The sequence below is a fragment of the Dendropsophus ebraccatus genome, chromosome 5 (genome assembly GCF_027789765.1).
Source record: "Dendropsophus ebraccatus isolate aDenEbr1 chromosome 5, aDenEbr1.pat, whole genome shotgun sequence".
Taxonomy (NCBI): Eukaryota; Metazoa; Chordata; class Amphibia; order Anura; family Hylidae; genus Dendropsophus; species Dendropsophus ebraccatus.
Window position 1 is genome coordinate 122,027,474 of NC_091458.1, and position 121,896 is coordinate 122,149,369.

At 41.4% G+C, this 121,896-nt stretch overlaps 1 protein-coding gene across 2 annotated transcripts; it reads right to left on the minus strand.

The window, feature by feature from the left end:
• Positions 1-12,083: 12,083 nt before the first annotated feature.
• CASTOR2 (cytosolic arginine sensor for mTORC1 subunit 2) lies at positions 12,084-121,586 on the minus strand. 2 transcript variants are annotated; one of them, XM_069972475.1, is made up of 9 exons: positions 121,516-121,586; positions 58,358-58,428; positions 20,442-20,635; positions 19,934-20,066; positions 18,888-19,011; positions 17,005-17,115; positions 15,766-15,848; positions 14,660-14,754; positions 12,084-13,416 (listed from the first exon to the last, which is right to left on the minus strand). In XM_069972475.1, exons 1-9 carry the CDS (start codon positions 121,536-121,538, stop codon positions 13,351-13,353), a joined length of 900 nt encoding a protein of 299 aa, XP_069828576.1. In that variant the 5' UTR covers positions 121,539-121,586; the 3' UTR covers positions 12,084-13,350. The 2 variants fall into 2 exon arrangements, with proteins under 2 accessions (XP_069828576.1, XP_069828575.1); XM_069972474.1 differs by lacking the exon at positions 121,516-121,586 and adding an exon at positions 113,344-113,750.
• Positions 121,587-121,896: the final 310 nt, after the last annotated feature.

Sequence of the window (121,896 nt, forward strand, 5' to 3'; positions counted from 1 at the left end):
TGCTGTGCAGGACTGCTCCGTGCTCACTCACTCCTATCAGCCCCTCCCCTCTCCATAGAGCATAATGGACACAGAAATCCTGCTTCTTCTGAAGTGAAGGGGGAGCTAGGGAAACTGCTTTTTCATTATAGAAGAAAACTCTTTTGCTAAATAAATCCTATTACAAAGTTTCTCAAAATCGCTTGTACTATATTTATTATTTTCTGAAAAATGACCCTGAAATGACAGTCACGCTTTAACTGTTTGTATATCCATTTGTCTAATAAGTGATTGCCCAGTTGTTGGCAGATTATACATTACATGTGGTTGTCCTGTTTAGAAACATGTAAAAACTATTGTTTAATAGAGAATAAGCAAGTTGCCTTGTGTAACAGGACCTTTAGCCCCTTCATTTCTCCTATCCCATCATCAAGATAGTTAACTGGCACCAGTAAGGATTGCATTTACATTACTTCTTGCATGTGAGATGAGTGCAACCAACTTAAAATGATTATTTAGACTTAAAAAACATGGTGGCTTTCTTCTAGTAACGGCACCACCCGTATCCTCAGTTTAGGTGTGGTTTTGCAACTCAGTTCCATTGAAGTGAATAGAGCTGCAATAGAGCTTAGCTGTAGTACCTTGCACAGCCTGGGGACAGGGCCTGTGCTGTTTTTGCAAGCAAGTAGCAGTGGTTGTTTTTAATCCTGTATAACCCCTTTAAAGAGCACCTGTCTCCTTAAGAAATTTCTGATGTCATCACGAGATAATACACAGGTTAACTGTACAAAAGTACAAAATGTTCTGATTAGCGATGACCGAATTTACAGTATTAGCGAGGTGAAAGGCTTCTTTAGGCTCAGCAGTCGGCTAGTCAGCCAGTTGCCTTTGAACTCTGTGCCGCTTCTCGCTGGGTGCCGTGAAAAGCTGGATCCAGTCCTGGGAAACTACTCCCAGTCTATTAGGACTGGACCCAGTTTTTCTAGGTATCTGGAGAAAAGAAGCACGCAGCTCTAAAGGCAGCTGGCTGATAAGCCGACCTAAAGAAGCCTTTCACCTCGCTAGTACTGTTAATTCACTCATCCCTAGTTCTGATACCAGGTTTCTTTGTGAGATAATGATTAGCCCTCTTATGCATGTTTTGTGGTGCATAAAATTAGCGTATTTTGGCATAGCTAAGATTAAGACCTATATATTCCAATCTGTTGCTTGACTAGTGTGCTCCTGGTAAAACACCCAAGAGCATCCTTGTATTTGTGTCTTTTTGTTGGTGCATTTTACGCCAAAATAGTGTCATAACTCCTTTTTGACTTATTACAGATGCAGTGGCCACCAGCTGCATTGGCAGCATACTATGGTGTTGGCATAGCACCCCAGAGAATGCAAAGCTGCTAGGCTCATAAGGAAAAGGCATTTCTGCAGTCCATGTAATCAGAATGGCTCTCTCTGAAGCTTAGGATCTAGGTGAGGTAGATGTCAGAAGTGAGAGTTAGGGCCCTATTATACGGAGTCATTATCTGCTGAATCAGGCAGGTATCGCTCCAGGTAATAAAGTCAATGATCAGCCAAGGAGCCGATCATCAGCTGATCGTCTTTCAACATGTTTGAAAAATATCATCCCGCTGACCATGCATTGCTCCATGTAATAGCTCATTAGCCAACAGTTCATAAAAGAGTGCTCCACTATACAGAAAATAATAAACATGTATACTTACCTGTCCATGCTCCCCCAGTGTCCTCCTGGTTTGTTTCCGCTTTCCCCACTCACCGTAGCTGCCACTGACACTTCCAAACCACGCTGTAGCTGTAACTGCTGTGCTGAGCAGGGGGTCCCAGAGCCAAGCCAGGAGGACACCGGGGGAGCGTGAAGAAGTAAGCAATATCTTTCTTTTCTTTACACCCCTTTAAAGTAATGGCTGTATGAACACCATTAACAATGTCCGTGCAGCCTTTGCCATATTATAATTGAACCGTGTAATAGCCTCTGTAAGGAAGCAGATCGGCACCTGCTTACCCAGCATTTCAGACCATCTAATACAGCCCGTACTGTATGTTTTGTACATTAAAGTACTATTCAGTAATCCGGCTCTGGCCTAGTACAGTTCATACAGTTAGAGTGGTATTACACGAAGCGATTATCGTTCGAATAATCGTTCAATCGGTCGTATTTGAACGATTATCTTTAAGTGTAATAGTAGACAACGAATAAACGACGAACGATTGGTCGCTGGTCGTTTAATAGGTTTTGAATCTATTTTTATCGTTTGTCTTTTACACATCGTTCGCACATCGTTCGTTTGAATAAGATGTCGTTAGCCGTTCCCTGTTCATTCGCAAATTGAAAGGGGAGTGTTCTTGAATTTTGTTGCTCCAATATAACCGATAATCTTTCCGTGTAGTAAAACGAACGATTATTAGGCAACCGCTATTGCGATCGTTGGAGATCGTTTATCGTTAATCGTTAATTGAAAAAAATCGCTTCGTGTAATACCACCCTTAGAATTTGGGCTGTGGATTGCTAGTGCTGCCCTAGATCAATGGCATCACAGCCATTGGGTCATTATGGGGAGCCCATCTGAAACCAGGTTGTGATGTCTCATCAGGTTAGGTAGGAGTGTCATCGGGCATGTGCAGTGTCTTAACAAGATACACTGCTATCGTAGGCACGTTGGCAGGCAGGCCACATCTGTAGGTGTACTACAATTTAGAACCATTTTCAGCATATGTGTCAGTTTTTGAAGTGGAGTTAAAAGTGGGTTTGGATTACTTGTTGGCCAGGATTTAGACATATCACTTTTTTGCAAGGTGTTAAAAATAGCACAAACAAGAGGAAAAAAAAAAGTAGCATCTTTACTTCACACAGACCCCAATATAACAAAAGAGCTGTAAATTAGCCCAACTTAGATACAGGCTAAAATAATACCACTTTTGATAGATGTGGGCCATGGTTTCCACATCTTATAGGAACCGTGTACTTTAATAGTAAAAAGTATGACACAAATAAAAAGGCACACAGAAATATGGTCGTTTAAGCATAAAAGTAAAATAATTTGCTTTTATCTATTCATTCACAAATCCTACACAATAAGACTAAATCCAAGGGTATAATTATCAATAAAAACACAATTTCAAAATAGAGGTATGAGAAAGGCACCAATACTAAGGAGAATGAGCAAAGTAATGAGAAAAGATTTGCTTCTTCTTTATTAGAAAAGTAATACTTTTTTTCTTCTTTGGATGAATTGTGCCTTGTGCAAATTAACACCAAAGTAATGTTGCTTTTGAGAAGGTAACAATTCAAACTGGAGTGTGAAAATTTTTTGGAAATGTACAGTAAGGAAAAAAAAAATACATGGACCAAGTCACATGAATTTCTCCCAGCTAAGTTCACAATTTGGTGTTTATCCCCTTAAAATAAAAATTTGGCAAAGCATCAGCATAGGCCTCCAGTCCAGCAAGGATTATTTAAAGTGTTACTATCATTTAAACATTTTTTTTGTCAGGTTCTGGGTGTTCAGCCCCCCCACTTATTGCTGGAACTAGCAGAAGAAGTATTCGGCAAAGTGCCTCTTTTCCCATCTCTTTCCTTGCTGCAGAAGATGGGCCCTATAAACTTCCTATAGAATGCAACAGTGGGGATTGAATTACCCACACTCCGACCAATCAAACCTATTAACATGTCTCTATCACATGTTAAAAGTTTTTTTTTTTAAACATATTAACACTTTAAAGAGGTTGTGTAAGATTACAAAAACTGTATCTCATGAACAACTTTAAGAAACCAGTTATACAGAGATATGATAGCTGAACCAAGTTGTAATCTTCCATTGCCGGGATGTATGCAATACCTGTTAATCAACACAACAACCCTTACTGTATACCGGTGAGATATTCAGTAGATATTCATCGCTTAATATAAAAAAAAGACCCTCTTCAGCCAAGTCCTCTCTATCAGTCTAACATATTTACCTGCCTTGCAATAAAGATGAATGCAGATATAGGACTATAGATTCCTTAGGAAAGTCCATATTAAGGGAAACCAAATACCATAGCTCATAGAGGATTGTCATTCAAAAGAAACATCATCATCATCAAGCAAGTCACCCACTGCTGCACTACTAATGCAAGTCACGAATTCCTGTACTGTAGTAACAGCTTCGCGTATCTGGGCAAATTTCAAGGTGTGACAACAAAGCTTGATATTAAAGAATTCAAAAGCACTTTCATGGGGGTGTCACTAATCCTTCCTAAACTATGCTACAGGACACCCAACTCCATAAAGCTTCTTTGAATCTAGAAGGATAAAAAGATGTAGTGAAACAGAGAAGATAGTCTGGAGCCTGAAGCCGGACGGCCACAAAAGAAGATATAACGGCTCCCAACTGTTCTTTTATATAGTCGTAGGCAAAATAAATGCTACCCAGAATTTTATTAGTTGCTAAAATGTTTAGTTTTTTTTAATCCCAAAATTTATTTCAGTGCTGCCTATATTTTTACATAGAGCAAGTCCTCATATATAAAACCCAGCGATGATATGCACTGATTGTATACTTGGCATCTAGTTTGAAAGGGATACAGGAAAACATTTACTATGAAAATACACCATATAAGTAAAGCACACCTGCTGTGTTTTAGACCTGTTAACAATGTTCACACAATGTGTTTAAAACAAATAACGGCCGTTGTTATGAAATACGGCCTTTGTTTTTACATAGTGTGAACATAGCCTTAAAGAGGATGTACCACCAGGTACATCCTTTTTAATCTGACACAGGGATAGAACGGTGCAGTCACGGGCAAGCCGGTGCTCAAGCACTGGAATTCCCTTGATTCTAATAGAGCCAAGTCATACAGGGGAGGGAGTTCCCTCCCACAGGGGGCGGGCGAGCCTACCTCCAGTGCTTGAACACCGTCCCGGGACCTGTGGATAGAACGGCGCCGTACACGGGAATCGGGCCGCGGATCGAAAAATGGACCGCAGCACCGGCTTCCCCGTGACAGCGCCGTTCTATCCCTGTGTCAGATTAAAGAGGATGTAGCTGATGGTACATCCTCTTTAAGGATGTTTACGAAGCCAGAAATGCTAAAGATGTATTAACATCTACGCCAGTATTTCAGCAACAAAATGGTGTAAAAGTACGACAGGATATAGGGAACAGAAAAGTGTCCAACATATTAAACAAGGTGTGCCAAATTTATCATACAGCATACGCCACTGTGATACACTGAGTGCAGTTTCTGCTGGTCCAGTAAATTGAATCCTGTCTAAATCAAGAACAGAATTAGTAAATTCCTCCCATTTTTTGCTTACCGTTTAGTGCTGTCTAGCTTATAATATGCCCCAGGGGGTGTAAAAACCAATGTCATGCATTCAATGTCATGACAAGCTGAGATGTAATTTTTCTAAACTCTTCTCTTATGAACATCTTTTCACCAAACTATTTTATACTTGCTGCACAACTTTCTTAACCCTGGCTCCCCCCCCCCCCCACTTCTGCAAACAGCTTAAAAAATAACTCCACCCAATACTCAAAATCCAGTTGCAGGTAAAATAGTTTTTGCAGAGTACCAGAGGTATTGGAGATGGGACTAAATTCAGAGAACTTAAAAAACATTAAATATAATGTAAAATGTGCTTGTAATGTCTGAGTGTATGTTACATCATGGATTCTCCTGGTGGAACATCCTAGAAGCCAGGAAAAATTCCCACTGCTATTTGAAGCATGAATAGGCTGCATGACTGGGATTGGTAAGTGGAAAATAATATTAAAGGGGTTGTCCAGCGTTAGAAAAACACGTCCACTTTCTTCCAGAGACAGCACCGCACTTGTCTCCAGTTCATTTGTGGTTTGTAATAGGGATGGTCTGAACCGAGTTCGGTTCGGGTTCGTACAAACCCGAACTCTCGGCAATGATTCCCGCTGTCTGCCCTCTCCGTGGAGAGGGTGGATACAGCGGGAGGACCGCCTGGAAAACTGGGATACAGCCATAACCATAGGCTGTATCCCAGTTTTCAGGGCGTTACTCCCGCTGTATCCACCCGCTGCACGGAGTGGGCAGACAGCGGGAATCTGATGCCGAGCGTTTCGGGTTCATACGAACCTGAACCTCGGCAGTTTCGGACCATCCCTAGTTTGTAATTAAGCTCCATTCTCTTCAATGGCACAGAGTTACAAAACCCCACCCAAACTGGAGACAGGAGTGATGCTGTCTCTGGAAGAAAGTGGCCATGTTTTTCTAATGCTGGACAACCCCTTTAGTAGGGATTTCTAGTCATAAAGGCCAGGAACATTGACTGTCTTATTGCCTTGTACTTGTTGCTAGATGGGACCTGCTAGGAATACCTAGAAGATTAGACATACTTTATTAAAGTCTAACAAAATAATAAAAGGATAGGAATCCCTCATAAATATTTGATGCTGACGGGCTACAATTTTTAAAATTTCAAATATTTATTAAGTACCATGGATAACCCCCACCTACACACACTCTCTTCAGCATAAGTCACTTTACCCAGGTGTTGAAATAAAAGCGAAGAGTGCCTATTTACATTGTGTACAACAATCTCCAATACCACATGCTCCACATCCATTATAAGATTTAAAGGGATTGTCTGGCAGTACAACCAGGAGCAAACTGGTTAATGGAAATGAAACAGCCCTTATTTACTGCTATTCTGCCTTGCTGCTGCCGCTGATCTGGTTGGGTCCCACTGATCTATACTTTTTGGTACCTGGTCTTGATGGATGAAAAATGCCCCCTCAGTCAGTAGGAATTACCAGACATTTCCTGTGTGTCAAGATCAGGTAAGTGCTGATCAGCATTGATCCAGGCAGCGTTGAAAGACAGCAGCGGGGAAGTAAATGAAACCTGTTTCATTTTTTCAACCAGTCTGCTCCTTTAAAAAAAAAAAAAAAATCAGACAAGCTCTTGAAGGAAAATTCAGCAGAAAACTAAAATGAGCAATCTTATAGTAGATAAATAATAGGGAATCAGTGCATTAGGGAAAACCCTAAGGAACGCAAGTAACATAAAATATGGCTCAGCGACTCCGGCGAACCTCACCGAAACCTGCATTTGAATTTTGGGCTAAGGTTTTCTTAGACGATAATATTGGAGATTATTCCTTAACAGTGCACTGAATTTACGAAACATTCTACAAACTAGAATTGAAATAACCTTCAGAATCACCCTGGAGTGTTGAATGATAGATATTGCTGAAAGACGTGTCACTTAGTCCAGTGATGAACTCCAGTACCGCTGGTGAGAAGAGGGGACCTCTTAAGAGTTGATGGCTTACCTCTCGGGTTTAATAACATGGAATAAAAAAAAGGCATCACCTTTAAGGAAGAAACACATATCACACACTCTGTATCAACAAATGGCCTGAGTGCAATGTTTACAAGAATAAAAGCTATCAATGTTTTCATTCCATTAAGGCTCAAAATTGGTTGCTGCCAAATTCAAGTAATCCTTTTTCATGGTCCTTCAAGACAGCAATACTAGATTAAAATAAACTATTTGCTGGTGCACGTATCCGAGAAAAAATTCCTCCCCTACACGAGTTTTCTAAGATCAAGTCTTTGGCAGAGCAACAATGTAGACCAAGGTGAAATGCTAAAACGTTAAGCATCTGGTAGAACTGGCTATATATGAATTATTTCAAGGCATGCTCTCAGCTAACTATGCTCATTGGAGAACTGGATTAACACTTTCAAAAAGATCTGATAGCCATTTCCCTAATCCATTTGAATTGCAGCTGTCACCTAAATAAAATAAAGGCAAGCCAATCTATGGGCCGATATCAGTCACGTCAATTCAAAAGCAACTGGGGACATCCTAAGTGAAGCCTCTGGATCAAATGCATCAATAAATTAGATTCTCGAGAATACCAATAAACTCAAACAACTGGACTGACATTCATTGAATTAACTCAAATGAATGTTGTCAATGTGGACATGTTATGGACCACAAGTAACAGGATTAAAGAAACGACTGTTGGCAAACTAATGACTTAGAAGACCTCAAACCCAAGATGCCTGATACAATATGTAATGACTGTAAGATATGTTACAAGCAGTAAACAACAGTTTTAAGATTCCAAGACACTTCAGGCCGGGATAGGCTGACTCGGATGTTCCTCTATTTGATGGAAAATCTGCCCCTTCATCATCAGATCTTAAATCCAGAATGTTCCGCTTCAAGAAGTTCCTGAAACTTTCCTAATAAATGTTAATATCAACTTATAATAAACCAACATAAAACAAATAGTGTTTCCTACAAAACAGAGAAATAGCGAATGTGTAGGGGCCATTTGAACCAGGTGTTTATCTTTGGTTCTACAAAAAAATTACGAAACATCTGTTGTTGTACAACTGTTGTTAGAGTAAGGCCTTGTGGGTGACACTCTCGTCTCCCATTAAACTTCAGGTTGACACGACCAAGATTGTCAGATGAGAGTACAAGCTGCATCGTCATATAGAAGATCGGAACAACTTTACAAGAAGATGACCTTTCAAAACTAATCAAGTTATCTACCAGCACTGGATATAGTCCAAACAAATATAATATATGAGGTTGCACTAGGTTGCAGAAAAATCCTTATTAGAGTTGAGCCAACTTCGGGCATGCAACCCAACTTCAGCAGCCAGTGTCAATCAAATGCCGCACGCTCGGATTCAGACAAACTCAAGCATGCTGGAAGTTTATTCAACTCTAATCCTCATTTGTGCCTCAGTAGGGATAAATGATTAGGATATCTATCTTGATCAGACCACAGGCTTAAACAATTTTCAGTCTATTCTCCCATTTACATCTGCTAATTGGTGATCTGAGTACAGAAGAGATCAATATTAGGAAAGGTGAGGCAAATACTGTAGAAGAAAGAGTTAATAGCAACAAACAGATTTTTTTCCCTGTTGTTTTAGCCAATTCTAGGTCTCCTTATGCTGCAGGCACTTTTGTAAGAGTGGCTCTAGTTATATACAATGCTGGGCTGAAAAGAGGAACCCTATCCTTAATGTAGAAGATTCCTATCCATGATGTTACTCAATGCAGATGTTAAAGGTGGCCAGATTTTTAGTAGCCAAACAAAATAGGCAGACACTTCCAATAAAAGTATATATAAGCTTTATATACCATAGCACCATATGACAGCACATGGAGTATGTGCTGGAACAATTTAGATGAATAAAAAAAACTATTTATACTGAATCTTTTCCCACAGGAAAATTCTGCTCAGCTCCTTCTACTCTATAAGATGCTGCCTGGACTTAGACTGGACTCCATTTTTAATGTGACAGTTTCCCTAGTTGATAAGTGGGAGAACTGTATGATGCCCAATGAGCTCCATGCACAAGCCTTTCTCTAATTAATAGGAGTTGTGCATGGATAGGAGTTGTGCTAATCTGTGCAGGATGGCAACACTGGATGTACACGTTAAGGTCCCTCATGTATTAAGTTTTTTTTGAGGCTTTCAAGAAAAATGGGAGTGTCATTGCCACTTAGTATCCTAGAAACTAAAAACTTTCTGACATAACAATAACAATAAAGACCCTATTACACCAATTGATTATCGGCCATATGTGGACGATTATTGGTCGAGTAGGCCAATAATTGCTTGGTGTAATAGCTCCTGTTAAAAGGCAACAATATATGACATCGGCAGACCCTTGTCTTTCAGCTTGTTGAAAAAAAAAAAAACTAGAACAATAGTGATGGTCTGCTGGATGTCACTTTGTGTAGGAGTGGTGGCAGCAGACCACCACTATCTTCTATGGGCTCCCGGACAATCTAAAGATCATCTAGGGAGACCCTCCTGCAGCTCCCAGCACCTCCTTCCCGGCTCTTACCCGCTCGCTGTCTGTGCGTGAAATCAGAGCCGTATTAACAACTGCTGCTGCCCTAGGCACTAAACCTGAAGACGCCCCATCTTCACACAACGATTGGCCTTACCAGACCTGACCAATACCACCATACCCCCCACCCCCCTGGAAAAGACACCAGATTTAGTGGCAAGTCTGAACAGGAGGTGGGAGACTAAAAAAATAAAAACAAAAAAAAAGAGTTTTTTTCCTTCCCCTGCTCTCTGGTGCTGCCCCCCTGCAAGGTGCTGCCCTAGGCACCGGACCACGGGTGCCTAGTGGTAAATACGGCCCTGCGTGTAATAGCTCTGGCAGCGAGCAGAGAACAGACAGGTTAACTTTACAGTCAAATTCATTTCTGTACCCAAGAAAATAAACTAACTAGCTTATATTTACTTTTATCTTGGAGTGTCTCTATGCTCTAGCAGAAAACCACAAAGGGGCAGATGGTCATGTGATGATACCATTTCACGAGTGTTTTGTGCACATATGTAGGACTTGTGACTTGTCAGTAATGGGATTTTTTTTTTAGGTTCCAGTCACCACATTTGTTAACTACAGGGATGGGGAACTTTTGGCCCTCCAGCTAATGCAAAACTACAACTCCCATCATGCCTGGACATGCCAAAGCTGTCCAGGCATGATAGAATTGTATTTTTGCAACAGCTGGAGGGCTGAAGGTTCCCTATCCCCCATTTAATACATTGATATGAATTATTATTAGCTGAATGCCAAATATGTAAAGGTTAAAGTGAAATGAAGTCTATAGTAAAAAAGTGAGTGATTGCCCGGATATGCAACAAGTAGGGATGGTCCAAACCTGCCGAGGTTCAGGTTCGTACGAACCTGAACTCTCGGCAATGATTCCCGCTGTCTGCCCGCTCCGTGGAGAGGGTGGATACAGCGGGAGGACCACCTGGAAAACTGGGATACAGCCATAGCCATAGGCTGTATCCCAGTTTTCCAGGCGGTCCTCCCGCTGTATCCACCTGCTGCACGGAGCGGCCAGACAGCGGGAATCTGATGCCAATCGTTCGGGTTCATACAAACCCGAACCTCGGCAGGTTCGGACCATCCTTAGCAACAAGGAAGATTTCTATTATTTTATAAAGTCATTGTGATCTGGGAACATTATCAGGTGTATTAGTGTCTTCTAATTAATTTTAAAAAAAAAACAACAACTAAATATCAAAAACCTAAGAAGGAGACATTAGTGCAGCGTAGACTTCCAGGTGGCTAAATTGCCAAGCAAAGTAACAATGTAGACTAATACATTTGAATACAATGTGCAATTTTACAGTAATCATGTTTTTTGTGGCTACATCACAAGTATACATTGGAATACTTCTGAAAAGTATTATAGTACATACCCATAGTGCATCCATTGGCTTTAATAGACTAAACATAGCCTATTCTTCACAATTTTTTTCTTTCACAACCATATACACAATGTGAATGGGGCCTAAGAATTCAATTTATCACATTTGACCTTGACCTAATTTGCTCAGTCACAGTAGGTGAGCATTTATAATGGCACGACAAATAATTCTACAAATAAGTCTAGAGGTAGGCCAGTTTTACCCATACCGTGTTGCAGCGGATTTCATGCTGCGAGTTCAACAGCGATTCTCTGTCCTGTTATTCCCTATGAATCTACATTCTCGCAGCCGAATGAAAATCCGCTGCGAGAACGTAGCCACTGACCACTTAACTCTCCGCTGACGGGTTAATACGTTACCTGGCCACGCTCCCATCTGCTTCTCTGGCTCCCTGACCTCCTGCTCAGCCAATCAGTGGCTGCGATGAATCAGCGCATTGATTGGCTGAGCGGGACATCAGGGAGCCGGAGAAGGAGGTGGGGGCGCAAGCAGGTAACGTATTAACCCGGCAGCGGAGGTTTATATGGTCAGTAGCTACATTCTCACAGCAGAATGAAAATCCACTGTGAGAATGTAGATTCGTGGGAAATGACAGGAGACCGTATCGCATCACAGTGTGAAATCCGCTGCAATGCGGTATGTGTGAAACTGTCCGTAAAGGACAAATTTGTGATCAATGCCATTGTGATAGAATGTGTATATATCTAAAGTGTATAACAGCCTCCCGCCAACAGAGGCAGCCATTTTGTGATTGAACTAACACTGGTCAGTCTGGTTTTATAGTAGGCCACTGACAAGTTAAAAATGTTAAAAAAAAAAAAAAAAAAGTCTGCCCCCTTGGAGGCCAAGGTTGACGTTTGAAAATTTCACACACGACTTGGAAAATAAAGTAAAAAAAAAAAAAAAAAGAAAACTAATGTCTAATACAACTTAGCATTCAATCACAATTCAATCTCTAGTACAGTAGCTCCTATATGGCATAAAAGCTTAAATGTAGAAATTCCCACAAGATAAAAACTGACAGTATTTCAAGGCTTAGTCTATAATCTGTAGTGTAACAGTGACGTTTTTGGACTAAAGACCAAACTCTAAGAGTGAAGATCCACTCTGGACATGCAGATTTCACCTTTCCTTTGCACATGGATTAAATGAATCCATTTATGAACCATTACCTCACGACGTGTCGAAACAACATTTTTTTCTCGTCTACAATGAAGCACTTGTTTGCCTTTGAGGCGGCTTTGAAAGCAAGGCTAAAGAGATGATGATTCTGCTTTGCATGAGTGGGGTGGACATGGTTCACCAATGAAAAAACCTCCAGAAAGCATTTTTGGCTAGAAGAGTCACTATAAAACAAACAAAAACACAACAATAACACAGTTCACCATGCATAGAAATAAAAGGGGGGCTAAAGCAGAGTCAAGGTGCAGAGAACTATACAAAGCTGCCAACACTCCCTCTTTCATCTCTACATGGAAACTGCAGTGAGATCGGTTGATAGAGATCATTGGTTCCACCCAACAAACTTCGATCCATGTCCCAGGCCGGAGCAGCCTGCAATCTATTGCTCTCAGGGACTGGCAAGGATAAGAAGCGCAAGACTATTCAATATGTAGTACTAGTTGTGGTATTACAATCTTTATGAGAGGCATGTGAAGTAGAGTAGATGAATACAGTGCAATATTCTTTACCATTTTGTGATGTTCATTCCTTTCTAAGCTTGTAAAACTTTCCACATAGACTCTTCAGAATGAATTTTTTACACTTATCTATAAGGTGCAGCTCATATGTCTACAACCAAGGCTTCACTGCATCTCGGTAGTAACTAATTGCAACTGTGCAATGATTTTTTTTTTGTTTGTTTTTGTTTTTTTAAACTTTTTTTCCTTTTTTTTTTTTTTCTGGTTTTCTTTTTTTCCATACCAAGTTAGCAGGAACGTTACAGATCACTTAGGAAACTAACATAAAAGAAACCATAGGTGAATAAAAGAAAACTAAAACTTGCTGGAGATTTTCACATTCATCTCCATTTCAGTGTCTCTCTTCCTTCATGGCACCTCTTGAGATTCGGCTTGTTTCAAAATACTGCACAGATAATAAAAAGAAGCTAGCCACCAGCCAGAGGACTTCTAATGCTTTTCTGCTTGGCTGACTTGAAGAGCATTAATGACACCATTGATGTTTTCTTCGGGTACCTGCAAAGATCAAACAGAATATGAAGACGATATCTGCTGTTCTAACAAGCCAGTAAATAAGAACAAATAAAGTAATCAATAGCTTTTTTTATTAACTGCAGAAGAGATTGGTGAACAGCTATGTAAAGAACTTTAGTGCAATTTGGAGTTCCAACCATCTAGTCCATTTACCAACATTTCATACCACCATAACAAAATGAAAGCCTATGTAAAAGGATCAGCGATCAATAATCATTGGCTGATTGGATCTTTTGTACAGACATTAAAATCATCAAGATGAGATTAAAGGACAGCTCAAACAAAAATCCAGTGATTGTTCATGTGGCCCGGCCTACAACTGATCAAGCCATGTGAAGGCTCAAATAACAAGGGCTGATCATCAAGATCAGCACTCATTGTGCAGCTGTCGGCCTGTGTAAAAGGGTCTTTATAGGGACAAGCATAGTTAGTTTTTTTCAACCTTTACTTAACAGCTGTTACCCCCCTTAATGATGTCACTAAATTAATCAGAACAATGCTATGTAAGGGTACAGTATGTGCACACTATGGAATTTAGGTGGGAATTTCAAGTGGCAGTCTCCAATTGAAGTTCCACCTGTCCCAGAGACTCAATGATATTCTGAAGCTCAATCCACCATCAATTCTTTGGGCGAAGGGCGGATTGAGCTTTAGAATATCATTGACTCTATGGGACAGGCGGAACTTCAAGCGGAGACCGCCGCACGGACTCTACTTGAAATCTACGCCTAAATTCCGTAAGGTGCACATACCTTTATAATAGAATGCCCTTGTAGAGGATGCTGAATGGGCAAGCAATAATGTATGGTTGAACACAGGTCGACTCAAGTTGTAGTTCACTCGAAGTGCAGCAAACAGCTAATCACAGGGCTGACTTTAAAGGTGAACTCTGAGCAGCCTTGTAAGAAAAAAAAATCCAAACAATGCAAGGTTCTTACCGATATTCCCCCCTGAGACTCCTCATGTGGGTGTACAGTAGTCCCGCTCTTCCTGCTGTTCCTCTTCCCCTGTACTGCTATCAGACTACATTTCCCAGTAGTCCTTGTGGTGCACGTGTTTCTCCATAACCCCACCACCTCCATCCCATGCCGCACCCTTTAAAACTAGACTATTTGCCCCCCTTTTTTATTTTAAATGTAAAATATTTATTCAATGTTATCTCTTAAAATCTATAATTTCATTACTGAAACCATCCAACATATGCTGTAATAGCAAACAGACTTACCAGTGCATGATCAAACTTAAAGGTACTGATATAATACGCTGGGATGTCAGCAGCAGCTAGAGGTTCTGAGATTTGAGCAACAATCCCACATTCATCTGAAACAAGAAAAATAAAATAAAAAGTTTAAGAATTAATAAGTGCTAAATACAAGTAAATTCTCAACAAACTCCTATTTTATTTGCTTTTTATTTCTTTTTGTAGAGCAGGCAGTAAAAGTTAGTATACTATAAGGCTTACAATGAGACCTACTGTACCTATATACTTTTTATTAGTGAATTTTGGTGTTCTTTCTGATACAATGGTGAAGACTTGCCAGTGCTTTAACTTAAGAATGCCCACATTGTCTCAAGCTTTCTGCGTTCAGAATAATGCCTTGCTTTTAAGCTCTTATCTTATGACCAGAGGCGGCAAAATACAGAAGCAGTGCGAGGCCTATAAATATGGTTCTAGGTTTAAAGTACAGTGCAGGAATAGAGAAACAAGGATAGTGAAAAGTAAGGGCCCTATCACACTGAGCGATAATCTGCAGATTCAGCCCAATTTGGCAGATTATCGCTTTGTGTAATAAAGACATTGATCAGCTAATGAAAACGATTATCGGCTGATCACGTCTTTTGATCCTGCCTAAAATTCATCGGCCGTTGGACACGCATTGCTAAGTGTGATATAGATGCGCGGCCAATGGCTGATGACTGTGTAAAAAAATAAGCTTTACACACAGGCTGAGTGGCGTACTTCAGTGATTGGCTCTGAAGTTCCAGCGGCTGCGGTGAGCAGTAGAAGAACAGAAAATGGGGAAGCATGGAAATATATGTATAATGTTTATTATTATACACTTAAGGCAAAGGCTGCACGATAATTATTGTAAAAGGCTCAGTAAGGGATCGCTGATCTAACAGAGCCAGAATATCGGTCCTTACAATACGGCTCTAACTTCTAACTTCCTGGCTAGCTAAGTTTTTTTTTACATGTAACCACTGGAAAAATTGGGAAGATTGTGTAATAATAAAAATGTATGACTGTCAGTCCTCTGCTTACACTTGGCTCTTCCAAACTATATACTAAGTAACAATACATTGACTTGCAGCACTTCTTATTGCACATACCAAAACCTAGAGGTTGTCCGCCTATACGAACCATCTTCCAAAGCTCGCCCGACGCACTTGTAAACAGCAAATTATTAGGAAACCTAAAAAAAAAAAAAATTAGACTCGATTAAACTATGTCCACAGGAACGATCCAAAGAGGAAACCCAAAATACTAAATAAATTAATCCGTGACACGAATAGTAATATCAGTGCTAATTTATTTTTCTCAGACTACTCTGAAATTAAGACAGGGTTTTACATTATTGTTTAGTCTGTAAAAAGAGCTAAGGCTTTTTTTTGGGGGGAAGGGTTTTTTGGAGACACGTTCCCTCCCTCCTCTGTAATTGTTCCCCTATTCTGTATTCCCACTCCCTCTCCTCTAGTTAGTCCTCCCATACTGTACACCCCCCCCCCCCTTCTGTAACTAGGCCCCCATACTATATACCCGCTCCGTCCTCTGGTGGGCCAGTCTGACAGTGCACTTAGCAGGACTGTCACATCAGCTATAGTATGCCCATACTCCATCTCCATGATGTCAATGATGTCATGTAACTGTAACTATGGCGTATTTTAGGAGTAGGGCTTATATTTCAAACCTATTCCAAAAACCCTAAAAAGTCAAAGTGCTGCAAAACAGTACTGCTCAATCTTCCAGCTGTGTCTCACACAGGTCGTAAGCCCCTAAGGGGGTGCACCATTTATCATGCCCTGCAGCTCAAGGAGGAGAGGAACCTTTTTAAATATGCATCCCCTGCCCTTCATTCTCCATGATGTCATTTCATCATTTATCCCCTTTTCCTGACGTCTTTTGCTTTTAGCCAGAAACTCTCGCACATGCGCAGCCACAGCTCTGGCTCCGCAGCTCCGGACTCTTGCCGCTCACCAAAATACCTCATTAGCATAAATCTATTTTTGCGTATATATCTACAGAGTACCTCAATGGATTTGGAAATGGAAGCCTGTGTTTTAATCAGGGTGTCATGCACTACCAGTGTATACCAGCATGTTAGTATGCATGGTAGTGATGCTAGATTCCCTTTAAGTGTGGCAGTGGTTGACATTCTACCAAGTGACTTATAGAAGAGTTGCTTAGTTGTGTTGTCATAGCCAGCAAAGACTTCAACTGTTGTGTGGAAGAGGACAATGCAATATCTACGTAACAGCATTTTACACAACTAGGTAAATTGAATTAACATCACTTGTCATAAAAAAAAATTCTGCCTTCATGTGCCAAGTATCCCTTTACCAGCTGCTCACCTCTGCTGTGTTTGTACATCCATTACCAAAGAAATGTAGCCCTCAATGAGGGAGAAGGAGAAGAACCGGATATGACCAGATTCCTCACTGCCCACCACCGAATCTTTTACTCTGCAAAACAAATGGTCAGTGACATCATTAAGATAGCATGACTTATACAGCTGGGAAACCATATAGAGTAGGCCCAAGGGTCTTCTGAGCCATTTTCCCATCTCACTATCCAGTAACCTTGTTATAGAAAAGAGCTGGAGAGGCATCTGCCATATAGATACCCCAATTAATACCCCAGCAGTCCACACTGTTCTGTATTCTACCGCTATCTCTGTCTACGGGAAATAGTTATATGTGTATACACATACAGCAATGTTCTTCAGTCCATCCACAAGCTCTGCTTATTATACTCCGAACCTCAATATTTTATAAAATAATTGTCATTTATTGTCATTAAATGCCTTCTGCCGCTTTCCGGTAGAACACAAGCCTATAAGCTGACTTTTGTTGTTTTCTTCTTTATTAGACAATTTACTTCTCGCTGTCATTTCCCTTTTGCAGTTGCTTTGGTTTGACTTGGCAGGTAGCCAATACCTTTATACGTTTAGTTTTTGAGACCAGTTCTAAATCTGAAAAAGAAGAACTGAAAATGATATTTCTACATGGGAAGTAGGGTTCTGATCTTTAATCTACCTCATCTTAATTATTATTATTATTAGACGTCCCGCTCAGCCAATCAGGGGCTGTCACGGGGCTGTCACTTACATACTTGCAGCGGGATGTCAATGCCGCTACGAGTATGTCTTCTCATTCAAAATGACAGGCAAGGGATCCGCACCGGATTTCACTGCAAATTCGCACTGTAAAATCCGCTGCGGATCTGGCGTGTGTGTTTGTACTCTGATGGTACGTTTCTAACCCTCATCCTTGGTGCTGTTTCATGCACTCTGTAGTTTAATCTTTACGCTAATGAAGCCGCTTGGTGCACTGGGGACAGGACTACAACACGGCAGTAACCTCACTGCAGAGCGCCAGATGCATGTACATTGGAAGGGGCGGCCTGGCCAGGGGTGGATCGGTGCACTGAGGGTGGTAGTCCAGCCTCCAAACCATTAGAATAAGGATTAAACTATAGATATTCCTAACTTGCTGAGTATTCTCATTACAACATTTATAGCCTATCCTCTGGAACAGAACAGCCTGTCCTCTGAACTGATGCAGATGAACCCTTCAGTTCTATGCTGTTTACACAACACCTATTATTTCCTTTAGGAGAAGCATATAGTATGTAAAACAACCTGCTTTGTTGTTTCCAGTATCCCATAAGCCACTGCATGTAAGCCGGACAGGGCCGGGAGACTCTTATTCTAGAGATAGGTGCGACATTATAATATCCCACCATACTTAAAGAAGAAATATCATTCCTATCAGTCCCTGCACTATGCGGCTTACAATGAAATTATGGATCCCTCATCAAAGGTCCTTCCACCTGATAGCCCAGCAAACCATTCATTTTCCTAGGGGATGTTGTTGTGAGCAAGGTGTATTGTTACATGACAGCCACTCAAAGTTTTCCCAGATAGTAAATGAAGTCCCAAGGTAGGATTCCCTCCCCATAATAGAGTATATAGTCAGAGGTTGTTTTCGGGAGATTACAGGCATGGAAAAATAAAGTCAGTTTTTGTTAGTGCAGTGCAGGGTCATGGTCATCTTCACCTCCCCTATTTATATAGGGAGATTTGCAGCTGGCTAACAATGAATTTTAGCGCTCCACTATGCCAGTGATCAGCTGACTGACAATTGTCATTGGGTCTTTTACATTGGAGAAATAATCAGCATTTGAATGCACCACAGGTATTTAATGAAAACAACCAAACCTTCTGTGTACATACCCATTGGAGTAAAACATAACATCCATTAGGAGTGTAGTCACACTTGGAAGGGTATAGGGATCCAGGCTGGTTACACAAAACATATTGCTTGGACTGGAAAGTGGGTGGATAACTGGCCGCTGAACTAAAAGATTAAACAGGATTAAAAACGACAAAGTGAGGGTAAGATATACAAAAGTAAGTACAATACGATGTTATGTATACAACAGGTATACAAACAGGCTGTGCTGGATATTTCAGTTTACCAAAGATGCCAACTAACACCTATAGGTTGCCAGAGAACGTCACTATATAATACAAACGGCAATCATTTTATTATTGTATGTGTTTGTGGATTAACAATTACATCCCTAGGCCTAGCATGAAGACCTCCGTTATGAAGCCATGTGCAATCGTCCGTCATTTCAATACCATTGCCTGAAGAAGTTGGATGCAGTTGGATGACTCCAACTTCTTTAGCCAAAAGTATTCAAGTGCCAAATGACGGGACCCGAGCATGCTCGAGTTGCACTCATCTCTACAAACAACTAAAGTGCCTAGAAAAACCAAGGGGGTCCAGGGTATATTTAAACAAATATCACACTGGTGCAAAGGGCCATTAGCCCTAAGGGCCCCGGATCACCCCTTGAAAACTATATATAAAACTTAGCTTTTAATAAGTAATAATGTACTATAAAAACAATAGACACAGTGAAAAAGTTAAAATCACTCTCCCACAGTTCACTAATCTATATGCTTTAGTCCACTAACCGGTGGTACTCAAATCTTTTCAGATAGCTGCAGACTACTGGGATATAGGAACTGTGGAAGTAGCACACCACCACAAACTGTGGCCCCCACCCTTCTTTCCACTACTGAGCACTTGCTTTGTACTATCAGTGATGTTATACCGATTATAAGAATCAGACCCTGCTCAACTGTAAAGAGCGCCTCGCTCTGTAGTGAAGGAAAGTGACCACTGGCTTACACACATTCCTGCTCCATACATGTCACTTCTGACATTTATGTTTTGTTTTTTTAACACCATATTTCTGCAGGAAACATACCAAGCTTAGGTTTCACAAATCCATTTGTTACTCCAAGATTATCAGCAGCTACAGTCTCTCCATTCACCACCTGCAAAATTGTAAATTCTGCAGCAAGTGTGTGCATAACAAATGGCAGATCCCTCTCGCGTACCTGAAAAAGAAAAAAAAAAAAACAGAAAATAAATGGTCAACTTTTCACTTTTGGAGAATTCAAGTTCACATTAAAAACACTGAGAAATCATAACATGCAGCGTTATTCTCTAATTGAAACTTTTTTTTTTTGCAGTTTTTGCCATAGAACAGTGACTACCATATCAGTGAGAACTGCTAGAAGAGGCCTGATCTTGTGGTAGAGATCTCAATATAACATATATATATATATATATATATCTATATATATCTATATATATATATATCCTCTCTCATGTTCTGCTGGGAAGCTGCAGTAATAATCATCCATAAATAATTACATTTTTAAAAATAAAGTATAGAAATGAGAATAAAAATAATTGAAAAATGTGTTTACCAATATAAAGTCTGTTTGATAGGTGGATAACATAAACACAGAAATGTTCTGGTCTGCAAGTGGCGCTATGACTGATTTTGCTATTTTGGTCACTCCGATTGGCTGAGAACTGGATGAGCTGCCACCTCCTGAGACCACATTAAGGGCTAACCATGTTGCATCTGCTACACTTAGATGTTCTGAAGATGGGAGTTCTGTACAGAAAGAAGATAAGAAATTTAATAAAAAATAATTATATATATCATACATCAAGAAGCATTTTTTGTGTTACAAAGCTTTGTTGGGAATTGCAGGGCTTCCCCGTATCTGAATGTTAATTAGAAGTACAATATAATATTCATTCAAAGTGATACGGTCACCCCCTTTACGAACGCTTCATTTCATCTCCTGGGGAGATGGCCAAAGTGTCATGAAGCCCCGCCTAGTTGACACTGTCCACCGATAAAATGAAGCAATTTTAGAGCAGAAAGAAGACGCATACAACTTTTATACATATATATATCAAATGTTCTTGTGGATGGTGCGTGTGTGTGTGGGGGGGAGTACCACTTTAATAAATATTTAAGCAAACAGTATCTTTTCGACTTGCTAGATGCTCACAAACACTGCTCTTATGTTTCTGGTTCAATATTGACTTTTGGAGTATCCATAATTGTAAGAAAACAATCCTTTTTTCTAAGTACTGTATTAACTCCAAAACATGTCATTTAAAATATACATCTTGACCTTTAAGCACAAAGCCTTTTCAGTGCACTTATCTCTGATACAACTGCTCAGTAAACTGTTTGTGTATGCTACATCCCACATGTTGTTCTCTTTCTGGAGAAATTATCTAGTTGCTAGGCAGATCTGTCCACTTCCAGTACGGGTGTGGGAGTCAGCACTGACATCTAGGTGCAGTAGAATAAGAACAGGGAGGACTAATGCAGCAGAAAGAAAACATAAAAAACAAACAAAAAAGAAAAATAATGCACCCCAATAGAAAGAAAAACCAACGGAAAACCAACCCTGATCATGTGCTACTTGCAACATCGGCTATTTCTCTAGATTCTCTTTAAAGGGAATCTGTCAGCTACAATTTAGGTTCTAAACTGCTGACACCATTAGATAGCTGTTAGGACACAGAGACACATGGTACCTTTCATATATCTGTCTGTGCTTCCAGAATGTAGAGAAATGATTTTATTCTCTGGTACAAAGTCAAAGAGGCTTTTCCAATCTTCTGATCTGCTGCAAGCTGCAATGTCTCCTCTCCCCCCCTCCCTGCTTGCTTGACACCTGGTAGCTGAGTCCCCAGCAAGGTAAGGTATGGGAGGGTGATGAAGGAGGTGTTACAGCTTTGACTCTTCTTACTATCTAATAAAAATATTTTCTACATTCTGGAAGCACAGAGACAGATATATTAAATGAACCATGTGTTCCCTGATCTAACAGCTATCTTACAGCGTCAGCAGATTCACTTTAAGGCTATGTTCACACAATCATTTCCAATGGCTATTAGTTGATACTCAAAACCACAGTCGCTATTTTGAGTATTAAATAACGGCCGTTGTTTAAACATAGCTGTCAGTGCCATGGTGCATTTTTTAAGTTTAGGTTCGACAAGGCCGCGTTTTAACATCCTTTTGGGTGTGGCTATTTTAAAGTCCCATTCAATATTGTGGAAATTCCATAGACTTCAATGGCAATGATTGAACACTGAAAACGCCGGTCATTATTTTAAATTAAAATGGCAGATGTTATTTTAAAGTGTGTGAAAATAGCCTAAGGGCCCTATTTCACCGGACGATTATCGTTCAGATTATCGTTAAATCGTTCGAATCTAAACGATAATCGTTTAGTTGAAATGCAGTTAACGATTAACGACCGAACGAGAAATCGTTGATCGCTTTATAAGACCTGGACCTATTTTTATCGTTGCTCGTTCGCAAATCGTTCGCATTGAATAAGACATCATTCGGTCGTTCACAATAGATACGAACGCAATAGCGAATAAATAGCGAAGACAAAACGATCGCAATTACGATCATAAGTAACGATTATTGTTCCATGGAAATGACTGAACGTTTTCAGGTCTTTTGCAATAGCGGTCGTTTGAGATCGTTAATCGTTAACGATTATGCAAACGATAATCGTCCGGTGGAATAGGGCCCTAACAGAGGACAATCAAACACCAAGAAATAGATCAGATTTTAAATAGATCAGATTATTCTCACACAGTTCCACAGCGGGGCAACAAATATTTGGGCAAGGGGTGGAGGGAACGTAATAAATAACTTAGATTTACTGCTCCCTGTGCCCACGCTGTACCGTGTCCCGCTCCATGGGCATTTTTATCTTATTTAGAGGAGCAGAGCGCCCTCCAGAGCCCTGTGAGTTGGGGGAAATTTTATTTCACTAACCCTGTACATTAGATCAAGGTAAATGACTAAGATTAGAGTTCTCTTTTCTAACCCCAGCTGTCATTACATCAAGTAAATGACAGAATATGAAGTTTAGAGTTATGACTTTATGGGAAATCAAATTGTGTATAAAAATAGTAAATGGCTCCAATCCCTCACTAACTTACAGCTGCTTGGATGAAGCAGTCTGACCTCTACAGCAACTCTGTATTGTACTCGGAAGAGCTTGATGTTGGAGAGGACAGTCACTAATAACATTTAGAGGTTGTCGAGTAGCTCTGTGGCCGTCTACTGCGTCACTGGCGTTATTACATTTACTTTTTTAGGCGTACTCAATTCATTTCATTATAACAAGATTTGAGGCCAAGTATCAGATAAACAAGTTTACGAGAGCAAAGTAAAGGGAATTCAAAGAAATACATGAAAAACTCAAAAATGTGCATGGACGTTCTAATGAATAATAATCATCATTATTAAAAACACAGTGGAATACTGCAGGGCCAGGTTTCGACGACATGTGGCCCTGACCAAAATAAAAAAATAGCCCTAATTACTAAAATACTGTAACAATTTCACATTAAGTCAGTTTAGAAAATAATAAGCAGCTGTAATGTCTAGTGACTATAGTCACATTGTTGTCTATGAGAGATTTCTATAGTTGAAAACCAACATACTGGTAAAAAAAAAATTTTTTAACACCACAGAGCAACTGCAATAAATAACATTTTAACACACTTGGTTAAAGGGAATCTGTCATCTGCAATTCACATTCTAAATTACTGACACTGTTAGCTGGTAGGTAAGGGGACGCATGGCAAATTTAATGAATCTGTGTTTCCATGCCAGAAAAATCCTTATATTTTTTTCCATGTAAATGGACACAATCACTTAAGAAAAACTTTTCACATCCTTAGAGACTCACTAGAACAAGGATAGCCAGAAAGTGATCTGCTTAACCACATAATTTTCCTGGCTTTATCCAAGCATCAGTGGGGGTCTGGCACCAGCCAGCGGTGAAGCACTGGAGGCGGACTGGCCCGTTCCCAGTGGGTGGAAGCCCCTCTATGATGCGACTCCATTGCTTCACTCCCGGCTGGTGCCCGTGAATAGAACTGCACCGTACACGGGAACTGGGCCATAGTTAAAAAAAGGACCACGGCACTGGCTTCCCCACGCTGGTGCCGTTCTATCCATGGCCAAAACGTAAAGCGGATGGATCTGATGGTACATTCGCTTTAAGCCTCATATCATAATTATAGCTATTATGAATACTTATGTGTATGGGGGAAAAAAACACAGTACATGGTGTAACACACAAAGCTTTATACAGTCAAGTTGATGTTGAGGAGTTTCCTCCAGCACGGGGCTTGAGTGAGTCGCTCAATACAAGTCTGGTCACCAACACCTTACACTTCACTATGACTATTACAGTATCATTCATTTATATCATATCTGATCTATATTTCATCTGAATCATGGTATGCTTTTGGGATCCCAGCCTACGGTCCCCTCATGAACCTTTGATCGTATAGGGAAAATGCTCTGGGGCCTTCTGTTTGTTCCTTGCTGGGATTGTCTTTTTGCTGATGGTGGATGTCTAGTAATATCAATTATTAGTGTGTTGTTTGATTTATCTGGGAGCTGACAGACTGCTCTTTCCCTTTCATGTATTGGCACCTGGTGTCCACCACCCTGATGGCATTTTTAATTTTTTACCTCTGGTTTGGTTCATATTAAATATATAATATATATTTCATATTTATTTTTAGCGATACCTGTCTTGGATATGGGAAGGTGAATACAAAAAAAATGTGTACATTAATAGTGCTGTACCAAAATTTCCATTAGTAAAAGAGTTAAATTATAAGCCTTTAAAGGGAACCTGTCACCCCCCGTGCCAGGGTGACAGGCTCCCGACCCCCCGTTAGAGCCCCCTATACTCACCTAATCCCGCCGGGTCCCGCTTCTGGAGGTGGTCGGTTGATGAAGATCTCAGCTGCTGCAGCCCGGCGCGCGCGCTGAGAGATGAGTCCAACACCCATAGAGAATGACAGGAGAGTCCAGCGCTCCGTCATTCTCTATGAGCATTGGACTCATCTCTCAGCGCGCGCGCCGGGCCACCTCCAGAAGCGGGACCCGGCGGGATTAGGTGAGTATAGGGGGCTCTAACGGGGGGTCGAGAGCCTGTCACCCCGGCACGGGGGGTGACAGGTTCCCTTTAAGCATACAGTTTCTATATTCCTTTTTTGGAGTATGTTTTCTAAATTATTTGGTAGAAATAATTAGGAAAATATAATTAACTATGTAATTTTTACAAGGTTTTAAGTATAGTTGAGGCTGCCGTGAAGTGTGTACTTCTCATATAGTCTAGGTAATCCTTACAATTAACCCCTTAAGGTTTTGGTGTGGTAAGAACTCAACCTGATAATGCAGATGGGATTGTGGGTATATTACGAGTATATTACTAATTATATTACTTCACACGAATTTATCCGGTACACAGGTGCTAACCCTTTAAGGACCGATGATGTACCCATACATCATCGCTCTCTTAGGGGAGTTCAGAGAGGGGGACTTCTAGTAACAGTGTTAAAAAAAGAAAAAGAAAAAACATTTCATTAATAAAAATGCCCATCTTATGATAAAAATTTAAATCACCCCCCTTTCCCCCATTTTATAAATAAAAATAAACATTTTTGGTATCACAGCATGCAGAATTGTCCTAAATATCAAAAATCACATCCCTGATTTTGCATGGTAAGTGGCGTAAGCGCAAAAATATGGCACTCACAATTATTAACTTATTCCTGACTCAGCCTTATGTGATGCCTTCCGCTCCCAGCTGACTCACAGGGGCATAACTAGACATAGCAAACTTTTGATTGCCCCCCATCCCAACTGACCAAGTTAAAGGGATATTTGCACCTGCTCAGCCACCTGGTGATGCAAATGATGACAACTCAGGGGGCCTAGAGTATTGGCGGAGCGGGTCACAGGGCCCCCTGGTGCGGTACTATCCCCCTGCTCACTCATAAAACATATCTTCCAGGGCATGCAATGCAACTTGACTCCATTATAAAGTCTGCAGTGTCAACCACCACTTCAGTACTTTGCCAAAATGGCAGAACGTAGGGGGAAGAAAACCCGAACAGCCACATTTGTTGCCTGAGTCCTTTATGTAAGCCAGCCACAGGTTTATAGATGAGGACATGGATAGTCCACCAGCCTGTTGTAGACTTTAGTTTGTAATTGACCTTTTGAGAACTCCACACTTCATCCCTCCCTTTGTCATCAGTGAAAAGATCTCCTTGGCAAGCAGAACCATTATTTTTGACACATGATGTCTCTAATTTTGCCCTACGCATTTATTTCCATCACTTCAATCCCCAACTTGTCTCTTTAGTCATCCTAGGCCTGAAAGCTGATTTCCCGCTGGATCCCAAACACGGCATAAAAACCAACACAATTATTAAATTAAGGCAGATGAATTAAAGGTGTCATTATTATGAGAGGAGTGAGAGCTCATATGAAGAATTATACTGCGCAGCAATCACGCCGAAATGAAAACCTATAATCATAGGCAAAATCTATTGGTACATAGAACCCGGCCGTTCCCTTGGGAAATCGCCTTCACTAATTAAAAGCAATTTGCAACTGCTACTAAGAGATATTAGGCTATATCTATGTACGTCCCTAGAAGGCTTCTCAACAGTGAACGCATGCCAAAGTGGATTCTCGCCATAAATATAGCACTGCTAAACTTAAAAGGAAGTCACTTGAAAATCTCTGAATGCAAGAGCCATACATAAGTGACAACTACTGATTCTCACAGGACTGTATTCATGCAGTTAAAGAGAATCTGTCAGCTCCCCCGACACATAATGTTTTAGTAAATACTTGTATTCCCCATAAAATAATAATTCTGGAGCATCTTTTCATAGAACTTTACATTGTGCCATTCCTCTGTTCCCCTGTAAGTATATATATAAAAAAAACTGTGCATAGAGACTCCTTACCAACAAAGGGGAAAGTAACACCCAGTTGTCAAATTATCCATACATTTCCAGGAAAATGGCACAACGACATGTTCTAAGAAAAGATTGTCTGGCCACTGTTATTTTATTGAAAATGCAAGTATTTACTAAAGGGGGCATGTCAGTAGATCACAGATTGACCTTAAAGGGGTTATCCGGCGGTTAGAAATTTTTAAAAATATATTGCTGAACTGTTGGTAGACATAATAAACGTTATGCTTACCTCTCAATGCTTCCCCAATGTCCTGATGCAGTGTTGCCGGTGTCCCCACAGACTGCCGTCCTGCTACTTCTGAGATAAACTTGTCTTGGGGGGGGGGGCAGCCTGCTCAGCCAATCACTGGCTGAGATGCAACAGCACCGAGGCCAGTGATATAAAAATTTAAACACTGGCTAACCCCTTAAATTTATATATTTACTCAGAAAGAAAAAGCTTAAGAAAATTCTCATAATGCAACCCCTTTGAAGAGGCTTACTTTATGTGCTAAGGATGGGATCACATCCTGACGTAAGAAATCGTGGAAGCATTTCCAGAGGAAAAAAAGCAAACTTTGGGGAAAAAAAGGTTTCCCTGATCTTGCAGGGCTCTATATGGCTTCTGCCAGGTTGGTTTTATAGAAATCAAATGTAACACTAAGTAATGTTTTAACCATGGACATTGGATTTTTCTAGAGCCAGCGGCTCCACTGAAAGCAATTGTGTAAAAGATCATAAAAACAGAGTTGTCACCCAATGGTCATTGTTTTTGGCAAGAAATGTGCTGCTTGCCCCTCTCAGATCTACAATGATTTCAGACGATTGTAATGTGGATGCAAGTCCTGGCCCAACCACAGGTCTAGGGACCGGAATTGGCAGCATTATAAGTGACACTTTCACTGTATGTCATTAGACCCGCAGTTGGGCCTGTACTTGAGGACATAATACAAATGACAAAATGTGGCTTTACTAAACTCTTCTAAAACCATCTTCTCTCAGCTTTCCAACTGGGACTCTTATATCTTAAAGCTCCACTTATTCTAATGGAGCTGCTTCATAGAGGGGCGGGGGTTTCCTCCCACTGGGGACGGGCCGGTCTGCCCCCAGTGCTTCACCCCCAGCCGGTGCCTGGAAACAGAACTGCGCCGTATGCGGGAACCAGGCCGCGGTTCAAAGAAAGGACCGGCTTCCTTGTGCTGGCGCTGTTCTATCCATGTGAAAGTCTTAAAGTAAATGCACTGCTGGTTCATTGGCTTTAATAATTACTATAGAAAGGGGTTGTATTAACCACTTTGTAGAAAAACATATTCTATGTTTAATTATTTCTCTTGTATATGACCCAGTATTTCTCCATACAAAGAACTCTGTAGTTATGTGCACTATGCGGCATCATATCCAGACCACTCAGTTTCCCATTGGAGCCTTCTTTGGAGACAATGAAGCTTTAACATTGAAATCAAGCTGATGCGATAAGATATCCAGTGAGTCATGTGGGCACACAATAAGCTGTACATTCTACGGAGGACGCTCTACATAGTTTGTGTCGGGGGTGGGTAAACAGCTTACTGTACTGCAATTATTTATTCTATAAAAAAAATGTCTTCCAACACAATATAATCCCCTGTGATGGGCAGTAGAAATAATGACATATAAATGCCAATGATCATTGCTTCATAAGGCTAGTATTTAACACCAACACTCATAATTAATATACACAGTACTTCAACAGGGTATGAAAAAACAAAACGTTCCCCATAAAATCATTTAAAGGGGCTATCCAGCGAAAATCTTTTTCTTTTAAATCAACTGGTGTCAGAAAGTTATATAGATTTGTAATTTACTACAAGTCTTACAATACTTATCAGCTGCTGTATGTCCTGCAGGAAGTGGTGGATTCTTTTCAGTGTGACACAGTGCTCTCTGCTGACATCTCTATCTGACACAGGAACTGTACAGAGCAGTAGCAAATCCATTTAGAAAACCTCTTCTGCTCTGGTCAGTTCCTGTCTTGGACAGAAGTGGCAGCAGAGAGCAGTGTGTCAGACTGAAAAGAAAGCAACATTTCCTGCAGGACATACAGCAGCTGATAAGCCTGCTTCCGAATTCCCCGCTGCACACAATAGAGCGTGCAGCCAGAGCCGCACGCTCCGTTGTGTGAACTGACAGGTTCACTGCGGACGCTATTCAATTAATGACTTATATTAACTGACATATCAATGACTGACATTTCAGTTTTCACGGCCGGAGAATATACTATGAGGGAGATTTATCAAACATGGTGTAAAGTGAAACGGGCTCAGCTGCCCCTAGCAACCAATCAGATTCCACCTTTCATTCCTCACAGATTTTTGGAAAATGAAAGGTGGAATCTGATTGGTTGCTAGGGGCAACTGAGCCAGTTTCACTTTACACCATGTTTGATAAATCTCCCCCTATGTGTATACACTCTGACTGAAATTCCTTTTATTCACAATACAACGTATGTTTTGTGTAAATCACAGCCGTTGTTGCAAATTGCAACAACGGCCGTGATTTACACAAAACATACGTTGTGTGAACATGGCCTGAAATTGCAAATCGACATTTGAATTAGCTGCAGAGACTCACCAATACAAGTCAATGGGTTCTTTCAAATTGTAGACTAAATACGGATTGTGGATGTTTACAGGCAACATTCCCTTAGTTTTATGCCACCATCCTGTTTATGTGGATCCACAAATACGAATGCATTGTGGAAGTTAGTGTTTTTGTTGTTGTTGTATTTTTTTGCAAAAAACATCCCCGGTCTTGCTGCTTACAAGCACAATATGGTCCTGTGAAGAAGGCCTTAGATGCACTGTGAATGCAGATTTTAAAACCTGAATACGTCATTTTTTTTATTCCAACACATATAAATAGCATGTTTAATTTTTTCCATGTCTGAAAAACCCCTTTATGGTGCGTTCACACCTACAGGATCTGCAGCTGATTTTCTGCAGCAGATTTCAGTTAAATAACTGAACACAGCATCAGATTTGATGCTGTGTTCAGTTATTTAACTGAAATCTGCTGCAGAAAATCAGCTGCAGATCCTGTAGGTGTGAACGCACCCTTAGGGTGTGTTCACACCTACAGGATCTGCAGCAGATCTGCAGCAGATTTGATGCTGTGTTCAGTTATTTAAATGAAATCTGCTGCAGAAAATCAGCTGCAGATCCTGTAGGTGTGAACGCACCATTAGGGTGGTATTACACGAAGCGATTATCGTTCGACTAATCGTTCAATCGGTCGTATTTGAACGATTATCTTTAAGTGTAATAGTAGACAACGATTAAACGACGAACGATTGGTCGCTGGTCGTTTAATAGGTTTTGAATCTATTTTTATCGTTTGTCTTTTACACATCGTTCGCACATCGTTCGTTTGAATAAGATGTCGTTAGCCGTTCCCTGTTCATTCGCAAATTGAAAGGGGAGTGTTCTTGAATTTTGTTGCTCCAATATAACCGATAATCTTTCCGTGTAGTAAAACGAACGATTATTAGGCAACCGCTATTGCGATCGTTGGAGATCGTTTATCGTTAATTGAAAAAAAACGCTTCGTGTAATACCACCCTTAGGGTGCGTTCACACCTACAGGATCTGCAGCAGATCTGCAGCAGATTTGATGCTGTGTTCAGTTATTTAAATGAAATCTGCTGCAGAAAATCAGCTGCAGATCCTGTAGGTGTGACCGCACCATTAATAAACATTAAAAAAAATACTATGTGTCTTACAGAGCTGCATTTCTGTTGTCACAGTTGTGTGCCTGTCCTGCCAGCATTACATCATTATTGCAAACCTAAAGTCACCGTACACGACGTCCATGGTATATATTAGCACACTGGCAAACAGTATGTCGACAAATGCCACAACCCACACTAGATCCATTAAATTTAATGGACTACTTGCAGGTCTATTTGGTCAATTTCTAAGTATACCGTCATTCTGTGGTACTTAAATTCAAGGCTACCTACACTATTTCACCTATTTTAATATTCAAGCTACTGTAACGACAGACCGTGTCAGCAACACATACTGTACATGTAAGGCAAGGCCGCCTGGACTGTAGTACTATGAAACAAGCTCAGGAGATGAACCACATAGAAGGTGAATACTAGGTGCTATCAGCAGCATACACCTTTAATGACTGACATCAGCAATCACACTGATGTCTACTATTAACCCTTTAAATGCCGTAATCTACAGTAACTGGGGCATTTGAGTGTGTCAGTGATGGGATTGGTGTTTAACACTGACCCATGGGCGCCCGCTGTGTGGGGCTGCCAATCAGTTTCCATGAGGCTTTCTCCTTACCTTCAGCATATTTGACTGGTGATCTTCTACCCAGAGCCTGCCTCAGATGGGCTGTACTAGCAGAAAGCTGATCTTATTGATCAGTACTATAGCATTGATCAATATAAGCAAGCTGATGACTGCTTATATAAGACTTTAATATTTTAAAAACATTTTAAAACTCTTTTTAACAGACCCTCTTGCAATAAAAGTTAATAAAAGACCCTAGAAATAATCTTAATTTCATATAGTGTCAACTTCAGAATGTAAATACCAACCTACTGTGTAGTATGGGTGCCGAACAGCTGTTACTCCCTTTAACTACTGTATGTCACTGAATTAATTGGAACAATGCTATGTAAGGGTATGTGCACACTATGGAATTCGGGCAGAAATTTCAAGTCGCGTCCATGTGGCGGTCTCTGCTTGAAGTTCCACCTTTCCCATAGACTCAATGATATTCTGAAGCTTAATCCGCCCAAAGAATCGACATGCCAATTCTTTGGGCAGACAGCGGATTGAGCTTCAGAATATCATTGAGTCTATGGGATAAGCGGAACTTCAAGCAGAGACCGCCACATGGATGCCACTTGAAATTTCTGCCCAAATTCCGTAGTGTGCACGTACCCTTAGGCCATGTTGGGCTCTTCAGACGACACCCCTATCTACCCCTACCACTATGATTTGGTGATATATAGCTTTGGTCATTTACTTCACTATTTCTATGCTGTATGCACATTAGTACTTTTAGTATTGTTTGGATTTGGCCATTTGTCTTGTGTTTTGATTTACATATATTCATTTGTATATATTGATCTATATGATAGGGATATGGTATATTATCTATGGGGTCGTTTGTCTTGGATTGCATTAGACCATATGCCTTCCTTGGAGTTTGGGATTTTTAAGTGTTTTTAATTGGGACCTGTTCCTTATTGTATTTTGTACCTGACAAATAAAGTATGTTATATTTTCATTATTTTGGTGTGCCAATCTTGCCATTTTAGCACGTACCCTTTCTTCCTGCATTACATTAGTTTTCTATGTGCTGGCACAGTGCACCCACATTTGTATACATTCAGAGCTGTGCATGTCCTTCTGTCTTAGTTTGATCCCTTAGGCCATGTTCACATGGCGTATTGCATCAGCCGTTCCGTGACCCGGCTGGGTCTTGTGTTTATGGCTGTAGAGTTCTGATGTGGGTGCATCGGCGCGTGCCCACATGAGAACTTCCCATAGCATACTGTGAAGCAAGCGGCCGCAGCCGCTCGCTCCACAGTGTGCACTAACAAGGTTACTACGGCCGCTATTCAATGAATAGCGGCCACAGAAAACTGACATTGCGGCGCTGCTTGGGACCCCAATGGGGGACATGTATCAAGCGACGTATTTCATTTTTTCGGCAGAAAGTGACGCTTTGCAAATATTTTATTTGCCAGGTACGCCAGGGGGGCGGGGAGGAGGTGTGGAGGGGGCGGTACGGGGGGGCGCAGACTCAGAGTCCACGCGATTCATCTTTACTTTTGCAAAAAAATACGCAGGAAACCTACTCCAGCTCTCAGCTGGCGTAGGTTTCCTGCCGTGTGCACCAATGTGCACAGGATTTATGTAAAGGCAGTCCGCCTCTACATAAATCTCCGTAGTGCCGGAGCTGCGGGGACATTTTTAAGTCCGGCGCAGAAAACGTTGGACTTAATAAATGTCCCCTATGTGTAAACGCATACAAAGTACGGCCATTGTTGCCGATTGCAACAACGGCCGTACTTTTACTCTGTGTGAACATAGCCTTACATAGCATTGTTCCAATTAATTCAGTGTCATATTTAAAGGGAGTAAAAGCTGTTCAGCACCCATACTACTCCGTAGTGTGCACATACCCTAAAAATCTTGCTGTGTGGAAGTCCATGTATGTTTTGCAGACACTTTGCAACAGCATTTCTATAATGCAGGGGATATTTTCTACATAGAGAATATTGTGACATCTGACATTCTAAAATCCGTCACAGACTAGAATTACATAACTGGGATTACATAAGGACACTATTAATGTATTTTATTTTGTCTGACTGAATGCTGTTATAGAATTGAATGAATAAACTGCAGTAAGGCTTGTCTATTTTCAACAGACTAAGTGTTTAATTTTACTTGTGGAAGGAATGGCTTGATAAAATCCTCCCAGCAAAGTACATATTTCAAATAATCTGCTCAGTACTAGGGAAATCTTGGAAACCCTGGATGACCTCTCAAGAGAGGAGAAAATGGAGATTAATGGACTCATTTATCAACCCCATGATGGGCCTTACCGTCTGTTGCAAGCTGTATTGCCTAAAACAAACGGTATTGCTGGTAGACCTGGGTTAACCAGTTACAATGTTCAGCCAGAGCTCTTGTAGTTGATGAGGCCTCCGGCAGATGTCTATATTTTTCCTATAAAACACAGTGGGACAGTGCCACATATACATTTAAGATTTTCACTCATCCTGATTGCCAATAAACTAAATTTGAGTTGTGTTGAAGGTAGAGATGAGCAAACCTCAAGCATGCTTGAGTCCATCCGAACCCGATCGTTCGGCATTTGATTAGCTGGGGCTGCTGAAGTTGGATAAAGCTCTAAGGTTGTCTGGAAAACGTGGATACAGCCAATGACTATATCCATGTTTTCCACATAGCCTTAGGGCTTTATCCAACTTCATCCGCTAATCAAATGCCGAACAATCGGGTTCGGATGGACTCAAGCATGCTCGAGGTTCGCTCATCTCTAGTCGAAGGGTATTGAGAAGGGAATAATTTGCTCTTCCTTCTCTATAACAAGACGCCAGCAGACTCTCTTAAATTAAAAATAGCCATGCTACCCCAAACAATAAACCAAGATTTGGGACGAGAAAATTTACAGTAATAGGCATTCGCTAGCCTTGGCAGTTGGCTTATACGGCGGCTGCCTTTAAACTCCCTGGATCCGGGAAAAGCTGGATCCAATCCTGGGAAACTAGGAATAGTTTCACAGGACCGGATCCAGCTTTTCCAGGCCCCCGAAGGGGAGTGGCACGGAGTTCAAAGGCAGCTGGCGTATAAGCCAACTGCCAAGACTAACAAAGTGCTTCGCTTTGCTATTGCTGTAAATTTGCTCGATTCTAACTAGGATCCATAAAAAAAAAGAAGCTATCTCTGATTGATGCTCTGGTTGATGTGGGTAAAAGGTGACCTTTCTCTGCCACTTGTGAGGCTCCTGTGTCTTTTTTGCCAATTGGTCTCGGGTTAAGGTTTATACATGATTTATAAATGTTAGCGAGTTTGTTTTGTTTCTAACATGGAAAAATGCACGAGTACAGTAGACTAGCATAGCAATGAATGGGCCATTTGAATTCCGCAAGAAAATCAACACCCAGCTTTTTATACAGCTACCATGAAACCTCAGTGTTGTTCATCTCTAACAAAGAAGCCATAGATGAGATTGTGCGTAGTAGACCAAGCTCGGAGTGTTTTCCTGATAGTGATATGGAAAACATGTTTTTCACTGCAGGGCATGAGCTCTATATGCAGTATGTGTAGGACATTCATTCTGCAAATGGTTGACAGATGCCTAGCAATTGACAGGACAAAAACATGAAGACTTGTTTTCTCCTTGCCAAATCATGCTAACATCTCAAGGTCAGCTACAGTGCTATTTCCCTATGGAATCCCTGGGAAGATCCAGACTTCATGCAGCTTGGCTGCTTCATGAAAGATGGATAAAATAAAATGATATAGTAAATATAGTTCATCCCGCCATATTCATTATACAAGCCATGGCCATATACAATGTCTGAAGAAGCGGGACCAGCAAGACAAATAATGTGTATGGCAGCCTCCAAACTTTCCAACTCTTCCCCGATGGCAGGTGATGGGGAATATAAAAAATGGGTGGTTGGACTTTCACTAGATGTGTTGCGTATTCTATATTAGAAGTTTCTGGCTCAGTCTAAAGTTTTATGGCTTAACTGTAATTCTTCTCCTTCTAGGTCAAGACAAAGGATATAAGGAGTAATGATCTTATGTCTTTACTTTGTTTTCTTTCAGTGTTGCCCATAATGCTAATTGTTGCTAATTGTTTGCTTTTATTGCACTGGTGTTAACTAATCAATATTGCTGATCAATGAGTGAAAGCCTCGGGTAGAGGTGGTAAAGGGCTTACATCACCTAGGTTTTTTTTTACCGATTAGAATCCGATACTAAAACTTTTATTCTAATCTGTATCTATTTTCTGACTTTATTTTTTACTTATTTCACTTTTTGTAAATTGTTATAGGGGCTGCTATCTTGTCTGAGCTGTTTTTAACAGAATTTAGTGACATGCTTTACAGCAAGCCTCATAGACATAGACGACAATATAGAGAGTCTGTCCCCTTGAGATGCATGTAAACATTAGTGAGTGTATTCTGTGACTTTTGAAGTGGCCATCCCATAGTAGCTGCTATTGTCTGTTGTCATATGTCGCTGTAATGATGTACAGATCACTTTACAGCAGCCTCCTTTTATCACCATTGACACAACAGGAAGTCTCAGCTTAGTTTTATCCCCAGTGGTGAGAATGTAAAGTACAAGATTCCAGGATTATTTTATAATATAGATAGAAAAATTGAAAATTTAAAACAATGTCAACAAAAATTCTTTAAAAATATGTTTAACATAAAACAGTTTAAACAGTAGGTCACTTTGTGATGACACATTCCCTTTGAGGCTCTGCTCATACTAGTGTTCAAGGGTTCTGTCAAAATGTTCATCAGACATTCTGGAATTTATGACATGTCAATTCTTTGAGTGGAGAGTGGAGGTGCACAACACATCACATTAAGACATTGAGGCAGGCGGGATTCCGAGCGGAGTCTGTGGCGGGGGTTCCACTCAAAATTTCTGCCTGTTTCACTCAGTGTGAACAGGCCCATAAAAGCAGTGAAACTCCCACTTGCCTCAATGTCATACAGTGTGTCTATCAGAGGGCTTGCGTGCCTCTGCTCTCCGAGCCTCTGTTCAAATAATTGACATGTCAATTCTTTGAGCGGAGAGGTGCAGAGAATGGAGGCGCGCGAGCCCTCCCATAGCCACACTCTATGACATTGAGACAGGTGGGAATTCCGCTGCTTTTACTCAGTGTGAATAGGCCCCTACTCTGTAGTTTAGCTGGTGTTCATAATAATGTAACTTGACTGTGTAACTATATATATATATATATATATATATATATATATATATATATATATATATATATATATATATATATATACACAGGGTTGTCTTTGTGAAGCAACATTTTTAAATGATTTCAGTCTCTTTTCAGCTTCTTATGTAATTATGTAATATAACCTCTGCTCAGGCTGTTGCATCTTGGCTGACATGAGGAAATATGTGAAGAAAAGTGATATGTGCACAATAACATATTGGTGAAGTAAAAGTTAATTGTCTTTAATTCTAACAATAAAACTGATGGGATCTGGTCATGGATCTGGTCCACTGGTCTTGGATGTCACAGCTACTTTTATGTATCCCTAGGAAACCTTATCATCATATTTGAATATGCCCAGTTAAAATGTCTATTTTTTCAAGCATTTAAAAAATAAAATTTATGGTTTTATAAATTAACTATATTAACATACAGTATACATTATAGTTTACTGGTACAGTTTATTAAAATAATAATAGTAATAATAATAATAGTAATAATAATAATAATAATAATAATAATAATAATAATAATAATAATAATAATATACACTGTATTTTACTTATATTGTACTATATTATACTATTTATATTATAATATTTATATTCATAATATATTCACTACCTATATATTACTGTCTATTTTGTCATCCAGTATAAACATTCACTAATTGCTCCTCGTAAGCCAAAGGAAGCTAGGCTTCATAAATCTTTACACAACCTAGCTGGGTACTGTAATTTATAAACCTCTGTCACCCAAGGTGGCCAAAAATAGTGGATCTCAGACTTCATCAAAAGCAGACAATGAACAATCACCGTCTCTGTGATCGAAAGTGGATGCATAGAGTTTCACATTGCAATTTCATTAAATGTCTGGTGTTAAGGTGAGAGAAGCTTAACACACTGTGCATTGCTGCAAGCAAAGGGATTAATTGGGTGACTGCATCGGAGAGATATTAAAAGACATGTGTCCTATCTCCTGCTCTTATTTCATCACCATGAACCAAGTGACTCCTGGTATCATTACTTATGTCAGCACAATGAATATGAACTATTGCACTACAGATATGCCGGGAATTATTAGATTAAAGTGTGAATACTGACCTTTACTAATGGAGTAAAATTTATATATACACACACATATCAGGGAAGATAAACGTATTTAGAAAACCATGGTTCTACTAGAGGACTATTGCATTGGTCTGTTTTATCGGTGATTCACTAGTACAGCCTGCATTGTAATAGCAGATCAGTTATGGCAGACACTAAGGCCTTGGGCCTATGGCAGACACTAAGGCCATCATCATGTTGCAGGGGAGCCAATCTGACCCATAAACAATAACTGATCAATTCATCTATCAATAATTCAGCTCATAACAGTTTAAATGCTACCGTCAGCTTTGACAGCGGTGTGTACACAGTTAAATAGCTGCCCAGCACTATGTACTTTTAATGACGCATGATGAAAATACACATCAGGGGTTAAGCACTTAAAGGTGTTATCCAGCAAAAGAAATTTTCTTTCAAATCAACTGGTTGTATAGAGTTGTAATTTAATTCTATTTAAAAATCTCAAGTCTTCACATCCTTATCAGCTGCTGTATGTCCTACAGGAAGTGGTGTTTGCTTTTCAGTCTGACACAGTGCTCTCTGCTGACATCTCTGGCATAGACAGGAACTGTCCAGAGCAGGAGAGGTTTTCTATGGGAATTTGCTGCTGCTCTGGACAGTTCCTGTCTCGGCCAGAGATGTCAGCAAAGAGCACTGTGTCAAACTGAAAAGAAAACAACATTGTGAAAGAAAAAGATTTTTACTGGATAACCCCTTTAAGCATTTCCTAGACTCATTCTATTTTGTGATAGAAATAGGGCTACATTGGAACATTGTGTGGTGCTGCAGTCCATAAACAACCCCCAGTGTATTCCTTTGGACTGCAACTGTAGCCCAGTACTAAATCAGTAGCACTACAGAAAGTGCACCGTTATGGATAGTGCATGAGGACAAAACTATGATGACTAATGGTAGCACAATTTTGCCTGTAAATAGCAAAATTGTGCAGGGACAGGGCACCACATGTAGTCCTGGACATGCACAATGAGCATTGTTGGACAGTACTGTCACTGTTGCCTTGGTCTAATTCCACAAAGTGATTTTTCGGCGATTAACAATAAAAAATTGCTAATGACCGTTATGGCAAATGACCTGAAATTGTCCACACAATAATTGTTACTTCTGATCGTTCTTGTGGTCGTCCTGTTGTCGCTACTGCGAATGACCGAACAATGTCAAATTACACCGAACGATGGGCAAACGATTTGTAAACGATCAATGATAAAAATAGGTTCAAATTATATCAAGCAACCAACGAATTCTCGATTACGAAACGATTATCGTTCAATTACGAACAATCTAACGCTTTTTGGAACAATAATCGTCCTGTGGAATAGGGCCCTAAGGGTCCCAGATTTCACATGTGTAGTTATACTACTATATACTGCCGGGGAAAACAACATGGTCATCTCCTAATAGTGATTAAAAGACATTTCAGTTTTATTATTATTATCTATAGCAGCTGTGTGAGATCAATGCTGTGCCATTTCCATATCAGTCAGGTGTGAAGAATTCTTATAAAGAACAGCATGCTTTCCATATTTTGCTACTTCTATTCTGAGAGGTTTTGCTTTTTGACATGCAAGTCCAAACCTGCCGGAATTCATTTACCGCTTATTTATAGAGCACTGACATATCCCACTGCCCTGTATAATGCACATCGGTCACTATCACTAAGAAGCTATTGGCATAAATACACATATAGGATCAATGTTATCGGAATGTTACACAGTCTTCTTACTCCACCACTCAATCAGTTGTTCATCATTGATCATTCAGTCTGTTGACACTGGGCAAATATTGTTCTGGATGCTCGGAATCATTCAGAATATAATAGAAATCTCTTAATTAGAGATGAGCGAACCTGGAGCATGCTCGAGTCGATCCGAACCCGAACTTTCGGCATTTGATTAGCGGTGGCTGCTGAAGTTGGATAAAGCCCTAAGGCTATGTGGAAATCATGGATATAGTCATTGGCTGTATCCATGTTTTCCAGACAACCTTAGAGCTTTATCCAGGTTCAGCAGCCCCAGCTAATCAAATACCGAACGTTCGGGTTCGGATCGACTCAAACCCGAACCCGGTTCGCTAATCTCTACTCTTAATGTAAATGGTCTTGCATACAAGCAAATATATTAGTACATTGTCTATGCTATATCATGTTTATTGTAACAAAAGATGAACGTTAAATGGCCACAGGATCTAGTAGCATGTGGGACACCCGTTAGTAAAAATAGTAATAGTAATTTTTGACTTGTGTGCACATCTACAACAGCTTCCTTCTTGTTCCCCACTCACTGCCAGCGCAATTACAAGCACAGACATCACGCGGGGAAGAGCACAGGGCGGGGAGCAGGAAGCTGCGGTTGGGGGGCGGCTGCCCAGATGATCTTTAGATTTATCCGATGGCTCATAGGAGAGAGAAGTAGTCTGGAGTGATGTGCAGCAGACCGTCCCTGTGCTGACCGCTTTGTTTTAGCATGTAAGTGACATAGGAGAAGGTTTGGTAGGTAAAGTTTGTCTGTCTGCTGACGACACAAAAGTGTGCAATAGGGTTGATATTCCTGGAGGTGTCAGTAATATGGAAAATGATTTAGCTTTGCTAGATAAGTGGTCCAAACAGTGGAAATTGAAGTTCAACGTTTCCAAATGTAAAATAATGCACTTGGGGAGGAGGAATCCTCTATCAGAGTATCACATCGCCAGTACTTTGTTGGAAAAGACTTTAGAAGAGAAGGATTTAGGGGTAGTGATTTCTGACAGCCTTAAAATGAGTCACCAGTGCAACCAGGCCGTGGGGAAAGCAAATCGTATGCTAGGGGGGAAAACTAGAGGTATAACCAGTAGGAAGCGGGAGATTGTGATCCCGCTGTATAGAGCTCTGGTGAGGCCACATCTGGAATACTGTGTCCAGTTCTGGAGACCTCATCTAAAAAAGGACATTGATAAAATAGAACGGGTCCAAAGACGGCTACAAAAATTATGGAGGGTGTGAGACATAAACCATATCAGGAAAGACTTAAGGATTTGAATCTATAGTCTGGAGGAAAGAAGGGAAAGGGGGGAAATGATGGAAACCTTTAAGTATGTTAAAGGACTAAATAAGGTTCAAGAGGGGAGCGTTTTTAGTAAAAAACTGAGCTCAAGAACAAGAGGACAAAGTGAGAGGTTAGTTGGGGGAAAGATCAGAAGCAATGTGAGAAAATATTATTTTACTGAAAGAGTAGTAGATACCTGGAACAAACTTTCAGCAGATATGGTTGGTAAATCTACAATAACATAATTTAAACACGCCTGGGATAAACATATATCTATCCTAAGATAATAAGAAAGAAAATACTAAAAGGGCAGAGTAGATGGACCCAGTGGTCTTTTTCTGCCTACAATCTTCTATGTTTTTATGTTTCTATGTTGAAAGATCAATATCAGCCGACATTACACCAAGCGATTATTGTCCGTAACTTTCTGAAAATATTAGCTGAGTACGTCCGATAATCGCTTCATGTAATGAGGCCTTTAGTGTTATATCAGCCAACAGAAAAAACATACTTCTTGTACATTTGAGCACTATCATAGAATCTAAGAAGCCAAAAGTGTTGTGAAGTATTACTTTTGCTTTGCCTTACCTTTAAATGTTACTGGAAAGCTAAGAAATCTTGGTTAAAGTAAGTTAAGGATTGCCTGAAAAGTGTACACGTCAAAGTTTAAATTATAAATAAATGGTCTCCATAGAAATCTTCTTCTGGGTCATTAAATTAGATGAGCAAAGCGAATCTGACGAATTCCAATTTGCAGAAAAACGCCCATTAAATTCAATTAAATTCATAGCTATTTGCGAATTTGCCAGATTTGCTCAGCAAAATCGCTAAACATTGCGGCTGCAATGGTGGCCGAACATGTTGGCTTACAGAACTTTCTTTTGGCAGGATCAAGCAATTATCCATAATCCCTAGCGCCCATCTAATCAGCTGCAAACCCGACTGATGTCAGCACCCCCCCATCTATATAAGGGATTTTGCTTCCTGGAGGCGGCCAGTCGGCTGTGTATAGTGGAGAGTAGGTTGCAGCAGGCTGTTAGAGTAGGGAGAGAAATACAGATAGATAGGGACAGAGAGGAGACGATAGTAGAGTGGATTGTGGGTGGTTTTCTGTGGGAGCAGTGAAGCCATTGTCCAGTAACTGGGTGACTGTTGTTCATTATACCAAGTCACTGGGTGCTGTGTGTGCATTATAGGAAGTCACTGGGTGCTGGATGTGCATTATAGGAAGTCGCTGGGTGTACATTATAGGAAGTCACTGGGTGTTGGGTATGCATTATAGGAAGTCACTGTGTGTGCATTATAGGAAGTCACTGGGTGCTGTGTGTGCATTATAGGAAGTCACTGGGTGCTGGATGTGCATTATAGGAAGTCACTGGGTGCTGGGTGTGCATTATAGGAAGTCACTGGGTGCGCATTATATCAAGTCACTGGGTGTTGGGTATGCATTATAGGAAGTCACTGGGTGCATTATATCAAGTCACTGGGTGCTGGATGTGCATTATAGGAAGTCACTGGGTGCTGGTGTTCATTATAGGAAGTCACTGGGTGCTGTGTGTGCATTATAGGAAGTCACTGGGTGTTGGGTATGCATTATAGGACGTCACTGGGTGTTGGGTATGCATTATAGGAAGTCACTGGGTTCTGGGTGTGCATTATAGGAAATCACAGTGAGCCCAGTGTCCATCTTAATAACTCAGTGGGTGCTCATTTATCAATGCCCACTGCTGTTCTGGGATAAAATTCATATTACACCGCTGATCCACCAACATCCACTACTGTCCATGGCAGAAACTGAATGAATGACTGACTGGCTGATTGACATTTAACAATTTTGACACTGTCACAGCAACAGCTGTTTAAAAAGTTCCACTATTGTAGCTACTATAGTTTGCCTCTTTTAATAAAAATGTATTTGTATGTGATAAATCCATGAGCACCACTGGGATTGCAGTAGGTTAGACAGGTGAGCACTTTTTAAAAATATTTTTTAAGTCTTCTTTCACTTTTTTAATGTTTGTAATCCCTTTAAATTACTCACTCTTACAGGGGCAAAAAGCTGAAAAAAAGCTTGGGTGCAATGTTTTCTATAATCTTTAACAATTTTACAGTTAAAAACTCTTCCCATTCCTTCCAAACATTAACCAACATCAGCCTATATCAACCAAAGGGTCATATTTTGAAGTGATAAAAATAGCTTTAACAATGGAAAACAATTTTTTTTATTCTCACCATCTACCTATTTTTTTATGGTGTATTGTATTTCAGATAAAGACAGAGTTATTGATATGCGGAGAGATTGAGCAACCAACATCTGTGTCTCAATAATTGTACAGCTCTGAGTGTTTGTTCTCAGGAGCCGGAAAAGTTCTGTTATTCCTGTTAGAGTAGGTCAAAACACAAGGTGGGGAGAGGAGACCTTCTTGGATAACTAATGAGATTTCTCATTATGCAAAGTAGACTGTTTGTTGTCAATTTTCCACAAAGATGAGAAATTGATTACCTGGCTAATTAAATGTGACACGGCCTCCACAATACAAACTGTTGTTTTGCTATCTAATAATACAGAAATAGAAACAGGGATTAACTGATGCATCACCTACGTATCAAAGAAATCACATAGGAGCCAAGACCACCAATAAGAAAACACATGGCTGCTTATAACTAGGACAAAAACAGCAGAGAACAAAACCAAATAAGTTTGGATGCAACTTGTACTAAACAACTACGCACAACACACTTTAGTCTAGAAAATAAGCCATAAAGTTTAAAGGGGTACTCTGTGGAGTATCCCTTTAAAGCATTGAGAACCTTAATAGTTCCTTTCTAAGAGCACAACTCAGTGAAACAAAGTACAATTTTTTGAAGCAAAATAAAATTACATTTTATGCCATGTGATAAAATTTAAATGATTACAATGAAATCCAAAAACAGGGAAAGAAATGGTACAAATGGGGGACTACCAAAAGATAAACATGCCATGACCGGGTGTCTTGTGCTGATAAAATGCTTTTTTTAATAACCTTTTGTATGACTTTACTAGAGTTATTTTGAGTACTCATAAGGTGGTCTGCATTAGACTTAAAAGGAACCAACCAACCAAGGGAACTGGCCTCTTTGCCTGTCAATCATCCCCTCCAAGTGTGCTGACAGGCAGAGCGCGGTGACTAGATACAGGGTGCCATCCAGATGACTACTTCCCCACCGCTGCCTGTCACACGTCCGGGGGATTAAAGTCCTTTTTTTTCAGGTATACAGCTAATGCTGCAGCCACGGCCGGTACATGCCGCGCTGCTGCAGGAGCTATAAACAGCGGTTCAGGGAATTGGGCTGATTCGTTCCCTTTAATCCCCTATTACATGGAGTGATGTGAAGAGCAAGTAAGTGCCGACCTTTCAAGTCAGCGCTCACTTACTCCTCATGCCCCCACCTGAGCAAGGAGGAGGGGGTGCCTGCATGATGGTCAGATTGCCTGGGCAGCCCACCGGAGGCAGCGGCGGTCTGCTGCCGCAGCTCCTATTGCATTGGGCGACAGCAGCGGATCGTTGCCAGGCTGTTCGTTGGCACTTCAGCCTGTTGAAAGACAACGATCAGTCGACATTGTGCATATTGGCTGATTGTTGTCTTCTATTACACAAAGCAATTATTGGCCATAATCGCTTCGTGTAACAGGGCCTTTAGTGTGACGACCTGAGATAAGGAGCCATAACGGGTGTCAATGTGACCACCACCAGGTGGTTGTTAGGGGTTTTATCAATGTAGAATGAAGACTAAAGCATGCTATTTTATTTCATTTTTTAACAAAAGAATTGATTGGGTTCATTGTTATGTATGTTAATAAGCTCAGCTTCAGGGAAGATGACATAGACACAACATAATGTATGTATACGGGAACATGACAAAGCATTCAAGGTGTTGACTTGGCTTCTATCTCCTCAGATTTCAGTCTGATCGAGCTACAATGAGAAAAAAAAGTCTGATCCATAAAGCCACTGCCAACATCATGATGCCAGATAGCACAAGATAACTTCAGTGGTCTTATAGAGTTCATACATTTATGATCAGAGCTGTTTCAGTGGCCCGATCGATGTCTATATACACACTTATACAGCCTAGCTATTGTATGCCCGCTGCATATTCTGCCCATTTTTCTGCAGCTGCTGTATACTCTGCCCAGCAACTAATGCTCACACAGCCTCGCTCTGAGCCGGGTCTTTGTCAGCAGCAGCGGCAGCAGCAGGGTCTCTCTTATATATCTGCCAAAAAAAAGAGCTTCTCCCTCTTCCAACACTTAAGAAAGATAGTTGCTAGGAAGTAAGTTTGGAAATGTTTACTTCCACCGACATCATTATCTGGTGGCCCATTGTCTGCATTTGCCTGGCTCAGCGTTTATTAGTAGTGCCTAAAGTCTGCTGCATCCCAGTTCTGCTGAGCATCGACACATTAAATTCACTAACCTACATATTTGCAGCAGCGGAGCCGGAGAAATGCCACAAATTCTTCCTGTGATTGATTAAGCTCATGTTTAATTGATGGACATTGTCTTTGCCAATATTTCACACCACAGACAGCAGTTAATTAAAGTGCTTTAGAAATTGCTGTATTTGCTTTACCATAGAAGAAAACTGCAGAGATGACCACAAGGACTGGAGCGAAACCTCAAACTAAAACTATGTCTGTGCGCCATATATACTATATGAGTGATTTCTTGGCAAGGCAGGCCATATAAAGCTTAAAGTGAATGTACCACTGGTACATTGCTTTTCTGATATTAACATGGATAGACCAGTGCGTTTTTGAACCACAGTCTGGTTCTTGCGTACATTGCCGGTCTATTCCCGGGCACTGTCCGGTGTGAAGCACTGGAGGTGGCCCAGCCCGCCCCCAGTGGGAGGAAACTCCAGCCCCTCTATGATAAAGCTCCATTGATTCTAATGGAGCCGCATCATAGAGGGGCAGGGGTTTCCTCCCATTGGGGGCAGGCCAGCCCACCTCCAGTGCTTCACCCCCAGCCGATGCCTGGTAATAGACCGGCGCCATACGCGGGAATCAGGCCTCGGTTCAAAAAAGGACTGTGGTGCCGGAACCAGTCTATCCATGTAAATATCAGAAAATCAATGTACTGGTTGTACATTGACTTTAAAGCTATGTTCACATTCTGTAAAAACAGCTGCCGTTGTTTGACACGGCCATGTCAAACAATGTCTGCCTTCCTACATGTACACTCATGTTCCTACATGTTCCTTGTTGCTACATGTTCCGGATGAACATCATTTGATTTTAATTAGAACGTGGGCTGATACCTCACAGAGTATAAAACATGCCCCATGCCCTAACCAACAGTTTTCCATCACCATAGCATAAATTACTACAGTATTGTCAGTGCTGATGGGCAAAAACACAAAGGTGTAACCAGTCACAGCAAATGAATAGCAGTAAATATCTATATGTAAAATATCACAAATATAACTATTGGTCCATTTGGTAATAACAGACAAGATCATAGTGAGCTATTTGCATTTTGAAATATTCGTAAGAATCAAAGATAAGATATTACTATATTAACGTAATTAATAATATATAATAATTAGAGATGAGCGAACCTCAAGCATGCTCGAGTCGATCCGAACCCGAACTTTCGGCATTTGATTAGGAGTGGCTGCTGAAGTTGGATAAAGACCTAAGGATATGTGGAAAACATGGATATAGTCATTGGCTGTATCCATGTTTTCCAGACAACCTTAGAGCTTTATCCAAGTTCAGCAGCCCCAGGTAATCAAATACCGAATGTTCGGGTTCGGATGGACTCAAACCCGAACCCGGTTCGCTCATCTCTAATAATAATGCATTGTCAAAACAGTGTCAGTGCCTCAGTAGCAATACAATAATAGAGCCTCACAACATGACCTCCTGGAAACGTATATCTGGTATGGATGAAGCTGGGAATAAGGTATTGCATAATGTATGCAAAAAAAAAAAAAAACGCTGAAGAATTTTTAAAAAAAAGTCTGAACCCTTATTGACTGAATCATCAGGGGATTAGGATGGAAGGGGGCTAGATGCAATTGTGTTTTATTACATCTATTAAAGGGCTTATCCAGCATTAGAAAAACATGGCCACTTTCTTCCAGCTCCTGTCTCTAACAGAAATGTCAGCAGAGAGCACTGTGTCAGACTGGAAAGAAAACATCATTCCTGCAGGACATACAGCAGCTAAAAGAAGACTTGAGATTTTTTAAATATAAGTAAATTACAAATCTATATAACTTTCTGAAACCAGTTGATCTGAAAGAAAAAGATTTTCGCTGGACAACCCCTTTAAGCTCCATTCCCTTCAATGGAAATAAGTTGCAAAACCTGTACCTAAACCGGAGACAAGAGCGGTCTAGTTTCTGGAAGAAAGCGGCCATGTTTTTCCAACACTGCATAACGCCTTTGAGCATCTCAGCGACTACAGTACCGAACATCTATAATGATGCATAGTAGAGTGAGATTAATTGTTGCATTGAATAAATCAGTGCATTACTGTGGATAATTTTGTTGGCAAAATACGACACAATTTAAAAGCATCAGTCAATGTGTTCGTGGTAGGGATGGTCCGAACCTGCCGAGGTTCGGGTTCGTATGAACCCGAACGCTCGGTATCAGATTCTCGCTGTCTGCTCGCTCTGTGGAGCGGGCGGATACAGCGGGAGGACCGCCTGGAAAACTGGATCCGCCAGGCGGTCGTCCAGCTGGATCCGCCCGCTGCACGGAGCGGGCAGACAGCAGGAATCATTACCGAGGGTTCAGGTTCATACGAACCCGAACCGAACTCGGTTCGGACCATCTCTAGTTTGTGGTCATTGGTGTGGACAGGACTATCAGGCTTGATCTTAAATTGTGCGGAAGTCCTGCAAATTATGGACAATCCCTTATAGTGTCTTCTTGCATATGCTTATTCTACTAAACTGGAAAATGAAATGTCCTTCCATAGTTCTTAGAAGCGCTAAACAGGTACTTATATGTCGGAATGCAGGATTCCATTGAGGTCTACTGCCGAGTCCTTTGTTTTTACTACATTTTGCATGAATCTAACAATCCAAACAACAAATGAGCAGACAATCTTCAGCAGAGTAGATCCGAACGCCCTGGATTTCCCTGGCACATGTAGAGAGAAATAGCATGTGATAACCTGCAAATCCCAATTACCTGCAATTGAAAGGATTTTCCTGAAACTTTTCTCTTGAAAGATGATTAATGATGATGTAATCCCTCACCAGAGAAAGATTAGTACGAAGTAACTATGCAGCAGCAGATCCCGTCTTTCATCATGTCGAATTTCGGAGAATTACACAGCATGGACTCAACTAAATCAATGACTGCTAAATCTTTATGTTTTTACATGACTTACTATTCTATTTACTTCTTTTCGGCTAATCTTGCTTATGCCATGCCAAAACTCCAACCTCGTGTGCTCACAAAAAAAGTGGAGAAGGTGGGAATAAAATTATACAAAGTGACAAAGTTGAACTGAAATGGCAAAACAAGAAATACCCTTATAACAATATAAACTTACTGTAAAGGAACAATAAAAGAAAATATATTTCTCTTTAGGGATTCAAGATTAAAGGGGTACTCTGGGCAGGAGGCTTATTTTTTTTAGTATCACCGGGGAGGGCAGGGCCGTTTTAATACATTCGTGGGCCCAGTGCACAGCCCTCAAGAGTGGGCCCCCCCTTCCCTTTTGGCACATTGTATAATGTATTGAATTTGCCCCCACACTGTATCAAGAGCCCCAATACATACAGTAGTTACCTTATAACACTATTTCCACCATACAGTGATTACATATTACATAAAAACTGCACTAAACAAAACAGAAAGCTATCATCAATGATACCATTACATAATACCGCCCTAACACTACAACCCTATAACAGAGTGCAGTTACATCCAGTGACTCACCGGGGGCGTCTCCCCTGTGCTCCCCCATAGTATATAGGTCCCCTGTGCTCCCCAATAGTATATAGCTCCCCTGTGCTCCCCAATAGTATATAGCCCCCTGTGCTCCCCAATAGTATATAGCCCCCTGTGCTCCCCCATAGTATATAGCCCCCTGTGCTCCCCCATAGTATATAGCTTCCCCATAGTATATAGCTCCCCTGTGCTCCCCAATAGTATATAGCCCCCTGTGCTCCCCCATAGTATATAGCCCCCTGTGCTCCCCCATAGTATATAGCTCCCCCATAGTATATAGCTCCCCTGTGCTCCCCCATAGTATATAGCTCCCCTGTGCTCCCCCATATTATATAGCTCCCCTGTGCTCCCCCATAGTATATAGCCCCCTGTGCTCCCCCATAGTATATAGCCCCCTGTGCTACCCCATAGTATATAGCCCCCTGTGCTCCCCCATAGTATATAGCTCCCCTGTGCTCCCCCATAGTATATTGCCCCCTGTGCTCCCCCATAGTATATAGCCCCCTGTGCTCCCCAATAGTATATAGCCCCCTGTGCTCCCCCATAGTATATAGCCCCCTGTGCTCCCCCATAGTATATAGCCCCCTGTGCTCCCCCATAGTATATAGCCCCCTGTGCTCCCCCATAGTATATAGTCCCCTGTGCTCCCCCATAGTATATAGCCGCCCCCCCCCCATAGTATATAGCTCCCCCAGTGGGCCCGGTGCACGTGCACCATGTGCCCTCTGGTTAAAGCGGCCCTGGGGGAGGTGGTGGATAAAGACAATGATGTCTGCTTACCTCCCTGGCTCCAGTGTCGGGGCCGGCTTCCTTAATTTAAGACCAGTTCCCTGGTCTTAAACCCACTTGGAAGGCCCGCTCAGCCATTCAGCGTCTGTAGCAGGATCCCACCTCTGCTGCTGAATGGCTGAGTGGGCCTGCCAATGCCACATCTCAAGTTCCCTATGAGACGTGAGGGATTTAAGAAAGGGGGACTGGAGCAACATGAAGCGGGCCAAGTGTTAGAGTCAGGGAGGTAAGTGGAGATCACAGTCTTCATCCACCCCTTCCCCTGAAATACTCAAACGCCGCCTGCTTGGTATACCCCTTTAACTCTAATCCTAAGATTGGTATAGTCCAGCTCACTGTACATGTGCTACATTTTTAACCCAACAGAGAAAATTGGTTGCTTTGTTGTCCCTTACTGATCCACTGGAAAAAATCAATAAAGAAGCAGCCTATGAAGGCCTTTCACTGGCCTACACTAAGATACTTCGCGCAGACCTAAAGCATTGCTTTTTTCCGTTTATTGTGCTTACAAATGTTAGCAACTACATATTTTATTGAATCATGTACAATGAGGTGTAAAAAAAAATACCTGATTGAGGCTGAGTTCACATGTTGCAGCTTTACCACATTTTGGAAAATTCCTGGCAAAAATGTTGCCATTTGCGGCCGTACATTTTACAGTATATTCTTAGGTATGCTGGGATACATATTGGGGGAATCTATCATTGCGTTCATGTTGAATGTTATAAACAATTTTATCATACCAGAATACCTCTTTAATAGAGTCAATAGAGTGGCACTAAGTGCGAAAATTAAATGAGTTTTCTGGGCTCATAAAACTACCAACGGGCAAGGACGGGTAGGTGAAATAAATAAAGAAAAGCTATTCACTTAGCTCGCTCCCCGTCCAGCACTTCAGCCACTTTGGAATCCTCAGCAAAACTGATGACATCAATGTACACTTAGCACGAGACACTGCAGTCAATTACTGGGCTCCACCATCATGTGGTAGCACATGTGTATATGATCAATGAGACCAGTGATGGCTGTGTCTTGTGCTGAGACGTCTTCTGTTGAGGAGTGAGTTAAGGGTTTTGTTGTTGTTTTTTAATGACATACAAGAATGATGTGATAAAGTGTGGACTCCCTGGGTTGTTCATGCTCAGACTCATAATCTAACATATTAATTGAACTTTTGACATTAGTATGGAAGACTGTACTAGACTGTACTTGTCACCAGCAATCCTCTTCATGCTTTTCTGCATATTCTTTGGTTCTTCTAAGTCCTTATTGTATCTCTCTGAATTACTGAGCAGAATAGGGGCCCAAAGAGGGAGAGGAGTCGGGTGTTTTAACGTTCAGCCCACTCACTTTAGTGCTGGGTGAGTGGGCTGGGTAGCAAAAGACACAGGAGATGAAACAGGACCTGCACAGAGAGAAAAAATGTTACAGGACCTGATCACATGACCCACAGGTCCTTAAAGGGGAAGTCCGGCAAAATTTTTTATTAAAGTTATACAATTCACCAATATACACTTATTAAAGGTAATGCTTATAAAGTGCCTTTTCCCCTGCACTTACTACAGCATCAAGGCTTCACTTACTGGATAACATGGTGATGTCACGACCCGACTCCCAGAGCTGTGCGGGCTGTGGCTGCTGGAGATGATGATGAAAGGGGGACACTAAGGGACACAGGGCACTGGAGGGACTCTGAGCATCCCCCTGCCATCATCCTCTCCAGCAGCCACAGCCCGCACAGCTCTGGGAGTTGGGTCGTGACATCACCATTTTATCCAGGAAGAGAAGCCTTGATGCTGTAGTTAGTGCAGGGGAAAAAAAGCACTTCATAAGCATTTCCCGTATTGGCAATTTGTATAACTTTTAGGGGACAATACAATACTTTAATAAAAAAATTTGCCGGACTTCTCCTTTAACCTTACAGTGTGGAGAGCGACCAGACAGAGAGGAAGAGGGAAAAGACGGAGCTGTAAGTGCTGTGTGTCAGTGTCTGAGTGTGTCAGTCAGTCATTGTCTGTGTCAGTCATTATCAGTCAAAGTCAGTCAGTCAGTGTCTGTGTCAGTAGTGTGTGTTTGTGTATGTTAGTAGTGTCTCAAATGATTGTGCATAGTGTAAGCATGATGGGTAGACGGATGAGGGGCCCGCTGAGGCTCTGTCGCCTGAGGGCCCGCAAATACCTGGAGTCATCCCTGGCCTGAAGTTCACTATATGTTTTTTGAAAAATAGAATTTTACAGGACAGTACATCCCCATGACGAAATTGGGCTGGGGTGAACATTGACATGTTTCCGCTGTGGCCTGAAGTTAGCTGCACACACTAAATAACATCAATCTGAACCATCCAAATTTTGGTGGAACTGGTCGACCATCTAATATCTATGGGGTTAATCTAACTTTATAAAAGAAGGCTGGAGGGAAGGGTTAAGAAGAAAAGCTTTCAGCCGTAGGAACAATTCTGAAGTTATATGGCCACCCTGATTGTCACACTTAGAAAGACAGCAGACTTTTGCAGTGCCCCCTGTCTACACGTTCAGTTCATTCCTGGATTACATTCTCTAATACAACAAATTTAGGGAATCCTTTGGGTAAAACTTGACAAGGTAACAAAAAGCATTTGACAGAAAACTATAGGAAACAACTGAGATTCTAGGCGTTTCTGTTTCAACGGAGAAAATAGGAGCATTGGTACCACCCATATTCCGAGAAAATAATACTATTAAACATCATATTTAATTCCATTTACAAGATCACATTATACAGATTATTATTTAATAACTAGTTGTGAAAGAGCCGTCTCTTCCTATTAATACTTCACTCAGTGTCTAGTTTTAATATGGGAGCTGTAAAATGAAGCATCACTATCAGTACTGGAAGTGTCACAGTACCTGCCTAATGAAATTACAAACCTCGTAAAGACTGGGAGACACATGTTTATTCTCATTCAGATCGGTCACTTCAGGAGACTCTCTGCAGTCTCATGATCGTAAAGGAGTAACCGCAATTTTCACCATTAGAAAAACACCAACAAGTGTTCCCATAGGCTCCATTATAATTCAGTAGACTGCAGTTGTAGCGGAGATGAAGGGGCAGAGCACACGTTGCTGAGCACTTCATCCTAGCGATCGGCGGGAGTCTCAGCACCTGGCCCCCAACTATTACGCACTTCTGAAATGTCGCTATGACATGTCAGATGTTTTTACAAATAGCCAAACATGTCTGTTGCCACCGAAGCCTAAGAAATTTCGTACTTAGAATAGGTAGGACGCACTGGGCTATTACTGGGCTTTGTAGCCTTCAACCCTTAGGGTATGTTCACACAACATTTTTTGAAACAAAAATACAGCCCTATTATGATAATTACAGCCATATTTACAGCTGTTTTTTTGCCTCAAAAAATGTAGTGCGAACATACCCTTAGAATGGGCAAACCTGACGGACATTGGAAAGGGCATGTAATGCATAGTTTTAGCCACAAGAGGTGTAGAGTAGATACATTTAATTTATTTAATTTTACGAAAAAATATTACAGACCCTGTGAGGCTGAAATACTGCTGCCTGTTATAATATTCTTAAAAGGAATTGGAAAAATTGTCGGTTTCATCTGGAACTTTGGAGTCTTTGCAAGTACTGCAGGCCAAACCAAAAAAGCACAAGTGCTACAAGACACAAACATTATTTCATGTACATGTTATAACAACTGTATCTGTCGGATTTTACAAGGTATTTCCATCGAGTGGATAATAGTTTGATTTGTGAGGGTTAAACTACAAAACTGCCCCAAGAATGAACACAGCAGAAGGTGTGAGAACAGATAGCATCTCATCTATTCTCCATGGCCTTACTGAACATGCCGAACACTTAATTTGGCAATGTTTATAGCTCATATAGATTGAATAGGGCGCTGGATGCTTTTGTCCTGTGTGCTATGGTCATTCTGGGTACAATCTTTTACAATCTTGTGAGTGGGTGGGTGGTGGGGGGCCTGATATCGAACTCCTACCGAATACCTTATTTATCCCCTATACTGTGGATAGAGGATAGCTTATTCAGATGGGAAAACACTGTTAAGTAAAGAAATAAAAAAAAAACAAAAAGACACACTTATACAATCTACCATACTGAACGTTCAGTTGATATATGAATAAAATATTGGAGGACTTACAGTAATGTGTTTTACACAATTATTGTTCGAGGGTTCCAGAAAAGGTTAGAGCTTGAAAATGGCCAAGATGTCTTGAGTAATAAAAGTTCAACCAGTTTAAAATGGCTCTTTGACTAGAAACATTCTTCTTTACAGAAAAAATATACTTTAGGCTGGGTTCACACTACGTATATTTCAATCAGTATTGTGGTCCTCATATTGCAACCAAAACCAGGAGTGGATTAAAAACACAGAAAGGATCTGTTCACACAATGTTGAAATTGAGTGGATAGCCGCCATATAACGGTAAATAACTGCCATTATTTCAATACAACAGCCGTTGTTTTAAAATAACAGCAAATATTTGCCATTAAATGGCGCCCATCCACTTAATTTCAACATTGTGTGAACAGATTTTTAATCCACTCCTGGTTTTGGTTGCAATTTGAGGACCACAATACCGACTGAAATATACGTAGTGTGAACCCAGCCTTAAAGTGAATATACCAGCAGTACATCCACATATCGATAAAACGGCGCCAGCATGGGAAAGCTGGTGCCATGGTCCTTTTCTTGAACCGCAGCCTGGTTCCTGCGTACAATGCAGTTTTATCCTGGAGCACCGGCCAGGGCTGAAGCACTGGAGGCGGACCGGCCTGCCCCTAGTGTAAGGAAACCCCCTCCCCTCGATGACATGGCTCCATTAGAATCGATGGAGCCACATCACAGAGGGGCGGGGGTTGCCATACGCGGGAACCGGGCCGTAGTTTAAAAAAAAACGACTGTGGCATGGGCATCCCCACGCCAACACTGTTCTATCCATGTGTACTGCTGGTACATTTGCTTTAAAAAATAATCGATCGACTGGTAAAGCACTTGCATATGATTTTAGTCTGAAAGTTATGCCAAAATGTGCTATGCTGAAGATGCTGATCACAGTCCTAATGGCGGCCTTCTGCTGGAAAGCTGACCGTCCAGGGGCAATATATAAAACACAACTGCAAGACTATGATTTACGGCAATGTAAGGTGTAAACAAGCAGACATGACATTTAAGAAGGATTTTGTTTTTGAAGTATAAATAGCTCTTTTCTTCGGCATAGACCTCAGAGCATGGAGTAACATTAACCACCCACACAAGTGTTCAGAATAATAAAAAACAAAAACAAAAAGGACCCTTTAACTTGAAAAGCTTTCATGTTTTTCTGCATGAGAGGAACACTTGGGACTTATGTATCAAGCAGGCCATAAACACGCAGTCGATCAGTGACTTACTGTTTGCCATCTCAAAGAACAGGTAAGGTTATTTATTAGGTTTCTTCATTTGGATGTCATTTAAATCTCTAGCCACGTTCTTTGCATTCTTCCCAAAAAATTTCAAATGACTAAAGGAGGTCTCTTATGGTGCAAACAGATGTGGCCTCTGTACATGTAGAAGCACAGCAAGCCTATTACATATGGTAACGTTCACATTTATCAGTGTGCAAAAATTGTTATAACATATGTCTGTAAGACTAGATCATGGCCAACATTGTGGGCAGTTGGAGAGTATCTGTGACGTTTACCTTGCCTATGAAATTACATACAGTAGGTAGCTGACAGATTCCCAACGTTAATATATATCACGTAACCATGGGGAAACCCCTATTCTATGCCTGATGTGAAAGTACCAGGTCTTCCTGCCTCCCTCTTTAGAGTTAGACCCCTAAACAGGTTCTAGGGAACAAAATATTTTGCCTACAAGGGTGTGACAAACTTTTTTTTATGTTAAAGTCGTCTATGGGGAATAGTAGGGAGTAGGGATAGTAAGAAGAGTGGATTCCGGCCAATACTTTTTTTTTCTTTTTTACACAAGTACACAACAAATAGGGTAGCTTTAACGTCATGAAGTCACAATCTATGTCATGACTACTCTATGTTTGTTTCATAGTGGAGAAAATGCTGGCAGGTTCCTCTTAAAGAGTTCCTGGGGTATCCTCAAAAATGTCATCATCCATGTCTAGTTGCCGCTTCACTGGTGATTTGTGTGATATTAATATATATATTAATTTTTTATTTAAATATTTTCCATTAATCATTAGTTTTGGCTTCCAATATGATGATGAAAGCTTAGAGTGTCAACTGGGCAGTCACTACTGCTGAGTTCAACAGGGAGGGCACTCCCAATGACAATGGGGCCTGACCCTTTTAACAATCTAGTTTTTTTTTTTAATTATTTTTACTTATTTATTTAATCACGATATTCATTTTTATCTATTTATTCATTTTGATTTCTCTCTCTTTTTTGGCTCTCTACCCTCCTCCTCCATCCTCCTCTTGTGTTCTTTATTTCCTTCTTTTTTTTGTGGGATGGGGGGGGGAGGAGAGAAAGAAAGAAAGAAAGAAAGAAAGAAAGAAAGAAAGAAAGAAAGAAAGAAAGAAAGCTTTTTATAAAGTAGGTTTAATATGTAGTAGTAGAGTAAGAGGTAATTTGCGAGTAGGGGGTGTTTGGAGGAAGGCACTTATTCGCCAAAGAAGAGGGTAAATGTAATAAAGGTGGGGGAAAGGGGTGAGAGATACTGTGAGAGAAGGGAATGAAAAAATTTTTATATTGTATTTTTTAACATTTTGTATTAGAAGTCATTAAAAGAATAAAGATTGGTAAAAAAATAAAAATATAGTGTTGGTGATTGGTTGCTATTGGCAATGCAATGCCTCTTGCAGATTCATAAATCTGGGCCAGTGTTCTGTATCTTTGTCATAGAATCGTGGGATGGCGATCAGTTAATGTCACAGCCAGAAGTCTTCTGAAGGCCTCGATGGTTGCCAAGTAGACTGGGCTTAAAAATATAATACAAATTCAAAACACATCCCATTTTTCCCATTTGTATATAAAGAAAAGATTAAACTTGTTTGTGTATCACCACGTGAGGATTCGCCTGAGCTATTAATATAGAACATTATTGATCCCACTAAGCGGATGGCGTAAACAATAAAATACGCCAGAATTTCAGATTTAAAAAAAGTGATCAAAGTCACATCTATGAAAACAACATACCAATATAATCTACAGATCACGGTGCAAAAGTGTAGCCCCCAAATAATCAAGATAACAGGTTAGTTTTACCACAAGGTAAACTTACATAAATATATATTTTTATTTAATTTCACCTCACAAATAATTTTATAGTTTTGCTGTGTATTTTATTGTGATATGAGGGGTGCCAGTAAAGTAGTGTCCAATTGGTCCCTCAAAAATTAGCCCCCCATATAATTCTGTCAATGTAAAAGTAAAAGTTATAACTCTTAGAAGACAAAAAGAAAAAAAACTAAATACAAAAATGAAGATTATTTGGGTTAAATGCACCACTGGAGGACAAATCTATTTTTAGGAAATCTTATCTTATCAAGTTCATTTCGGTCTAAAAATTATATTAAATATAATTCTAGCATAATTTTTCAGTTCTTCACATAACACTGTATATTTCATTAAAGGAGTTATGTAGCAAAAAAATTTTCTTTCAAATCAACTGGTTTCAGAAAGTTATACAGATTTGTCATTTACTTCTATTTAAAAATCTTAAGTCTTCCCATACTTATTAGCTGCTGTATGTCCTGCAGGAAGTGGTGTTTTCTTTACAGTCTGACACAGTGCTCTCTGCTGACATCTCTGTCCAGAGAAGTAGAAAATCCCCATAGAAAACCTTTCCTGCTCTGGACAGGAGGTGGCAGCAGAGAGCACTGTGTCAGATTGAAAAGAAAACACCACTTCCTGCAGGACACACAGCACAGCAGCTGATAAGTATGGGAAGACTTAAGATGTTTAAATTGAAGTAAATTACAAATCTATAAAACTTTCTGACACCAGTTGATTTAAAAGAAAAGGATTTTCGCTGGACAACCCCTTTAATGAAAGATGAGGCATCTGAGGTCATAAACGTTTTACAGATTGGAAAGCAGATTCTAAATATTCTAGCTACATTGTTTGTAATATATAAAAAAAATGATATAGAAAAATGCTCTATGAAAATATGGTAAAAATTGACATAGTTAATAAGGTTAAAAAAAGACAAGAGCCCATCAAGCTCAACCAAAAACCCTTCTGTGTTGATCCACTCATGAGGGAGATGCCAATTGCCCCATAGCAGGGAGAAAAATTCCTTTTCGACTCAGTATAAATCCCTGGAAGCATCCAAGTCTCCTTTGTTTAGCGAGTAAGGCTAGGTTCACACTGCGTTTTCAGCATCCGTTTAACGCATCAGTTTTTTGCAAAAAACGCATGAAAAACGGATTGCAAAAAACGGATTCATTTGTGTCCATCCGTTTTTCCATTGACTTCCATTATAAAAAAAACGGATCCGTTTTTTTTGGCGGACCAAAACGGACCAAAAAACGTTGCTGACCCTTTTTTCTGGACGTAAAAAAAAACGGATCCGTTAAACGGATGCTGAAAACGCAGTGTGAACCTAGCCTAAGCCATGACAACTGTTGTACATAACTTTCAATAATACATATGCATTTATTGGCTGAGTTACAAGTTCTTCCATACATAACTCTTCTTCCTTGCACGCAGGCTGGTCATTGCACTTGTATGTCTGTAGCCAGAGATTTGCTATAGCTATAGCTGACAGTAGCATGTACCATTTATATATCATATATATATATATATATATATATATATATCTATATATATATATATATATATAACTATTTCAGATCCTTAGGCTTCTAGTACAGTAGAGTCCCCTGACAATATAGGATGAATAAACATCAAAGTCATAAACTTTAAGTCACTCTCTTTAAAGGAAAAGGAAATATCTTAGATTTTCATGTTCATTTTCTTGGAATTCAAATTTACAAATGATTCACATTCCATATGTAAACTGTCCTTTAACTTACAAGATATAATAGAACATGCCTGTCATAAGGGAGGGGGAGTTAAAGTTTAGAATTTTTTTCCAAGAAAAATAAAAATCGTACCTAGAAACCCTTCTTCATCCACGATAATTGTATAGTCCTCTGGAGTTTCAGTCAGGCTGAAGAACTTGCACCTGTATGGGTAAAAATATCATAGTTTAACATTTATAGGTAGTCTAGTACAGATGTTGAAAATATGCATTTTATTTTTATCCACAAAGCCCCGAGTTAAAGTTTTATATAGCTACAATATAGTCTGCAGCACTGTATAGGGAATATATAGTTACACTCGTACCTGTAACATATTACGTAACGGTTCTTTGAGGATACTATTAAACTTGACTTTTACACTCCATTTGATTAGAATATTCTTGAAAAAAAAAAACCCTCTGTGTGGCCAATGACTATGTGGTCTTTTGGGACACCAAGCCACATAACCCAACATTATTTCCATTAAAAGGGCTTGGCCACTTTATAGTCAAATTGCTCAGTGTACAGTATTAGTTAGTGTACACACTGCTCTTACTGACTAAAATCAGACTCCCCTCCTCCAGGCTGTGCTGCCCTGCCCTGCTCTGTGGTGAGTCTGTCCATAAGATGGCCGACATGGAGGAGTATGTGACCATGCCCCATCCCCAGTGTCCTCCATAGGCATAGACAAGCTCAGTGGTGGACACTGGGGGATGGGGCAAGGTCACATGCTCCTCTGTGTCAGCCATCTTATGGACAGACTGCCCACAGAGCAGGGGAACCCAGCCTGGAGGAGGGGAGTCTGATTTTAGCTCTATGAGGTACACAGGGAGCTGCTGTCAGTATACACAGTGAGTACACTTACTAATACTATACACTGAACCATTTTACTATAAAATGGCCAAACCCTTTAAGCAAAGGGTTAAGTGCATCATAAAGACATGTGAAAACTTTTAGGTCATTAAAGGAGAAGTCCGGGATAAATTTTTATTAAAGTATTGTATAGCCCCCCAAAAGTTATACAAACTACCAATATACGCTTAAAGTGCTTTTTCCCTGCACTTACTACTGCATCAAGGCTTCACTTCCTGAATAAAATGGTGATGTCACGACCCGACTCCCAGAGCTGTGCAGGCTGTGGCTGCTGGAGAGGATGATGGCAGGGGGACACTGAGGGACACAGGGCACTGGAGGGACACTGGGCATCCCCTGCCATCATCCTCTCCAGCAGCCACAGCCCGCACAGCTCTGGGAGTCGGGTCGTGACATCACCATTTTATTCAGGAAGTGAAGCCTTGATGCAGTAGTAAGTGCAGGGAAAAAAGCACTTTAAGCGTATATTGGTAATTTGTATAACTTTTGGGGGGCAATACAATACTGTAATAAAAATTACAATACTGTAATAAAAAATAGACTTGGGGCTGGCTGGCTGCAGAGAGCCTACAGTCATAGAAGCAGGTTATGGCTGGTCTTAAATCCCCAGTCATGTTCTAAAGCTTCTAATTAGAGTTGGACACTGACTTGAAGGAAAGGCTGCCTCCATGAATGGGACCGGAGAGCTGCTTTGCATATGTTTTGTTCCCCATTGGAAAAGCAATGTAATTTTAAAGTATCAGTAATCTCTACAAATGTGCAAAACTTTAGCATTTTGTAGTGTTTAACCCCTAAGTTACCACTCTTAATAGTAGTCTTTATTAGTATAATAATGCAGCATTTGTTTTTAAAGCACCCCCCCCTTCCCTGGTAGACTTTCAGCATATTAGTGTTGGAAAACATATGTCTTGTTTTTTATCTTGGCAACTCACAGAATGTAGATGTATTATTAGATCAGCAAAACCTTGCTGAGAGGAAAGCTCAACCCATCGTACAATTGCATCACTGGTCTCGCCCACCAACACCCCCCCCCCAGGCCCAACACACACCTTCCCTCTAACACACTCACTCATCTCACTAATGGAAGTGAGATTCCTCCTGATGTTTGACACTTCCTTGCCCCTTTCAATAAAGCCTTTAGCAATTAAACAATTTAGGCAGCAGCCAATCGTATTCTTCAAGACGCAACAGCATTGTCAGACACAAGCAGATTGCAAGATGAGAAGATGACGGGTATATATAGCAACTGAAACATGTTATTCTTGGATGACAGGCCTCTAACACAAAAATAACACTTGACTTACACAAAACAGATATTAATAGCACCCACATGTATATATCCAAACACCTCAGGACTTCATTTAAGTAGATTAAAAAAAACACATCCTGCTTGTCTTAGGCTAACTGCAGTATACAACAACTATACATACAAGTACAATATCTAAAATATTTCTAGAACTAATATAGACGCATTATACCATATATCATAGTACTGTGAACCAGTATCTTTTAACCTTTAAAAGCCAAGTACACCTTAGAGACAAGTAGTTCCAACCATGCACCTTTAGTTATAAATATTAACAAAATAATAGTATTAGCCTGTGCTATTACATGAACAGATTGGGGAAACGTGGGGAGCAGTGGGAGGGGCTGCCCGAACAATCCTTAGATCGTTCAGGCTGGCCATTAAAGTCAGCAGCGATCCTATTTCTTGGAGCACCGAGCAGCAGACTGTCCCTGACATGATCAGGATTTTTCAGCATGTTGAAAGACCACAATTGGCCGACATTATGCCTGGCCTTTTAACATGTCCTATTATACAAAGCAATTATTGGCCTATATGGCCAGTAATCTGCCAAGCACGAACGATAATAGTTTCATGTAATAGGACCTTTAGTCTTTTGGGAACATTGTGGTTGGTTTTATGGAGCATCGCTCTGTTCATGATGTGCCAGGGTAAAGAAACATATACACATAGGGGGACATTTACGAAAGGTCTGCCCGAGGCGTACGCCAGGGGGAAGGTGCAGATTCTCATCTTCTCCCTGGCGTACGCCTGCTGAGGCAGCTTGGGGGGGGGGAGGGGCGTGACAAGGCAGGTTCGGGTGCCCGGCCGGCCAGATTCACTTAGAGGCGTGTGCCTCTTAGTGAATCCTGCCGGGGAAAAGGGGACGGGGCCTGATATAATACTGGGTACTTGTACGCCGGTCTTTATAAATACCCCCCCCATAAACTTACAACATGTTACAACTTTATGGCACAGTCTTTACTTCACACTGCAAAAATACAGGTTAAACTTGACTACATTTGTATTTTATTTGTATAGTGTGTCAGTACAGTAGCACAAAGATTTAAACTGTTTCTGAGCTCCCGGCATCATAATAAATTATGATGAAATAGATTCCAGAGGAAACCACAACAACTTCTTTTTAATACATGATTGAATTGAATATTGGGTAAATAAAAGAAAAAATTGTACCCGAAGAAGTGTTGTTTTAATACGTATAACAAAGAAGGGATGAGAAGTTACTGCTCAGCATTTGTAATGATAAAAAAATGAACTTTTTACAGGGTCTCATAAACTGCATTGTAAAAACTCTGCTCGGCAAGCCAGTCTAATATGCATTCTGATGGCTAAATGGCCTGAATAACTCAGTGATATGTTTTCATCTCCGGGTATCTCCGCATAATTAAATAGTCATGAACCTTGGTGAAAGATGCTGCTCTCTTTCAGCAGTATTCATGAAACCGCCTCAGAAGGTACTTGGCTGGGTCACATTGCATGACCAAGAGAACAGTGCTAGATCAAGCATGACAATCTTACAGTGTCAGGATAAATCCTACTGCGTTTTCATGGCATATTTATGTCACATGGATTCATTATATGAAACCTATTCATTTTCAGTGCTTTATTATACACTAACGTAAAACGCAATTATGAAGGAACCTGAAAGAATATTCTTTGAACAGGTTGAAAGACAAACATGTTGAAAGACAAACGACAATGATAGCAGCGATCTGCTGCCATTGCTCATTGCCCGGGCAGCCCCCTGCGGCCCCCCTGTACCCACCAGCTTGCTGCCTCTGCGTGTAATAGCGGCGGCAGTGATTGGGGCACGAGGAGCAAACAAGAGCTGCCAGTGCTCGTTTGCTCCTCACAGTCGCCCCCATGTAATAGGGACTTATTCCCGTGTCCCATATTCTGTGGACACTACAGACAGAGATGCCCCTGATGAAGTCTCCCTCTGCCCGACATCATGTATCAATATCATGCCAGAATCGGGGAAAGCGTTTGAAACTTCGCCCCACTGTAATGAAGCAGCTGCAGGATGTGGGAATAAGCCCTCACTCTGAAGAGCCTGCTATGTTCATACATACCAGGCGCTGACCTCAATAGGAACTGTGTAATGCTTTGTTTTTCCTGCGGAGGCAGTGCAGGAAAACGTATCCCCTACCACAGGCTTCTACTCCAGGATTACAGCTGATCATTGGGAGTCCTTGCAGGGAAAAACCTTGTGATAAGCTTATCTAAAGAAGACAGCCCTCTTATCAACCAAATAACTAGTATTTCACCCCTGCAATTGAAATTTGTTGGATAATATTATTAAACTTTAAGGGCTTGTTCACACTGAGTAAAACAGGCGGAAATTCCGAGTGGAATCCCTGCCGCAGACATGTAAATTCTTTGAGCGGAGAGTGGAGGCGAACGACACATTACATTGAGACACTGAGGCAGGCGAGATTCCGAGCAGAGTCTGTGGCTGGGGTTCCGCTTGAAATTTCCACCTGTTTTACGCAGTGTGATTGGGCCCTAAAGGAGCAGTCCTGTGAAATAAAATAAAAAAAAGGCAGAGAGGTGCGGGAAAATAATAAAGTAAACCCATCCTCATGCTGACAGCCTCGGGCCTCCTGCAGCTCTTCCAGGTATAACATTACGTACCCGGCTGAGCGAGGGACACCACCCCAGTCACTGACAGTCAGCGGACAATCCCTCAGCCAGCCATGACGTTGCAGCTGGAACATTATGCCAGACCTACATAACATGTATATACTATATATATAGGCAATACCAGTACCTATTATTTTATTAGATGTTTTATTTTATTAGATAAGAGCATACAACAATAAATGGCATACAAATGATTGTACGACATGGATAATATAGATTAAGGCTAAAAATTATAATACATTATTTGCAATGGGGATTTTTTTTTATATGCATGTGTACTGTGCATGTGGTTTGTGACTGAAACCCGTAAGTTTATAAACTTTTATTTAAAACACTAAAATACGCCACCTAAACATTGCCTGGAGGCTTTATTCCTACAGCAACACACTGGCTTAGTCACTGATTTTTGTGCCGCTGATGACCTGTGGATTAACTGTGTTTGGCCCAGCAAATTCAGCAAGTTAGGCTGCCAGCTAAGCAGAAGGAGCTTTACCATGAAATGATATTTCAGGCTCCGGTAACAAAAGAAATTGTATTACAACAGCGATCCAAGAAAACCTCAGCCTTAAAGGTGCAGCACTATATTGCAAGGCCTTAGATAGTGACTAAAATAGTGGCCAATTCCACCAAAAACATAATTTGGTTTCTAAATCTTTGGGCTTCCACTCAAACATAACATGATATGTCGCTGCCCATGGTGAGACTAACAATTAATTTAATACGTGTTCTTATCTATTCAGTCTCCTTCCCCCAGTTCTGAGCTGCTGCTTTTTGCTGAAGACACATAAATCTGTGTATGAGCTTTTCTCACACGTCTTCCCCTCCTCCTTCCTCCCTTCTGCGACAGATGATGTAAGCAAGTCCCTGGCAGGCTTTATCTGCAACATTGTAGCTTCATTATAATACTGGGAGGGTTAATCACAGTGAGTTCATCAGCAACTTGACCTCAGATTAACCCTCCCAGCATTACAAAGAAGCTACAAAGTTGCAGATAAAGTCAGTCAGGGACTTGTTCACATTAGCCACCTCAGAAGGGAGGGGGAGGAGGGGAAGACAGAGAGAAAGGCTTAGAGACAGATTTATGGGTTTCAGCAGAAATCAGCAGTTGAGAATTTGGGGAAGGAAAATGAATAGATAACAACAAGTATGGAATTGTTAGTCTCACCATGGGTAGTGAATAGAGATGAGCGAACCTCCAGCATGCTCAAGTCCATCCAAACCCGAGCATTCGGCATAGCGGGGGCTGCTGAAGTTGGATAAAGCTCTTAAGTTGTCTGGAAAACATTAATACATGGATATGTTTTCCACATAGCTTTAAGGCTTTATCCAAGTTCAGCAGCCCCCGCTATGCCGAATGCTCGGGTTCAGATGGTCTCGAGCACGCTCGAGGTTCGATCATCTCTAGTAGTGAAATATAAACAGTTAGTGGAATACCCCTTTAAGGCCCTAATACACAAAATAATTATTGCCATATCTGGATGATTAGCTGACATTCAGGATGATAATCATTTGGTGTAAGGGACATGTTAAAAGACCACGATCATGCACAATTTTGCCGATTGTGTTCTTTCGACAGCATGGCATGATTATGTCAGCAATGGTCTGCTGCGCATGACTGCCACTGATTACAATGGGCAGCCCAGACGGTGTAAGGATCGTCCAGGCAGCCCCTCCTGATGCTCCCCTACTGCTCTTCCTTGCTCTATGTCTTGCATGTAATAGAACAGCAGCGAGAGGGGAACGAGGGGGAAGCAAGCGCTGACATGACCAGTTGGCGCTCGCTTCCCCCTCATTATCATGCCGTGTGATATGGCTTTAAGAAGTTAAATAAAGTAGATAATGCAGGTAATAAAGTAGACAACACTGTTTTTTATAAATGCTTTGGTCAGTTAATCGACCATTCTAGTATATATGCAGTGGTCGATTAGTCACTCAGTCCACAATCTGGTATAAATGCAAAGGTTGGCGAGTCCACAGTCTAGTGTAACTGCTGAGATTAGCTAGTCCAGTGTTTTGTGTAAATGCTGACATACATTCATTTGTCATTTATTGTGAACACTGTCCTTAGTCCACTATCTAGTGTGACTACTATGCTCAGTCCTGATGTGGAGTAAATGTTGAGACAGGTTGGTCTACAGTTTAGTGTAAATGCTTTGCTCGGTCAGTCATCTGTCCAGTCCACAGTCTACTTTAAGCACTTTATTTATTTCACATGTAATATTATTTATTTTATTTAAGCAAACCCTGCTCGGTTAGCTTTTTTTTGCCGGAAAAGCTGAATTTCCATTGAAAGAAATGTTCTATTGAACAGTAGATGACAATTTTCTGTTTAAAATATCGAACTATTTAGAGTCTATCAATCCCCGTAGGTATTAAAAAATTAAATAAAATGTAGAATGATTCATTAGCCTCATCTTGACAAGTGATTTTTCTTGTTGGCTTCCAAACGAACTGAAGGGCTAACATGGTTAGGATGAAGGTCACATAATCTTTTCTTTCCATATATACTTTCTATGTTGACAGCAATGATATACAACATAACTGGGATAAAGTTTAGAACAAAATAGATAAAAGTGTTCTCTATTGATATTTGATAACATTACAGCTTGGAAACTCAAGATAAACCTGATTTACCTGCCCAGAAATAGCCAGTTTGCTATAAGACTGGGGCTATACAGCAATTTCTTGTTGCACAATCTTGCTGTAAATGTGCGTCAATCCTGGTCATTGAAATGGGCACTGCAAAAGGACGCTGGTTCACCTCAGGGAGATCAACCAAAACACAGCAGAGACACCATCACGTGTCTCAACGTCAGTGTATTCTAGAACATTGCCCCCTGGGAAAACAAATATGCAAAAGAACACTGCAGAGACACCATCAAGTGTCTCGACGTCAGTGAACTATCCAGGCCTTCCTCCGGGAATCAAAAACCAAGCCAAGGAATGTCTCCAATTAAGGAAACCACCTAAGCAAGGTATCCACCCACAGACAGTTGTTTCAGGGTTTTTGCCCCTCATCAGTGTGAAGTAGGTTTCTGGCTAGTGGGAGCAATGACTAGTAAGTGCGTGCAAAAGGACGCTGGTTGACCTCAGGGAGATCAACCAAAACACCCCAGAGACACCATCACGTGTCTCAATATCACTGTATTCTAGAACATTGCCCACTGAGAAATCAAATATGCAAAAGAACACTGCAGAGACACCATCACGTGTCTCCATGTCAGTGAACTAGCCAGACCTTCCTCCGGGAAGGAACAACCAATCCAAGGAATGTCTCCAATTAAGGAAACCACCTAAGCAAGGTATCCATCCACAGACCGCTGTTTTGGTTTTTTTGCCCCTCATCAGTGTGGAGTGGGTTTCTGGCTAGGGGGAGCAATGACTAGTAAGTGCGTGCAAAAGTATGCTGGTTGACCTCAGGGAGATCAACCAAAACACCGCAGAGACACCATCATGTGTCTTAATATCAGTGTAATCAAATATGCAAAAGAACACTGCAGAGACACCATCACGTCTCTGCAGTGTTCTTTTGCATAATTGAAATGGGCACTGTCCTTCCCCAAAACACTGCAAACTTTGTCAATCGAGCAAAGTAAAAATTGTATGCCAACATTGGTAGTAATGTCCATCTATTTAGGGTCTTACTGACACTATATTATAACTAGAGACGAGGGAACCAGGCACCCAAACCCAAACCATCTGCATTTGACTTCCGCTGTCTTCCCGTTTCATGGGTAAGGTAAAGGCAGCCCATAACCTAGGCTGTAATACTGTTTTCCAGGTGGGACTGTCTCCACCTTCCCCATGAAACAGGAAGACAATGGTAGTTAAATGCCGATGGTTCCGGTTCCTAAGAACACGATCCTTGGCCCGCTTCACTCATCTCTAATTAAAACATGTAACAACAACTTACATCCTCTAAAATTGCTCTGCTGTACTGTGCATTCTAGCTATAGACAAGCACAATATTATAACATTTTACTTTCAGCCTTTAAACCAAAAACCTTTTTTTTTCCCCTGTAAATTCTGTATTTATATTCACAACAGAGATCCGCACTAAGTTAAAGTCTTAGTAGCCCACAAATCAAACCCTCTTGGTAGAAGTTTCAGTAAACAAGCAGATAGTATTTCATGTGTGTGGCAGGGAAGAATACGATTAATACTAAAGGCTGCTAAGCAGCTCTTGGGAGGCCAACCTGCTATTCAAAACATCACCTTTCACATGCAAATAAAGCTCGCCTACTATGCAGCCCTGCCATGTGTACAGTATGGGGCAATCCAATTAAGTATTTGATGTATAAGTAACTAGATCAAAGACTGGAAATATGTTAAATGCATCAACAACATATCTTAACATATGCAATTAAAAAGATAAAGTAATTGAAAGCTTTATAGTCTTATGTCGTTTACAAAGGGAAGATGTTTCGCCGTGTTAAAATGAATCTCCAGAAATCTCCTATACTGAACAACTTTGAGGCTATGTCCACACACAGTATTTCCGTCAGTCTTTTTTCAAACAAAACTAGTAGTGGAACTGGGCAAAATTATAGAAAGATGTGCATAGGTTTTGTGTTTTTAAATCACTCCTGGTTTTGGTTAAAAAAAGAAGACTGACAAAAAGACTGACGGAAATACGTGTGAACATACCCCTAAGAAGTCCAGCTACCATCGCTATCGTTCAAAAAACATTGTTCATGTCAGCTGATCGTTGCCCCTTAAATGGAGCTATTACACTAAGCGATTATCGGCTGTAACGGACGATAAACCGCTAAATATGGACGTTAATCGCTTGTTGTAATAGGGTCTTTACTCACTATTTTGCCTAGGAACACTGCCATGAACAAAGAATGGTATCTTAACATCCTTTAACAGTAACTTTTCCCAATAATCCAGGAGATATGCATAGAGATATCTGACCAAATGATCTTAAAAAAAAAAAATGCAGAAGTGAAAAACTTTATAATTCTCAGAACTTTTGGCCATGACTACCGGCTCCATTACATGTTTAGGGTCAAAAATATGAATATAAACACTAATTAATATGGCCGTGTAAAAATGTCCAAAAGGTTATGTGTAGCAATAATCTCATGGAGCAGATCAAGAAAGAAAACAAGCAGCAAGCATTGGGTAAAATAGTAAAATTAATAAGTAAACTACACCAAGGTGGACCCCCTCTCTATGACAACCATGTTTACTAACAGGGTAATATGGACAGAGAGGCTTATTTCCTAGCCACTCTCATCACAACAAACCTCTGCTCAGGTGAACGGTGGGGGGTCCCAGCAGTCGGACCCTCACTGATCAGCTAGTTATCCCCTACACTGTGGGTAAGGGATAACTCCTTTAAGACGCTCCTATTGATGACAACTATTTCTTCTGAGCCCGATAGTGGTGGTCAAACTGTTGGCTGATCCTTCCACAGTTTTTATATATTATACCTGTGAAAGGTTATTTTAATCTATCATTATGGAGGTAGTGGACAGTCTACAAGAAAGGTGACTATGGAATTGGGTAAGGGAGAATATACACACTTAGGCTATGTTACGTTATATAACGTTTTTTCTTGTCGGCTTATGAGTCCCTAATGACGTCCGTTATTTTGAGGACTGTCCGCCTGTCGGTGCAAAAACAGCTGCTGGTACATTATTCTAGTTCAGGTGTATTGATAGATTTTTAATTGAAAAGTCCATTGAATTTAATAGTAAAAAAGGAAGACTGTGTGTGAACAACTAAAAAATAATGTTTGCTGTTTGCAATAGACGTCCAAAAATAATTGACACGATCATTATTTTGATGTCTGCGCAGATAACGTCCGTTTTTTTTATATATTGTGCGCATTGGACATCTGTCATCCCATTGACTTTAATGCATTGCACTGCAGTCAGTTAAATCACACCTTTTCTCCTTTTTTGACATTGTGTGAACATAGCCTTAGATGTATAGCTGTTCAACACTTGGAAACCTATTGATAATTTCCCTTTTATTGTGTTTTTAATACTTATTCTGTGAAACATATTTGTGGCATATTTTAGTACTTAAGCACTGTAATGCTTTTTTTTTTTTTCTTTTTGGAAATGAGTCAACCTTTTTATTAGTGCAATAAATCTGACAAGGCAGCTCTGTGGCTGATAATATCAACATTTCACAGTCAATCTCAAAGGCCATCATTGTACTAAAGAACAAGTACCTGGTTATCATAAAAGGGCTATTTTTGTATATCACAGCTGAGGAAACAACATACTTACATACTGACAATATTTACATGTTTTTATAATTGATATTTTCATGTCGCCGACTCCGCTACGTGATTTAATTTGTCCTTGTGTGATTCTACATTCATTTAATACATAAACCTATCACATCTTAAGCTTTTTGGTTCGTAAACAAAATTCCAGAAACAAGATGTGGTGGTAGGTGGCATAGCCATTTAGAACCTATATGCAAAATATATACTTTTCCATTGTTTTAAAGGTTAAATAGAAGAAAGCCTTTCTTTTAATTAGCTTTATATTTTAATCCAGTGTTACTGCAATTACTGCAGAGCAATTCCAATGAAGGGGATTCATCAACACTAGGCACATTTATCTATGAGGTTCCCCGGCTCAATCAGTCTTTGTATTAAGAAAGCAAATATTATGCAAGAGCTCAACAAGATTACTGTCTCATTACAAGTCAGCTTATTACAAATGTCATTAAACTTATCAGTACAGACATTACTTGTACGCCACTAGAACTGTACTTGGCTTTTTTTCACTGGATATTCAGTAAGTTCCACATTGTTCTTGGTTGGTCTGCTACAAATAAGAAGTCTCTTAAAGGGATTTTTAATAGACAGAGATCTATCTGGTAAGATACGCCACAAAGGCTATGGCATTTAACGACAGCATTTATTTTAAACAGTTTTCCTCCCTTAGGTGCCCAATGTAGGGCAGATGGGTCAGCTGATCTTTTTCTGCCGAAACTACTGTAAACTATTTTTCCTAAAAACGACTCCTGATGAAGGCCCTCAAGTGTTGGCCACTAGGTGTCTCACTTCTTTGCAAACTGCTGTTTACTGCCCGCTAGGGTAATTCTAACTCTAGCAGAAGAGGGACCAAGATGGAAACTCAGGAAGTGGGGTGAGGCCTAGCAGTAAAGACTGTTTCTGAATCTGTAATCCACCTTTTCCCCTTTGCCTGGTCACATCCAGCAGTCATCATCATCCTCTGGATGCATCTGCCTGCTGTATGTATGTATATATATATATATATATATATATATATATATATATATATATACACACACACACTCAGTGTTAGTGCCAGGTACAGGTGGCGGATGCCTTACTGTATCTGGCACTGATGATGATAACTATAACGAATGGACGAATGTCAGGTGCGTGGCACTCTGTTGCTGGAAGGATATTCAAGCAGCAGAGCACAAGGAGTGCCCTCCATATCATCACAGGCAGGAGTACAGTGACTGGTAACACCAGTATATAGATAACAGAGGTAAAAATATTAGCTGCTGCTCACAATTCAGCTCCCCACTTCTCTGGAATAAGGCCACACAACATGCTCAGAAATGTGTCCTATACAAAGAATGGGATGTGGAGATGTTCATTGTGTTCATAAAGCTTGTCGTAAAACATGTCACTCGATGCTGTTAAAAACAGCTTAGGTGAGGTGACAGCCCCCATAATAATGTGTTACAAAACAAAAAAAAAAAGATAAATATTATAATCAGAAAATACAAACATTAGGGAAAAAAATTGTTTCCAATGGATCGTTGGCAGGCCAGAGGAAGCGGCATACTCCTGCGAAACAGCTGCAGCCCCTCACACAGCAACAGGTTGAACTTCCTGCCTCTTTATGTTTTTGTGAATTAAAGAACACTTTATGATGAGTGCTGCTCTTTTCTTTTCTTTTTCTGCTTTCTGGAATGCTACATAACATAGACTGTAACCGAATGCAAACGTTATATTGGTTTAAGGGGGTTGAACATAATTTTTAGATGTGGCTTTTAGCGGGTCTTGCAAAAATTACTAACTTTAATTCCATTTCATCACGCTAGTAACATATAAACCCATAATGGAACTCATATTAGTAATCCCAAGATACAGTTAGTATTATGTGAGGTACATGGAGGTATGTAAGTTGTAAGAAAAGAGATCAGCCATTGCAGAAGCTTGTGGTCGCACATGTACCAAAGTACTGCTGTGTATGGCAAAAGAATAAGGACATGGGACATGTTCTGCAGATTGTGGGCCAGAAGTCTGAGCTTCTCTGATCACTAGAGATGAGGGAATCTTGAGCACGAACCCAAGCATGCAACATTTTGTTACCGGTGACTGAAATTGTTGGATTCAGCCCTAGGGACTCCTGGAATCCATGGTTGTATCCATGTTTTCCAGGCAGCCTTGGGGCTGCATCCAACTTCTGTAGCCACTGGTAATCAAATACTGCATGCTCGGGTTTGAGCGTCCATCCCATAGCATGCTCAGGTTTGAGCGTTCATCCCATAGCATGCTTGGGTTTAAGCGTTCATCCCATAGCATGCTCGGGTTTGAGCGTTCATCCCATAGCATGCTCGGGTTCGAGCATTCATCGATAGCATGCTCGGGTTTGAGCGTTCATCCCATAGCATGCTCGGGTTTGCGCATTCATCCCATAGCATGCTCGGGTTTGAGCATTCATCACATAGCATGCTCGGGTTTGAGCATTCATCACATAGCATGCTCGGGTTTGAGTATTCATCCCATAGCATGCTCGGGTTTGCACATTCATCCCATAGCATGCTCGGGTTTGAGCATTCATCACATAGCATGCTCGGGTTTGAGCATTCATCACATAGCATGCTCGGGTTTGAGTATTCATCCCATAGCATGCTCGGGTTCACGCGTTCATCCCATACCATGCTCGGGTCTGACTCATTTCTAGTGATCAGTGAAGGTCAGGCTTCAGTACAGATTTCTGATATATCCTTCTACTTTACAGCAAGGGCTGAGTAACTTCGTAAATACATTGTATTACCTATGTTGTACCATTCCCGAGCTACAGCCTGTATTACAGTCCAAAGCCAGCAACTAATCTGAGGTCTCCCAGCATTCCTTGCCGACTCTATGTCCATACCACACTTGATCTGGTGATGTACATTCTATGAAGTATAGTCATTACATCAGAAACTACTGCAGTATAGGGACTCAGCTAAGCTGTTAAGAGGTCATCCGGCGACAAGTCTGTCTTTTGTTTCCAATGATAACCACTCTGGACTATAATACAGACTGTAATTCAGCGTCAGTACAAAATAGGTAGTGCAAAGGATTTATAAGATTGCCCAGCGTTTTACCTAGATTAGTTCTATATATAAACTATAGAAAGGTGTTTAAAGGTAATCATATCCATAAATAATAGGATAGCGCACATTGCCAGCAGTCCATCTTAGTGAAAGCAGTAAGATCAGATTAAAAAGCTTCTTTTCATTGGAAGCCTTAAAGGGGTTATCCAGCAAAAATCTCTTTCTTTCAAATCAACTGGTTTCAGAAAGTCATATATATTTGTAATTTACTTCAATATAAAAAAAATCTCAAGTCTTCCCATACTTATCAGCTGCTTTATGTCCTGCAGGAAATGTTGTTTTCTTTTCAGTCTAACACAGTGCTCTCTGCTGACATCTCTGTCCGAGACAGGAACTGTCCAGAGTAGTACAGGTTTTCTATGGGGATTTGCTGCTGCTCTGGACAGCTCCTGTCTCAGGCAGAGATGTCAGAAGAAAGCACTGTATCAGACAGAAAAGAAAACAACATTTTCTGCAAGACATACAGCAGCTGATAAGTACGGGAAAGACTAGAGATTTTTAAATAGAAGTAAATTACATATCTATATAACTTTCTGACACCAGTTGATTTGGAAGAAAAAGATTTTCACTGGATAACCCCTTAAAGGGAAGTATTTGCTGGGTGCTAAAGCTTGGGTAGTAATGGCAGGTGGTAAAGTAACAAGCAGTGTCCTGAACAGCGAACATGTGGAGAAGCAAGGTGGTGTTTATGGGTAGTAATTCAGCTGCTGAAGGGGATCAAAATGTTAACATTTTATGCTCCTCAGATACTGGGATTGTTTTATCCATACACAAATTTGTGAGACACATATATTTCTTCTGCAGAACATGACTGCCAGCTAAGGCTATATAATTATATATATATATATATATTCTCAACAATGCAGTAACAGTGACAGTAACAGAGGGCCATTGCTTATCTGGAGTTCTTGAATATTTTTCTTCCTCACATACAGCTGCTATTTGTCTTCATAGTTATTAGCTGGCTATGCATAAAATTAGCCCTAATGTTAAAGAATTTCTATAAATGCTCTTCCCCAAGTTTTTTAGACCGCAGGAAGTGGCTAAAACAGCAACCACCCTCTTCTTCATGAAAGTAACATATAAAAACCTTTAGGAGGTTGATACATAAATATAAATCTTAAATATTTCATACTGCAGCAACAATTTGATTGGCTCGTAACGCTTTCTATCATCAGGTGACTAACTATACCATTCAGAAATTATAAAGTAACTGCACTCCTAAACCCTAATATGCAGTATCTGTCCACAGTTGCCCTTTTGAAAGCTTGGCCAACTGTGCTCTAAACTTATTTTGGCTTTAAAGTGTCATTGTCAATTCAGAAAACTTTTGACATGTCATAGAGACATGTCAAAAGTTTTAATAGGTCCGGGTCTGAGCGTTTAGGCGCGTACCGATCGAGAGACTGAGCCGGGAGAGGATGCGCTGCAGCACCTCTTCTCCCGGCTCTGTGTCACATGATCTCTCAGACTGATCAGTCATGCTTCATAGAGCCCCATTCCGACTGATCCCGTGACTCAGAGTCGGGAGAGGATGTGCTGCAGCACGTCTTCTCCCAGCTCTATTTCCCGATCGGCACGGGTCTGAACACTCAGAGCCGGACCTATGAAAACTTTGTCTCTATGACATGTCAAAAGTTTTCTGAAGTGACAATGACACTTTAATTTATAAAAGAAAAAGTAGCTGTCAGCTAATACTGTCAGTCACATTAGCTCTTCTTTGTTCTGTCACCTGGTATAAATCAACAAATTGGGTGTATTCTCACATTGCCAATGGCCAAACAATTTAGCCAGAACACTGAATTTATAACAGCACAATTGTGTGTCCACTGCATGTAAGTGTAATTTCCTATGCATGTGAGAACTGAAATCTGGGCACCCTGTGCCCACAAGGGCTATGTCAAAGGACTGGATTTCACCCTGAATTATAGCCTATAAAGTTACCAACCTTTTATAACAAATTATACAATGAATACTATTTGTGCTCTGGCAATGTGATAGACAGACCTGAACCTACCCTCCAATGTACAGCCTGTAAGGTTACCAACCTGTAATAGGCATTACACTTTCAACAAAAAGCAGAAACAAATGTAAAAGCCCTTTTACATGGGCCAATCTTATAGGCAACAATGGGCCTGTGTAAAAGCCCTGGAGATCAACCGACAAGTGTGCAAACACCCATTTGTCAGCTGACTAGATTTTTTGTGTGGCCGTAAAAATCATCTAATGGCTGCACGAATGATGCAATAAACATTTGTGCAGCCTGGTGGCACAATGTGTGTGCAATGATCATTTGTGCAGCCTGGTGCTCATTTGTGTCTTTACATGGCCCAATATTGGGGCATAAGATCTCACTTCTGTGCATGTGCAGTATCTGGGAGACATCATAGCAGCTAGTCTTCATTAAGCAGCTTCGGGACAATGTAAATTTACATATGAAGCCTGTAGAGGGCAAAACAGAGAGCGTAAAGAGTTTCTTTGCAGCCAGGCAAACACAAGCTTTATAGCCATTCACAGAGGTGAGCTTTAGTGAATTTCTGCTCTAACTGGCAATGTGATTTATGGGATTTGTCCAGACTTGGAGGGTTTATCTTAAAATATAAAATATCAACATGATTATGTTGAGAGGATAGACTATAAAATATATGCATGTATTCTGTATCACTAGATGACAGGTACTGGAAATATATAAAAGAAGAGATCAGTCATGCTGACAGTTCATTGAATATCTGAAATAAATAAACCTAGTTAAATTACTGTAGCTTACCTCTTCACCTTATTTTAATGCCCTGGTGGTCAGCATGGAAAGAGATAACTTGAAACAGTAGATGGCTAATAGAAAACTGATCACATACTGTCAGAGCCTTGGAATCCTAACCTACCTACTGCTTTCTAATCAAAGCATTACTCAAAGTTACGAAGTGTGGCTGCTGATCCCTTTTTTTGATCTTCGCCAAGTACAGTAGAGTCTAGAAGAAATGTAACACCACTGAAAGTGGGACCGACCATTTCTAAAAGGGCACACAGTATTTCTCTAGAGCAGGGGTACTCAACAACTTTTAGTGAAGGTCCACTTACCGGGGTCTATTGTCAGGTGAAGGTCCGAGCTGAACATCAGTAGGAAACGTGTTTTGTTACTTTGTCACAAACGTTCAACTATTTATATACAGAATTGCTGCTTATTAGCGGGAAAACTGGCATTTTTTTCTCTCTCCCCAGGCCTTTGATATTAGGTACAAAGGGGGTGACTGCCCTGGTAGTATATAGCTCCCCTGTTGCTCCCCCAGTAGTGTATAGCCCCCCCTGTGCGCTCTCCCTCAGTAGTATATAGCCCCCTGTTGCTCCCCCAGTAGTATATAGCCCCCCTGTGCGCTCTCCCCCTGTAGTATATAGCCCCCTGTGAGCTCCCCCTGTAGTATATAGCCCCCCCCGTGCGCTGTCCCCCTGTAGTATATAGCCCCCTGTGAGCTCCCCCAAGTAGTATATAGCGCCCCTGTGCTCTCCCCCCAGTAGTATATAGCGCCCCTGTGCTCTCCCCCCAGTAGTATATAGCCCCCTGTGAGGTCCCCCCCAGTAGTATATAGCCCCCCTTGTGCTTTCCCCCTGTAGTATATAGCCCCTGTGAGGTCCCCCCTGTAGTATATAGCCCCCTGTGCGCTCCCCCCAGTAGTATATAGCCCCCTCAGTAGTATATAGCCCCCTGTGAGGTCCCCCCTGTAGTATATAGCCCCCTGTGCGCTCCCCCCAGTAGTATATAGCCCCCTCAGTAGTATATAGCCCCCTGTGAGGTCCCCCCTGTAGTATATAGCCCCCTGTGCGCTCCCCCCAGTAGTATATAGCCCCCTCAGTAGTATATAGCCCCCTGTGAGGTCCCCCCTGTAGTATATAGCCCCCTGTGAGGTCCCCCTGTAGTATATAGTCCACCTGTGCGCTCTCCCCTTGTAGATGCCCCCCAGACAGAAAAAAAAAATAACAAAAACAACTCACCTAGCACCTCGTTCCCCGCTGCGGCTGTCTTCGTCTCTTCCCGTCAGTCCGGCCCCCGGCTGATACACGCTCTGTAGGGATGTCCCGGGGATTCCCCAGCAGAGCGCGCATCAGTGACCTCAGCGTACGCCGCCGGCCTGCACTTCCGGGAAGGACAGGCCGGCAGCGTACACTGAGGTCTGTGGTGCGCGCTCTGCTGGGGAATCCCCGGGACATCCCCAGAGCGCGTATCAGCCGGGGGCCGGACCGGCACTGCCCCCAGCCCCACAGGCGTACTGACATCTAAGGACAGTACGCCTATGGGGCGGGAGGCAGTGCGGTGGGGAGCGGGACGGACCGGATCCGGGGCGGTTAGGAGGTCTGACCAGGGGTCCGGACAGCTGGCCTCCGCGGTCCGGGTTCGGACCGCGGTCCGCCAGTTGAGGACCCCTGCTCTAGAGTAAAGATGCCAAAGAAATTAGCTCCAGCTATCACTTAAAATGGCCGCAGCCAAACATCCCTGCCACTGTTAACAAGTTCTTGGAATGTCTTCAAGCAGGCAGTTGACCTTTTCGAAAGTCTCCAATAATGTTCTGATTTTTTGTAATCCTAAAAGAGTTTAAGCGGGAAGACAATTAATTGTAAAAGGAACCAACCACACAGCTGTTTAAGAGCAATGGAGGGCTGGAAGTTCGGGTTTCCATGGATACGACCATGCCGGGTCAGTATTGTGCATAAGCCCAATTGGATCAGAATGGGGGTCGCACGCAGTACCGACCAGGCGTGGTCGTATCCATGGATACCTGAACTTCTGGCAGCAAAATGGATTTCACGCTGATTGTTTCAGCATATTTTGTGACAGTTACACTTTGAAGGTCTTACTATGCAGTTGTACTTATTAGGAAAATTACATTGTTTGTCTGACTTTTATTGACTGGCTTTTTGTTTAGGTAAAAAGTAATCATGTAATAATTCTGTACCAAAGATTAAAGGAGAAGTCTGGCCAGACCTATTTTTTTTAGCACTTGGGGAGGATAATAGAAATAAAGTACTGTTACCTCCACACTCCAGTGCTGGTGGCCATGTACTGCCGCTCCAGTACCCGGGTTGTGACATGTGAGGTCTGCTCTGCCAGTCAGTGGCCATAGTGGGGTCTCGCCTTGGCCACTGTATGTATGTATGTATGTATGTATAATGTACACTATATAATGTGTGGCAGTTTAAATAATTTTTATTGGCTGCAAATATGAATGATCGTCTGGCGTAATATGGCCCTAACTCTCTCTCCTGAGACAGAAGCATCATGTCCTCAGAGGAGTTTACTTAAAATAAATGAATCTTAAGGGTACGTTCACACGTACCGGATGCGCAGCAGATTGCTCGCTGTGTATTCGCAGTGAGACCCGCTGCGGATCTCTGCCCAGTAAATTCTATAGGCAGACAAACTCGCAGCAGGATGCACATGCACTGTGTAAGCAGGAATATGTGGCTGACAATGCTGAATTTAAAGGGCTGCACGAAAAATCCAGTGATTGTTCCTGTGGCCTGGCCTTTATCTGATCGAGCCATATAATGGCACTTTAAATGCGTGCCAATATACTAGATTGCTACATGTTTACAGGTGGGGAGAAACACATGTAAAAGAGCCTTTAGAATTGGTCCGATTAATTTAATCTTTTTATGTATGCATTAGGGAGCATTAAAAAAGAACAAGGCAAGGGAACCAAACAGAGTAGACAGCTGTGGGTCGAATGCACGGCTATTTCTCCCTCATATTTGCATACACATTGACACTCAAACGTGGCTAAGTCTAAATACAGTGTTGTATTTTAAGTAATGGTAATTATAGCAATGTCATCTGGACAAAAGATAACCTCCTGACCCATGCATACCAGTAAACACTAAAGCTGGCCATACACAGTAGAGAGTAACCAACAGCTATTCCTCCTGGCCTCTCAATACACATGCAGATTCAGCTTTTCCAAGAGTGCCAGTGGGGAGAGGGGAATACACCGCTACAAGACAACTATTGTGGCAACCTAAAACCTGAGAAAAAGAAAGGATTGGGTAAACTGAAATTCACCATATACAACCCATTTTTACTCTATCATCTGCAATCAGAAAAGAGTCATCACACCCCTATACATAGTAGGTGGTCAGTCAACCAAGCCAAAATCGTCAGGTTTGGCTGATGTTAACCTAATTCTGTTCTGAGGGTATTGTTCATCTTTTTATAAATTGCAGTGTGTTAAGAAAACTGTTACTAGGATATTCAAATAGAAAATCACATTTTTCTTAAAGAAGTCCGGCATTTTCTAAAAGCCAGCAGCCTGCAGGAGGAGGGTGGAAATTGATTTCAAGTAGCAACTTACCTCTCCACGTGCCCGCGGTGAGTGGCTAAAGCGTCTGCGAGACCCTTGTCAGTCCCGGCTAATGGACTGGCCACTCAGCCAATCAGTGACTGGAGTTGTGTCCCTGACTGACACCCCAAAGATCCTGGAGCCCAGCGGGGGTCCCGTGGCCACTCCCGCCACCTCCCTCTGCAGGCTGCCAGCTCTTAGAAAACGCCAGACTTCTCCTTTAACATTTAATAAATATCACAAGGGAAAATGAACAAAAACACCAACAATTGATATGTGTCAGGTATTGGGTGAATAAGGAAGGGAGGAACTATAATATAAATGACCCTATTACACCCTGAGCAGTCAAGGCCTACCACATGCAGGGAACCCGTCCTGATGCAGGGACCTATTCTGGAGTCCCTACTACTACCTTACATTTTTGCCCATAGTTTTGCGATTTAGAATGCTGTGTGTGTGTGTGTGTGTGTGTGTGTGTGTCAGAAAAAGGTATTAAAGCTTGTAGCTAGTTACAACACAAAACCTACTGTTTACAGTGTAATTCCCTTCCTTTAACTACAAACAACAAATCCTTATAATTACAGGAAACAAGGAAAGAAAGCTGCATGACTTGAATTACATGTAGAACACAACCTAAAGGCATCAGACAACTCTCCGCGACCAGTCATCACAAAGCAACAAGTCCTTCCCTCTTAAAGGGCTTATATGTTTACCATGGAGATCCAGACTTATGCTAAGAAAGCAATATAAACTTTATACTTTATTTGTTTACCACGCTGAGAGTGATCTCTCTGCGGTGCACAATAATTACATTTCCTTTTCATTTCATAAACGTCTTAGTTATTAGCCCTGTTAGGCAATAATGAATGAATTAAGAAATGTGTTATAAATAATACACCGTATCTGTGGGGAAGAGTGTCTGGCTTTCACCCAAGGCCTCTTCTCTATCTAATCTCGGTTCACTCAAACAAAGCTATTCGGAGCCAACTCTCATGTATACACAGGAGATTGTAAACAAGTCAGTCTTTAGGGAAACCTTATGTGCTCCAAATCTGCACCCCTGTCACTCAGTTACTTCACTTATTTGTCAAATATAGATCAGAAACTAAGCACACAGCATGACATACTGGTATATTTGTTTGTTCACAGAATCATGTGAAACTTGTGGCCCGCAGGGCATAGGGGGAATCTATTTGTTACCTAGCCTATTCAGAGATGACTATGGATAGTGCTATTATGCTACTTGTAGCTTTGGGCTCATTCACACGATCCGTGCCACGATCCGGAGGAGGATCGCGGCACAGATACCCTAGCCCAAGCCCACCCTCTGACCTCCATGGATCCCCCAGCAGCAGAGATGACAGGAGAGCATGATGTGCTCTCCTTTCATCGCATCTACTACTCACCTATTCCCCCGTGCAGACCAGCTAGACACGCTCACCAGGAGTGTCCGGGCCTACGCTGCTGGGAGAAGAAAGCAGCGTACCCCAGGCCACTTCTGGTGAACATGAAGCCGGTCAGCACGGGGGAGTAGGCGAGTAGTAGTCATCTCTGCTGCCGGGCGGCGGGGAGGCTGATCCGTGCCGCGATCAGCACTAGGACATGTCCTATTTTTTCACCGTGTGGGTCTCGGCACGGATCATGTGAATGGCCACATTCACTTCAATGACCCGGATCCGCGATCACGGACAATTTTATGGGACTTGTGAATGCAGCTGTTTTCTCTCGAAAATGATAAACATACAGTAGATACATGTTTACTGTACTTTCCTAAAGGAATACGGACTTAAAGATAAATCAGTCCATTTTTTTCTATAAAGAACTTTTAGAAACATTCATATAGTGCGTATACAAAGTTTTAAGCCCCATTTTATTAAAATGTTAAAAATGAATCAAGCTACGCTTTTGCAATCCCTTTTTTCATCCTTTTCTGCAAAAAAAATGATGGAAAAACGGATGGAAAAACAGATGCATTTGTGTGCATCCATTTTGATAGACTTTCCATAGACTTCTGTTTATATATGTGTGTGTATATATATATATATATATATATATATATATATATATATATATATATATACGTATCAAACTGCATCCGTTATTTTTTACGTACACAAAAACATTGATCCTTTTTTCATAATGGAAGTCGATGGAAAAACTGATTAAAATTTGCACACAAATGCATCCATTTTGATATCTTTTTTTAAATCTGTTTTTTGCAAAAGCGGATGAAAAAGAAAACGGATTGAAAAATGTAGTGTCAACCCATCCTTATATGAATTGTAATTTCACCAATTTATCTGGAACATAAAGCTGAGTAACTTTGCAGATAATCCTTATTAAAAGCGTCCCTGTCTGTACATGTACAAGGTAACAGACAACAAACTAACATTCTGTAATCGGATCCTGCAGTCATACACACGTCCACCGTTCCCCTAATTCTTCCCAATTTACAGTATATCTGATAGGTTAGCAAGAACGTGGGGACAACTAGATAGCAATATGGCTGATGGATCAGACTACACAGAGTTTTATCGTCTGTTTCCATGGAGATGTATAGGTCTCCATGCGCTGCAGTCAGATAACATTTTTAAGACTATTTTAAAGACAACGCATTTCGGATACCTTGGGACATTAATAAAAATTGGTTGTGAAAATATTAGTTTTTGTGTGCCTTTTCCCACAAAGAACACAAAATGCCAAGGGACTGTCTGTAATAAAACACAAAATACCATCAGAAATACAAACAAAAGCTGCAATGGACAGGAGATTAAAGCGTACCCTGACCAGATCAGCCTCTAGTCGGATATTCATAGAAAACAACAACAAGTTGGTTCCGTGCACAAGCCCAATTCAGATCTAGTAGTGGTTGTGCACGGAACCCCCTCAGCATAGTCATATCTATAGATAGCCAAACTTCTGGCGGCAGTATCATAGAAATATGTTTTGGGCTCCATAGATATGACCACGCCGGGTCGGTTCTGTGCACAAGCCCTACTAGATCAGAATGGGGCTCTTGCACAGAAGCCACCCAATGTTGTTGTATCCATGGATACCTGAGCTTCCGCTGGCAGAATTGACTACAGGCCGATCAGATCAGCATACATCATAACAACTGCGTATTACATGGGATTTTTCCCATCTTAACTAAAGTAGCTAAACCAGTACGGCTTGTCAAGTTAAATATTTTTACAACTACATTCATTTAGCAAACTTGCCTCCTTCTCCTGATATGCCTGTTCTTTGCTCCCATTGTCGATAGTTCTGTAAAAGCAGTGGTCAGACTGATGTAGATGTATAGATATAGGGGGAAATTTATCAAGACTGGCATACCAATATGCTGGTCTTATGTATAGTCCCAACCTGATGACGGATTTACTATAACTATTTACTATACATATCTCAGGCGGAAATTTGCGCCTGATCCGGAGGTGATCCTATAGTGTGTGTGTATGTGTGTGTGTCTGCAACCTAGACAAGTTGTTGTCAACAAAGTTAGGAAAAAAGCAGCATATCAATAAAAAGAGGCAAGTTTGGTAAATGAATGTATATATTATTATATTTATTATATATTTTATATATATAATATTTCAGTTGACTAGTCCTAGCAGTTTAGTTATGTTAATAGGCCAAGTCCAATGGAAAATAAACAGCAACTCTTTTATTGGTAAAGTGGACATTCTACTGAATCTAATGAAAACTTGATGAAAACTAAAAAAGAATAATTGAATTTCCAATAATTGGGTACATTACCCCTTTACAACAACATTTAGGCTAAAATTGAAAATGCAAATATGGGTCCTACCACACATACACGTATGATAAGTAGGACCCTGTTCAGATCTGTCATGTGCTGACCCCCTTATTCACATTACATCTAAGTGTGAAGTTTTGATTGCATGTATGGAAACAAGGAAAACATTATAGACAACATAATTCACATTCATTCGAGTCTAAGCCCCCAAGTATAAAAATACATTTTACTTACGTTCAGGAAAATTAGACAATAGTCCGTTTCCTTGGACAAAACAAACCAGTCTTTCATGTTTTTGCTTCAAAGAAGCCTATTCCTTCACAATACTCCTTAAATAAAAAATACAGTATCTGCAACATTCCTATACACCGTTACAGTATACTAGAGTGCATTTAAAGGGACAATGTTATGCTCACATATAAACACTAATCTGTGTACTCTTAGTGGAGTATTGCAATTTAAAGGGGGTGTCTGGACAAAATTTAAAGTTGCAGGGAGAGATAACTTGGTCAACAGCTATGTAGCTTTAGAGCTTACTGGAATGCAAGGGTCATTGGGGGGGGGGTTAACCTTTGTCCAGATGACATTGCTATAATTGCCATTACTAAAAATATAACACTATCTGCATATGTGCACAATAAGTATTTTGGGTTATTTTTTTGAGATGTAGAAAGGCACAAAAATGACATCTGAAACCTTTACCCCAACTCCCCCCCTGAAATAGCTGTGTTTTTAATTGAATTTAATGAGAAAATGCCTTTTAGTTTTCACACATCCAAAATTGTTACGGGCATAACATTAAGTGCATGTAGTTTCTTTTGGCCCGGGTTATGTGCCAAAATACAAAAATACATCCATATTTTGGGGTACTAAACATCTCGTCTGCTTTTCAATAAGCCATTTTGGGGGCTATAACCCATATTTGCTTTTCTTATAATGGTGCAGGCTCTGGAACTCCAGCAAATTATAAATATATTACAGTCCAAAATGGGGGTGAAATGTGTAACATTCTGTCTAGTGCTAGTATTTTGGGGGGAAATTGCCTAAATTGGGGTTTGCGGTACTTTTATAAAACTGTATACAGACAGGGACCATAGCAGAAAAAAATAATATATAGGTATAGGGCAGTCCTGGCTCCCTTTACTGTACATCCTCCTTCAGTCTGAAACTATCCCGAGGATAGGCCGTCAATTAAAGCCTCCTGGAAAAATCTATTTAAATTAAGTTTAAAATTTAATATTCTCCTGAAATCTAGCAGTTTTCAGCCTGGCCACTAAGCCTAATAATAAGCGGACATTTCCTGTTCTGTACAGAAATTTATTTCAACAGTCCCATTGTTATCATTATTACCACAGGAATAATTACAACAAAAGGTGAAACCAGTATCTAAAGAAGGAGGAATTATCACCCCCCCCCCTTTTGCACAATGACCTCTGCACAGATCACAGAACATGCCTAGGAAACTTTTCCATTTAAGTCAATGAGTCCTTTCCAGTCAGATGTTTCCACATGGCTTCTGCAAACTGCTATGTCCATTGGCTGACCCATAATAATGTAAAGAAAAAAAAAAGGACTACCATAAAATAGAAAGCGATTAAGAAATAGAAAATTACTTTAGCAACTGGCGTAATCCATAAATCTAAAATGTAGGTGACACTTTCCATTTACATCAAATGAAAAAGTTTTGTATATTAACAACTCATAGGGGGAGATTTACAAACTGTAGAACTGACTCAGTTGCCCCTAGAAACCAATCAGATTCCACTTTTCATTCCGCACAGATTCTTTGGAAAATGAAAAGTGGAATCTGATTGGTTGCCGGGGGCAACTAAGACAAAGACATTTGTTATTTCTCTCTCATAGTGTTTTATAAAAATTAGAAAGTGAAATCTGAAAATCCTTTCCCGTTCCCTTTTCATATTGGTATGCTTCTGTATAACAGCAAATGTATAACCTTTGTGTTGAAATGCCTTACTATTTTTAAGATATTTGCGAACAGTGGTCAAAAACATTCATGTTTACATCCAGAGGGTGAACGTGGTACAGACCTAATACTTCTTACAGCTGAAAGATTGCTACACAAAGTCTAGACAATCTGCTGTGAGTTGGACTGACTCTTTGTGGACCCACCCTTCTTAAATTCTTTAGTATCTGTGTGGCCATGACCCGATATTGTTTTCTTAACGGTAGTTTAATAGTCAATTTACCTTCTGATGCATTTTTCTAATGGACTTGTGTTTATACACAACACACCATCTAATCCACAGGTCCCAATAGTGAGCACTGACCTCGCCGTACAGCACTCGCTTATTACACTTTTACACGGCTCAACAATCATGATTGTTTGTAGGCATGCATAAAAGATCAGCCAACAAACTAGTGCCTTCTCATTCATTGGCTAATTGCTGCCGATTCAACACGGGCCAATTATTGGAAAAAGGAGGGTTAGAGCAATGGCGTGAACAAATGATTAGAGAGTAGGTTCGTTTCAGATTCCCTCCGAGCCAGTGCTCGGGAACTTTTGGCACTCCAGCTGTTGCAAAACTACAATTCCTATCATACCTGGGTGGTCAAAGCCCTATCTTTGTTTGTCCAGGCATCATGGGAATTGTAGTTTTAAAACAGCTGGAGTGCCGAAAGTTTGCTTTCTCGCCCATATGGTTTCTAACAATGCACCAGTATAGCCAACGGCAAAAAGGTATGACAGTACATCCTGTAACGCAGTTTCTGACTATGGTGTGAATGCCCCCTAAAATATATGAGCCTAGAGTCCAGGCAATCTTAGGCTACATTCACATGTTCTTTGCAGTATAGTGTATATGGACGATGTGCTATGGACCGGAATTCAGAACTCCTGGCATTACCATTTATTTGCGCTACTGTACTGACACAACTGTCAGTTTCAGAGCTCACGGTATCATAATGAATGATTATGCAGCGAGTTCTGAAATCCGGTCAGTAGCACATTGTCCGTGCACACATTGTAATTGCAGAACATGTGAATGCCCCCTGAAAACGCATAGCAAACCATCAGCTGTGGGAATTATTAGATTTGAAAACTGTGTGAAAAGACAAAATTAAAGGGGTACTCCAGTGATTTTTTTTTTCTTTCAACTCAACTGGTGTCAGAAAGTGCCAGAGATTTGTAATTTACTTCTATTAAAAAATCTCCAGTTTTTTACCAGCTGCTGTATGTTCTGCAGGAAGTGGTGTATTCTTTCCAGTCTGACACAGTGCTCTCTGCTGCCACATCTGTCTGTGACAGGAACTGTGCAGAGCTGTAGCAAATGCCTAAAGAAAACCTCTTCTGCTTTCCAGACTGGAAAGAATACCACTTTCTGCAGGACATGCAGCAGCTGAAAAGTAGCAGCTGATTTTTCTTTTAAATAGAAGTAAATTACAAATATCTGGCACTTTCTTTCACCAGTTGATTTAAAAAAGATATTTTTTTTGCCGGAGTTCTCCTGTAACTGGAGGGAAAAGTGGAGTTTTTTTCACACTGGCATCAAAAATTCTGTTTTTTAAGGCTGGGTTCACACTATGTATATTTCAGTCAGTATATTTCAGTCAGTATTGCAACCAAAACCAGGAGTGGATTGAAAACACAGAAAGGCTCTGTTCACACAATGTTGAAATTGAGTGGATTGCCGCCATTTAATGGCAAATATTTGCTGTAACAACGGCTGTTATATTGAAATAATGGCAGTTATTTACTGGTATATGGCGGCCATCCACTCAATTTCAACATTGTGTGGACAGAGCCTGTGTTTTTAATCCACTCCTGGTTTTGGTTGCAATATGAGGACCACAATACTGACTGAAATATACGTAGTGTGAACCCAGCCTATAGATGTGTCTAGTATCCTTTTCTGACATATTATGTAATAAGCCCAGACAAAAGGCATTTCCCTATTTCCCCCCAACCCCCCACTTCCGATGTTGTCACGACATGGAGAAAATGCCCAACCCAGTATTGCCCCATCAGCCAATCAGTGACTACAATGGTGTCCCGCCTCAGTCAGTGACTGACGGAACGGGCAGTCCATCAACCAGGTTGTGACGTCCCGGCCAAAGAAGATTCCGGCGCCTGGTGGGAGTCTAGCATCGGTAAGCCAGCGTTGCAGAGGCGCACGGAGAGGTAAGTAGTGATTGTTTATTATGCCCCCCCTTGCCAACTGACAAATTTTAAAAATACCCACACTTCTCCTTTAAATGCTATATATTGTTCTTCTGCATAACAGCAAATGTATAACTAAGTAACAGCTGAATAACATCTTTATGTCCTTCTATGGATGCAAATTATTGAAGAGTAAATCTTTAAAGCTTCCAAATCAATCTAAAACAGTTGGGGACCCATGCCTTACACCCGCCAAGGGATATTTTGTTTTCGCACAGCAGGGAACATCTTAACTTTCTAAGCTAGCAAGAACAAAGTGATATAATCATATAGCAAATTATAGCAGTTAGTGAAAATTATGTCTCCTGGTAACAGAAAACCTGAACTGCAGTATATCTCGCAATTAGCAATGTATCAACCTTTCCTCATTCCTCCTCTACGGTCAGATCATAGCGTTTGGCTTCAGTTGCAGGAACTGAATATATATATTTTAATACATTGTAAGAGTCTATAAAGGTCCCTTTTCTCCTTTTTAATGACTTTCTGTCAAATTCAATTAAAAAAGAGCTTTAAAAGGGTTGTCCAGGCGCTGTTTTTGCAGAAATAAGGAATTAATCCTAAATCCTGGCATTTGGTATACAGTGGTAAGTAACTTGGTTCTCAAACTGCTTTAAACTCAAACAATTGGTTCTTAACCAATATGTTCAAAGACATTTTATGTCAGACCTCGACCACTTTCTCAGTTCTCAACCACTTGCTCAGTTCTCAACCACGTGCTCAGTTCTCAGCCACTTGCTCAGTTCTCAACCACGTGCTCAGTTCTCAGCCACTTGCTCAGTTCTCAACCACGTGCTCAGTTCTCAACCACTTGCTCAGTTCTCAACCACTTGCTCAGTTCTCAACCACCTGCTCAGTTCTCAACCACCTGCTCAGTTCTCAACCACCTGCTCAGTTCTCAATCACATGCTCAGTTCTCAACCACCTGCTCAGTTCTCAATCACATGCTCAGTTCTCAACCACCTGCTCAGTTCTCAATCACATGCTCAGTTCTCAGCCACTTGCTCAGTTCTCAGCCACTTGCTCAGTTCTCAACCACCTGCTCAGTTCTCAATCACGTGTTCAGTTCTCAACCACTTGCTCAGTTCTCAACCACTTGCTCAGTTCTGAACCACTTGCTCAGTTCTGAACCACTTGCTCAGTTCTCAACCACTTGCTCAGTTCTCAACCACTTGCTCAGTTCTCTACCACTAGCTCAGTTCTCAACCACTTGCTCAGCAGCCAAGTCTTGTGTAAAGGGGTGCTGCCCAGCCCAGACAACTGTAAACTCCATTTGGATGGCACTTTGTTGAGTAGTACAGTAAAAAGACACATTGTAAATTCACGCTATGATCCAACCTAATCCAAAAACACACCATACACATGAAGAGTCAAACCTGTAATTTTTTGATGGGACCAGCTGACAATTTAATGAGAGAGAAAGCCTCCTAACTCTTCTCAAACAGATGATTTAGGGAAAGAAAAGGATCAGGCATGCTGGATTTCAGCTCTTGTATTCAGGGGGATAAGTTGCTGTGAATTGGGGATTGCCTGAGATCAACATTTCAACAACAGGTATTGAAGGTCTATGGGCACCTTTAAAATGTAAAAGTTATATTGTCAACCAGAATTCCCTTCCCCACCAGATTTTAGCAGCATACTGTTGTTTATAATGATATCCTTGCAAAAATACCTTTTATTCTGGCATCTGTGTGTAAATTAACACACCAGGGAATGTGGGGGGTGGGGTGACAGAATCACTTTAAGGCATATTGTTAGAAAATGCTTTAGCATGCTAAAGGCTAGGTAGACAGCTACTGATCCCAAAAAAACAAAAAGGACAGAGGTCCCTTTGGCAATTTTTGCTGCACAGCTGTGCTCCAGACCACCCAATGTGCGAAGGACTGCTACACAGCAGTTTTCACGAGAAGGGGTCTATGTTGTAGTTCCTTGCAGAGCAGATGGATGGGAGCATGAATATGCATGGATGCTTAATGATTATCCTCAGTAAGGGTCAGACTCATACTGATTAAGAAGTTGTTGTATGTCTTAGTGATATGCCATCACCTACATTTTAAGGCTGGGTTCACACTACGTATATTTCAGTCAGTATTGTGGTCCTCATATTGCAACCAAAACCAGGAGTGGATTACAAACACAGAAAGTCTCTGTTCACACAATGTTGCAATTGAGTGGATGGCCGCCATATAACAGTAAATAACAGCCATTATTTCAATATAACAGCCGTTGTTTTAAAATAACAGCAAATATTTGCCATTAAATGGCGGCCACCCGCTCAATTTCAACATTGTGTGAACAGAGCCTTTCTATGTTTTCAATCCACTCCTGGTTTTGGTTGCAATATGAGGACCACAATACTGACTGAAATATATGTAGTGTGAACCCAGCCTAAACCCCCTCTCTCTGATGTGTTTGGGACAGAAAATGAATAAAGTAAAATATACACCACTTAAGCAAAGGGAATTAGCAGGTTTGCTTGCACCATCTCCCTGCAGCCGCATACCTCATCTTTCCGGCACTATTCTCCTTTTCTTGGTCCCTTGGTTTTCAGGAAAATGAATCAAGAATAAAGTAAATGAGCTCATTAGGAATGCATGGTGTTCCGTTCGGCCTACCCGCTTGCCTCCTCACAGAGCTGATATCAGACTTTCTTCCTCCAGGCTGTGCTGCCCTGCTCTGTGGTGAGTCTGTCCATAAGATGGCCGACATGGAGGAGCATGTGACAATGCCCCGCCCCCCAGTGTCCACCACTGAGCCTGTATATACCTATAGGGGACACTGGGGGCAGGGCATGGTGACAAGGTCCTACATGTCGCCCATCTCAAGGACAGACTTACCACAGAGCAGGACAGCCCAACCTGGAGGAGGGGAGTCTGATATTAGCTCTATTAGGTACACAGGGAGCAGCTGTCAGTATACACAGTGAGTACAGTAACTAATACTGTACACTGAACCATTTTACTATAAAAGTGTCCAACCCCTTTAAAGTTACTTTACTAAATACAGCATATTTGTTCTCCTTTAAATATATGTACTGTATGTGGTACACATCTGATTTTACCTACTTTGTTCCATGACACAACACCTTTAAGGATACCTTTAAGGATAAATAAGAAAATATGCCGCTCGATGAATTATGAAGTGACTACTAAAAGTATTAACTTATTTTGCAAACAGATACATTGGTATTTGTAATATTGTAAATATATGAATAACGATGAAGTCAGCTGTCATTTCAAAAAGTCCTTGGTGCCTCTAGTTATGTGAACATACATTTACATATACTAATTATATAGAAAAGACAAGATCTGAGCAACTCTTTTACAGAACCACTGCTGTGAAGGATTGCAGGATGCTAATAGATACTTTGTAGGACACGTACCGTGCAGTGAAATTAAAGCTGCTAGGATCCCAGAGAAGGTAAAAAAAATGCTAATAGATAGAAGCTATGCTGCCAGTCTTTATACAGCAACTTAATTTCCCTTATGATTTCCTCATCCTTGGAGTTGCAGTGGAGTGCATACAAAATATTATTCTTGATCTTTTTTTTTTTTGCCATGCTACATTAAATTCTGAAATACTAAATAAAAAAAAATATTTTTCTAAAAAAAACAAGTATACAATAATTGTTGGGTAAACAGAAAGAAAAGCTACCAACATGTACAACATTAGTCGATGTATCATACCCTGACCTATACAATAGACATTCGTCACCTGTCTTTGGACAATCCCACCTCACTTTAGAATGAAAAAATCATTCCCTGATCATGGCCTGGTAGCATCAACGGGACCAAAACAGAAATCCAAAATGCTCCATCTTTTTGTTTTCAGGCTCTCTCCTCTCCTCCCATTTAGCTGTTCCTCAATCTTGAACACAGAGGCAGGTCAAATCATGGCATACACTTGTATTTTTAGCCAAATTTGTCGAAAGTTCAGGTTCCCACAAACCCGAACGATCGGCATTTGAATCCTGCTCCCTGGAGCAAGTGGATGCAGCCTGAAGACTGCCTGGAAAACAGCCTATTATATCCATGTTTTCTAGGCAGTCCTTGGGCTGCAGCCACCTTCTCCAAGAAGCGGGAGTTAAATGCTGATCGCTCAGGTTTGTGCAAACCCAAACTTTTGGCACATTTTCTCATCTCTATTTAAAACTACAAATTGAATATCAAACACAATCCGTGTAATCTCAGATCAACACCCATCCGGCAATTCAAGAATTCTCACTAATACCGCTGCACCGGACTGTTGCTTGTGATTTAATACCAATATGCTTTTTGGGTACTATTACATGGAAAGATAATTGGCCCTATCCAGCCGATTATCGTTCCGTGTAATATACACAACTATCAGCCGATGACAACGCTCATCGGCTGATCGTTGATATAGGTTTGGACCTATAATTGTCGTGCACCGACCGTGTTCGGCGGCTGACGATTTGCAAAGTGCATACATTACCTATCCTTGGTCCAGGTCTCCCCAGGTCCCGCGCGCTGTAGCTTTAGAGTGGCCTGTCTTTAGCTGACAGGCCACTCAGCCAATCACTGGCTGGGACCGCAGTGGACAGTGATTGGCTGAGCGGCCTGTCAGCTAAGACAGGCCGCTCTAAAGCTGCAGCATGTGGGACCTAGGGAGAAGCGGACCGCAAGAGAAGCCCTGGACCATGAAAAGGTAATGTATGCCCTTTAAAGTAAGGGCTGCAAGGACATCGGTAACGATCTAGCAGATCGGCGCTCGTTTACAGTTATTATCGAGCCCCCACCGGGCCATGTAATAGTACCCTTAGGCTGCATCTCTGCCTGTCCCATAGAGTCCATTCTATGGTCAGAGGGATTCCACCATCCGCCCAAAGAATGGACGGCACATGGCGGAATCTGTCTGACCATAGAATGTATTCTATGGGATGGGTGGAGATGCGAGTGGGAGAGCACGCATGCAGGCGGTTTTGAGCGGCAGAATCCGTGGGGACTTTTCCACGCCGATTCCTCAGCGTGAACGCACACTATTGGAGTAAACAGACTGGGGAGAGATTTGTGCTGGGGATTTATTTTGTACACAGAGACTGAATACAATAGTAGGAAATGATCAGCTGTTGTGTTTCAGGTCTGCATGAGCTTTACCCTAATGACAGCCATAAGAGACATTAAACATATAAAAAAAAATGTAAGATATAAGACCTTATTGCAGTTTTTGCAAAATGCTTGAATGAGTTTGAAGCCATTCCTTTCTAGATCGCTTCTTCCCTTTAATTTGAAAGCTCAAAGCGAACTTCCAGGTTGTCCTTGTAATTTGTTCTCATGACCTGATGTCAGTATGCCACTGACAGGATGTACCATTCATTGTACATCAGAGGAAACAGCTGAAACTGGAATCGGATGCAGGGCAGTCACAAACAGTGGCAATGCTGAAATACATCAGCACAAGTTTGTTCTTTGAAACAATTGTTTAAGTCAAAACATTTTCCCTGGAACCACGGGAGAGGAAATAGCTAAACTTTTGCTAGCTTGCAGCAGGCCCACCGTCAGAACATTACCATGAGTCAATTGGCAAACTGTCACTTTTTTTCCCATCTTATTGCCAAGAATTTGTGCTGCTTAAATCTAAAGGAACTGTGCTACATTGTGACAACTTCAACTTATTGCAGGACTTCACATCTTAAATTCTTAAAAAGAAAAAGTCAATTAAAAACCTGACAGCATCGGAGTTCCTTGAAGTAGCTGAACTTCAGAGCCATACTGCTTCAGAGCGACTACTTGACAAATGGACGTTTTTACATCAACAATGAATTATTTCTTTAATGAAGCTCATTCTGTATGAGCCATGCCATCAGTTCAGTTGCCATTTCCTCTGTATATTCCTCTGTATTTCCTCAGCTATACAATAGATTTTAAAATCTTTCCACAAAAGTACTGTTCTGCTAATACACTGCACAAATATTATAAAGTAATTGCTACCACAACTGCTATGTACCATGTACACCAGGGGTAGGGAGCCTTGACTCTCGAGTTGTTGCAAAACTACAACTCCCATCATGCTTGGACAGCCAAAGCTTTAGCAACCACAGCCACGATTGAATTAAAAAATACATTGGGGGAGATTTATCAAACTGGTGTAAAGTAGAACTGGCTTAGTCGCCCCTAGCAACCAACCAGATTCCACCTTTCAATCCTCACAGATTCTTTGAAAAATGAAAGGTGGAATCTGATTGGTTGCTAGGGGCAACTAAGACAATTCTACTTTACACCGGTTTGATAGATCTCCCGATTGTGTAAACTTACCTTAAGGCTTAGTTTGCACAACGTATTTTTCCATTTAATTATGGCTGTTGTTTTTTTAAAATGAAAAAATACATTGCGATGGAATTATAATACATTGAAATGGACATTCCGGTTGGGATTCCTTGCGGAACTATGTCAGTTTTTGTGGGGCCGCTATTCATTGAATAGCGGCCGCACAAGACTGACTGAGCAGACAAGGTCAAGTGCGGCTCCGGACGCACTTTACATTGTGTGGTATGGGTAATTGGAAAGCGGGTGCACACGAATGTGCCTGTATCCCAATGAAAAAGAAAGGAAGTTCATCTGGCCGGTACTGCAGTACCAGCCAGGATGAACTTCACTGACACTGGTCGTTCTGTGACACAGAACGTCCGGTGTCATACAGGGTGTTAACCCGGCCTAAGTGTGATATTACAGTGGTACTGAATGTCTTTTATGTGGTTCTGTTTCACGAAACTTGAGTCCTTAGTACTATGTTATCTTGTTATCTGATTCATTTTGTTACTATGTATGCTATAGATAGATAGATAATGGTGCGTTCCGCTTATTTCATTATGAATCCAACCATGTTAGACTTTTTTTCCACCTGATGTCAGAGTACCCATCTGCTATACTTTTAACTGTACCCTTATCCCATCATTTTAGCCATATTCAAACCATATTCTGGTTAATTTTTAATATTTCCACTTACATAAATGGTAACAAGAATAGCTGAAGACTCGTGACAAAGGGGCATTTGTGACTGCTGATCAAATTCAATTTGTTTATTAGACACTTAGAAACTGTTCTACCGAAGCAGTAAACTTGTTATGGGAGACGGGATCACAGCAGACGTCATGGTTCTCATTTACTGCCTTACATCAAATATTTAAAGAAAAAAGGGACTCTATCAAATAAAGACTGTTAAAACTACTTCTCAAACAATATTCTGCAGTACAAGGCACTCCCAGCAGGATGGCATTAGTGATGTGGTAGGCAAAACAATGAAAAAGATAGTTCACAATTTGGTGATTTTAGTAGGACTTGCAAATTGAAAAAGTAGTGGATGCTCAGAAGGAACTTCCAAATGATCACTGCATTGTTTGTATGTCCATTAACACTCATTGTTATCGGCTACACGTTCCCGAAGGCATCGCCAATGTGCTGGAGGAACTGTGGGGAAGAGGGCTCTCTTGCATACTTTTTGGAGTTGCATTAAGTTGTCCCCCTTCTGGAAGGAGGTGCATCCCACTATTCCACCTTTACAGACTATCCACTACCGTATATCTTCCTTCTATCTTTCACCTCCCCCCATTGTTTTTTCCCCTATCTTCTTTCTCTCCCCCTGTTTTCCTTCAGCCCCTTTCTTTTCTATGGCTTTGCTTTCCCTTTGGGCATCCGTCGGCCTTGGTATTTCCTCCTTGTTATCCTTCATTGATGTGTGTTCTTTTTCTCCATGTGATATGTTTTACTTGTGGTATTTTTTGCCCGCACCAGTTAGGCCCCTGTTATAGAAAATTTAATAAATTCTGAATTCAATGGATCATGTGTTTTTATTTTGCAGACACTAATCTTCTATGGTTCATTGTGTATAAAGGGTTATCCGACTCTCAAGACAGATGATGTCAGGGGAAAGAAGGATTCTGCATACTAAAGTTCACTGCCCTATCCGTTTGTTTTCAGGGACTATAAACCGCATACATCTTCGAAAAATGTCCAACCTTAGCACAACGGATATGCTTCTCTGTTACTTTATTTCCTCTAACCTGTTTCCGTTTTTAAAAAAAATGCCACCACTTGTGTATAGAATGGTGACAGCAAATCATACTTGGCTAAACAGAGTGTGCATCGCCAACTTAAAGGGATTTTCCCATGATTACATGTCATCCCCTATCCTCATATGTATTTCTGGCAGCTCTCATAGAGAATGAACAGAGCAGTGGTGTGCATGTATCACAGCTCCATTCTGACAGGATACTCAGGAACCTGTTCTCAAGATTGTGGGGGGTCCCAGCAGCAGGACCTCTGCCATTAGACACTTTCCATTTAATTTCTAATTGTGCAACAGCTTCTTTAACAATTCGAAGATTACTGGGGGGGGGGGGGGGCATGCTTTGGGCTCATGCAAAAAAAACCCTGTAATATGGACATATACAACCTCTAAACTAGCCAGTTGTAATATGCCAGCTACAGACTTCTGTAGGTTTCATGCTGTTCTTCCAATATCAAACAGGGCTTCAACATATACCCCAGAACATTGTGTGGCACCGGATCTGGAAGAAGATAGCCATGTTTTTCTAATCTAGTACAGCCACTTCAATGGTCCAGTAAATTACAATGGTGACAGACAAGACTGAACATTTTGTTATAGTGGACCGCTTACTGATATTGGCTGTTATGCATTCAGCATCTGTGGTCAAGTATGACACATGAGAATCATTAGCGATGAACCTTCAACCTTCTTCCCAGTGGAGCGAAATCTCACACTCATAATTACAAGGAACCTTGTTGCAGAACCTGCTTCCCAGCTCACCAAACCCTGCATTTATTTTTCTTTTCAGAACTTTTACAGACACCAGTAGAGCTAGTCTGCTGGCTTTAAATAATTCTTAAGACAAAGGAGTGTGCAGTAATAATAAATAAAAGCAAGTTTGGTCGGCACTCAAGATAGGGGGTTCCAGGACAGGAAACAGTCTATGCAAAAAAGATTTTCCGGCACTCACCCAATCTTCTGCACACAAATTTATTTATATATAAATATACAAGGTAAATGCTGCATACCAGACAGAACGCGTTTCGACTCTCTTGCCTTTCTCAACTAGTTGAAAAAGGCAAGAGAGACGAAACACGTCCTGTCTGGTATGCAGCATTTACCTTGTATATGTATATATAAATAAATTTGTGTGCAGAAGATCGGGTGAGTGCCGGAAAATCTTTTTTGCAGTAATAACAAGGTCTGGCCTAGGATTGGTGTTGGCCGCTTAGCAACATTTTGCAATTTAGTTTTCTTGTTATGAATTAGAGATAACAGGGTCCCTCTATAGCCACGGGCCTATGGGCACTTACTATGAGATTGGACGATCCACTAGATCATCCCTCGCTTACAGAGCCTATTACACAACTCAATTTTTGTGTCACAAGGGCTGTCCGTGCAGCCCTTGCTTTGGTGTAAAATAATAAAGATATATACTTCGTTAATCCCATTCCCTGGTGTCCTCGGGTCTGTGGGATTCCTTAGTCACCGCAGCTGCAGCTCTCCCTTCTGGTCCGGTCTCTGAAGTGACAGGCCACTCAACCAATCACTGGTCACGATTTGGTCCGTCTCGGCCAGTGATTGTCTGAGCGGCCTGACAGGACCAGAAGTGAAAGCTGCAGCTGCAGAGACTGGGAAATCCCACAGACAAGGCTGGAGGACACTGGGGAAGCCTGGACAGGCAAGTAATAGCTTTGTTATTTAAGGCCGCATTTACACGTTCCATGTCCCGCGCGGAACACAGATGAGGAAGGCCTGTAAGGGACGGCCCTACTTCCCCCACCTGGGCAGCATTTGTAATAAAATGCTGGGAGCAGAGAAACTGTACAGATATGCGCCTCACTTTAATGGCCACACGGCTGATTCGTTACAGCGCAGCGCATATCTGTACAGTTCCCCCGCTCCCAGCATCTTATCACAGATACTGCCCGGGTGGGAGCCCATCACAGGACTTCCACTTCTGTGTGAACACGAAACGTGTGAATGTGGCCTTATACACACAATCAGCGCTACCTATTACATGTAGTGATGCACAGTCGGCTGCCGATGATTTTCAAACTTGCCAGAAGACAACGATCAGCCAATGATCAGCGTCTTTATTACACACAGCTATATCAGCCCATTCTAGCTCCCTTAGGGTAACAGCCCCACCTCGGTCCAGTGCTTGCTGATGCATTAGGATTGTACCCCAGGCCTATGCCACAGGCACCAGAGGTGGACAAAATGCTGTAGAAATTGGTTATAACCAATGAAGAAATAATTCAGCTTCTATGTTTCCAAACAATAAGAAAAGTCGTAGCTATCAATACAAAATGTTGGCCACCAATGGCATATTTCTAGGAGAACTACGGCTACTTGCCTTGGCTGAGCACGGATGTTTGTGTAAGATTTATATTTGTCTGTGTTCTTTCTATATGGTGTGATATGAAAACAATTTGCAAAGAGTGAAGATGTACAATTTTCTCAGTGTACAGTACCTTCACGTTTTACCCGAGAATAGTTCAATTATATGCTTTCTTGTTTTTTTTTTTATAGGTTTCAGCACAAACTTGTAGTTACAGCTCAGATGTTGCAAACACATTTGGTGAATTTAGCTGCTATTTCTATAGCATTTGTAAATTACCCATTGAGTACACAGCTCCCGGAGAAAGGAACAATTCATCCTAATACAAAGTAGCACACGAGACTAAAAACAAATAATTCATACGTGTTGTTTGCTTCTCTCCAGCTCTGGTTAAACCTCTGTGTGGCTTCTTAGCCGAGGTCTAATTTGGGTTATCTGATACACATGACCAGCTCATTCCACGGGACTCAAAGAAGAGCTTATTGTCACAAAGTAGCCAGCCATACAATGTTTTGCATTTCATGTGGCCGGCCTGATCATCTGCTAAGGGCTGTTTATCAAGAAAACTACAGAGTTTTACATGAAGTATTGAAAATATGTATTGTAAAGGATCTTTATAGCTTTATTCGAATAACTTAAAGAGGAACAACATTTAACTTGTAGGGCAAAATGGGTTGTCTAAAATTACACAGTTTGCATTTTCTTAAAGCAACTCTATACCCACAAACTACCCCCCCCCCCCCAAACGCTTGTACTGTCCGATAGCTACTTTTAATCCAAGATCTGTCCTCGGGTCCGTTCGGCAGGTGATGCAGTTATTGTCCTAAAAAACAACTTGCAGCCCTGTGCCAAATTGTAGTGGCCTACAGTGTTTGTGCCCTAAGCCTGCACCGCTTCTCTGTCAGGATTTCTCCTAATCATCATTTGTCTGAACATTGAACAGTGTTCAGACAAGTGATAATTAGGAGAAATCCTGTCCAGGGGCGTTCCTAATAATGGGAAAGGCAGGGAAAAGGAACGGAGAGGCACGGGTACTCTAGGCCACGCCACTTTGACACAGGGCTGCAAGTTTAAATGTTGTTTTTCAGGACAATAACTGTATAACCTGCCGAACGGACCCCAGGACAGATCTTGGATTAAAAGCAGCTATCTGAAGGTAGAAGTGGTTTGGGGAGGACAGATTGAGGGTACAGAGTCGCTATAATAGTAAATTTGTTAAGGGTGCAGTATTAGTAAACGTACTGCACTGCACTGATGGCCTGCTCAGCCAATCACTGGCTGCGACAGGACAGTGCACTTATTGGCTGCGGCAGGACAGCACACTGATTGGCTGAGCAGGACAGCGCACTGATTGGCTGCGGCAGGAGAGCGCACTGATTGGCTGAGCAGGGAAAGATAAGTAAGCGGAAGTGCGGACAGGTAAAGCATTATCTTCTTTAAGATCCAGCAGCTAATTTGTTAAGCAGGCAATGGCTACATTCTCACAGCAGCAGCAGAATAAAAATCCTCAACGGGAAAGCACAACTATAGGCTGTAGAAGTACCGAGTATTACAGGGAATCTACTCGCAGCTTATAAAAATTCCTGTAAAACTGTAAAATGATTTGGGGGAAAACCATGACATGAAGTCCCATTAGGGAATACATTCCTACAACATTCGTTGGTTACTAGGTACAATGTCGTAATGGACTGGAAATTTCATATACAAAATGGGAGGGAGGTATAGGTGATACTGTATACTTTTACATGGGTTGTTAAAGGTAGCAAGAAGGCCAAGAACAAACATCAGAGGGAACCTGTATATAACAGCAGGCACTGGTAAAAATATGACATCCTTTTTAACAACCAATATTTAACCCCCTATCAACGCATTGTTTATTTTCTATTATCTGCAAATGGTACCATATATATGTAGTCAGCAGGGATGTGAAAAATCACAAGCACTGCAAAATGCTTAGTTCAATCACAAGTATCTGGATGATGCCATCTGGCACAGTGCATTTTAAGCTCATGACTATACCAACCAAACCAGTACTGTGAAACCTGCATTATCTATAGAAGGAAAAAGCCAAATGTCACTGGATTCAAAGAGATTTTCTGCTGTCATTATTGCATAAAGATAGCACATATCATGTGCTAAAAGCAATCGATGAGTGAACAACCACATTTTGATCAGTCTTAACTTTTTTTTTTTCTCAAAAACAGCACCACTCCTGTCCTTGGGTTGTATGCTGTATTACAACTCAGCTCCATTCAGTTTAGGTCACTGTCATTAAAAATGTCAAAAGTTATTGATAAGAAACAGATTGCTGACGTCAGGGAGATGGCTGGATGGATACCTGGCCTTGGTTTTTCCCTTGTCATTACATTGACTTATAGGGCCACTTAATATGGTGGTTTTAGTGGTTTCCCTACAGGAGCCACCCCTTGACTGGGTCCTTCCCTGAGGGATATCTGGCTAGTCCTGTGTGCGGGTTCATACCCAGGAACCATGCAACCTTCAAAAATCTGTAGGATAAATCTGTCAGACATCCTTGTGTGTGTAAAAGGACCCTAACTTTGGTCCTTTAGCTGAATCTAGAATTGGTGTTCACCTCTATTTCTGGAAATGGGACTGAGCTACAATACCAGACTTATCACAGACAAGGGTGGCACAATTTGTATGTAGAAAAATGTATATATATATATATATATATATATATATATAAATAACACTATATGCATAAACTGATGTATTAAGATGTACGGTAACATGACAATGACAGCTCACTGAAAAATAAACCAGCAGCACTAAAATATTTGTTCTCTACAGAGTAAACATGATTTCATAACACCGAACCATTCTAGTAAGAAGCAAAGCATTAAGAAGCATCACATAATGCAATAATCTAGCTTTATAGAAATCAGGAGAAAAAGATTAAAAGAATGGCTTAATGCACGTCAAACTAGAAAGTGAAAAACTGATACAAAATGAACAATTATTCATCTATATGCACAATTAATAAAGAAATTAAACCAACATTTTACTTAAAGCAAATGTACCATTAGGTACATTGCTTTGTGTTTTTTACATGAACAGAGCATCAGGCCGGCATGAATCACTGGAGGCGGGCCCGCTGCCCCCCAGTGTGAGGAAACCCCCTTCCCTCTGATGTGGCTCTATTAGAATCGATGGAGCAAAGTCACAGAGGGGAGGGGCAATCGTCACACCGGGGGCCGGCGGGCCCGCCTCCAGTGCTTTATGCCGGGCCGGTGCTCTGGAATACACCAACACAGTGCACAGGAACCGGGCGGTGGATCAAAAAAGGACCATGGCACCGGCATCCCCACGCTGGCTGTTTATGTAAAAAAGTGATGTGCCTAGTGATACCTATCAGTTGCTGTATGCCCAGAAGAATTTGTGTAGTTATTTGCAATCTGTAATGGTACTCTGTGCTGCCACCTCTGTCTGTGTCAGGAACTGTCCATATCAGAAGAAAGACCATACAACTAACCTCTATATTGTCCTGCTCTGGATAGTTCCGGACCTCCCTGTTTCAGTAAATACATGTATTCCCATGAAACAGCAATTCTGGAGCATCTTTCCTAATAGCTGTGTTCTGCTGCACCTTTGTTATCCTTACTGAAATCCATATGATTAAATAGCCAAATGGGCGATACCAGTTAGGGCGTGTCCCCACACCATCTGAAACTATCCAATCAAAGCTGACAGTGTAGGGACTGACCCCCACTGGTAACGCCTAGTTGTCTATTTAGTCATACATTGTTTGGTAAGAAATTTGATGAATGGCAGAAGACACAGCTATATTTACAGATCAGAAGAGACCACAGGGGCCCCTTAGCAAACTGTATAGAAAAAAATAGGCTATGTGCCACATGGCATATATGATATACCAAGGACAATCCATGTGTGCCAGGGAACTGAGCAGCTCCTTTATCAAGATCTTGGAATACTAGAGAAAATACATAGAAAACGAAGTAGAATTTTACTACATCTTAAGGAATTTATTAAAAAGTATAAAATGCTAAACAAACATTGAAAAAATCTAATTAAAAAGGAGAAAGACAGCCATACAAAACACATACACGGAAATGTACAAATGAAATTAAGACAACAGACATGTGACTTGCAATTTACCATGAAAGATAATTGAAACAACTGTCTAAGAGGGCTTAACCAACGAAAATCTTTTTCTTTCAATTCAACTGGTTTCAGAAAGTTATATAGATGTGTCATTTACTTCTATTTAAAAATATCAAGTCTTCTCATACTTATCAGCTGCTGTATGTACTGCAGTAAATGTTGTTCTCTTTCCAGTCTGACACAGTGCTCTCTGCTGCCACCTCTGTCCAAGACAGGGACTTTCCAGAGCAGCAGCAAATTCCAATTGAAAACCTTTCCAGCTCTGGACAGTTCCTGTCTCGGACAGAGGTGGCAGCAGAGAGCTCTGTGTCAGACTGAAAAGAAAACAACATTTCCTGCAGGACATACAGCAGCTGATAAGTATGGATAGACTTGAGATTTTTAAATAGAAGTAAATTACAAATCTATATAGCTTTCTGAAACCAGTTGATGTGAAAGAAAAAGATTTTCGCTAGATAACCCCTTTAATTTCTCAGAATAGATGGTGATCTTACCAAGACAAAAATGTGCCCAATTTTGTCCCAGACAGATGAATCAACCCTAGCCTCTATTTCCGAATGTCTGAGATTTGCCATTCTGTATACGGCTATGAAACATGGGGACAGATTTCCATATCATTTCTTCAAACAATCATAAACCAACATAACGATAAAGTCAAACAAAAGGACACCTGTATTTCTGAGTGATATTGTAGCATAAAGATAATGACAGTTCCAACCTTTAATGGGCTACATTTTTTTTAAACCTTGGTTATCTTTACGATTATCAAAATGTCACAACAAAAAAAGTATATGCAAACACTTCCTCATATTCCCTAACCCTCTGTATACACAGCATGCAAAGCAAAGTCATTTCCATCCTCTCTTGCCTGGTAACCAGCAGCTAAAACCAACTTTACAATGTGCTAAGCTTACCGGCAAACTGCATTAACCCTTCAACTCCTGTATTTTCATAAAAATACAGTATGAATATATATATATATATATATATATATATATATATATATATATATATATATATTCATTTATTTATTGCTTTTTTTTTTGACTAGTACTATTTTTTTTTATACCAGCTATATTTTTATATAAGCATGACTAATGGTAATTGCAGTTTATGTTAGTCTTTCTCATCAATACCTTTTTATTGCTCACACAACGTTCATACAACGTGAAAAATTGAGAAAAGGCGCCCGATTTTTATATTTAAAACAACGTCATGATGATCATGATCATTATTATCGGACGTTTTTTATTAGTTGTTCACACACAGTTTTTCTTTTTCCACCGTTCTTACTCCGTTTCTACTATTAAATTCAATGGACTTTTCAATTAAGACACACCCAAAGGCCAATTAGTAATCCCAGACTAGAATAATGTACCAACAGCCGTCATTGTACTAAGGGAAGGCTAGACAGCTGAATGACGTCCGTTATTTTAGACTCAAAGTAACAGACGTTATTTCAAACAGAGTCGAAAAGACGTTGTGTGAACATAGCCAAATGCTGACATGAATAAAGATGAGCGAACCTCGAGCATGCTCAAGTCCATCCGAACCCGATCGTTCGGTATTTGATTAGCTGGGGCTGCTAAAGTTGGATAAAGCTCCAAGATTGTCTGGAAAATATGGATACAGCCAATGACTATATCCATGTTTTCCACATAGCCTTAGGGCTTTATCCAACTTCTGCAGCCACCGCTAATCAAATGCCGAAAGTTCGGATGGACTCGAGCATGCTCAAGGTGCGCTCATCTCTAGACATGAATATAATTATATTCATATAATGATGTTCTTTTCTCCATCATAACTTGGCACACCAAACCAGAAAAAGTAAGGAGTATGCTAGTCAAATAAAGCCTTACCTAATAAAAAAATATTGTGTGCAGTGTAACAGCATGTATGAAAGCAAACATTTCATCCATAGCAATTGATTTAAAAAAAAAAAAAAGAAAAAAAATTGCTTGTCTAAATGGCACCTGTGTTGCTGCAGCACAGGTGCAGTTTAGACAAGTGATGAATAGGAGAAATCCTGTCTGGGGGTGTTTCGAATGATGAGGAGGGTGGTGAGGAAGAAAGGAGAGGCGTCACAGGCCTGGGGCACAGACAGGCCAGTATGACACAGCGCTGAAGATTAAAAGATCATCTTCTGCTCTTACCACAGCACAAGGTGCATTTTAAAAGACACGACAGATTCGCGTTAAGTCAACGGAGCCTGGCTTTCCAAATGTGTATCCACTGCTGTTTAATCAACTTCAAATTATTTACTTTTTTTAAAACAAAAACTTTATTTTGTCAGCTACTTTTTTCTCTCTTTCTTTTCCCCCAAAGTATGTACACTATCTTTTTCTGAGTTACGACTATACTGCACACCTCGAGAAGTCATCTTGTTTTTAAATGACACAAAGCAATGTGAACAAACATATTCAGGAACAGATGTATGGATAATCCATTTCTTCCAAGTCATCTGGTTACAAGTTTTAGAAATGTAAAAATAACATAAAAAGAATTCAAGAAGTGTTAACACACACTGAGAAGCCTATCGCATAGAGGATCTGGTTTCTCCAAGTGCAGATGAGGAACAGAATCTTCCTAGTAAAGAGGATCATTTGAGGTTTCCAGAGAGATGTGAAGTAGCTATGTACACATATTTATCTGCAACCATCTTAAGTACCATGGAAAATTAGAGGTGTCTGGGGCTACATTCAATAAATATCTGTATATATGGTGTATTTGATACATACATTCACTCTTACTGTTGCACACAGCTTACATTACTTCCTATTCTAATTATTCAGATATGTTAATATAAATATAACCAGAGAAAGACAATGCATGTAAAGGGGTTATCTAGGACATTAATAGGGTTGTCCGGCCTGGACTCTATTTTGTACTATGACTCGGGAGGGGGTGGGTGAAAAAAATAACATATACTTACATGTGTATGTGTTTTTTCATGCCACCTCCAGCAGTCTATAAAGTACTTTAAATATCCAGATAATCCCCCTTTAATATACGCCAAACTAACACTTTTTTAAATGTGTGTAATGCCTTTCATTAATCTCACAGCAAAGTGGAAAAAGGACAGGATTCATATTATGGGGGAGGTTTATCAATCTGGTGTAACGTGAAACTGGCTCAGTTGCCCCTAGCAACCAATCAGATTCCACTTTTTATTCCTCAAAGATTCTTTGTAAAATGAAAGGTGGAATCTGATTGGTTGCTAGGGGCAACTGAGCCAGTTTCACTTTACAACATGTTTGATAAAACTCCCCCTATATGCTCTCAGTGAACTTCTCTACTTTTATTGTTGCCATTGTCTGAAATTAAAAGTGTTTAGAATACCATAATAGCATGATTTAATGCATTACTTAGGGAATATGTACACCTCGATTGTGCCTTCTGAGGCACAGATACGTTGGCCCTGTCAAAATACCAGCATATCTGTGCACAGACTGGCACTGAACCCATTTACTTCTATGGCCAGCACATATACATTTTCACTTGGACTTAAAAAAGGTGCAGCAAACCAAGCTTTTAAATCTAAATAAAAACGTATATACATATGGGAAAAGATCCGAACATAGTCACTAGCTGACTACATTTAGGCCCCACTCATATGTGGGGTTAGCGCCAGTCCGTCAGCACCCAATTTTGACAGGGTGCCAATGTATCTGTGCCCCAGAAGGCACAATCATAGTGGTCTCTGCCTAAATCCTAAAAAAAAAATTGTAGCAAACCTTACAGCTTGTATGAAGATGGGAAAACCATGTGAGGTTCCCCGAAGAAGGTAAATAATCTTAGTAATAAACTGTACTCTATTAAAAGAACCAACCCAGGCCAAGAGTAACATGTAAAAGGCATCAGTATGTAATTTGGGTGAGGTTTACATTAGTTTTTAATGATTGTCGATTGATCAAGGTTGAATTTACATACTCCCTGAAGGTCAGAAATAAGTGGCATTTTTGGTGGAGATTTTTCAGGCACAAAGCCCTCTATGTTACATAGGAACATACAGCAAATATCAAGTGTGGTAGATGGGGGATTTGTACAGATTTTGAATTGCGTTAAGGAGCTAAAAGCTCTGCCTTCGTAGACGGTAATGAGTTTAAAGCTGATATATCAGCTGAATATGCTGCCCTATATCGGGTCCATACAGGGCCTGGAACATTGTACCAATGTCCCAATTACTAAGGGTCTTTTTAGATGCATAAATTATTTGTCAACCACAACCACTGCTCGTTGGCACTTCTCATTTGCAATGACTTTACAGGACAGAACTAATTGAGCGACTGGGCCACATGAATAACCCCTGTATCATTTGTGCGGCCATTAAAATTCACTGCTATCAGCTGCACGTCTCCTTTACATAGAGAGATGTGTGGCCGATAAACAATGATTTTCAGTCCTGAGGATCAGGCATTTTTCCGCTCCTCTGCTGTTAGTTGGCTTCTAGTGGCATTAGTGACATCAAATTGCGTTTCTAGAAATGATGATAAACGGTCCGCGTAAAAGGGCTATAAGTCCATCTCACCTCTTTCTCTGATGATTACTTACTTAAAAGGGGGGTGGGCACCTTTATTTAGTTAAAAGGGTACTCTGTGTGGGTGGCCTCTTTTCCGTATCGCCAGGGAGTTGATGGATGAAGACAATGACATCCACTTACATCCCTGGGCCTGCATCGTGCTGCTCCGGTTCCCAGGTCTCTGGCCTGGCTCACGTTTACAGGCCTGCTCAGCCATTTAGTGCGTGTGGACAAAGACTGTGGGGGACTGGAGCAGCATGATGCAGGGCCCAGTGCCCTGCAGTGCCTTTACTAATAGAAAGCACTGCTACTGAATTGACATAAGCACAGAATAAGCTACATATGTCTGAATCCTGCATATAAATCAGAATAACTTATCCTGAGTCATTGGTAGGAAGAAAAAAATCCTAATGACTCATTCTAGTCTCAAACTCTACATAAACCTCCTTGAAATCTTGTCAGCTGGCAATCTAGGTGCTTCCCCATGGACGGAACATACATTTCTTCTAAATTTATTGAACACATACCCCTTATGAGTAATGTGAGCAAACCATGAAATATCCACTGCTGATGAGCATATCCACACAGATTATAACACAAAACAATAGATCTATTGAAGATGACACACAACTTAAACAACACTGCTTTTTTTTTTACATTTATATAACCCAATCAGGCATAACATTGAAGAGAATGTACCACTATCCTTAGTAGAAATTTTTTTATTTTATACAAACCGCTGCCAGGCTCCCGCAATCTGCGCTGGCTTTGCTTCAGCACGTCACCCAGGGGAGGAGATATCAGGGCCCTGGGACTTGCTTCATTGCACCAAGCAACCATATTTGCATAGAGAGAAACCAGTGCAAATCATGGGAACTGGACAGCGGTTTGAAAAATGGACGGCGTCAGCAGGATCCACATGCTGATGACAACTAGGTTGTATAAAAATTTTTTTCTTTTCTAGGGAAAGTGGAACATTTGCTTTAAAACTAGAGAAAACGAAATTTGAATCTCTTGGCCACCGGTTCCCTGTAATAAAACCCTCCTGACTGGCAGCTCTAGTAAGACTGGCAGTTGTAGCATCCAGTTAGAAAACTGCAAGAGCTGTCAATCACTTATGAGACCGACTCTTCAACGGTTTCCAACAGATTTAATTGGGCCCTGGTGTTTCAAATAACTTCCCTCCAGAGGCGTAAGGCTGCATTCACACGTTCCGTCTTCTGCACAGAACACGGATGTGGAATACCTGTAATGGATTCCCCCCCACCCCACCCGGGTAGCATCTGTGATAAGATGCTGGGAGCGGGGGGACTGCACAGATATGCAACACGCTATAATGACAGCGCTGTACGGCTGATTCATTACAGCGCATAACTGTACAGTTCCCACAGAACGTGTGAATGTAGCCTAAGGGAAGGAAACCCAAGTAGTTGTACTACAGGTAAACACCCCAGGTCTGGTCCTCAATAACAGCAGTTAGGGGACTAAGATCACCTTGTCACCACTCTAAAGGGTTAATGTAACAAAAACATGAAGGTTTATAAATCTATTTTAAAACACCAGTTTCAAGTCAACACCCTGATCTCTTTGTAAGGCTCCTCAAATCATTCCTGAACAATTTTTGAAGTATAGAAGGGTGCATTATCCTGCTTAAAGAAGCCACTGTCATTAGAGAATACCACCACCATGGGGGGTCTACTTGGCCTGCAACAATGATAAAGTAGGTGGTACATGTTGAAGTTCACATGAATGCCATGACCACAGATTCCCCATAAGAACATTGTCCAGAGCAGTGATTTTCAACCTTTTTTGAGCCGCGGCACACTTTTTATACTTAAAAAAATCCAGGGGCACGCCACCAACCAAAATGGCACAAAATGACACTAAAACAGTACATATTATACATATAGTTAATAATATAGATTCTAAATGTATTTATACTCAGTGTGAAACCTGGGCCTGTTTTCTTCTCCCCCCCCCCCGTGCTTCTCTCCTGTGCTTCTCTCTACCATACTTCTCCCCCCTGCTTCTCTCCTGTGCTTCTCTCCACCATACTTCTCTCCTGTGCTTCTCTCCACCATACTTCTCCCCCCTGCTTCTCTCCTGTGCTTCTCTCCACCATACTTCTCTCCCCCCTGCTTCTCTCCACCAAACTTCTCTCCCCCCTGCTTCTCTCCGCTGTTTCTCTCCCCCATCCCCATGTTTCTCTCCCCCCTGCTTCTCTCCCCTGTTTCTCCCCCATGCCCAGGTTTCTCTCCCCCATTGTTTTCTCCTGTTTTACAGGGGCACCATAGTTTGGGTAACTTTCCCCGCGGCACACCCGACCATGTGTCGCGGCACACTAGTGTGCCATGGCACACTGGTTGAAAATCACTGGTCCAGAGCATAGCATCACCCCTGTCAGTAAGCCTTCTGCCATGTTGTAATTTTTTTCCCCAGTTAAGCAACACATGCACCCGACTGTCCACATGATGTAAAAGAAAATGTGATTCATTAGACCAGGCCATTTTCTTCCATTTCTGTCACCTTTGTGCCCATTCTATGCATTTTTTGGCACTGGAAAGGGTTAACATAGGCACCATACCTCCCAGCTATTCCTGATCCTGCGGGGCATTCCAGATTTTGGGGTGATATCCCACTAGTGATATTTTCCCTAGTGTCAGGTCCTTACAGTGACCCTTTAAAAGAGAAGTCCAGACATTTTTAAAAATGGGCACCGCAGGGTTGTGATGATGTCACAATTCAGGGAATTGCCTTTCCTGGCGAATGGACAGCCAACTCAGTCAATCAGTGACTGGAGCAGCATCCAAGTCCATCATTCGGGTTGTGACGTTTACAGCATCGAAGATCCCGGAGCCCAACAGGGGTCCCAGAGCGGCAATCCGGGGCTGAAGAGACATGGGGAGAAGTTAGTTGTTCCTTTCTCCCTGCCCCTGCCATTTTTTAAACCTCTCTGGAGGCCGGACTTCTTCTTTAACTGTTGACGCTCACAGTCAGCGCGGACATTCCATTTCATAATTAGACTATAAAAGATGTGGGGGCTTAACAACTTTATAGGGGGGCAGAGTGGCTTAACTAATACATGGGTAGACAGAGGGGCCTAACTATTACATGGGGGGGGGGCTGAGAGGTCTTACTACTATATTGGGAGGCTAGAGGTGTATAACTACTATATAGAGGCACACAGTGGGCCTAAGTACTATTTAAGGGTCCCCATTGGGTCTAAACACTACATGGAGGCATTGTTACAGTGTGGAGCAATACAGATGGGGACTTTGTATAGATGTAGAGGATGGTGCAAGAGCAAAGAGAATAAAATGTTTGTCTGGCAGATTCTGTAGAGATTAGGCATTGCCAGGAGAAGTCTTCATAATGGGTAAGGGCCCTATTCCACCGCACGATTATCATTCGCATAATCGTTAACGATTAACAATCTCAAACGACCGCTATTGTGAAAGACCTGAAAATGTTCACTCATTTCCATGGAACGATAATCATTACTTATGATCGTATTTGCGATCGTTTTTTCTTTGCTATTTCTTCGCTATTGCGTTCGTATCTACTGCGAACGACGGAACGACGTCTTATTCAATGCGAACGATTTGCGAATGTTTTGCGAACGAGCATCAATAAAAATAGGTCCAGGTCTTATAAAGCGATCAACGATTTCTTGTTCGGTCGTTAATCATCAACTGCTATTCAAATGAACGATTATCGTTTAGATTCAAACGATTTAACGATAATCTGAACGATTATCTGAACGATAATCGTCCGGTGGAATAGGGCCCTAAGCTAGATGAAGAAGAAAAGGAAAAGTGGACTACTCCGATTAGAGAAGACATCCCCTGTAAATCACTGGATGTAGCTGCACTGTATGCAGAAGCTGTGTACCATTTGTATCTTTCTCCATATGGGTCAGCGTAAGGGGAGATCTTTGTATAGTGGATGTTATTTAGTAATGCTATGGGGGTATAAGTCACTATGTGATAATGGTGTGGTTTCACTGTTATGGCTTACTGGTGTATATGTAAACATGTGAATGGTTAAAAGATGATGTAATGTTGATATGGAGAGTTGTGGAACAGGGCCAGAACTTTTTTGGGCAGCATTCACTACACGTGGGTATCTGACAGTTTTCAGACAGAAAGATATTACGCCTCTAGCAAAGTTTACTAAAAGCAAATATGACCTATTAATAGCAATAAGGAAAGTATATGAGATACAAGAATATAGATCTGGTATTGCACAAGAGGTGTCACAACAGAATTATCTTATAAACAAAAATCAATGCTTCTCCCAAAGAGACTCCGAAACAGATTCATTAACATGTTGTAGCTGTAAACATTTTTTAAGAGGAACTGACACCATGTGTACCCAGCAGACAGATGACACTTTTGAAAGGGTGTGGGTTAAATGTGATGGGTGTGGCATAAATGTGATGGGTGTGGCATAAATGTGATGGGTGTGGCATTAATGTGGTGGTTGTGGCTTATTCATGCACAAATAAAACATATTTGAAATATTGATACATTTTGATTTTACAAAAACGGCACAGTGGATAAAGGTAAAAAAAGAAGCAGTAGTAGTTATCACCCCCTTTCCTATAGAAACATAACAGCAGGTTACATTTTGCTCGAGATTTTTTTCTTATAACCATTATACTATGTATATATTTAAAAAAAATCCAGAAATGTCCAGTTGGCCACTAGACCTAAAACAACAAAGCCTTCCTGTTCTGTCTGGGATGATAAGGAAGAGTTTTTTGGAAAAACTGTACAGTAAAAGTCAGTGTCGGACTGTCCTACCTGAGGACGGAGGATCCTCCGGTGGGCCCCCAGCTTTAGAACATGCACTAACAATGACTGACATGTTGTTTCTTACTGGTTCTTTATTGGTGGGCCCCTGGATCATTTCCTCTGGTGGGCCCCAGATACCCCAGCCCGACACTGGTGAAAGATGACATTGGTAGATAGAAATTTTGATAAATGAAGCTCAAAGCTTAGCCTCCTCCTCCCTCTGGAATAACCACTGTACAGGTCACAGTACACACCCTGACACCTTTCCTATTCATGTCAATAAGACAGCTCCTGTCTATTAGTGCCAACGTCAATAGGCCTTGCTGTAAAGCATATTTCTAAATGCTGTTAAAAACAGCTTGGGCAAAATGGTTATTATAGTAATGTTCCAAAAAATGGCCATTTTAATATAAAAAAAACTAAGCAAAATATTCCCTTTAGGTTGTCCAGAGATTTTTTTTTATATTTACAAGCACTTACCTGCAGCCAATCCCAAGTCAGGAGGGAGAAAAGGAAGCTGTGTGTAGTGGGACCAGCACTCTTGGGCACTGTAGACACCAATGGAAGGGGGGAGGGGGGTTTTACAGCAAAGGATTTTTTTTTATGTTTTACTGTTAACCACCACAGTGATCACTTTCAAAAGTATTTTTTCCCCTCTGGACAACTCTTTTAATTTTTTTACTCTACAAAATACACTTAATGTTTAAGGGGGTACTCCAGCGGGGGGGGGGGGGTCCTTTTTTGTTGGGACCACCCCGGTTCCAGTGGCGGGTCCCGCATCGAGGCGCTCCGGTGCCCGATTCCCGGCCGCTTCCTGGTGTCTGATGCGGGCCCAAGGAGTGACGTCTCAGGTCCGCTCAGCCAGTTAGTGAAGGAGCCGGGATCCGTTTCAAGTCCGCTCAGATCTCGACTCCGTCACTGACAGGCTGAGCGGACCTGAGACGTATCGTCTCGGTCCCGCGTCAGACACCAGGAAGCGGCCGGGAACCAGACACCGGAGCGCCGCGATGTGGGACCCGCTGCTGGAAATGGGGAGGTGAGTGGTTGTCTTTTCCCTCAGCCACCTCCTCCCCGATCCCAGCAAAAAGGTGCCCCCCCCCCCACTGGAGTACCCCTTTAATAGCTCACAACTTTCATACTGATATCTCAGTTATAAATTTATATCCATTAGATTCTGCTGCCCTTTTCACGTATATCCACATCCAACTATAAAGTGACACATAGACGCATATACGTTTAAGCAAAGAAAGAAAAAACAAGGCCACACAATCATACAAGTTATGTAAACAAGGACAACAATGATACACTCAAAACAAACAATCCCATAGGTACTGATTACCCCTGTCTCTTATTGACAACCTTCATTTGTTTGCTATCAGATTAGGTGTCTACAGGACTCAACAATGAGCATTATCAGGGACAGTCAATCAACATTGTCTAGTACAACCCTGCAGTATTCAGATTTGGGGGGGGGGGGGAGCAGGAGGCCATCCAATATATATATTCCTTAATTCTGCAATTGTAATGTACAACAAGGCCCAATAAGCTTAGTAAAAAAAAAAAAAAAAAAAGAGGGGGGGCTTAACAAACTCCCAAACACCTCAGGCTTCTAGTACTGCATCCATGGAAAAAGCCAGGCCTCGCTCACAAACAGAGCGTCTCTTTGTGTTAAGTATTGAAGTAACATTTACTTTTTCCACTCTTTGTAAACATCTATTTCATCAAACATGCAACAACTGGCCGAGGTGAATGGCAGGATTAAAACAAAAGGAACAGTCAAATATTTCATCCGCCTGACAAGTCTCTGGCGCTGATCTTCTGCACAGTTATTTACTTATTTGCTGCTTTTCATAAACAACCTATATGCATCTATCACTATAGCTTTTCATTATTCCACAGACCAGGGGGGGGCACAGGCTTTCTCAGCTATTACCGAATTCATTTAACCCTTTCATCCTGGCCTCAGGGTTGCTGCCTGCGGGTGTGTACACCTCTTTTTCACACATTGAATTTAAACAGTTGCATCCCCCCCCCCCCTCCTCCCCCAGTGCAGAGGCAAAGAAAGTAAACAAGGGTCTGGAATAAATTACTTTGCAAACAATGGCAGAGCTCAACCACTGGGGAGACAAAAGCTTCAAATAATATCTGTGCACATTTCTGCAAGCTCTCCACATAGGCTGCCACTCCCCCTTATCAAAACCGAGCCATTGTTTCCAAATGGACCATTGATCCTATAAGCAAACTTTAGCAATGTGTTTTTCTAAGTTGCTATACAATCGCTGCCCTTGCAGAACAATGGACCCAAGTAATATATCCTGAAATCTAGTACAATGGGTTCCTAGGGAAGATAGAGTAGATGCACATCAGGCCTCAAAAAACAAACGTGCTGCAATGTGAAGTGCAAAAAAACAAATCTAACAAAATATGAAAAGGATGCGGACGCTTATCCCAGGGCAACTGTCCATAGGCATATATCTGGAATGGGGGGGGGGGTATCTAATTGTTTATCCAGATTTCAGACATGCACCGTGGGGGTATAGAAAAATAAACAGAGCATCTAGCAAATAGGATCCTTGTCTTTACATTATTGCACACACTCCGTTATATATACATGCACATACATTGAGTTATACTTTAATTTTTGGTATAAAAACAACACCTGTTCCATTCATTCAATGCTCCCTCCCATGCATTCCAATGACAGTCACAATCACCCTGTGGGATTCAAACAGTTCAATGACATGAAGTTGTTTTTCTCTGGGCTTTGTGCATCCACAGCTAGGGAATCAACCAGTGAGAAGTGACCCAGTTCTGGTGCCCCCTTGCCCCCCCTTTGCAGTGCCCCCACTACCACTTACCTGGTTTTGGAGGACAGAAAGGCAAGTTTGATTAATCCATAGGTAAACAACTGGATGTTTTCCTTGGCTATGCTGGCTACTTTTAGCCTGTGCTCTAGGATATGCAGTTCCATCTTTTTCTTCTTCTCATTTGTAGATCATCTAGAGAGAATGTTGTTGTTGTTGTCTCTTTTGCCGATTGCAGATCTTGATCCTTTTTTCCTCCAGTGCAGCTGGTAGGGAAAGTAAGGAAGGAAAGGAGCAGCAGACGTAGAGACAGAGGGGGGATCGCCGAGAGAGGGGGAAGAAGCCGAGAAGCTGAATGAGTTGGGGAAGACTCGCACAGCGGCGGCTCCAGAGTGCAGCACGGCAGCTGGATAAGCTGCTAGTGCTTATGACTGGCAGGGCTAGTTAGATCTGAGTTCCACCCCCCCATACTGGTTTCTTCCTTTTGGTTTCTTCCTGTTCACTCCCTCCCCTTTGTTGCTGACAGTGGTATGCCCCAGGGAGGAGCTAGTTAAGACAAGGCACCAGGAAGTCCTTTTGATTGCTGCACGTGGTAGCTGCAGAGCGCTGGTTGTTTACTTGTGTTCTTACCTGCATCATGGCAGATGGGGACCAGGTCCTGGCAAAGCTACCAGAGAAAATAAGGCTGGAAGGGGTTGGTTTGGTTGTTGAGCTCCCTGCTGACCCGGCTGGTCTGCCCGTCCATGGCGAGCGGCATGTGTGCCAGCCTGGCTGAGTCCCTCTTCCCCTGCCTCGGGGAGGAGAGGAAAAGGTAAGCGGGCAGCTGGGCATGCGGCCAAGACCCCCGACACAGGCTCTAAAGCAGTGGTTCTCAACTCCAGTCCTCAAGACCCACCAACAGGTCATGTTTTGAGGATTTCACAGGTGATATAATTATAGTCAGTGCACCAGTAACTGCCACAGCTGTTTGTTGTATGGGATATCCGCAAAACAGGACCTGTTGGTGGGTCTTGAGGACTGGAGTTGAGAAACACTGCTCTAAAGAGTGGCAGCTGTCTTTCTGTAAGCAGAGTCGTGCAATGAGCAGGACATGTTGAACCATTAGTGTTAGTAGCAGGACCCCCCCCCCCCTTATATTAGTGCAGCGGCTCCTGATTTGTATAATGTGCTTCCTGTCAGTGCCCAAAGTTCAGCTTCTGGCTCTGCAGCTCCCTCTCCCCCTCTCCCTCCCCCTGAGTCTCAGAAGCCTCCGGGCCGGTTGGCTATGTGGTTTGGACAGAATTCAGCTTCTCTGGTTCATTCCCCCCTCCCCCGCCTGTCACTGTAGAAGCAGCAGCAGTAGTTCAGGGAAGATTTCTATGATGCTAACTTTGTGTCAAGTTCTCAGCCTGGTCCTACCCCCATACCTGCACCTGTAATTAGGTCCAGCAGGGCTAGTCCTCATAGATCCAGAGCTTCTGTCAGGTTCTTCAGTCAGTTTTGCCAGCCATAGGCGGCATAGGCATCACTTGTATCGTTCTACATCCATATCTAACAGACAGTCCCACAGACATAAAGTAGGACACAGTGGGCCCAGGCACAGAAGCAAACATACCTGTGATTCCTCCAGGGCCAGGCAGACATCTTCCTCAGATTCTTCTTCATCACATGGACGCTGCAGCCACAGATCTCATCACAGCGACCAGATCCGCGGACGTTCAAGGCAGAGTGACATAGATGTCAGGCTTGAACCCCCACCTGTTGGTGGGACGATTCTCACCGGCGTCAATGTACCAGCTACGCAGCCTTTAACAGCCACCTTGGGACCTGCACCACAGTGTTTGTTATAGGGTGAGTTATCCTGCCTTGGGTATGGAGCAAAACTTCTGATTTTAGTCATAATGAGAGTGAAGGTTGATGGTGATGGTTCTAAAGAATATGTTACAAAAATTGAATCTCGAACAGCTCTCTTCTACAAAAACTGTTGATAAACCCCCAGCAGCGGCTACAACGGTTGAATTAATATGTGGATATTTGGTCCCTTATCTCTCAAAATCATTTAATAGCGGATAAATAAGAGATTTGAGAAGTTGGATGATAAAAAAGACAAAGTAGCTAAAACATTTGGCAATTGGTTGCAGGCCTTTGCAACGATGGCGTGTGTTTTGTGTTCAAGGTATCCAGATAAAGCTCTGGAGTTATTTATTTGGACACAATACCCACGACATGCAAGCTGCATGGCGGGATGGCCTGGTGGAGATACTAGGATGAGGCTAAAGCTGGGTAGGCGTCTAAGGCAACCGATGTTTGAATTCAGTTGATGATGACTCAGCAGAGGACACCCTTTCAATCCCTGGCTGCTTCAGGTGGGTCCCAGTGCTCAATATATGGAGTCCACTTGGCCTTAAAATGTTGTAGGGTCAGGCGAACAAAAGCTGCAACTGCCAGTAGGTCTGAGGACACCAATGAGCATCAGAAAGATGCACCCTTGGCTAGAGCTGTACCCCAAGAGGAAGGAAGCAGAGCCCCTCACTAATGGGTTCTCGTTGGTTTTTACATCCCTCATAGTGGGAGTTCAAGTTTGCAATTTACAGATAATCTCCATTCCGTCGTGGCTAATCCAGAGATGGTGCAGGATAAGCTGGACAAGGAGGTGGCCATGGGTCTCATGGGCGGGTTTTTTTTAAAATCATCCCTAGAGAATTTGCGTCTACCCCTCTGGGCTGGTACCAAAAAAGGAGATAGGTTAATTTTGCATGATTCACCACTTTTCCTTTCCACCTGGGGATGCAGTTAACCATAGAATTAGTCCGGAGGAGGCGGTAGTGACGTATGTATCCTTGACTGTGCTCTTCAGTGGATTCAGAGGTCAGGCAGAGAACCGTTACTGGGGAAATCAGATATTGAGTCAGCTTTTCGTCTGCTTCCATTGACATGTGCTTACCAATGAGATGCTTGATTTCCTGTTGTTATTTTGAAATGTTTTCATCCTTCCTTGAATGATTTCCCTGAATGATTTTTTGTTTGTCGGACGAGCTGGATCCGGTGGGTGTGTTAAGGAAACAGAACATTTTCATCATTTTATCTCTAAGGGTACTATTACACGGAACGGCTGAATCGGGCCGATTATAGCTCCATGCAATAAAGACAACGATCAGCCGATGATCGTTGTCATCGGCTGATTGTTGATATAGGTTAGAACCTATAATTGTCGGGCGCCGATCGCGCATTGCTACGTGTAATAGTGGTGCGCGGCCGGCGAATGACGATATACATCACCTATCCACGCTCCAGGGCTGCTGCTGTGCTCTGCTTCTCCCCGGGTCCAGTGCGCTCTAGCTTCAGAGCGTCCTGTCTGGGCTGACAAGCCGCTCAGCCAATCACAGGCTGGGACCGCCGCGGCCTGTGATTGGCTGAGTGGCCTGTCAGCTGACAGGCCGCTCTGAAGCTACAGTGTGCGGGACCCGGGGAGAAGCGGACCGTAGGAGCAGCCCTGGAGCGTGGCTGCAAGGGCATCGGTAACAATGTCCTTGCAGTCCTTGTTAAACGATTATCGAGACGTGTAATGGGCCCAGTAAACGAGCGCCGATCTAGCAGATCGGCGCTCGTTTACAGTTGTTATCGGGCCCCTATCAGCCCGTCTAATAGCACCTTTAGTTTGTGGTTCCAATTGCAGAGGACAAAACTGAAGGCCCTACCACGTGTTTTTCCTTTATAGGGGTGCAGATCGATACTTCCGGAATAGTAGTGAGTATTTCCTCCAGATAAGCTCGCAATACTACTGTCCACAATTAACTAATTTCTTATGGTAAAGTCAAGTTCTTGTATTCTCGGCCTTCTCGTATCTGCCTGCAGGATTGTGCCTATGGGCAGGGTTTTGTCACGACGGCTGTCCTTGGCGACAGCCGGTGTGAGTCAGCCTTCGCAGTTTTGAGAACGGGACGGTCATTTCTGCAGTAACAAGTAATAAGTATGATGTTACCCCCTGTATGAGGGAACCTGAACTTACCAACAGGGATTTTCAGCTGTTTCCAGATGTCACGGGTGGACACAGTTTTGGGGACATTTAATTGTGTAGCTGACTCTCTTTCTCGTTCTCAGTGGCTTCATTACAGTTACAATCCTCGAGCAGAGCGGGAGGGAGAGCTGTGCCCAATTTCCCTATGGGTGCTGGTGCTGAAGAACTTAGGCCGCTAATAACATTTTCTCTCTCTGCCATTACATGGACAAGTCATGCTAAGGGCTGGACAGAATGGTTGGATTGTGCGACCATTTGAGTACAGTTGTTTAAATAAAAGCTGTGGTCTTCATTTATTTAAGTGCAATAAATATTAGCAAGTGTAAGGGGGGAGATCTCTTTGTGGGAGGTACTGGCAGTCTGCTAGAAGCAGCTGGTGCTAAACTTTTAGCAAACAACTTGCCATTCAAGCCGCTCCTCACTGCGCCTCGAGGCATACCAGTAAGTGTAGTCCTTTATGCTGCTGAGCAGGAACGCTATGGTGTTGTTTGTGGCTTGTGCTGACTGTACTATGATTACCAACAATAACTACAGCTCAGATTTTAAAAATATTTTAAAATTCTATTAACATGATTATTAAAAATCTCCAACTCCAACTGTGTTAAAGGATCTAGTAATAAAGACAACCATAAACGACTACGTATCTATGTCATATACATGTTCAGATGGACACGGTAAGCATATAAATTTATATTCACTATAGACATGACATATTTTCATGGCCTCTCAAATCAGGAAAAACACGAATGTGCAGCAACTATGTCACAGTCCTAAGAGCCCATCGGTCACACAATGGGGCATATTTATCAAACATGGTGTAAAGTAGGACTGGCTCAGTTGCCCCTAGCAACCAATCAGATTCTACTTTTAGTTTCTCACAGACCCTTTGGAAAATGAAAGGTGGAATCTGATTGGTTGCTAGGGGCAACTGAGCCAGTTTCACTTTACACCATGTTTGATATGCTTACCTATAGTAGAAGTGTGGCGCCTGTACCCCAATGCAAGTTTTACATGCTTTTGCTTTGTCAAGAGGCGTGTCTTAACTCCCGTCTCTTACACTATTTTAATACAAGTCAGGATTCCTTCCAGGGGGTGACACAGGTCGCAGGCGGAGCCAGGAATCACGCCACTTCTTTTGGCCTACATCACTGGAAGGCACGCACGCTGGTGGAATGCATGTGGGGATGCACACAGAGGACCTTGAGGCCATACAGGAAGATCGCCTGTGCCCAATTCTCCCAAGTCATGCGTACAAGGAAGGTATCTGCTCTTACATAGAAAAGCCATGTATTTACATCACTTACACAAAATCAATAGGACCATCCACTGTATAATATCATAATACTATTACTAATAAATGTGCAAAACATATCAATGTAAACATATAGAGGGATACAATCTAATGAAAAGCATTCAGTGCCAAATATATTAGAATAACAAACAATTGTGAAACAAATGCAAAAATATTCGTAATATACCAAAACATGATTAAATTGTTATAAAGTGCAATTCATTATACAATATAAAATATAAAAAGTGCCAAAAGTACATCAGGGCAATACAGTGTATCTATTAAAGTGCAGCATTATACAGTGGGTCACTGTTTGTACTTATTAGTCTTATTGTGATGTGATCTAATGGAATTCTGTGGGGCTTATGCAAACAGTAGAACATGTAGTTGGGTATTAAGGGCCTGATGCTTTCTGTCCCCCAGTTAGCATGCAGTCCTGACAATGCAATTTGTTCTGTGTCAGTGACGCTGCATTAAAGGGACCCTAAACCTAAAGGCTAGTCTACAAATCTGTGACATATTACTACCTGATGTCAGCCATGCAAAGTCGGGCAGTGGCTGATTGTAGTGGTGTTCAATAGACCGGAAGTGCAGAGAAGTTCACCAGGTGGAGGCTAGAATGTATGGCTGCTAGTTGGCACGTGGTGACATCATGCAATGACAGTGCCAACCCTAACGCCTGGTGTTAGTGCTCAAACAGTGTGGTTAGACCCTTAGACTTTTAGGTTCGGGCAACACCACACCATTGACCATACGTCAGTAAGTCTCATCCAAGTTGTGACCAAAATGTTTTGTGAGACTTTTCCACAATTTGCCGTTGCCAGATTTCTTTCCAGTTGCAATTTGGCTATTATCAAAACAGCCCAGTTACAAGCAAATTCCAATTGCACACAACTTGCATTGAGGTCTGTAGTGGCAAATAGACATGTGACTTGTGACCTGCAATTATCAGGTCACATCCCCTCTGTTTAGCAGCCCGCAACGCAACACCATTCACAAAGAGGTGCAACATTTGATCTTTATGCCATGTGACCAAAGTTGCCATGTAGCCCAAGCCTAAAGCCCCTATTACACGAGGCGACTGTGAGGAGCAAACACGCGCTGTCAGTGCTTGTTAGCTCCTCGTTCCCTACTCACTGCCGCCACTATTACACGTCGACAGCGAGCGGGTAAGTGCAGAAGGGGGCCACGGGGGGGCTGCCCGGGTGATCGCAAGATAGACCAGGCAGCCCATAGAGGATAGCAGCGGTCTGCTGCCGTCACTCCTATTCCACGGAGCGACGGCAGCAGATCGCTGCTATCATTGTCCTTTGTCTTTCAACATGTTGAAAGACAAACAACAGCTTCGATCAGCCGACTTCGTTCATGTCGGCTGATTGTCGCCTTCTATTACACGGGACGTTTATCGGCTGATAATCGTTTCATATAGTAGGGCCTTTAGTTTTAGTAACTAGTGATGAACGAACTTTTGGGCTTGGCCCTAGGGCTGCCAGGAAACCATGGATACAGCCTGTGGCTGTGTCCATATTTTTCAGGAACTTCCCCAGCCTCTGGGAGCCAAATTCCAAGCATTGGGGTTTAGCAATTTTGCTTATCACTATTAGTAACTCAAAGGGGGCATTTACACGTTAAGTGCACGGTCCGTATATAAGAACAATGTGCTGTGGAACAGAATGCAGAGTTTCACGGCTGTCAGTACTGTAGCGTAAAGATTTTAACTGATTTGGAGTTCCCAGCATCTAAATAAATCATGATGTCGGGAGTTTCCGTGATTCCGGTCTTTAGCACATTCTCGGTGTACAGACTGTAAGAATATGGAATAGGCGAGGCAGAGGAAAGTTTTTCTCCTTGAAATTCCTCGCCTATTTAGCTCTGGCGGAATGCGAATGGAATTCAAGCCCCATTTCCGTCTATAGGATTTCTCTAGCGTGTGTGGGAAGCGGATTGGCGGCAGAAATTTGTGTGAAAATTCCCCTAGGTGAACAACAGAGTGGAAATCCACAGAAAATTAAGCGCCGATTCCTTAGTGTGGACGCTAATCACGAAACGTGTCCCCTAAGGGTTATGTCCCCTAAGGGTTATGTATGGCACTGAGGCAGGAGCTGATCTTGTGTGGCTAGTAAGCCCAGACTATAAGCAGGCAATGACTTTGTTGCTCTGCTCATGTGACCTAATGACAACCCATACATTCTAAACTCTACCAAATGTCCCTTTAGAGATGAGCCACGGTATACATGGGTGATATACGCAGTTCGATTCATAATAATAATAGTCTAATAATAATAGTCACAGCGCTCCTCTAAGGCAGGGTTCACATAGAAGTATAGGTCAGGATAATAGCAAAAAGTTATGCATGCACATACAACATGACTAACTCTCAGTGGGCCCTCTGAGGTAAGTGAATGGAACGTAATCGGGATGGATTTATCAAGGTGTCTTATCGTAAGAACATTCTTTTTTGCTCAAAGCAACTTATCAGAGCTCAGCTTTCATCTTACTAAGGCTCATTAATAAATAAATTTAAGCTCTGATAATCTGAACACTAATCTTGATAAATGCCACCATTTTCTTTTATGTTACGGGACTGTACGGCACTGGAAATGGACAGAACATAGGTCTGGATTTATCAATCTGTTTATAACACAAACTAATTCAGATTCAGCAGACCAGGCTGTCTTCTTCCATCACTCTATAGTCAAGTTCCAATGCTCACATCTCCATAGTAGGTGGTTCTGATGGTGGGCAGTTGTCGTGATGGGCACTCTGGTTTGAGACTATTCTTCCCGATATGCAGCAGTCTGCGTGTTATTTGACCCATTTGTTTCATAACCAGCAGCAACATTTTAAACAATTTTTGCTACAGTAGCAGTTCTGTGTGATCAGACCTGACAGGTTAATCTTCACTCCCCACATGTAATATTAAGCCCTGGCCTCGTACCTGGTTAACTGGTCGTCGTTCATTGAGCAGTTTTAGTAGGTTATAACCACTGCATACTAGCCACACCGCACAAGACCTGTTGTTTACAAATACTTTTACTCTTTAAAAAAAAAAAAAAAATAGTTGCCACGAGCAACTGCTTCAAATTTCTTTGTAAATTATACTTCTACATTTTAAATCTGTTTAAAGCGACACTGTACCCACAATCTGACCCCCCCCCAAAGCACTTGTACCTTCAGATAGCTGCTTTTAATCCAAGATCTGTCCTGGGGTCCGTTCGGCAGGTGATGCAATTATTGTCCTAAAAAACAACCTTTAATCTTGCAACCCAGTGCCCAATGGCTGTGGCTTGGAGTATCTGTGCCCTAACTTTGCACCACC

What these genes read in the sequence shown, in the direction of transcription:
- CASTOR2 (XM_069972474.1), bottom strand. Translation starts at nt 113,456, where the DNA reads ATGGAACTGCATATCCTAGAGCACAGGCTAAAAGTAGCCAGCATAGCC. An exon ending in GGATGAAGAAGGGTTTCTAG is followed by an intron (nt 20,636 to 58,357) that starts GTACGATTTTTA and finishes CTTTCTGTACAG; the next exon opens with AACTCCCATCTTCAGAACAT. An exon ending in GATGTACAAACACAGCAGAG is followed by an intron (nt 15,849 to 17,004) that starts GTGAGCAGCTGG and finishes TTTTTTTTTTAG; the next exon opens with GTTTCCTAATAATTTGCTGT.